The sequence below is a fragment of the Lissotriton vulgaris genome, chromosome 11 (genome assembly GCF_964263255.1).
Source record: "Lissotriton vulgaris chromosome 11, aLisVul1.2, whole genome shotgun sequence".
Taxonomy (NCBI): Eukaryota; Metazoa; Chordata; class Amphibia; order Caudata; family Salamandridae; genus Lissotriton; species Lissotriton vulgaris.
The window spans coordinates 1070483678-1070591988 of record NC_141699.1 but is presented as its reverse complement, the minus strand read 5'-3'; the positions used below and the strand labels follow the sequence as shown (position 1 = coordinate 1070591988).

Here is a 108311-nt window from a genome sequence, read left to right as displayed (position 1 = left end):
ATCAGAAGCATAAACCATCGGCATAGACTCCACCGGCCCAGCAACATTTCAATAACCATCATAGCTCATAGTACAGTTTGAGATCGATTCTGTGAATGTCCCGTAAAAACGAACAAACCCCCCCAACCCCCCCCACCCTGCCTCCCTGCCAAACGGACTCAAAACTGCCCGCCACCCCAACTTAGCAGAGTGCTTACACCATGCCAAAAACAGAGTACTTGCGTGTCGGGGGAGAGTGTCCCCCAAAGCAGGCGGTCCCTCTGCTGTCCTCGGGTTGTCCGGGCCAGCGTCCAAGAACGACTTAATGAGCAATTGTAGTGGGAGTAAAGTCCAGGTCACACATTCAGTCCCTCACGGTGGTTTCATTCGCCTCCAGCGGCCCCAACTTGGTCCCGCGACGGCGATCCATTTGCGCTGCCCCTGGTCGACGATTGTGAGCCCGGCCGGCCCTCCTCTTCTGTCCTGTTGCGTCGACGACTGGAAGTGCGGTCCACCGTGCGCCATCCATCCAGCCATTCTCTTGCGGACTCAGCCGAGTCAAAGAACCAGACCTTCTTGTCGGCCACCACTCTCAATCGGGCCGGAAACAACATGGAGTATGGCAGTTCTTGTTCGCGGAGCGTTTTTTTTACCTCGAAGAAGGTCCTCCTTCTGCGGGTGACCTCCGCCGTGTAGTCCGGGAAGAAGGATATCCGTGAATTTTGGATTTGGATGGGCGGTGCCACTCTGGCTGCCTGGAGGACTGCATCGCGGTCTCTAAAGTTAAAGAGTCTCGCCAGGATGGGGCGCGGGGCGGCCCCCGGCGTAGGTGTCCCGCCAGGGACCCGGTGGGCCCGCTCCACTGTGAAGAAATTGGAGAGTCCCTTCGGGGCCAGTTTTGTCTTTATAAGTTCCTCAACGTACAGATCCATGGCTCCCTTTGTTTCCGACTCCGGAACTCCTAAGATACGGACGTTGTTGCGTCTGGAGCGCCCTTCATGGTCGTCCAGTTTGCTTTTAAGAAGTTTATTGTCCGCCTGCAGTCTCTCCATGGCCACTTGTAGGTCGGAGACGTCCTCTATCAACGATTAAGTCACCACCTCCACCTGCTTCACTCTTTCACTCATTTTCTGAAGGTCGGCTCTAATAAGGGTAACCTCGGCCGCAGTCGAACCCACCGTGGCCTGAACCTGTTCCAGTGCGCGCAGTACATCGTCCAACGTGGCCTTTTTTGTCCCGTCGTTGTCCGCGTCCTTTCCCAGTGATTTCCGCTGCTCAGGTTGAGTGGACGTCTGGTTATCATAAGCAAATTTTCCGAGCTTCGCCTGGGCGGCGGTTTGCCGTGTCCCCTTCCCCGCCATTTTCCCTCTGCGGCGAGACACCGTTTGTGCTGGAGCGGGCCGATCGCCCGTGGCCGGCCGCTTGGGGGGTGGGCTACACAGAAGGTTCAGTCTGGGTACAGGCCAGGGGTCGCTGACGATGGCAAGGTGCTGCCGGCGGCCGCGGGGCTGTTGCGGCCCCGGCAAGGTCAGGCAAGATGGCGACCGCTGCTTCGCAGGTTCCACAGTGTATGTCGAGTGCAGCAAAGGGGGCACCACGGCGTAGCGCCACTGGATATGCCGTGTGAAGGGTGAAGTGGTCGCTGGGATGGAATGCCAGCCGGTGGTGTCGAGTGTTGTCGTCAGCGGCTACTTCCGGTTGATCGTGCCGGGGAGGGTTGACTTCCGCCCGGCCCAAGGTTCCACTCGACACCAGTGCTCGCCTCGTGCCACCAGGCCTCTCGTCCGTGAGTGGCACGAATGAAGATTCGTCCCGTTGCTGAGGTCTGAGCGCTCCCAAATTTTTCTTGTGTGCGCCATTCGGTCACCGCACCCAGGACACCCCTTCTGGAATGATCAGTGAACGGATAGGCATGCGGATTGTTGCGGGACGCCGCCTTGCTACGGGAGCCTCTCTAGGTTGCTGCCGCCATCATCGGCTGCTAGCCACGCCCCCAATGTTCTAGACTTTTGTTAATGTTCTAATTCTAGCTATTCTTGTTGCTGCTGTGTAAGGAGCAATAAAGGATTACTGCATAATATTGGCCTCCGGGCCTTGCCATAAAACTAATGATTACTCATATGTTATCGTGATTCGTTGCCCTCCCGCTTCTTCAGTTACTATTCAGGTTTTATGATTGATTCTCTTGTTTGAAAGGCACAGATACCAAATTGACTCAAACATTTTCTGGGGAACATTTGCTGAGTTGCAAGGATAAAGAAAGGGAATTGTGCTCCTGGATTCCTGGACGTCAAGATGAATGTCTGGAGTTGGTCAGCAGTTTGGAGTTGGTCCTGGATTCCGTGTTGGAGAGAGGCCATTCATACTTGGTTGGAACCGTGATTTATTTAGCTAGAAAAATATGTATGCCTCAGCGGGTTTCACCCAAGAGGGGCTGGCTTTGCATGACTTGGAGTTTGCACTGCTAGTAACCTGCTCCTACAGGTCAGTGCAAAACACATTTGTCACACTCTCTCTGCCTTCCATAGCGCTTTTTCGATGTATTTATTTAGGCATTTTTATATAGCACAAACTTTACCCAGAGGAACTTTACCCAGAGTGCTTTAAAATAGAGCAAAGTAAATTACATAAGGAATGAGAGTAGCATGGAAGTAGGTACAACTACTTATAGGTACTCGTGGTGAAAGTTACAAGAGGAGAGGATGTAGCCCGGCTAGAGCAGTCGACCTTGAAGCTGGGGAACCGGGTCCGAGTCTCGGCAAGAACACTCAGCATCCTGTGATTCTGGGCAAATCACTTAATCTCCCTGTACCTAACAAAAATGAATGTGTCCTTGTGTAACGAAACTGGTGCTCTGATACCTGATATCTTTGGGTCTAGTTTGCGTTGTATAAATCTCTACAAAAAAACAGGTTACAGATACATTTAGTATTATAAAATACGAAGAAGTGGCACCAGTAGGGTAAATTACAAATATCATAAATTGCAGATTAACACGTTACTGATACAATAAAGTTGATCAAATATGAAAAGTTGGCGCAAATATGGTAATACAAAAACAGAATCCATATGCTCCTGACTGGTAAGGAAAAAACGTGTATTTGAATTTCTGGTATCTGTTTGTTTTGAACGCCTGCTGTGAATTTTGTAGTAAAGAAAGAGTAGAATAATCCTCGCCTCCATATCCTTAATATAATTTAAACATTCTTGGTTTGTCAGTTGCTGTATGGGCTGAGCAGAGCACAGACTGCTCCTGCTGGGGCTCTCACGTCTTAAATAAATACCATCTATGAATTTACAATTTTATAATTTCCATTACAGAAGCAATTATAGAAAGAGCTTTTATATTGTTTCACAGTACCAGGTGAAGTGCGCATAGGACGTCCAACTCGTTGCCTGGTAACGCGTCCACATGTCCTTCTTTTGTTTTGATGTCTATATGCTGTAGTCTCTTTTCTCTGTCCGCAGCACTCTGCCACTGACAGCAGATCCGCGTGGCCCTGGTCTTTGACGTCATCGCGCGTGGCCCTCCGGCTTCAGCAGCTAGACATGGCGGCCACTGTTGCTAGTAGGGGAGGGAAGCGCCCGAGCAGTGGCGGCCGAGGGCCTGCTGAGCAGGACGAGGAGCCGCCCCTGCAGGCCGTGCTGGTGGCGGATAGCTTCAGCCGGCGCTTCAACCCCGTGAGCAAGGACCGGGCTCGGGTGAGTGGAGCTGGGACAGGGTGATGCCAGGCACATATGGTGGCGGGTACACAGGGCACTGGGTTGAATGGGGGATTTGGGCTAGAAATGTAGCCTAATGCGAGAGGGGTTGGGAGAGGTGAAGTCCTGCCAGGAGGAGCTGTGAGAGGCGCAGGAGATCCCACCCAGACCTCTGCCTGTGGGAGATAAGGACTATTGCAAACTTCACTCTACCCCTACTGTGTTTTAGTGAAGTATTGTAAAGTCTGCTGGCTATACTACGATTGGTGTTGTATTTACTTGTTTACACTTCGAATTCTTTGTAGACTTCTGCGCCTTTCACCATTTGCATCTTGAGTTTTGTCTCTGTGGCCTGCATTGGCAGGTGGTACCTCGCACAAAGCTGAACTGTGCAGGAGTTGTCTTGCAGCCACCAGTAGTGTGATGAATGTTTTGACTACATCTGTTTCATATTTTTTAAGAGCAAGAGCATACACATAAACTATTCTGACGTCAATACTTTGAATGTTTGACTTGGTATGTTTTGTCATTTTAACCCAGTACGCCCAAAATCACACACACTTGCCTCATCTTGAATGACTGCATGGCCCTCTTTATTTCTTTTTAAAAAAAATATTTTTATTTGGATTTTTCCCCCATTTTATATTTGTACAGGGCACACAAATACATACAGGGTAATAGAAATTAACATATAAGATAATATAACATCCAGATTATATAATCCATCAGTGTATCTCAAGCTATACATTTTAAAGAGATGTAAATAATAACATTACAGTCCTAATATAGTTTCATCAAATATAATCAAAACATATAAAATCTTAAGTCCAACAAAATTATTAAGTCGTTGAGTCACTCCTTTTATTAACTCCTATCCTGGATCTATGTCTCTCCATCTTTGAATAGGTTCCCATATTTCCTTACCTATTTTCTTTCAAGATTACATATATTCAGTAACTTCATTAACCATTGATGAAATGTGGGTGGTATGCGGTCCAGCCATGCTGTGGTAATACATAGTCTCAAAACAGCCATAGCTAAAAATATAAAATATTCATAAGATACCTGGGAGCACTCTGATTTATTCCAAGCATTACCACTGCTGGAGTAAGTGTAATTTCTATACTCAATGCATTTTTAAGAAATAGTTCGATTTCATCAAAGGTGGTTTTTAGATGGGTACACATCGGGAGCATATGGACAAGATCAGCTTCATCACTGTCACATCTTGGACATGTAATTCCAGCTGTACCTCCCCATTGCGCTATCCTGGCGGGTGTATGATATAGTAGGTAAAGAGTCTTGTAATGTTGTGATTGGAGTGGTGCTAAACATAGGAGTTTCTGACCCAATTCCAATGATCTATGAAAACAGTTCTTCTCAACCCCCAGTTTCTGTATCCACTTATTCTCAAACTTATCCAGATCATCAGCTTGATTCTCTATCAACTCAGAATAAAATCTTCTTATTGTGCCCTCTGTGCCATTCTCTAAATGTCCAAGATGGGATTTGAATTAAATCCCTCCACCCCTCCAGTTTTTGTCGTGATAAAGCTTCTTATTTGCAGATACTTAAAGAAAGGAGTTGTATCCAGCCCATATATTGCTTGTAGACCGCTAAATTGCATTACCCCCTGTGCTCCCATAATATCCCCCACCTTCGTGATCCCGCGACTTGCCCACTCGTTAAAAACCACCCTTGAAAATATCTCATCAGGGAGATTAGGATTACCTTTAAACCTAGTGTAGGCATTATATCTTCCAAGTCCGAACTTTTTAGCAAATGACTTCCAAATCCTATGTGCTGCTTTAATTGTTTTAAATTTAGTCCTCTTAAAATAACTATGGTCAGTAATTTTTAAGAAAAGATTCTCAGCATGATCTCCTAAAGCCAATGTGTAAATTGCTAGGGTTCCTAACTGATCTTGTCCTTCATTTTCTCCCCCTCCTAATAACCCTGCATGTATTGAAGGGATGCCGCCCAGTAATATAGTTTTAAATCTGGCAAGGCCCATCCACCACGCTCCCTAGGTAGAGCCATAAATCTTAATGCCCTTCTGGTCTTTCCATGCGACCAGACAAATCGGTTTATCATATGCTCCAATGTTTTGAACCATTTCGGCTCAAATAATAAAGGTATAGCCCTAAATACGTATAAAGATTTTGGTAAGAAAATCATTTTAATTATATTTGTTCGTCCTACTATTGAAAAGTGTATGTTGTGTAACCTGTCTAATTCCTTCTTTGCTTTACTTATTATAGGTGCTATATTTGCCTCCACTAATTTATCTAGATCCGCTGTAATTGTTACCCCTAAATAAACTCCGCTTTCCACCGCTGTAATTGTTACCCCTAAATAAACTCCGCTTTCCACCACCCGACTATCTAAGCAATGTGCTTTACAGTTTTTAATGATCTGTGTTTTCGTGGTGTTGAGCGTAACCTGACACTTCTCCAAACTGTTGGGCTTCCATCTCGACCATTGCCATTGCTTCAATAGGTTTAGGAGTCACAATCGCATCGTCGTCTGCGTAGGCCAGAATTTTGCATTGGATTCCATAAGTGTCTACTGGGCAGATATTATTGTTTAATTCTATGCGGCGTATATACGGGTCCATATAGAGAGCGAACAGGAGCGGGGAGCAGGGGCACCCCTGTCGCGTTCCCCTCTTTATTTTAAATGGAAGTGTATATCCAGTATTTACTCGAATGCGAGCAGTTGGGGCCTCATATAATACCTGAATCGCTCTCACCATTCCCTCTCCAAAGCCCAGCCTCCTCAATATAGACCATAGAAAGTCCCAGGAGACCCGATCGAAAGCTTTTTCAGCGTCCAATAACATAATCGCTATCGGGTCTCCTGTTATCTCTGCAACATCAAGAAGGGTAATGACTTTTCGTATATGGTGGGTGGTGCCTCTCCCCGGTATAAACCCGTGCTGGTTAATGCTCACAAGTCTATTGATTACTTTGGCTACTCTAAGAGCCAATGCCTTCGAATATATTTTTGTATCTGCATTCATCAATGTTATGGGTCTGTATGATCCAGGTTGGTCAGTTGGTTTGCCCTTTTTCAAAATTATGACAATATCTGCGCCTGCCCAGCTTTTCGGGATGGATGCCCCCCCCCCCTGCGCCTGCTGCATTGTAGTTGTAAGATCCTGTTTAATTGTGTCCCAAAAAGTCTTAAAATATTCTACTGGAATCTGATCAGGTCCAGCAGCCTTCCCGGAAGGTAGACTAGTCAAGGCAGTAAAAATCTCATCGGCGCTCAAAGGCTCTTCTAGTCCCTTTGCCTCGTTCTCCAATAGCCTTGTTACTGGGACATCTCGGAGGTAATCGCCTATCTTAGAGGTGTAAGTTTGGTTCTCTTGATTTATATAATGAGGTATAGAATTTTCTAAATACTTCTCTTATTCCCTCTGTATCTGAGACTATTCTTCCTGCTTCGTCCTGAACCCCTCGCACTTGAGCCATAGACACGTTCTGCCTGGTTCGTATAGCCAAAGTTCATCCCACAGATTCATTAAACTCGTAGCATCTCTTTCTATTTGCTAAGTATGTTTTAGCAGCTTTGTTAGCTACGTTCTCCTGCGCCTCCATCTTTGCCTTAGCTATTTTTATTAATACTTGATCTAGAGGTGCTCCCCTTATGACGTTATTAGTTAACTCGTCCTCTGCTTCTATCACCGCTTTGATAAGGTCTTCCTCTTTTTGTCTTTCCCTCCTCCGGCTCGCTACACTGTAACTTATTATCTCCCCCGGAATAGCTGCCTTAAATGCATCTCAGACGTTCCCAGCTTCCGTACTACCTCTGTTGATATTTAAAAAATCAGTAATCCACTCTTTCATATGGGTAATATATGCCTCATCCTTTAACAGTCCCCTCTCAAATGTCCAAATGATCCGGTCTTTTACTGCTAAGGCTTATTGTTAAAACGAGAGGGTTATGGTCCGAAATTATACATGGTAGCTTTTCAATTTTTACTTTTGGTTGAAGAGAGTTTGAAGCAAAAAAGTAATCAAGCCTAACACATACCCTATGTGGTGCTGAATAATAAGTGAACCCCTGTTTATCCGGATAGATTGTCCCCCACACATCCATCAGAGCATTATTCCTTGCAAGGTTACCTAATAAACACCAAACTCTCCTTTTTCTACCCTGATACCCCCTATTAGAAACCAGTCCAAGCCCACCTGCCCCATTAATATTAAGATCTCCAGCTAAAATTATAGTTGGTGACCATGTGGACAATTCCAAGTCCAAAAAATCAAAGATGTCAGGATTATCATCCGTTGAGCCATATACACAACTTTACGCAAATACACTGGTCAATGTGTAAGTGTGCAAGAATTTAGGTTAACAAGTAAAGATGCACAGCCTCGTGCTTTGATCTCTCCCCTATAGTAGGATGTTTTATGTATGTATCTGGACGTGGTTGCCATTTACATTTTATGTGATTTTAGTTCTTATCAAACCTCCTTATATTAAGTGTTCATTTTTTTTTCTCTAATATGCTACCAAAATGCCTGTAGACCTGTTTCCAGAAAAGTAGCAGCATATTGTTATCTTGCATATGTATACTTAGTTAAGTAAATGCGAAAAGGAAGCACCCACTCTGCCCTTAAATCTTTTGAGGTAAATTAATTAATTTGAGTGCATTCTCTTCATGTAATCAAATGGATGAACCCCAAGAAAGCTAGATGAATTGACTACCCCTGCTAAGTTTAATGATTTGCTGCTCATTGATTGTACAGCTCTTGCTCCCTGTCCCAGTATATAACTTAGAATACATCTGATGGTGAAATCTCCATACCCCCGCCCCCCAATCTTGTTCTTAAGGATTGCATGATTATCTTATTGACTGTTGTCAAACCTACCTGTGACATCCCTGAGATGTGTGAGATTGCCTGCTTTGCACCTGAACGCAACAAATAAAGAAATCCGTGCTTGTCAGTGTTCTTATCTCTTCATGCCTGTTATCTCATTCACAAATCAAGGCATCCAACCATTCACATGATGTGCCCATTACATGTGTATGTTGTGTTTGTAGGTCCTCCTTCCCCTGGTCAATGTGGCATTGATCGATTATACCCTTGAATTCCTTACGGCTACTGGAGTCCAAGAGACCTTCATTTTTTGTTGCTGCATGAGCCAACAGATCAAGGAACATTTGCAGTAAGTAGTGCTTCTATTACCTAAATTCTCAGTCACCTACTTGTCTTGATGATCATGTTTCCTCGCTCTTCCCCAGTGCTGGAAATGGGGCCAGAATTGGATGCAGTGAACCAGCGTTGTATGAGTTAAGATTCTTCAGAAATACCTTTGCTGTTGTAAACCACATGTTCCTTTTCTCAATTGTGTTGTACTCTACGAATTGCATTCCTTTTGTACCTTAAGTAGAATCCCTGTACACATGATTTACGAAATCTGCGCCTGATATATATACCTTCTGTTAATTTGTGTACAGTGAAGCCTGGCACAGATTTTCTATACCACACACGGGCATGATTGCGTCAGATCCCTCGTTAAGGAACTGATCATCTGCAACTTTAGGTTGGAAGCTGGCTTGATCTTTCCTTTAGTTACATTCAGATGTCGGAAACTAGTTGACAGATACAGAGTTGTTGGCCTTGAGAATTCTCAGTCCCAGGTTTCGCCCGCTGGGATGTCATTGGCATCATACTTCTAAGGGATGTCTGGAAGGGCTCCCACATGGCCTCCTTTCTAGACCTTCAACAAACGTATTCCCATATCTGGAACACAATTCCACAAATGCCTTTAATTACCACATGTGTTACGGGTGCATGTTCCCCAGAGACACTGATTCTAGATTTGAGTTCATTGGAAGCAAATACCATGTTGGAGGCACTGGGTAAAGGGGTGGTGTCCCAGATATGTCATACTTTTATCATTAACGGCCCGAACACCGTAGCAACACTTCAAGCGCGCTGGGAAGGGTGGGTTGGTCCAATAGATTATGCATACTGGAGGGACACCTTGATGGCCCCTAGGGTTCTGACAGCGTGGTCACGTCTGTGCCTGGTGCAGACCTATTATTTGCACTGTCCAAAAGTAACTGCTTGTTGCTCTTTGGACCATGGCCTCCTAAGAACTGAAGGAGACCTCCAGAAAAAGACCATAAATAACTATGCTCCCATAAGAAAGCATTGCTGCATAAAGATGCATTGAATTGAACAATGTATTTACCTCTAAAAATTCATATTTAAAATAGTGCTTACTTGTTAATGAAGTTCTTGGTATCAAAATGTATATAAAAATCGGAGTTATTTTTAAAAATTGGTCTTGGATTTATTCTTGAGTGTGTCTCTCAAATTCAAATAACTTTAGTCGATCTGTTTTAAAAACATAGATCATAAAAGTACATACATTAAAATAATTTTCAAACAATGAAATCTAGGGGGCAGTAAATATACTTGTCAGGGGACGCTTCTGCCTGTTGTAGCGCTGTTCTTGGCGCTGCCGTTGGATTTCCACTTGCCTGCTGTACCTGTGGCCACTGCTTGCCGCACCCGCTTCGCGGGTGCCGCTTCGCCCCATTTGGCTGGGGGCTGCTGCTTTGTGACTCTGGTGAGGAGCCTGGAGTTGAGTGTGGGAGCGAGGCACAGCGGGGCTGCGAGCGTGTGCAGGGACTCCATGTTCCAGGAGTCCCTGCGTGACCTGTAAGACCTTCCGGTCCGCTCTCCCCGTGGCCCGCCCACCGCCCACAGGAGGGTACTTTACCTCATTCCGCCGCATAGCTCCTTGGGACGCTTCTGCCTGTTGTAGCGCTGTTCTTGGCGCTGCCGTTGGATTTCCACTTGCCTGCTGTACCTGTGGCCACTGCTTGCCGCACCCGCTTCGCGGGTGCCGCTTTGCCCCATTTGGCTGGGGGCTGCTGCTTTGTGACTCTGGTGAGGAGCCTGGAGTTGAGTGTGGGAGCGAGGCACAGCGGGGCTGCGAGCGTGTGCAGGGACTCCATGTTCCAGGAGTCCCTGCGTGACCTGTAAGACCTTCCGGTCCGCTCTCCCCGTGGCCCGCCCACCGCCCACAGGAGGGTACTTTACCTCATTCCGCCGCATAGCTCCTTGGGACGCTTCTGCCTGTTGTAGCGCTGTTCTTGGCGCTGCCGTTGGATTTCCACTTGCCTGCTGTACCTGTGGCCACTGCTTGCCGCACCCGCTTCGCGGGTGCCGCTTCGCCCCATTTGGCTGGGGGCTGCTGCTTTGTGACTCTGGTGAGGAGCCTGGAGTTGAGTGTGGGAGCGAGGCACAGCGGGGCTGCGAGCGTGTGCAGGGACTCCATTTTCCAGGAGTCCCTGCGTGACCTGTAAGACCTTCCGGTCCGCTCTCCCCGTGGCCCGCCCACCGCCCACAAACGGTCCATATATCCAGGTCTGGGTCTCCCGCGACGCGGGACGCGCGCGGGACTAAGCCCGGGGTTCGAGGACTGAGCGGACTGGACTGGCCTACTCTCTTTTGCCCGCTACTTCCTACTACAGAGGTCCGTAAAGTTCGATCCACGCCCTCCTTTTCTCATATACATTTTGTTGTTTGGCCTTGCCCCTTACTTAAGAAATGTGCACAAGAATAACCAGGAGTAAGGCCTCCAAAGGTGGTCACCCAATTAGTGGTCCAATGGATGACTTCATTACCCGCACTAACTTCGCTATTGACCAGGAAATATCCAAGCTTCAGACTCGGGTATCTCTCGAGTTGGCAGCGGCCAGAAGACTGTCTGAAGTCATTGCTACTTCCAAAAAATCCTCCTTGGGCTCTATAGCTGTGGCGGTCACTCCAGAGCGTCCTCCCATCCCCCACTGTATAATTTCCCAGGCAGAGGTACACCAGACTCCTCCTCAACTCATCCCTTCCCCACACCACACCTCACAACTCAATCTACTGGAAGTGAGCGCCCCCGTCACCTCTTGCGCCCAGAACGCTGTTCCTACCCTTCCCCCCCCAGTGGTTTTTAATGTCCCTAGTGTCCCTAGTGCCACCCAATTAAATCGGAAGGCTCGCTCTCGTTCCGCCTATTCACGGAAGAAGGCGAAAATCGCGGTGCCACAACACCTGACACCGACGAATGGCCCAACACCCACCATCAAAGTTGCTCGGCCGTTTGGGGAGCAGCCACCACTGGAGGGAGTTGGGGTGGGGACAACCACTGAGCAATTACCTGCTTCCACCCCAGTGACTGAAGGTCCACAGATAGATGGTTTGGGTAATAATGATAGGGAATTCATAGATCTGGTATGGGAATCCCTTAAAAAGCTCCTTTCCCCCTTAGATCTCAGACTTTCACGAATCAAAATAATCTACTTGAGATGGAAAAGAGCATTATTGCTCTGGCCACTCTTGGTTTAAGAAGTCTTGAGAATCAGGGCCTCCCTGTAGCCGATGCTATTTCTCCAGCTCCCATAGTGCAAACACACCAAAATCAGCCCACTATACCCACGATTGTACGACCGGTTCCTAAACCGAGGACTGTGAAGGTGGATCAAATACCTACTGTTACAATCCCTAAGGCCCCGAAGCGGACCCCAACCCACCTACCTGTCAATTCTAAAGCTGGGCTATCTTCAAAACTCCAGCCTGGCAAGGTAGCTATACCACCTACCCGGGACTTCCAGGTTAAGAACAATTTTAGAGGGGGCTATATTGACCTTCCCCCGGAAGCAAATGATTTTGTAGTTGTGTTGATGGGGGTTCCACAGATCAGCAATGGCCAATATGAGGATCATTGGTCCTTGAAAAATAAAATAATGCATTGGCTTAATGTCAATAGACCTATCCCCAATGGCCGTAGAAGTAAAGTGCTGATGGTGCGCAGAACTTCCTGGGTGGGCCCAACTAGGAAAACAAATGCGGGGGATTGCATAGTTGTAACTTTCGATGACCCGCACACAGCACAGCACATATGCTCGTGGCCTTGTAGTGAAGGGTCCTCTGTTATTCCGAAACCCTTGTCCTTCTTCTATCCCCCACGACCGATCCACAATCAGATGGACAATTGGTCACTAGTCCATCAACAACCAAGGAGAAACCATTTTAACCATCAAGTGGATCCTTTTTCACATTGGAATGGTTTCCCAATCTCAAATAGATTCGGGGGTCTGGAGGAAGTAGATTGACTCCTTAGGCACTCTGGTTCCCACACAGCGGGCAATGTACCATCTTTCCCAGCCCATGGGCGTCCCAGGTCCCATTGTGCAGGCATCGAACCCTCAGTAACTGTACATCCTCTTGGCCTAGTTCAAACACTACACAGCTCTATTTTTGAGGGGGGTTTGTTAGCTAAGAGTAGTGCAGATCAAGCCGAGCTGACTGTATTGGGAGCCTTTAGTCCACAAGGTAGGAATGCACAGTCGGAATCTTTGCATATCCTACCAAATGCCCCATTACAGGCCACACCTTCATCTGTAGGAAGTCAGTCTGAGGGAATTATGGTCCTTACAACCTCCCACAAAATTTCCCAATATGAGCCCCTTGACAGGTTGCCCCTAGCGGCTGTGCCATCTTCTACTGCATTTGCTTACTCCCCCAGTCAACCTATCACAGCTGTACCTCCGTTAAAGATTGTAAGCTGGAATGTGGCAGGGCTAAATCGGAACTTTGACAATCCCGAATGGAATGTGTTCATAGAGCCTTTTGACATTTGCATTTTGCAAGAAACCTGGATCTTGGACCCAAAACATAGAGTAGGATTTACCACCTATTTTGTCCCAGCTCTCCAACAAAGGGGTACAAAGGGTCGTCCATCTGGAGGCCTTTTAATATGGGTTAGAATTGCTTTGGGTTTAAAAGTGAGCGATAGGTCCACTCATTCTCCTGACTTGCAGAGGATCTCAATACATTGCGAGGGGGGCAAGATGTTAGAGGTCTTCAACCTATATCTGAGGGGCGCCAGGAGCGGGACATCAAGCCTACCTCAGACAGGTCTTAGCAATGACCTAGCTGCTTGCAAGATTGACTCTTATATTCTCCTTGCGGGCGACTTCAACTGTTGTTTCGAACCGCTGGCAAAGGAGGATATTTTGAATTCTTTCGAAGAAGATGCAAGAAGGGGTATTCCGACCTTGTCGCTGGATCCGATTCCCAAATGGTCACAAAGTGCGTTAGATATCAATGCACTCTGTTTAGAGCATAATTTGAGATCAGCGAATGGCCGCTCAAAATCGGACCTTATGGGAGCTCACACCTACAATAGACCGGGTCACTCCTCCAGAATCGATTTTATTATCCTGAACTATAATCTTTGGCCATTCCACTTGGATATGGAGGTTGTAGCATCTTGCGATAGCGACCACAACCCCCTTTGCTTAACCCTCTCTCCAAATTGGCAAAGCAAGAAGTACAAGCAAGCACCCACTTGGAAGTCATCCCATGAAATTGTTCCGTCCAATTGTGGTAGACGTTTGAAGTGGGCAAAAGTTAAAGCTGATGAGGCAAGGATGGCGCAAGCCGGGTCCATCTTGTCAGTGGTGGAGCCTCGGCTTGACGCTATAAGCCCAGCCAGTACTAAAGTCTTACCACTTTTTATAGAGACTATAGTATCACTGAGTAAATTGTTTACTATTCAATGTACCAAACCTAGGGTGGGTTCCAAAAGTGATTCTAATGCTAGAGACAAATGGTACTCTCCTAAATGTCGTATTGCTAAGGGGGAGCTTATTGCTGCAGTAAAAAGCAGGGACAAGGTCGCCATTAGTTCCGCGAGGAAATCTTACAAAAAAATAGTGGTTGAGGCAAAGGAGGCTCATGATTACCATTTCTGGTGTGACCTAACTGAAGCTAGTTCCTTGAAGGATTCCAAACGGTTTTGGGATCTCCTAAGAGCAAGGAACATGCCCATTGACCAACAAATAACCTGCAACATTCCGGGTGATGCTTGGTTTGCCCACTTCTCCAAGCTTTATTCTGTTGCACTGGACTTGTCTCCTCCATGCCCGGGATCTTTGGCCATTACAATAGCTAACTCTCTCCCTATAGACTTCCCTTTCACCAGTCAGGAAGTTGAAGGGGCTATTAGGAGCATTGTCCCCAACAAGGCTCCAGGCCCTGATGGTATCCCAGGGGACTTACTTAAATCCTACCCGGTAGTATGGAGCAGATTAATTGCTTTACTCTTAAATGAGGCTCTGCTAGGGGGATCCTTTCCTGACTCTTGGAGGGGCGCAGAAGTTGTGCCTATTTTTAAGAAAGGCAGCCGGGACGACCCAGCAAACTACCGCCCCATTAGCTTGCTGGACTCAACCCAGAAGGTTGCGGGGAAAGTTGTTCTGGGTAGGATCCTCCAATGGGCCGACGAGGAAAAGATCCTGTCTGATTTTCAGGCAGGTTTTAGAACAGGGACAGGCACCATCGAGCAAACATTCCGCCTTCTGATGATATATTGGAAGGTGGTGGTGCTGGGAGGGGGTACGTTATATCTAGTCTTTATAGACTTGAGAACGGCCTTCGACCTAGTCCCACGGGAACTGCTATGGAATGTCCTCGATGGTCTAGGACTACCCAACTACCTGTTGTTCTTGCTTAAAAAATTTCATGAAGGCAATTTCGCCCAGATCAGGTGGGGTGTCCAGGGAGAAAAAACATCTTGCATCCCAGTAGACAGGGGCGTCCGCCAGGGGTGTGTGCTTGCCCCCACTCTGTTTTCTCTATATGTCAACGGAGTGGTGGAGCATCTGCTGCAACACCCTGCGGATGCGCCTACCCTGGCGGGCAGAAAGATCCCAACGCTCCTGTTTGCGGATGACACCCTCCTGATCTCGAAATCTCCAGCTGGCATCCAGAAATTGCTTTCTAGCTTTAAATCCTTCTGTGATAGCAGGGGTTTAGCTATAAATATAAGCAAGACCAAATTCCTTGTCCTTAATCCCCCTAAGAAACCCGTCGCCCCACCTGTTTTAGACTCCACCCCCCTGGAGAGAGTCAAAGAATTTGACTACTTGGGAATTCGCTTGTGTGACTCAATGAGTTGGAAGGCACACCATCAAAAGGTGTTTCTGACGCACAAAAGAGTCACGGGTGTTTTGCTCAAGGAGCAACGAACCTCCTCATTGAAACCAATCGGGGCAGTGCTAGATATCTACAGAGCAAGGGTTGTAAGCGCAGCTTTATATGGCGCCGATCTGTGGGGTACGCAGAGAGTTGATACATTGGCAAAGATGGAAAACAACTTCCATAAAGATCTGATGAGGCTACCCCACAGCACTCCTACAATCCCCCTCTTGTTGGATGCAGGCACTCGCCCAATCTGCGAGCAAGCAAAACTGCGCCCCCTGCTACTTTGGTCCCGGGTATGGAATGTCCCATAATTGTGTAGTTACGCTGACGCCCTGAAAGATCTGTTGTCTCTCCCAGGTTGTAATAAGATACCCTGGTTTAGGGAGGTAAAACGATTGCTCTATGAGCTGGGATTGGGAGATGCTTGGGCCAACAAAACATCTCCACCCAAGCTGCTTCTAAAGAATGCCTACTGGCTATGGGTAAAAAATAACAGAATGCGTAACTCCAATCTTTGCAAATCTGTTGCCCAATTTTTACTAGTTAAAGATCTCCCCTTCAGGGAACCTTATTTGGACCTAATCCACAGCTCTGGAGACAGATCACTCTACTTCAAATTTAGGGTGGGTGTTCTCCCCTTAGGATTGTTTACTTCCTCCTGGAATCCTCCCTTTCAAACAGTCCCATTTTGTCCATTTTGCGACTCAAGGGTTGAGTCTGACGCCCACCTTCTGTTTGAGTGCAGTGTTTATGCAGCCCCTAGATTGAAATGGTTAAAGCCCTTGTGCAGAAGTCTGGGAACAAGATCACATCTAGAAGCACTACGTATATTGCGCTCTGATGCCCGCCCACTCTTTGCATGCTGCATGGCTAAATTTCTTGGCTGGGCATGGCGTATAAGATCTGCAAGAAAGCTATTGATTCAATAATGTCCTCTTTTCTGTGACCTGTTTTTAGACACTAGTGCAAATATATGTAAGGATAGCTTAAATGTGTATTTTATGTATTCATGTCTATTATGATTCTCTACGGTATTTTATATTATGCACCTTTGTAATGATTTTACTTTTTGTACTGCTTTTATGATATGTACCGTATCGAAATAAAGCTATACTACTACTACTACTACTTGTCAGTAGCAATCGAAATTTGCCTAGCTTACGTAACGGTAAGTTTCAATTCTATTAAGGACACGGAGGCGAGGATTATGCTATATCTTCCTTCGCTTTATTACCATAAAGACTCCACAGCAGCTTAGGAAAAGAAATAATAAGAACAAAAAATGCTTTAAACATAAAGCATTGACGTAATGTTCAACAAATCAAACAACAACTCCCAAGAGTCTCTTTGCATAACAATAGTCCATAGTCCTTCCACTCTGTCCATCATCACTATATAACCGGACTTCTCATCATCTTCCTCCTCTTTCTTCGCGCAGATCACGCTTGAGCCTCATTGGTCCTGTTTAGCACCGTCGTTGCCTGTCGAAAAAGGAACAGCATCAGCGAGGTGGTCCAGGAATGCGACAACAAGGCGAGGAGCATTCAGTGATTAACACAGTACCGACAATGTAAAGGAAAACGCTTTACTTACTGCCATACGGGTGGGTAGAGACACCACTGTAGCCTGGGTGGGATAATCCTCGCCTCCGTGTCCTTAATAGAATTGAAACTTACCGTTACGTAAGCTAGGCAAATTTCGATTCTATGTCAGGACCGGAGGCTTCAGATTATGCTAGTTCAAAGCTTACTTACCACCAACTGGGCCAAATCCACCACCGGCTTAAAATAAAACCTCTTGAAGGTGGAATCCGAGGACCAATCCGCCGCTCGCATTAGGTCCTCCAGACGAGCACCCACCGAGAATGCCTTAGAGGCCATGGCCCCCCTGGCGGAGTGTGCTCCAAAGAGAGAAGTATTGATGCCTGCTTCCTGCATGACCCACCGCACCCACCGAGCAATAGTGGGGGAGGAGACAGCTTTGTGTGGCTTCCGCAGGGCAATCAACAACTGACGCTCGCCCGGAGGGCGCAGATCCAAGGTCAGGTCCTCATATGCTTTGAGGCATTGCACGACACACAACTTAGGAGTGTCAAGAAAAGCTGGATATGAAATAGAACGCGACGACGTTTTCGTGCGTCGGCCTACTGTAAAAGTAACCCCATCCGGGGAAAAGATGCGTGCAGAGACATCCAGCGCGCGCACATCAGAGACGCGCCTACAAGAAACCAAACATAACAACATGGCTAACTTCGCCGACAGCTCTTTAAGAGACAGATAGGAATTGGCCGGCCACGACGGGAACAAATTCAGAACCAAATTGACGTCCCAAAGGACGGAGTACCTGGGTTCCGGAGGCAGCGCGAGGCGGATAGCTCGCAGAAGCCGGCACACAAAAGGATGTTCCCCTACTGGGTGGCCATCGATGTTGTCATGGCCAGCCGAAATCGCTGATCGAATAGCATTGATCGTCCTATACGCTAGGCCCTTGTCGGCCAAATGCGCCAGGAAGTTCAGCACGGGAACGAGGCCCGCGACCAAGGGATCCAGATCCCTTCGTAAACACCAACGCATCCACTTCGTGGGTCGTACTATCGGCCCATGCTTTGGAGAGCAAGTGCTCAGCCGACCCCGAAAGGCCCGGGAGCGACCAGCGTCTCCTGAGAGCCTCCACGCCACGAGGCGGAGAGAGTTCTGCATGACGAGGGGATGCGGTTCCTGATCCGGATTTGTCAGGAGCAGAGGAAACAGGGGGAGTAGGATTGGAAAATCCCAAGAAAGTTCCAGAAGAACCGGAAACCATACTTGCGACCTCCAGAGCGGCGTAACCAACACCAGCTCCGCACCCTGGCGGCGTATTTGAGCCGCCGTTCGCATTATCATGGAGAACGGGGGGAACGCAAACGGCTGTTCCCGACTCCAATCCTGTAAGAACGCGTCCGTGGCCTCCGCTAGAGGGTCCGGCCTCCAGCTGTAGAACCGCGGCAGCTGGTGGTCGAGACGGGACGCAAAGAGGTCCACCGAGAAGGGACCCCAGAGGGAGTGTAGCCACCGGAAGACCTCCGGATCCAGTTTCCACTGGCTGGCGTCCCTGAGATGTCGGGAGTGCCAATCCGCTACCTGATTGCACTGGCCTGGCAGATACTCCGCCGTCACCGCAATGTGACGGGACAGGCAATAATCCCAGAAGTCCTTCGCCAAGTCCGCCAAGGCACGGGACCGAGGACCTCCTAGATGGTTCACATAACGGACCGCCGAAATATTGTCCATCCGTAACAGGACACAAGCTTTGACCGAATCTTTGGTCCAACAACGAACCGCGAAGGAGCCCGCAAGGAGCTCCAAACAATTGATATGCAATTGTTGTTCTTCTAAAGACCAGGCGCCGCCGGTGGAAAAATCCCCACACCGGGCGCCCCAGCCGGACCTGCTGGCGTCGGACTCTATGATCAGGTCCGGAGCCGAACCGAAGATCACCCGACCATTCCATGCCTCCATGTGAGACAGCCACCATGACATTTCCTCCTTCACTTCGTCCGTGAGGGGAACCCACTGGTCGTAACCCATCCCACGGCGTAGATGCTGCGCCTTCAGGCGCTGGAGAGCCCTGTAGTGCAGCGGGCCTGGGAAAATCGCCTGGATGGAGGACGAGAGAAGACCCACCACCTTGGCGATATGTCGCAGGGACGTGCGATCTCTCGCGATCGTCTGCCGAAGCAGGTGTCGTATCTTTGCGACCTTCCGACCCGGCAGGCTCAAGACCGCCTGTACCGAGTCCACCACAAAACCTAAAAAGGTGATCTGCTGAGTGGGAACCAAAACCGACTTGGAGCCGTTGATCACGAACCCCAGTCTCTGGAGCAGGCCGACAGCTTGACGCAGCTGGCCCGCCAGCACCTCTGGGCACTGCCCCATGAGGAGGATATCGTCCAAGTACACTAGCATACGGACCCCTTGACTTCTGAGAAACTCCACTACCGGGTGGAGGACTTTCGTGAAGCACCACGGGGCCAAAGAAAGACCGAACGGCAGAGCAGTGAATTCGAACACCCTGTCGTCCCACAGGAATTGTAGGAAACGACGATGAGGGGGGTGGATGGGGACGACCAAGTAGGCGTCCTTGAGATCTAGTCTCACCATCCAATCCCGAGGGAGGAGCACGTCTCGAAGGAGGTGGATACCCTCCATCTTGAAGTGACGGTAGACCAACCACCCATTGAACTCTTTGAGGTTGATCACAGGTCTTTTGCCCCCATCCGTCTTGTCCACTAAAAAGACGTTGCTGAGGAACCCATGTGGGTGGCGCGTTGATAGACGGATGGCTCCCTTGCGCAGCAAGTCCGAGATCTCCCCGTCTATCAACCGCGCGTCGGACTCTGAAAAAACCATCGGGCGCGGGGGCCTCGCTTGAGTGGGCTGGTCGTAAAATTCTATATGGAAACCTCGTACAGTTTGCAAAACCCAAGCGTCGGCAGTGAGCAATTCCCACTCCTCGTAAAAGCTTGCCAGCCGCCCCCCAATTGGAACTTGATCCAAACAAAGTACACTTACCGGGGGCATTTCCTTGACCGGAGTTCTTCTTGAACCCTCTGCCACCGAAGCGCTGTCCTCTGGTGGGGTAGAAGTTGGTATAGTTGGCAGAGGTCTTGTATTGACCTCTCCCGGAGCCTTGTCCTCTGCTGTTGGTCTGCTGACCACGGCCGATCGCGCGGCCCCTACCGCGACCGGCCCCTCCAGAGAAACGCTGGTGGAACACCCTCTTGATGCTAGACTGGGCCTTATCCAGCGACGTGAACGTATTCACAAACTTGCCCAGCTCCCTGATGAAGGGCTCGCCGAAGAGGCCACCTTGGGCCACAGCACCCGCCTCCGACGAGGCCAGGTCCCCCAACTTCGGGTCCAGCTTGATTAGGAGCGAACGCGGCCTCTCAGTCGACAGGGCACAGTTGGCGTTGCCCAAGAACACAATCACCCTCTGGGCCCAATTCGAGAGCACCTCCGGTGAAATGGCGGTGCCATTCACTCTAGCCTCCTCCGCCATGTCGAGGATCTTCGTGGCGGGCCCGACCGCGTCTAACAGTTTGTCCTGGCAGGCCCGCCAGGACCGGTCAATCCCCTTCCTGGGGTCCTTCATAAACTTCGCCAGGAAGGTGGCCATCTTGGGGTCCAATTCTGGGGTCATGGCCACTTTCCCTTCCAAAGTTGGCCGAGGGCACTCCCCACGTAGGCAACCCCTCGCTTCCTTTTCCAGGGGCTTGCGCAGCCTGCCCGCGACAAATTTCGCCACCGTTTTCCCCCGGTGCCCAGGCTGCGGACCGGGGGTGGACTATCTCGTCCGGGTCCAACATGCCCGACTCTCATCCCGGGGCATCTCCTTGGCAGAGGGCGCCGGAAGCCAAGATCGGGTCGACTCCCCGTCGTCATCCGTGTCCGGAGAGTCGTAGATCGGGGAGGCGGGGGCCGTAGACACGTCCCCTGAAGCACTAGGATCCACCAAGGGTGTAGGGGGCACCGCCGTCGCCTTAGCCAGGAAGGCGTCACGAAGACGCTCAAAAGCGCCCCTGTCCACCCCTTGGGCCTCCGACGACGGCCCCTCCTTACAAGGCCTCTTCGGGGCGGGTGGCAACCCGCCGGATGTCCCCGGGAGCTCGGGGGACGGAGGCACATGCGCCGCTGCCAGCTTCGCGCACTCTTCCACGATGCGGGCGGAAAGGCGGTCTTCCATGGGGCCTACCACCTCCGTCACGCAGCGGTAGATGGAATTGTCCACCGCCTGGTAGAACTCGTCGTCCTGCAGATAGGGGCAGGGTTCCTCCTCGTATTCCCCTTCCATCTCGGAACCAAGGGCAAATGTGGGGCACCCAAGTGGGCGGCAACCGAGAAAGTTCTCGAATGTGGGCAGGCCAAGCGGCTGCGATCACGTTTTGGGCCAACTGACGTGGCAGGTGGGCTGCACCAACCCCCAAGCGCGCAGACCCTCCTCGCCGGGACCGGGTCTTCGTACCCCTCAAGCGCGCTAGGCCACACTTGGATAAAGAGGTGCATAAGGGTCACCCGAAGGTGATTCACGCGGTCCGAGCCGCCATACAGACCCCAACGGGGCGTCGAGTAGGAAAATTACAGACCCGGGGCACCAGGTGTCAGAGGGGTACGCGAGGGCTGGCTCCTGCGCAAGCAGACTCCACGGCGCGGCTCCTGGCACTGCGGAGGCGCGTCGAAGGGTCGGCGAGACGACAGGCTGCCCCCTGGCGGTCTATGTACACACCGCACATAAGTGGGAAATAAAGTCGCGTAGGAACGAAGAACGTTCCCGCAACTGGGGACTCTGTAAGGGAATAAACCATGCAATGAGTCCCCCCAACGATCGTACACAATACAATCAATCACAGTGAAAAAGGGAAAAATATAGGAAAGCACTTATCTGGCTGCGGGAGCAGCGAAGAAAGAGGAGGAAGATGATGAGAAGTCCGGTTATATAGTGATGAGGGACAGAGTGGAAGGACTATGGACTATTGTTATGCAAAGAGACTCTTGGGAGTTGTTGTTTGATTTGTTGAACATTACGTCAATGCTTTATGTTTAAAGCATTTTTTGTTCCTATTATATCTTTTCCTAAGCTGCTGTGGAGTCTTTATGGTAATAAAGCGAAGGAAGATATAGCATAATCTGAAGCCTCCGGTCCTGACATAGAATTCACATTTGACCGTTCCCCATAAACCAAATTGTAAGTAATTAGTGCCACTGACCAATAAAATAAACTCAGTGCATATTCGAATACCCCGGTTATATACAAAGGTCTCATAATATAAACATCTGGGGAAATAAATTACACCTAAATTAATCTCACAGCCATTATAAAGCAATAAAAACCAGTTTAAATATATATATTACTAGAACAAAGTCATCATTAACTCCCGACAAATAACTCTATTTTCAGTTCTCGTAAACACAGGGTGCACTAAATTGTTCAACTATCCAATAAAATAGAACCAGTGCAAATTCAAGCATCCCATTTCCCTGCAGAAGGTTCAAGATACTAAGAATTAATTTTATATATAATTGAACCCTCCCAATCATAGAAACTAAATGTGCAGGAATTAATCGCGAAAAAGAACTACTGCCTAAAGGTTTTCTTTCAGCAGATTAAACCTAAGAATCTAAGAGTAACAGCAGTAGGGTAGATGGAGAAATAGTTTCTACAGGTCCCAATTATAAGAACTGTCTCCTTCACCTACAGGCCCAGAGAATTGAAGCTACAGCAAAGCAGACAAAGGGATCGTTCAGCTTTTTTTTAAAAATACAGAGCTGGGTGACACTCCAAAATAATAACACTTTAAGAGCTGTACAATATATCTAACTCTTCATAAAAATTACAGAAAAAGAAAACATGCAGGTCAGATTGCTCAGAGAAATTATCGCATAGACAAAGTGACAGATCTTTAAAAGAATACTTCTTCGTAGAGAAAGCCCAGCATCAGCGGAATTAAATTAGCACGGTGCTTCAGAAGGATAAATCGATGTTGTGAATTTCTTACACTTGTGTTTCTCTCATGTATTGCCTCTCTGAGTACAACAAATGCTTAGCACTGCTCTGATAAGCCTAAACTGCTTTCCCAATCTACCAGAAAAGCGAGCATTTAGTGTTATCGTTCTTACCTCTGTAAACCAATAAGGGTTGCCTGGACTCTTCACACAGTGTACCTTTTTTTTGGTCCACAATATTACGAGCCAGCTTCCTACAGTCAGTGGTTGAGGCACATGTAATTTCACATGTACCATCTCAAGAGCTGAAAGCCATCTTCCTGGGTCTGAAATTGTTTCTTCTGCATTTACGGGAATATTGGACAACATTTTCACCTACCTAATTGGGAGGAACAAAGACTCTCTCATACTTTGTCAACCACATGGTCACTTGTAGGACTGGGTGGTTGAAAACATGGTTTTCTCCAAGGCTAGTCATTCGTAACAGAAGTTTAACATTTAAGAGGATACCCTGACCAGGGTACATCATGCTTGTCAGAAGTGGAAATTGTTCAGCAATATCCATAGGGGTGGCATGCCAGTAGAACTACATCATTTGCATACTGCAGGGGGTTTATACACCTTCAGCGCAACCAGGAAGTATTTGCTTGAAGTAGCAAGAGAGCATTTTCTAACCTAATGAATACATTTTGAATATGGTTGTAATGACAGTATCATGACTGGCTCCTCACAGGGTGCTAAATGAATTTGCTAATGCTCTCTGGCCCTCCATTTGGTCTTGGCAGGCTTGAAGCTCACACTGTGTAAGATAATTCCACATTGCTTCTGTGCTTTGCGGTTTCTTGTCACCATCAAGATAACCAGCATATATGTATGTCTAGACATTATTGTACTTGCCTTTCCTTATCTTTCTTACAGGAAATCAAAGTGGTGCCGCCCAACTTCACCAAATGTGGTGCACGTGGTGACCTCTGAGCTGTACCGATCACTTGGCGATGTCCTGAGGGATGTGGATGCCAAAACCTTGGTGCGTTCTGACTTTCTGCTGGTTTATGGCGATGTGGTTTCCAATATCAACATCTCCAAAGCTCTGGAGGCGCACAGGTAAAGACTTGTTACTTCTCACAAGTTGTGTAAAAAAAAAAGGCTGTATTCCCAATGTGGACCGTGCCAAACCTCATAAACTCTTGGAACTGAACAATGTATTCAGTGTGTGGGCAGTACCTGCAACTCTTGTTAAAGTGAGGCTTGATGCCACTTTTCCTAGAGTGGGACAACTTGTACCCTTTCCGAGATCAGGGCTGCATGAAGCAACTTTTCTGGGGTGGGGCTGTGCACAGCCTTTCCTAGAGTCAATACTCTCTTAGAACAGTACTGTGCACAGCTTCTTTTAGAGCAGAACAGCAAAAAGTATGCCATAAAGCAGAACTCTGCTTAGTATTTCTTAGAAGAGGAGAGTGAGTAGGCCTAAAGAAGACTAGTACATGTTTATTGATTCAGAGAAAACCTAGTTGTAAAGCCATCATGATTTAGGTTTGTGGAGTTTCCAAGAGTCAGGGATATGAAAATCCAACAAATGTATTTATTGGGATCCTGGAGTCATGTCAGTTTGTGAAGTGCAGGTATGCCGAGCTTGCGAACAGGGGCAGAAACTGGTCAAATGTAACTATAGCAGAATAGCTTTAGTTGATAGTGTGCTTTGTAATGAGACTTCTCTTTCAGATATAGTTTGGACATACAAAGCAGTTGAGCACAAAGCTTCTTTTTCCTACAGTCTCAAACAGTAAGTCCCAATTTTAGGCAATAAAATGTCGTAAACACATCTTTTTTTGTAATTTCTTTTAGCTTGGATTGGTAAGCCGTATCAGTTTGCAGCATTTCCGTGTATAATGCTGCTTTTGAAAAAGTCAAATAGTTTGAACATGCAAGTCCTAGTTCTTGGTGTAGAATGTTTATGTATAGGGGCACAGATAGCTACAGTTACTTTAGCTAAGACTACATACATGCATTAACAATGTCTTGGAAAAGAATCTCTTCAAGACAACGAGAGAGCCAATTCTCCCCCCAATACAGTGACCCGCAAAACTAAACACCAGGAAAATATGATCTGTCCTGTGTGTAAGGCTTGGTATAAATTGCACAAAAGGTATGCCAATTATTTTTTAATTTTTATAACTTGGGAGTATGTAATATCTTTATTACAAAATACATCCATATAAAATAGTGTAGAATGGTATCGCACGCATTTTCTCCATAAGCATGGAAAGAGACCCAGGACCCAAACGTGTTTTACTGTATTCCTGGTAATTTTACATCTTTGGTAATGGTTTTTTGTAGCATAAGCTGTTAGTCTTCTCGCTTCATTACTGTGATTATCTTTTTCAAGCATTGAGCTCCTCAACTTATCATTGCACACCGGTGCAGGAAGGTTGCTACATCATAACTTTTGGCTTTTTTTCTAAAGGGCCACGCCATCTGGCCATTGAGTCTGTTTGATTTTTGGGTTATTTACCTTTCATACAAAAATTTGTTAATTCTTTCCTCTTATTTTTTAGGACTCGCCGTAAGGTGGACAAGAATATTTCAGTAATGACTATGATATTTAAGGAGGCTTCACCAGGTCACCGCACCAGGTGCCAGGAGGATGATGTCATCACTGCCATGGACAGCAATACCTGCCGTGTGCTGCACTACCAAAAAACTCGTGGACTCAAGCGCTACGGCTTTCCCATGGTCAGTACTAAAGACCGGAGAGTGGAGCTGTAGTGAGAAGATTCAGAGTCACAGGTGCAGAACGGGCAGTAAAGCAGGTTGGGATCTTGGCGAAGCCAATGCCTGCGTTCAGTTTTAAAACCCAGAATTCTGAGACCCAATTCTGTAGTTTTAAAATTTGTAATGACCTTTCAAAGTTATCTGAATTGTTTCTTAGTACATATAAACAGGCTTTTGATGAATTTGGCACTGCGCCATACACTTTGCTCACAGTGTAATGAGTTTTAAAATGTAAAGTAAAGCAATCATTTTAGTAGCAAGTTTTTCTTTCTATTTTTACTTTATTGCGGGTATTTATAAAGCACAGACCTAGTCCCCGAATGTAGCTGGCCCCGTACATATCACCAAGATACTCTTCCCACGTGTGGTAGACATACAAGTATTTTTTTACAATGAAAGTTCATACCAGTGTATTCATGAAATGCTGAGGAGTTAACATTCCAGAGAAAAGGAAGATGTGTGAAAGAGATGATGCCTAAGACAGTGCTCATTTTTATTTAAGTAAGTCTCTTGAATAGTTTGAGTAAAAACAGAAGTCCAAATTCATAATTCGCTGTACATTAGTGCTTCAATAACATACTCAAGAGGAGGAGGATGGGGAGTCATGGCTGACGGGACATGGTTATACTGCCCTCTGTCTAGTGCAAATCCTGCACATAATTGTCCTTGGTGCACCATCCACGCTACATGGATACCTGCAAATATAGATAAATGCAAAAACAAGTTTGCTCACCATGCCATTCCAGTTTGAACCCAGCCATATGCAAATCAGTGTTGACCCTGTGCCTCATGGGAACAGTCCAGCCCGAACTGCCAAGCCAGGTCTTCCCTGGACCGGAATCAAGCATCCTAGGATAAAAAAGCATCTCGGACTTTTGTTGAAAAGCAAATTTTCCTAATTTTTCGTTACAAGTCTAGTTCAGACACTAATGCCAAATTTTGAATAACCCGTAGGCTGCAGAACTGTTAATCTCTCAAAAAGGAGCACTAATGAGAAACTGTTTCAAAGCGGGGCATTGTCTGTTCCTTGTTGTGGTTTACAAATATGTTTCTTTGTGCATTGCTTGTAGTTGTGGTCTGAGCATTGTGAAGTAGTGTGGCTCACTGGTTAGAGGCGGCAGACCCGAGAGCAGAGGACGGCCCGGGACCAGGGTTCGATTCCCGACGCGGCAGGTTTCTGGACCAGGGTCAGCGGACTCGATAATTCTCTCGCCTCGGTGCCCACTCTGATCAGCGATCACACTCGGCAACTCTGGGCATAAGCTTGCCTCATCTTCACTAACGGCCCCACCAGACCGCCGGGGATGCCTGGTCTCACCCTGGAGATACCCATTAAGGGACCATCTCTCAGGGAAGCCAGGAAGGGTTTTCTCAGCGGTCGAAGCGTGGAGATACTCCTCCGGGAGTCGATTCTAGTGCTATATAAACCTGCAATTAATTGTAGCTTACTACCGGTAAATTACACCTTCTTCCTCGCTATGTAGTTTACCATTGAAACCCAAAAGAAGTTGAGCTGGTGTCTCAATGATTTGATGATCAAACTGGCACTGTAACATATAGTTGAGGGCCAGACAAGAGTCCACAATAGCTGAACCTCAAGCTTTTTATATTTTTATATAGGAGACCCTTCCAATATTATTTTTTTGTTTCCTAGAGTATTTTCCATAGTGGAGCCAGAGAAGTGGAGCTGCGCCATGATTTACTGGATTGTCATATAAGCATCTGCTCTCCGCAGGTGAGAAATTCATGGTTGGAGTACCAGTCTTTAGGGACTTTGACTTGTTTTTGTTATGTACTTAAAGTGATGATAGGGACTGGAGGGGTATTTCTGAAGATAGTGGCATACTTTCGATGTTCATGAGGGAAGTGGGTGGTTGGCTTCTATGGTATGCAGTAAGTTATTAGTAGCAGCATCAAAGAACCAAGCATTGGGGCTGGAGACAGAAAAGGACAACCCCATCCTTCTCTGTCTGTCCTGCTGCCTGTTCTGAAATGGTTTATTTCATCAGCCTTCAACCAAAGGAGTATGGAGTCTTTACTTACAGACCACAGTGTTGCTTTAGTGGGGATGCCAACTCTTTGAGTTGCATTAGCGACTGTCCTAAATCACTGGTTTTTCCTGTGAGTTAAAAAACATGAAATGTCACTCTTTTAGAATGACCCTTATACCCTTTGCACCTTTTCTTACACAGGTAGCTGAGCTGTTCACTGATAACTTTGATTACCAGACACGGGATGACTTTGTAAGAGGGATCTTGGTGAATGAAGAGGTAAGGGTTATTTTTATAGTGCTCCTTTGGATGATTTAGACTAGGCCAGAATGCAGTAATTGTAGGACGCTTTCTCAGAGAGGTCTGTATAGCAGTGCATCTCCAGCAAGCTGTTGATACTTTATTGCCCACAAGAAACTATTACATACATTAAATGAGCATAATCAAAGAAAACCAGACCCCTCTGTCATTTTCCAGAGACATGTAAGTTATGTGCCTAAGCACTGAGCAAAGAGTTGAAATCAGGGGCCTGTGACATATGTTTTTTCAGTGGGCTCATAATGCCCTTGTTCCAAGAGCACACTCCATGTTGACAACTTTTCAAGAGGAGGCTTTTTTCTGGACTGGGGACACCAAATACGGTCACTCAATGCACAAGGGAAAATCTGAAGACTGTGTACGTGCAAGGGAAGATTAGTGGCTCTAAGTCAACTCTCCCCTAGATCACTAGGCAGATTTGGATGTGGTGTGTGGTTCTGGATATGGGGCTCCCTACTCCACCTACCTGCCTGACGCCCCAAGCCGCAGTTGGATGCTGAGATATTCCTCAAAATCTTTGGATGCTACTGGAAGACACGCAAAGACTTCCTAGCAGTGCGTCCCGAGGTCAGGATTGAAACAGGCTCATCAGCAGACACATTGGGTGATGACTTCCCTCACACAGACGATGATTGCATCCATATTCTCAGTCAAAATCTTGGTGACCTTGTATCCTGACACAGCACAGTTCGCACCACATCTCCCATTAGTCCTCACAGGTATCTCAACTCCTGAATTCAACTTTGATGCAGGCAGTCCTCTGCAAGGCACTGTCCAGTGCTGTGTTCCACACCTGACAGGACTCTTCTCTCACAAGACTGTCCGACGGAACATGATTTAGTTCAGTGGCATCCCCGACTCTCGATGGGCTAGCAATCAGACAAGACTCTGGAACACAGACTGTCTCAGCTACACTGGATTCTTGGCTGATGGAAAATCTTAGAACCTAATACTTAACAAAATTGGCATCACCCGTGGAAAGAGTCAGTCAGCTCTCTTGCAGTGTTTTGAATTTGGAGGACTCCTTCAGTCAAAGTGGGCTTGGACACTGCATGATCAGTGCATTCAAGAGTCATGTATAACCGGAGCCTCTCCTGGATTGCTTTTTCTTTTCCTCGGTGCAGTGGGTACTGAACCCAGACAGCATCTCAGAGATGCCAGTCAGGTAAGGATATGGATGAGGGACTTTGAGCTCTCTGCATAGCCCTAGGATGTTGCGGGATGGATATGGCAGCACTCGGTTGCATTTTTGTTTGTTTTTGTAGCATTTCATTTAAGAAATGCTTTATGTGGGTGGCAATTCTCAAGTTGATTTTATTTAATTTTTCTTTCTTATTCCCCTTTTTAATTATATAGTTTGGGTAACCTTTAGTCTCTTGCTTCGTTGGGTTTTCTTGGTTGCTTTTTTAGGTACTACCAAAAGGAAATTCAAACAGTTCGTGTCACTCTTGTTTCAGAGCTTCAGTCCAAAACTGAACGTATCCTTTTTGAAAGACAACTTTAAAGTTGTGACACTCTGCCCACAGGTGCAGTGTACTCGGAGCTAAAAGGAGAGGAATGCTTAAAGATGGACTCTCAGGTCAGCAGAGACCAGGGCCATCTTGCACAAAGCCCCATCCATTTTGGGATGTCACACTCCTGCACATAGACAAAATGGACTCCACAATGCACTCAGGCACTCACATAGACTTTACACCCAACTACAACGTACATAACGCAATCCTACATTAATGAGATTGTGTGTGTGTGAGAAATCAACCTATGTGGAGGGATTCTAACCTTTCCTACTGTAGTGTTAAGGAATTTGTGGACTGTGGTCGCGGAGGTGGCAGTTGGGTGTGTCTTCAGTTTTTGGTGACTCAGACTGCATATACTTGCAAAAACATATCCTGATTCCAGAAATCTTCTTTTGCCCCTGATGTTGTTTCAAGTCTTGCTACCATGAGAAGGGAGTGTTGTACTGGTTGTAATGAACACGATTGTGCCAGGGTCAGTCCCTCTGCAGGCTGCTCTCCTGGGATAAGAAAGCTTATTGACTTAAAATCTGTGCCTAATGCTTGCCAGCACATAATATTTCCCTTCACCAAGCAAACTGGAGGAAAATGGGCCATATTGGATGGGTCCAACCCCAGAGGAGGGAATGAACCTGGCAAAATCCCTTCTAGCCAACTGGCTTAATTCTATTAATGACACCCTAGTGCACCGTCTCTGATGGAATACTGATAGACTGCACAAGACCAGGGCATAACTAGCCAGAAGACCATGTGACTGCCCACTGGACCACAGCATTATTGATTCACTATTGTTGTTGGAGTTTGGAAAGTAAGATGAGTCCTCTCCTGTCCTGTAAGTGGCCTTCACCTCATGGTAGGCAAGCACAGACATTAAATGGCAAGTCGCTGTGATCGGCGCCTGTAGAGACACCTGAAGTTGTTCATCCATTTCGAATTAATCAGTCTGCGTTTAGATGTTCTTAATTTTCTAGTTTCCTTTAGCTCTAGAAGTCCATTTAGAGTGTTAACTGAACATTGGCAGCTTAGATGGTGTTGCAGTAATCTAGTGGGTGCGGTGCTGGGCTTTCGGTCTATATCAATGGCCTAGATCCTCCTCAGCATCATGAGATGAATCTTGGAGAACATCAGCTCACTGAACCAAGGATCTCTGTTCTTCACACACAGGAAAGGGTCCACATTCTGGAGGCGCACTACTTTCATGTGCTTGCTGTTCATTGAATTTCAAATTTATCTGCATTATGATCTCCCCAAATTGAGTCTTACCAACTAGTGACATTCATCTGCTTGTTCTGAAAATAGTTGCAAACTGTGTTCCAGAAAGGTGAAATTGTACTTGGGATCTGCTTTCCCAAAGGGATTTATGGCTTTCATATTAACAAAAGATGTTCTAGTAGTGTCCCTCTCCCCCAATTGTCCCTGGCTCGTGCCTTCCAAAAGTAGACATTGGTCACAACTAAGACATCAGAAGTATTTCAAAATGAGATCCTGAATCACCCAGGTTAATTCACGTCTTTAGCGGGTTCTTGGCTAGGAGACCTGTAGATAATCTTTGCATCCCCAGAGCTAAGACCGCTTTGGTCACGGGTTTGAGACACTTTTCCTCCATGATATTTGCAGAGCTAACGCCTGCTACAGTTCTTGATTTGTGTTCGCACTGCGTTATACGTTCCAGCATTGGTTAGAACATAGTTTGGTCAGGTAATATAACAGAGTCTGTTCCCATGACCTGTTCTGGATGTAACTGCTGTCGGCCTCCTGTTTAACTACTTTGAACTGTCTTTGGGTGGAAGGTAGTGCTTGTAAGAGTGAGGACACTGTACACTTGGGGTAACTTTTGCTCTCTTATTGTTGGTTTTCCACTAATCTTAAAAACCCAATTTTCGATCTTGTTGATCTGAGGTACCACACTCTAATACCTTGGTTTAAAAAAAATGCATTGTATTGGGTATGTTCTGCGACACAAAGCGGATATAATATCAAGTAATCCCTTGTTAATCTTTCCTTACTTGCTTTAGCACTTTTACTTCCATTGTCCACTAGGTGGCACTGTTCCCACACTAGGTTGAAGAAAATAGGACAAAGCACAAAAGTCATGACGCCATAAGTGTGTAATCGCATCATTTGCATTAGATTGATGAATATACTGTAGACCAAGCTTGTGGTAGTGTGAGATCAGAGCAATAAGTATCATAGGCTGCATAAAATACTACTAATTACCAGAGAAATGTTGTGAACACTTTGATGCATTAAGAAAAGTAATGGTAACTGTGCATGAATTGTTTGTGAGAAACTAGTTTACTGTACAATAAGCAAAATGTTTGTAGTTGTGCTAGTACATGGGTATTAGGTTGTGGAAGAATGAGCACAACATGTGTAAAATGATAAATGTTTCTTACGTTGTGGGCCCACTAAGAATATGTTCCAAGGTTGCGCCTATGGAATCGGATGTTTTGGACAGCTTAATGGTGTCTGGGAGAGAATAGACCTTACCACGCAGCTTGTTGTAATGTGTCAGATAATAGGATTGTCTTTTATTTCTATAGTGCTTGATTCCACTGATGTGGTATTCTTTGAAATGTTAGTTGGGCTGTTTGAGGTTCAGAAACATGATCCAAGCACAGTGCAGCATACATCACTGCACCTTCATGGCCTCTTGCTGAGCGTGAGGATGGTACTGCAGGCATTGCATGAGGCTTGATACATAACCTGTAGCCGAAAAAAGACCAAAGCTGTAGGCTTCGGAGTTAATAGCATGGGGTAGCAAGGTGGTTGTTTTACAGATCCATGCACATTCTGCAGTCTATGCATGCAGTATTTTGTGAAAGTCCTACACAGTTGTCCTCAAGTTGATTTATCTTTGCATGTAGCAAAAGCACAGCATACAGTATTGAGATGTGACACAGTTAAGTCTACATCATTACAAAAGAGATTTTTCTGGTGTGCAGGAGTGATGTGAAATAAAGGTTATGTCTTTTCCCACTAACTTGTTTTGTTCTGTGTAGATTTTAGGTAACCAGATCCATATGTATGTAACAACGGAGGAGTATGGTGCCCGGGTCTCAAATCTCCTAATGTATGAATCGGTGTGCTCTGACATTATCCGGCGCTGGGTGTACCCCATAACCCCAGAGATGAATTTAACAGATGAGGAGACCCAGCGGTACACTCACTCCAGACACAACATCTATCGTGGAGCAGGAGTGAGCCTGGGGCATGGCAGCGTACTGGATGAGAATGTGCTTATCGGACACGGGACAGTCATCGGATCAGACTGCAACATAACAAATAGCGCGATCGGCCAGAACTGCATCATCGGTAAGCAAGCAGCCTTAGAGCCACTATGTTATTTCTGAGTCGCAACAACAACCTAGTTCTCAAAAACATCGAAACTCTGTTGTTAGGTCGGATTTGCTCCGTTGAAAGCTGTGGCTGATTTACCTTTCCAGAAAGATTAGCACTATTTTGAAGCCTTTATTTTTTTTAGCCTGCACAACGGCCAACTTTTTTGCAAGACTTATTGAGGCTTACCAAGAGTGTATACAGGCTTGGAGCCCGCCTGTTGCTTACAGTTTGTTGGCTTTCCTCTCACTCTCATTTGCCTGCTTCTTACAAGTGTCCCAGTTTGTCACTATTGATTGGCTTTCACCATGTGCATTTCCTATTTACCATTTCTTTTGGTTTGTTGGTATCTTTGCTTTCGCTGTTTGCTTTTCAAGTACTACTTTTTAGGTCGAGCCTAGGCAGCGCTTGAACTCTCTATTCGAAACATGTTGTATATACTTTGTGGGCTTACAACCTACCCATTACTTTTCATTTGTTTCTTTGAATTTCCTTTTAAGAACCTTGTTCCCAAGTGGATAAACTTTGCTATTTGTCCCTCCTTTCCATGGATTGGTCCCTCCCGTGGAGCACTGCCTCATTACTTGTAGCCTTACACTTGTCCCATTTAGAAAAAAATGTTGGGGCTACTTTTTTCCGTTGATTAACAGTGCTTTTCACGAGTGCTTATGTTTTCACTTGCTCCCTTGCCTGCACAAGCACTATTGTACGCAAAGCCACAATTTTCTTAACGCTGGCTAAAACCCTTACCCGTGGCTCTTTCAGCCCCTTTAGCACCATGCAGTCGCAAAGATCTTTCCTCCGACAAGCTCATGCTCCTCCTGTTTACTTGCCGCTCCGTTCTCACACTGCTCCACCTCCCCCCCCCTTATACATGAATGCGCAGGCTGCTGCCGGGAACGTGAGACACTACAGCTAAACGTGTCACTGCTGCTTACTGTTTATACAACATTCTAAAGGTGGTCACCTCAATGTCCCTGGCTCCTAGCACCGTGCAACTGAGTACGTGTCCCTTAACCCACTGATCCATAAAATTGCAATTCGTTTTGATAATCTAATACTCTGTAACACTCTACTAATCTGTAAAGTTCTAAAACTGTGTAATATTCTAATTCTCCGTAATACTCTGTAAAGGAAGTTGGACCCCAACTCTGCATGACTAATCCCGCAAATTAGCCACATAATTAAATCACAGCAGAAAAGGATTCTTTTACACCAGTGATACTTCACCCGCTCTCTCGGTCTGTGTCCGGTGTGTAGCTCTGCAGCAGTCTAACTGCTCCAAGCCCTCATAACTGACCGGGAGCTCTGCTTGTACCCCTGACTCTGCGAAGGGTGTGTGGGTCTCAGGACGGAGCCCCAGGGGCTCAGTGAGATCCACACCTGTGATATCAGGCTTGCTGCTGGCAGCCCTACAGCGCCTCCTGGTATCCGACCATGCCTTTAGCTTAATCTCTATTCAGAAAAGGGGGTGGTGATGGACAGAGTATCTGAATTAAGCAGAACACTCCTACCCAGTCAACAGATCAGGGCTTGATCCATCACCGTTTTTTAGCTCACTGCACCATCCCAGCGCAGAACCTGGCTACATGCAAATTAGTCTGTCCCTGGTCCAGTGCATCATGGGAACAGGGCAGACCAAACTACCAAGCCAATTCTTTTACTGGAAAGGAAACAAGCTTCCGGGGACCGGTTTCTGGCATTACAGCCGTCTTCGGCCCGGCTTGCTTGAATCCTGATGGTGCAGATAGCAAGGGACTCATGTCTGAGCATACCCTTCCAAGCTTATGGTGGACAAAACGATTCAGAAAAGGGGGTGGTGATGGACAGAGTATCTGAATTAAGCAGAACACTCCTACCCAGTCAACAGATCAGGGCTTGATCCATCACCGTTTTTTAGCTCACTGCACCATCCCAGCTCAGAACCTGGCTACATGCAAATTAATCTGTCCCTGGCCCAGTGCATCATGGTAACAGGGCAGACCAAACTACCAAGCCAATTCTTTTACTGGAAAGGAAACAAGCTTCCGGGGACCGGTTTCTGGCATTACAGCCATCTTCGGCCCGGCTTGCTTGAATCTTGATGGTGCAGTGAGCAAGGAACTCATGTCTGAGCATACCCTTCCACGCTTATGGTGGACAAAAGGATTCAGAAAAGGGGGTGGTGATGGACAGAGTATCTGAATTAAGCAGAACACTCCTACCCAGTCAACAGATCAGCTTAATCTCTGACATTATTCATTGAAGCGCCTCATGATCACCGTGGCACCAAAAAGCATCCAATTAGCAGAGCATCCAATTAGCAGAGCGCTGCTCCCAACGTCAAATTTACATTCCTGCAGAGTAGGTCATTTATGCCTGCAATATGCTGTACGACGGCTTCAGGGCAGCTGCATCCATAAGGCAAAGTGGCTCTTAATAACACCAGTAGGTGGCACCAAATTTCAAGACTAGACACTGGTCTGTTTTTTTTAATAACATTAGTGTTTTTGATTAATTTACAGATTATCTGCCACGGTTAGCTATTCTATTCTTTATTCACCGTTCCAACATTGGGGCACCTTTACTTTAAAGCTTTCGAGCCTTGTTGGATAAACGTCCATTTTTTTGGTATGTCACCAGCATCAAGTAAACTGACCACATTTAAACCGTGGGCCATCCGAAGCACTCGGGGGTTAATGATTGGACAAAGACAAGAACTTCCATATGGATACGCACTGTGAATCAATATAGTTAGATCATTTCAATCAAACCTGCACTTTATCATCGATCAGCATGACATCATAACCGGTGAGATGAGGGAACGCCACTTTGCACTCAATTGGTTCACCTGTTTATTTTTTTTTCCCAAAACACACACCATTTGTTTTCAGTTGAGGTCCCTGCACTTGCATACTGCTACCAGGCTGCCTGTTTAATTATGTTAGCGCTCTAACACACATAGATTGTTTTCAATTTATCATTCTAAAATGCTCATATGCCATATTGGAATGGTAAATTAAACGTGGCAAAATGACTGCCTGTGTGTTATGAGGGAGGCATGCATGCATACGGCAGGCATCTTGGAATGGTAAAGTGTTCCAAAATGGCTACAACAGGCATGCATGCATGCACCTACATAGTGACATACTGGCAGCAGTTCTTTTTATATATGTATTTATTTATTTATTTTTAGTTTTTATTTCCCTGTTTTGGCATGGCCAAAGGCCGATTTAGAACATATATATAAAAATATATATGTCCAATTAGCGCCAATGCTAAAACACTGTGGGATAGTCAGCGCTTCCCTTTTGGAGGCGAGACCGATTTGCTTTGCCAATGCTTATTTCTTTTGTGTTACGCACTCAGTAAGAGTGCATGTATTTTTGAGCTGACTCCCTTGTGTACTTCTCTCCCCCTGTACTCCATGTAGCTCTCTATAGTCTGTATGCTTCTCCTTGTCCCGTTGCACTCGCCCATTCTCCCCACTTATTCCTCTCGTCCTCCGTGTTGCTTCCCGCCACCCATGCATGCCTTCTTTCTCCAATTGTTGCTTCCCCCACCAGCACCCTCCGTGTTACTTTCACCCAAACCCTGTTGCTTCTGCCCCTTTGCTGCGTCTGTATCCCTCTTGCCCTAGCTCATGTTGCTTCTGCATCCCTTTTTGCTTCCTTGTACCCCGCCCTCCTCTGTGTTGCTTACGCATCTTGTGTTGCTTCTGCCCTGTTGCTTCAGCTTACCTGCCCACTTAAGAAGAAAATGCTTTTGCACATTTTCTTTTCTGTTATTCACCAACTCGGATCTGTAACAAAATAAAAACAGCGCCGTGTCATTTGGTGTGTGCATTAGTTGTGCGCACATTTTCCTTTTCGAAATTGTGTCCACGTTAAAGGCTCCATTTTTTAAATTTTTTTTAAAAAGTTAGTTTTACTCTAGCCAAGCTGCAGGGATGCTGTGCAGCGTAACTAGAACCATTAGCAAAGCCAGAGGTTCCTGAGGTGTGACTTATTGGCTTTGCCAATGCTTGTTATTACAGTCACTATTCCAGTCCCCAAGCAGGTGTACAGGTGCAACATTAAAACGAAAATTGAATGGTTGTGGTGCATTTGTAACTAATGGTGACTGAGAACATAGAGGGAATGAGCGCAGTTCATTAAATGTGAGCTTCTGATGTGTGTGAGAAGTGGAGGATAACATTGTATGGGGAGCGAGAATAGAACTTCCACATAAGGTGAGCGATGTATGTGTTTGGCAGAGCAAGAGCACGAAAGAGGAATTGCTCCCAAGAAAGGTAAAACTTGAATGGAGTAATACCAAGCAAGGAAGACCAAGTTAAATGCAAAGGAGTAGCGTCAGTGGGAAATCTGAGCTGATATGACGATGGAGAAACTTTTCAGGTGAAAGCAAGAATCTTATGGAGAGATGCTTCCTACAGGATGGCTAAGAAAGGAAGGAGGAAGCAGTGTGGCTTTGCAAAAGCTTTTAATATCAATGATCCAACTCTTTCGTTTGGCAGGTAATAAAGTGATCTTGGACCGCGCCCATCTCTGGGATGGTGTTCACTTGGAAGATGGCGTCGTCATCACGCAGTCGCTGGTCTGTGATGGTGCTGTTGTGAAGAAGGGAGTTAAATTAATGCCTCACTGTGTCTTGACTTCCAAGGTGAGCTCTCTTCATAGTTCTCTTTTATGTCTGTGTCTTTTTGGCAAAAGGATGCAAATGAACTGGTTTCTTCAATTCTATCCATTTTGCGATAGCAGCCTTCAATAAATACAAAATGTTTTTATTTAGTAAATTATATTTATCACCAGACTTGTTGAAGGGTATTTACTATCTTTCAGATGTCCTTTTGCTATTTGATTCCTTATCTGATTTTGAATACTGTACTTTGATCACTTTCAAGAAATCCCTCTATCTCTATTAACATGTGTTCAATATCTTGATCTATTTCAGTCTTTTGAATAGTGCTTGCTTCACAACCAGTTTGTGGTGTCCTTGAGTTGTACATGTTTTCTGTACCAATTCTTTCACTTCAAGGATCTCCTGGCAAGGTTTCTCCCACGCTTGGCTCAATCAATCAATCAATCAAAGACATTTATAGAGCGCACTAAGGCGCTTTGGGGGGGGGGGGGGGGGGGGTGCTGCTACAGCTCGAACAGCCAGGTCTTGAGCTTCTTCCTGAAGGAGAGGTGGTCTTGGGTCAGGCGCAGGTCGGGAGGGAGGGAGTTCCAGGTCTTGGCGGCCAGGTAGGAGAAGGACCTTCCTCCTGTTGTCGTTCTTCGGATGCGGGGGACGGCGGCGAGGGCGTGGCTGGCTGATCGGAGATGGCGCTTGGGAGCGTAGAAGTTGATGCGGTTGTTGAGGTAGCTCGGGCCTTGATCGTGTAGGGCTTTGTGTGCGTGGGTGAGGAGACGGAAGGTGATTCTTTTGTTGACTGGGAGCCAATGAAGGTCTCTCAGATGTCCGGAGATGTGGCTGTGTCGTGGGATGTCGAGGATGAGTCTGGCTGAGGTGTTCTGGATCCGCTGGAGTCTCTTCTGGAGCTTGGCGGTGGTTCCGGCGTAGAGGGCGTTGCCGTAGTCCAGTCGGCTGGTGACGAGGGCCTGGGTGACCGTCTTCCTGGTCTCGGTGGGGATCCACCGGAAGATCTTCCGTAGCATGCGCAGGATGTTGAAGCACGACGAGGAGACGGCGTTGACTTGTCTGGTCATGGAGAGGGAGGAGTCCAGGATGAAGCCCAGGTTGCGTGCGTGGTCTGTCGGTTTGGGTGCGGTGCCCAGGGCGGGGGGCCACCAGGAGTCAACCCAGGCGGAGGGCGAGGCGCCCAGGATGAGGACTTCCGTCTTGTCTGAGTTCAGTTTCAGGCGGCTGGTCGTCATCCACTCGGCTACGTCTTTCATCCCTTCGTGAAGGTTGGCTCTGGCGGCGGCGGGGTCGTTGGTCAGGGAGAGGATCAGCTGGGTGTCGTCAGCGTAGGAGATTATGTTGAGGTTGTGTTGGCCGCGAGGGGGCTCATGTAGACGTTGAAGAGGGTGGGGCTCAGCGAGGATCCTTAAGGGACGCCGCAGATGACTTCGGTGGCCTCTGACTTGTACGGTGGTAGACGGACTCTCTGTGTTCTTCCGTCGAGGAAGGAGATGATCCATTCCAGTGCCTTCTCCTGGATTCCGACGTTGCTGAGGCGCTGCACTAGGGTGCGGTGGCAGACAGTGTCGAATGCCGCTGAGAGGTCTAGGAGAATGAGGGCCGCTGTTTCTCCGTTGTCCATCAGGGCTCGGATGTCATCGGTGGCAGCGATGAGGGCGGTCTCGGTGCTGTGGTTGGCTCGGAAGCCAGACTGTGAGGGGTCGAGGGATCCGTTCGTCTCGAGGAAGGCGGCCAGCTGTTTGTTGACGGTCTTCTCGATGACTTTGGCTGGAAACGGGAGGAGCGAGATGGGGCGGTAATTCTTGAGTTCGGTGGGGTCCGCTGTAGGTTTCTTTAGTAGGGCGCTGAGTTCGGCGTGCTTCCAGCTCTCCGGGAAGGTGGCGGTGTCGAAGGAGGTGTTGATGATGTCCCGCAGGTGGGGTGCGATGACAGTGTCGGCCTTGTTGAAGACGTGGTGAGGGCAGGGGTCGGTCGGAGATCCGGAGTGGATGAAGTTCATCATGCGGACGGTGTCTTCGGTGCTGATCTGAGTCCAGGCGCGGAGGGTGGTGGTGGGGGGCGGTGGTTCGGTCGTGGCGTGCGTCGGTTGAGTGCTGAAGCTGTTGTTTATGTCCGCGATCTTGTTGTGGAAGTAGGAGGCGAGGGAGTTGCAGAGGTCTTGCGATGGGGTGATATCGTTGTTTCCGGCGTTGGGGTTGGAGAGCTCTTTCACGATGTTGAAGAGTTCCTTGCAGTTGTGTGCGTTGTTGTCCAGCCGGTCCTTGAATGCAGTTTTCTTGGTGGCGCGGATCAGTTGGTGGTGCTTCTGGGTGGCAAGCTTGAGGATGGTCATGTTGTCCGGTGTTGGTTCCCTTCTCCACGCTTTCTCGAGGGCTCGTCAGTTCTTCTTGGAGCTCTTGAGTTCGTCGGTGAACCATGGGGCCTTCTTGCTGCTGGGTCTGTTGGGCGGGGTCCTCAGTGGGGCGAGTTCGTCCGCGCAGTTGCTGATCCACTTCGTGAGGTTGTCGGCGGCCTGGCTGGGGTTCGCTGAGCTGGCGGGAGGGTGCTGGCTCAGGGAAGCGGCGAGCTGGTTGGCTGTGATCTTGTTCCAGCTTCTTCGAGCAACCTGTTGCTGGTGGTGGTGGATCGTCGTTCAGTGGCGTGGCTGAAGGCGATGTCTTTGCTGGATGAGGAGACGGCGTCGAGTGTGTGTCCGGCGAGGTGGGTGGGGGTGGACACCAGCTGCTTGAGTCCGAGGTTGGCGAGCAGGGTGATGGTGTTGCGGTCGTTGTTGTTCTCCAGGTGGAAATTGATGTCCCCCAGGAGGATGTAGTCAGCGGAGGGGAGGGCATGCGGGCTGACGAAGTCGGCGATGTCCTCGCTGAATTGTGTGCGTGGTCCCGGGGGTCGGTAGATCAGGGTGCCTCTGAGGGTGGTCTTCGGGTCGGTGCGGATCTGGAAGTGTAGGTGTTCGGCGGTAGTCAGGGTGTCGTCGGTGTTGGTCGTGATGTGGATGGTGTCCCTGTGGATGATGGCGATGCCTCCTCCAGTCTGGATGTCGCGATCTCTCCGGGTGATCTTGTATCCCTCTGGGATGGCGATGGCGATGTCGGGCGCTGAGGAGTCGTTCATCCAGGTTTCCGTGAGGAAGGCACCGTCAGGAGCTGTGGTGTCGAGGAGGTTCCAGAGTTCGATGGCGTGTCTGTGGACGGAGCGGGTGTTGAGCAGGATGCACTTGAAGTGGTTGCTGCTGGTGTTCGGCTTGGCGGGTGCTGGTGCGAGGCAGGTCCGGATGCAGGTGAACTTGCAGGCGTGGCAGCTGAAGGGTCCGTGGGTGCGTCTCGGGGTGGCTCGGTAGCATCCCGGGACTCGGCCGGTGTTGAGCGCGTTGAGGGTGGCGGCGGTGTACGTCCGGTGGGTGGGCTGGGGTCCTCGGGGGCCAGGGGTTCGAGCGCTGGGCGCGGACGGGCGCAGACGGGCTTACCTTTGGCGCACCTTCGGCGCGCTTGGGGCGCGCCCGCTGCGCGTGCACGCTGCGCGTTGGCCACTCTGCCATATGAGGAGAGTGGGGGGGCGGAGCGAGGGAGGGAGCGCTGGGAGGGGGAGCGGGGTGGCGAATGGGGATGGCGAGCGAGGGAAGGGGGCGGGGCCGCAGGGGGCAGCGGCGAGGAGGTGGCGGGAAACGCGGCCGGGGTTGGGCGAGGAGGGGGGAGCACTGGGGGCTAGGGAAAAAACGGCGGGGAAGGAAATCCCCACGAAGAAATCCTGTGTCTTTCCGTTTCTCTTTACCAAGCCTTGGCTAAGAGCTGTTGGCATTTCATCATGTATTTGTTTTGCAGCCTTAGCATTTAAAACATGCTGCACAAAAGAACATTCTCATTTCATAGGGCAGTCGCTTGTGACGATAACACGGACCAGTAATGCAGAAGATAGAGGTGTGGGCAGTGGCTCAGATCTCATGGAACGATGAGCGTTTAAGATGAGCAACATGCAAATTATGATATTTATTATGTGCGTTTCTTGGGAGGTCCATGGTCAGTGGGTCCTAGAAAGATAACATTTATACTGTGGTGGTCATACTCTAGGTTCTGAGCGTTTTTCTTTTTTTAAAATCTGGCTTAAGAGTGGGTAGTGAAGTTCAAGGGAGGAGCGTTACCTTGGAGGTGACCAAGCAGGTAGAGTTCCTAAAAGTGGGCCTGTGCACGGGATTGTGCATAGTGAGCAGCTGACGGGTGGCAGGCAGATTTTGGCAGGTAAAGAAGGCCGTGCAATGATGGGTTGCTTTGAGCCAGCTAGGGAGGCTCTCTTGCTTTTAAAGATCCTTTGGGTAATACATTCCAAACGGCAAAACAGACTTACCAAAAAACGTTAATGCATGAATTAGGATTTCGCAAATTGTCCTATACATTCCTGGAAATCTTCTGGCTGTTCATGTGTTTTCAAAAATGAGTAATGAACCTGGTAATTGCTAGATCCGAGAGTGCCATTTCGATCCACTCCATTCTAAAGTCAGGCATTTGATTTGCTTAACGTTGCTATATTACTTGTATTCAAAAGCTCCAAGTTTTTGGTAGGGAATGCCCTCCTCCTTTTGCAAACTTGTCTTATTCATGGAAAGGAGTGTCTTGATCCCCAAACAATTCTTACTTCTATTGAAAGGCTCACAATTGAAAGTTTTTTTGTGATGTTATTGAAAGTCTGTTCATGCTATAGCCTGTACAAATGTTATCCGAAGATGTTCATAAGTGGGCCAACATTCAAGTGCGAGTCAATATCCAAATTTGTTTCCCAGGTTTAGGTCCAGAGCTGAGATTTAATAGATTTCATTTGCAGCACTATTGACTACTAGGCAGTGAGTCCTAGGAATCTACCCTAGTGCTCTCTGTGACCAGTAAAATGTAAAATGTAAATGTAAGGTGTTTTGTAGCGCGCTCAATTACTACCGGAGTATCCTGGCGCGAATGACCGCTGGGGAACCCGTCCTGGCTTTCCCTGTGAGATGGTCCCATGTTGGGTATCTCCAAGGTGAAGCCAGGCATCCCCGGCGTCTGTGGGGGGCCGTTGTAGCGATGAGGCAAGCTTAATGCCCAGAGTTACCGAGTGTGATCACTGCCCAAAGTGGGCACCGAGGCGAGAATTATCAGTCCGCTGACCCTGGTCCTCGACCCTGCCGCGTCGGGAATCGAACCCTGGTCCCGGGCCGTTCTCAGCCTCCGGGTCTGCCGCCTCTAACCAGTGAGCCACACCTCGCTACTGCTCTGGGACACGCATTGTTCAACTGTTTGATTCTGACTGAGACCCCCAGCTTGTTTTTCACCTCCGAAGAGACCTTTGTTTTAGAAGTGTTGTGCTAAAATTGGAAGGTAGTAATTTTGGGTGTTCTTCGTATCAAGTACAGCAAAGTGTTTTAAGATGAAGATGTAGCTACAGAGGAAGGATACTGAGCCTTCTCACATGGCAGACTCGGTCCCTATGTGATGTTTAGGGTTATTCAAGCTCAATGCAGATTGTGATGAATGAGCTTGGCACCAATATAGGAAAATAAGTAAGAAAGGCCTTGTTTTGGGTGCTCCAATCCACAGCTTGGTCTAGTTTTCTTGTTTTGTTGTGGTTACAGAAATGAAACTCTGAATGTTATTGATGGTCCCTACTCCAGTATATGTAATGGTCCCGAGGTGAATTGTAAGGTTCCAGAAGCAGGTCCCTCTCTCTCATTCACCCTCCAATCACCAAAGAAGACTAAAAAATTGTCTAAAGGGATGAAAAATTCAAATTACATGGAGTGTTTCCGATTAACCTCCCTAACACAAGAGCCAAGCTTTCTAGTTATAATATGCGAAATTAAGTCAAATATAGAAAATATGTGGGGAAAATATAACAATTGGGCAGAGTGGAAAGCTCTTGTGGAATAGGTGTTACTAAGTTCCAGTGAGGACGGTGAGGGGTGCCAGACGTTACTTAGCCTGGCAGAAGGTAAAACTGCTTCAAAAGTCAATCTAAGCCTTCATGCTTCGGTGAGGGATTCCAGCTCTGAGCAAAAGTATAACAAAAGTATGGAAAACTATCAGTCTACCTCTAAATGAGAAAAATACTTTATGAATGGGGTTTGAGGCATCTATACTAGACTGATCTACTCTAGCCTTGGAGAGTTAGCATTAAGTGCATAGTCTCACCATTCACACATGTAGCAACACACAGAAACCCATTGCCAAACAGTGTATACTATATTTCATTTCCGCTGGCATGTCTCTTAACCCCTCCCCTGCTGATGACGGAACCGCTCCGTCATCAGCTACGGTTGGGCTGTGCTGATGACGGAGCGGTTCCGTCATGGCCCGCCTGCCGCGCCTGCGCGGCGCTGATTTCGCGCCTGCGCGGCCGTTCTAATGAGCGGGGCGGGTCATGACGGAACCGCTCCGTCACCAGCATAGCTCAACCGCAGCTGGTGACGGAGCGGTTCTGTCACCAGCATGCGGCCGCCCCACCCCGTAAGCGCTGTGGCGGAATAGCCGTCGCAGCGAAAGGGTTAAAGATACTAAAAGCTCATGACCAGACCAGCTGGACTTGTTTTGAGAGCTAACATGTAGCTAGGAGATCACCTTATAACCAAGGTAGGTCTAACTCCAGTAGCATCTAGTTAGCACGGATTGTTTTAAGTTGGCGTTCAACATTGAAATGACTAACATTAGAATGATAGTCACATTAGTATTAAAAAAGCTGTACGTGCTGTTAAGTTAGTTAAAAAAAACACCATCATATACAACTTCTAAAGTTGCTCATTCTGAAACATGTTGACAGCATTTTCGGAGCATTACGTAAAACCTCTTAAAAAGGTGTGCGGGAGAAGGGTCTTGCTGTGGGTGGATGGCATGCCATTTTGGCATTTCTTATGAATTGCAATCATCAGCTCATTCTAGATATCTGTTCAATACATTTATGGTAGTCCTCGGTTTCTAGGCTTGGAACTGAACAGGGGGGTTTTCTGAATTCAATACGTTTTGTGCTGCTTATGTATATTGTTTGATTGTATCGCTTGAAACAACAATTTAAACATTATTAAGTACTTTTTATGCAAAAATAAAATCTAGCATAAAATGTAACTTGTTAGTCATGATAACCTACAAATCCATTATTTAATAAAGCTATACACCCAACATTAAAATATCCTTACTAATAAAATAACATTCTACATAGTATAGTGTTTGCATCAGGCACAAGCCTGCTTTCCTCCTGACCTCCTTCCCTCCTGCTCCAGGATACTAAATGGTGTCGTGATTAAGAAAGTTAATATAGTCAATACAATCATTCCTATTATCCAGATTGGCCAAGTCGTTTTTGACACACTACCAGTGATCAGTAGTTTCATACAAACAAGAACAATGTGTAATAAAGTTTTTTGTTCCCCATGAAGCACATTTTGCGTAAGCAGTCTACCTTCTCAATATTATGCCATGCTTGGGAATGGAGTGTGCCCAGCCTGTATTTTAAATATGGGAATGTCTAACTTCAGTGTCGTGCTCCACTGTAGTTACGGCTATAGTTACTTATGACTGTAATCCTTGGCCTACCGCACATAAAGGTGCTTCATGTCCAATGATCTAAATTTAGATATTTAGTAGTTAATTTAGAGCATGCTCCTTGTAGAATTTCTCCCTTGTGTTAAGATGACCCAGTAACCCCTAAAAATTATGGTGCATTTCATCTCAAATGTTTCAGTGCCCTTCTCTTTTTCTCCCTCACTTAATAAATGCCAGTAGTCACCTGTGGGTGGCCCAGATGGTCTAACATACCACCCCGTTTTGAGAGAGGGCTCATGGTGAATGTCTTTGAAACAGATAGACATGCTCAAATCCAAAATACAGGGCCTTCTACTTTATCAGAGTTCACATCTGTCCAATTAGCCAGACGGCTGTTAGACTATAACAGGTTCGACGCACAGGCCCTCTTTAGATTAAATTACCCTCCCGTCTGAAAAATGTAGTCAGGCCAGATGCCATTGCTGCAGTACTGTGCCTCTTGGCAGCCACCATAGGTTTCCAAGTTAGTTATGGTCTGCTAGGCTACCAAGTAGGTGTAACTAGAGACCATCCCTACTTAGGCTGCTTGAAAGTGCCATCCTGGTCCTGTCCAAAACACATGAATTGGGGTTTTTACACTTTCACAGAGAACTTGTTCAATGTGTATCTCTCTAAATGGTCCAGTCCCTTCTGTAAGATCCCCAGAGTTGTTTCTGTTGCCACCCTGTCATCCGCAGCAAATCATGAAGAAAACAAAAAGTTATTGTTGGAATGCTTTGATATTACACTGGATGCATCCCTGTTCATTGTTTTTTGGCAACTGTGCCGCCTCCGACAGAAACCAGCCATATGTAAACTAACCTTAGTCTTGCTCCAATAGGAACCCTCTATTCCGACCTGCTATGACTTCTCTAAACGTGAACATAAACCATCTCACACAGGTTTCGTCTTATGTGGACCTCATCTGTAGGGTGCAGCTTAAGTTCTGTATGTGCCATAGGTTAGGGTGACTAGGTCTTGAAAACCAAACACCAGGCTACCCCACAAACGAAAGTAGGAATAGGATTTTGCATCAACCAGGAAGCACAGGTGACTTGATTAACAGCACTCACCAAAATAGAAAAATAAAGTCAGTGAGGCACAAAATAAATTACATTTGGTACAGTATTTTTAGTGTTAATTTACGTTGCATTCTACTAAGGACTACTACCGAATTCTGTACTAGAACACCAGAAATGTGGTTCCCCCATTTTCATTTGACACCCTCTCCAAAAACCTGGACATGTACTAACTGTTCTGAAACTTGCTGGGCAGGATGGTGAAATATTGAGTGACCCGCTAAATCTGGGACGCCTGGTCACCCAACACAGGACTCGAGCTTTGCCCTATCGATAAAGCCCAAACAGGTCATAACCACACTGGGATTGCTTGTGTTCCCTGTCAGAGGGGACCTGGCGTGGCAGTTTGTTCTGGACCGTTCTATAGGAGCAGGCCCAAAACTGATAGCTAGTGTCTGTATTCTGTATGACGTTGCATGGTGGGCAAACAAACCATGAACTGGAATGCGGCCCAAGTAGTTTTTAGGTTTCGCTGGGGGACGGAGCTGTAAGCTCGGCATCCAGAGAAATCTCTTGATTGCAGTAGTGACTCTGGAATACGCCCCCCTGTCCCATTGGCTAGCTCCATAAATGGAGGCTAGCCATTGGAACAGAGAGGCGTCCGTCATGGCCGGACCAGATTCGGGGGCGTTCCCGAGAATCTTTGGCTTTTGGCTACGTCATGATACGTCAGCCAAAAGCCGGGAACGCCCCCGAATCTGGTCCGGCCGGGCCGTGCTTGCTGCTGTCCTGCCTTACTCTGTGTCCCTCCTCCCGCCGCCCCCCTCCCTCCTCCTCGCTGTCCCCCCTCCCCCCTCCTCGCTGTCCTGTGCACGTTTCCCGTTTTTCGACCACGGCCGCCGGAGGAAGCCCTCGTGAGTGCGTGTTAAATCTTGCCTTCCCGCCCCCTCCTCCCCCTCCCCGTGTGTCCGTTCCGCCCCCTCCCCGTGTGAAAGGGATTTGTTTCTGGAGCTCGGCTCGGGTCCATTCCCGCCCCCCTCCCGCTTCCCGCCCCCCCCTCCCAAGTGCGTGTGCAGTTGCTCATCTTGCCTTCCCGCCCCCTCCTCCCCCTCCCCGTGTGTCCGTTCCGCCCCCCTCCCCGTGTGAAAGGGATTTGTTTAGTACGATCGTCACACAGATCAGTTGTGTGCACTGCAGCGAAGGGATGTCTCCCCCTGGATCGATCGAAATTTTGTCTTTAGCTATAACAGCATTCATTCATCCGCTGCCACAATCTAGCACCTTCTCTTAACTTTATGCTGTGCGCCACGATGGGAGCTACCACTGAACAACGGGGGGGAGGGGGTGAAAACAAACGCATCCGGTTACTCACAGTTCAAGTTTGTGTGCATGATATTAAAATATGGAGGTCCATACCCCTGCACTGTGGGTGCCACCCCTCCCCCTTATCGCAGGACCAGCCGCGGCATAAATGGGGGCGTGAGTGTCGCGACACAAGATAGGATTATTTTGCGTGTGAATTCCCGCCCCGTTTGTGTATTACAGATGGTCCCATTAAAACCTCTTCACACCATGTGAAGCGTTTTTTCTTGTTCCGTGAATCCATTCAGCCCTTTATGCAAATGAGACAAAGGTAAAAAACATCTGCTGCTCAGGATTACACGGAGTACTGAAGTGGGACTCTGAGAACTTGCATTGAGATGGCTGCACGCGGCCACTACATCACCGCAGCTGACTCAGTGCCGTGCCATCTTGAAATGCCACCATAGTGGTGAAATCACACTGGACACGCAGGGTTTGGGAATATGGGTTCTATTTTATTGTCTCGTTTACCACCTTCTCCTTAAAGGCAGACACTCTGGGACTGCTCACTTTTCAGGACTCATTTTGAGTTTGTATTATCTGCGCTCGTGTGATTTCTCGTGATCATTAAAGACCTGCAGAATTTTGCTGAAAGTTAGTGTATTGTATTGCAGCAATTATATAGCGCTTACTACATGTTTGTGGGGCACAGAAGCACTTGACTACTTTGTCAGCAAGCTACACTGTGTAAGGTGAAAGTGAGCTTGGCGACTGATCTTGCAAGTTTACTTTTCACGGTCTGCGTACTCCTTCGCCGGTCTGGACTGAAGCAGCACGACTGACATGAATCTCGAGGCTGCAACTTCTTAACTTTTATTCTTTTTGGTTTGTTTATTTGTACGAGCTAAGATTCACGGGCTTTGGTTTGTGTTGCTTCCCCCAATCCCCCGTCTCTCTCGGCTTTTCTTCATTCTCCGTGTTGCTTCTCCTGCCCCTACTCCAGCTCGTCCTTTGCTTCCTATGTCACATCCCTCTTTTTTTAAACATATCCAGCCCTCACCCAGCTCTTTCATTGTTCCTATTATTTAATTTTAAAACACCCCCCTCGGCCCCCACCTCCGCGCGATTCCAGGGGTAGAACTAATCTGACTTGGCAGAGACTGGTGCAACTTCGTGATGGCGGAGGGCAGGGGATAGCAGTCTCACTCTCGACGTTTCACAACATCCTGTGAATCTGCGCAAATCACTTAATGCTGGAGCCTAGCGATCAGGTATGGTTTCCTCATAGTAAGAATGTGTTTTTACCTATTTGTGCATTTTTTATGTAGCGGGAACTCCACTAGAAGGCATCGGAGCGCTTTTCACGAGCACCGGTTACATTTCGGAAGTGTTATTGTTCACAAGCACGGGGAGATTGAGTGATCTGCCCAAGATCACAGGTGTAGAGCGGGCGCCGGGACTTGAAATTACGCAGTCGGCAGTTCTGACGTAACAGAAGCCACATGAAAGCTCGGCTCCTGGTGGGTTCCAACAGCACCTCGAGCCGAGCCAAAGCCAGGCTTCGGGCTGCCCCAGCGCTCACAGGCAGCGCCTAGATTCCCGCCTCTGGGGCAGTGGTTCTGTGCCAGTCCCTGGTCTGTGCTCTCTGCCCCTGTGGTGAGCACACACCCTCTCCCTGGGGTCTTTGGTTCGACCAGGGCCTGTCAGCGGTCTGTCGGTCCGTCCGTGGGCGCTTTGAGGTTTTAACCACAGTGGTAATATTTTACAAGTTGGCGGAAGCGATGTCCTTGGATGTTAAATTGCCCTGGAGTTGTGCCTAGGACCATCATCCTGGGTGAGTGTAACGACCCTCCGTGTTCGTTGATTCCCCCCTCCTCCCTGTGTTGGTGGATTCCTGGGTGTGGGTGGGGTCCTTGTGGTCCTGGGATCTTAAGACATGGCTGCAGCACTTCTTTCATGATTTCGGTATTTCATCTTTCAACGCCCCTGTGTCTTGTTGAACCCACGGGGTCCCCCCCCCCCCCCCCCCCCCCCCCTATGCTGCCCCCTCGGTGGTGGCGGCTGCTCTCCCATTTACACTGAATTTGTCTCTACAGAGGGGGAGGGGGGGGGGTGTTTTCTGCTCCCCATTGACCTCTTGGAAGGCCAGCACGATAGCTCAGTGAGCTAAGCTCCGCCGGCATCAATCTGTGCCTAGCGCCCTGAAGCCCCCATACTGCTGGCAGTCTGGGTGCTGGGCAGTGGGGTAGTGAAACTTGAATCCCCCCTCGCACCCCTGCAAAGTACATGGAGCCCTCCCCCCACCTTCCGGCCCACCTCCTACCAGTATTGCTGAGGGACCCCCCTGGAGCTAATCCCCTGGGGCGCATTGTTACACCTCTGGTGCTCAGATGTTGATAAAATGGGGTGTTTTCAAGCGAGCCCCCCCTCCTCCAGATTAGACCCCGTCCGCATTCAGTGCCCTCCCTGCTGAAAAAGGTACAAATCGTTTATTTTACCAGAAGAACCTTAACCCTCCTCCCTGGCTGTCCCTTCTTTGTCTTCCTCCCTGGCTGTCCCTTCTTTGTCTTCTTACGCGGCTGTCCCTTCTGTTTCTTCCTACCCGGCTGTCCCTTCTGTGTCTTCCTACCCGGCTGTCCCTTCTTTGTCTTCCTACCCGGCTGTCCCTTCTGTGTCTTCCTACCCGGCTGTCCCTTCTTTGTGTTCCTACCCGGCTGTCCCTTCTGTGTCTTCCTACCCGGCTGTCCCTTCTGTGTCTTCCTACCCGGCTGTCCCTTCTTTGTGTTCCTACCCGGCTGTCCCTTCTTTGTCTTCCTCCCTGGCTGTCCCTTCTTTGTCTTCTTACGCGGCTGTCCCTTCTGTGTCTTCCTACCCGGCTGTCCCTTCTGTGTCTTGCTACCCGGCTGTCCCTTCTTTGTCTTCCTACCCGGCTGTCCCTTCTGTGTCTTCCTACCCGGCTGTCCCTTCTTTGTCTTCCTCCCTGGCTGTCCCTTCTTTGTCTTCTTACGCGGCTGTCCCTTCTGTGTCTTCCTACCCGGCTGTCCCTTCTGTGTCTTGCTACCCGGCTGTCCCTTCTTTGTCTTCCTACCCGGCTGTCCCTTCTGTGTCTTCCTACCCGGCTGTCCCTTCTTTGTGTTCCTACCCGGCTGTCCCTTCTGTGTCTTCCTACTTGGCTGACCCTTCTTTGTGTTCCTACCCGGCTGTCCCTTCTGTGTCTTCCTACCTGGCTGACCCTTCTTTGTCTTCCTACCTGGCTGACCCTTCTTTGTCTTCCTACCCGGCTGTCCCTTCTGTGTCTTCCTACCCGGCTGTCCCTTCTGTGTCTTCCTACCCGGCTGTCCCTTCTGTGTCTTCCTACCCGGCTGTCCCTTCTGTGTCTTCCTACCCGGCTGTCCCTTCTTTGTCTTCCTACCCGGCTGTCCCTTCTGTGTCTTCCTACCCGGCTGACCCTTCTGTGTCTTCCTACCCGGCTGTCCCTTCTGTGTCTTCCTACCCGGCTGTCCCTTCTGTGTCTTCCTACCCGGCTGTCCCTTCTGTGTCTTCCTACCCGGCTGTCCCTTCTGTGTCTTCCTACCCGGCTGTCCCTTCTGTGTCTTCCTACCCGGCTGTCCCTTCTGTGTCTTCCTACCCGGCTGTCCCTTCTGTGTCTTCCTACCCGGCTGTCCCTTCTGTGTCTTCCTACCCGGCTGTCCCTTCTGTGTCTTCCTACCCGGCTGTCCCTTCTTTGTCTTCCTACCCGGCTGTCCCTTCTGTGTCTTCCTACCTGACTGTCTCTTCTTTGTCTTCCTTCCTGGCTGTCCCTTCTTTGTCTTCCTACTCGGCTGTCCGAGTATATATGCAACCATTATAAGTGCACAGAAAGTGCCTGCTGCTTTTCAGGCTGGGGTCGCATCACGCTTCAACAAGGAACTTATCCGCATGCAGTGCCTACTGCCTTCCGTGTTCTGGGTGGAAACACTGACTCTCATTCACATCTAAAGCCTGATGCCAGTAGTAACGTTTATTGAGACCCCCCCTCTCCCTGTACTTGGCACAGGCCTGCCTGTTTTTATGCGTTATCTTCTTTTTTTTTTTCTCAAGTTGTTGTATCTGTTTTTTTCCAAAACACTCCTACTCTGTTACAACCCGCTGCTCCCTCTGTCCCATGTCCCTGTGTTTCTATGCCCCTTGTTTTCCTGCCCAACCGGTGTTATTCTCTCTAAGGTTACCTTTCCTCAAGGCTACTTGCCCCCTGGGTCTAGGTGCCTGGAGATCCTCTTTCCTCCATCCTGTCCTTCCCAGGCTCCGCGGATAGATATTGATAAATGTGTAGACAGGTCGCTGAATCAGAGGCATAGGTAGGTAGATGGACAGACAGGTATGTCAGTAATGAAGGATAAACCCTAGGATAAAGGCAAAGCTCGACTATCTGTGACCAGTGGAAGAGGACAGTGAAAGAACAAACATCTACAGAGGATAAGATACTCTGATGGGCCAGACATGTGTTTATATACATATGGCATTGGAAGGCCTGGGCCAAGAGCCGTAATCTGTCTGAGTTTTTCTCAATTTTGGTCTCAATGTAACATTGTGTGGGATATTGGTCATAGGACAAAAAGTGCATGCGATATCTTTCCCTAATGAAAATATAGAGAGTAAGACTTTTTGTTACGAGGGACAAATAAGTAAAATATTATTGTTGTATTTTATTACAAAATGACTACTTGTTGGCCGCACTATTATTTCTATTTCTATTTCTATTTCTGGATTTGGTGAAGCGCAACAGCTACCCCGGCAAAGGGGTGTCCCGGCGCTAAGAACAGGCACGCAAACTGAGGATAGAGGGGGGTGGGGGGAGAGGGGGAAACTAGGGAGCGGGGAAGAGGTGAGTCTTAATTGCTTTGCGGAAGGCAGGGAGGGAGTCAATGGAGCGAATGCTGAGGGGGAGATCGTTCCACAGTTTGGGGCCAAGGACGCTAAAGGAGCGGCCTCCAGTTCGGCAGAGTCGAATCCTAGGGATTGACAGGAGGAGTTGGTTGGCAGAGCGCAGAGCACGGCCAGGAACGTACGGTTGGGCAAGGCTACGAAGCAGGGGGGGATTTCCTTGTTTCACGATCTTAAAGATCATGACTAAGGCCTTGAATTTGATTCGGTGATCCACGGGCAGCCAGTGGAGCTTACGGATGGTGGCTCTGGCTGAACATCTGCGTGGGAGGCCAACCAGCGTTCTGGCTGCCGCATTTTGTATGCGTTGAAACCTAGCTGTTTCCGCTTTATTTGCTCCCAAAAGGAGGACGTTGGCGTAGTCCAGGCGCGATAGAATGGTGGCCTGGATGATAAGCTGGCGGGCCTTAGAATCGAAGAGCCCAAGTATGGGCCTGAGGTTCCTTAAAAGGCCTATGCAGGTGGCTGCCACCTTTTTTGTGTGGGACTGGAAGCTAAGGTTGGCATCAACCCAGACTCCCAGATTTTTGACACAATTTTTGGGGAGTGGAGTGGCGCCTAGGGATGACGGCCACCAGTGTTCGTTCCAGAGGCTGGTGTTACGGCCTAGGAGGAGCACCTCGGTTTTTCCGGCGTTGAGTTGGAGGTAGTTGTCCGTCATCCAACGGGCCACAGCAGTCATACCCTCTTTAAAGTTGGATGCCACGAGGGACGGGCTTTCCGAGAGGGTGACAACCAGCTGGGTGTCGTCCGCATACGAGACAAGCGTGAGCCCCCACTCTCTGGCCACGTCCGTGAGTGGCTGGACGTACAGATTAAAGAGGGAGGGGCTCAGCGCTGAACCCTGGGGGACCCCTTGAGCGATGGGGTGAGGTTTAGAAAGATAAGGAGGAGCCGACACCTTGAAGGATCTATCCTTAAGAAAGGATCGGAACCATGCAAGTGCGAGGCCAGTCACACCGGTCATCTCCAGACGTTTCAGAAGGATGTCATGGGATACCGTGTCAAAGGCTGCGCTGAGATCAAGGAGAATCAGCGCAGCACTATGACCGGAATCTAAAATCATCCGGAGATGCTCCGTAGTGGCCAGTAGGGCAGACTCCGTACTATGGCCTGCACGGAAGCCATTTTGAGAGGGGTCCAGGATTCCGTGACTATCCACATGTTTCGAAAGAATGTCATTAACATGGGTTTCGGCAATTTTGGACATCCAGGGGAGAAGGGATATAGGCCGAAAATTTTCTGGCTTGGTGGGGTCGAGGGTAGGTTTTTTAATTATCGGTGATACCCATGCTTGTTTCCAAGCTATGGGTACGGATCCTGTAGAAAAGGAAAGGTTGAGGATGTTCAGCATGGGGGATAGGAAAAAGTCCATCGAGGCCAGGAAATGAGAAGGACTCATGGGGTCGGCTGGGGAACCAGACTTCACTTTCTTGCCTAGTCTGATCAGGTCTGCAGCGGTGATGGCAGAAATTTGGGACAGAGGTAAGATGTTAGGGGCTGTGGTCATAGAAACTCCATTGAAAGGAGCGATCTGTGGAAAGGTAGCATACATTTTCTGGACTTTTTCAATGAAATATGTTGCGAGCTGCTCACATTGCTCGTGGGAGGAGATTTTTGGAGGGGGCGCCCTAGGGTTTTGGAGCTCTTTCACTAGTTTGAAGATGATTTTAGATGGGTTCGCATTGGAGTTGATTTTGTTGGAATAAAAAGAAGCACGGGAAAATCTAATAGCTTTATGGTAGGTCTTAAGCCTGGATAAATATTCAGCCTTATCCTGGTTATCATATAAAGCATTCCCCAAGCGGGCCAATCCGAGCTGCAACGTAGGACCGAATGCCATGGGCTGAGGTGCAAGTAACGAAAATGCAAGAGGCTCACACACAACCACACACACTACCACACACACAATCACACACAACCACACAAACACAATCACACACACACACAAACTAACAATTCCAATCCAACCCACATAATACCACTACACACCACATGCATACACTCCAAAACACATGGCTAAAAGACATTGCCATTTACAATGCCATTAGCTCTAACTCAAATAAATCCGAGACCTATTGCATTTCCAATGCTTGTTTCTCTCTGTCTCTCGATAAACCTGTTTGCCAGGGTCCTCCCCTGGGCATCGCACTCAGGGCGTATGAGGCTTCCTTACTATGTTAAGTTTCATTTCCGGTTGTACTGCACAACGCTTTGTTGCCCATGTGATTAAGTTGGCAAAGAAGTTGCTCAACTCTTGCAAGCTTTTTACAAGCCTTGGGGTGCTTTCTTTTATCAAATCCTCGTCTCGGGACGATGTTTACAAAGCTGGAGGCCATCCATCTCTACAAAGAAAGTGATAATCTGTCTGGGGAGTCGGTTTCTAAGCACTAGAATGCCAGAGTGTGTAGGCATACACTTCCAAGAAGGGGCCTTGGGTTATGAAATAAAATAGTAGTGGAGAAAATATTGAGAGGAAGAATGGATAAAGATCTGTTATCAGATATTGCTCACTCTCTATTATAAGTAGGTGTTACTGCCTGCTTCTTAGGGCATTAACAGCTGTTAAAATCCTCTGAGGAATAGGGTAATTAACTGTTGGTAACACCTTGCCACCATTTGGTAATAAGGCTATTACAACTCATGCCCCTATTCACACCTGCCTAACGCAGCCAGAAAAAACATACCTACCCCCGCTGTCTACCTAATGTTTCTGAAACTATAAGATGCTAGGAAACAACAGTGATAGTGCATTAAGCGTTCTGATTGGCTGACCCAATCTCAGTATCCAATACAGTTTCATCTGTCGAATCTCTTCACTCAGTAGTTTGCACCTCTGGTTTTTAGATGGATGTCACAGGAGTAATACAATTCACAAGACTTGTCACGATAAGATTCTGGTCAAACATGTTAGAATTGTGTATATTACTGTATGCAACTGTTAATTTGAGCTTGCCTCCACCGCACGATTATACCACCCCCACTGCTCCCGTCCTTCCCCAAAACTCTGGCGACCAAGAGGGTCATGCAAGTCTGCGCTGGATTCAGCAAATAAAACTAAATAACTCTTTAAACTAAAAAAGTGAAAAAATGCTTATTTTTGACGTTCATTTTTGCGGACTGGTGAGGTGGAATGTGTCTGTATTCAGTCAGCAGGGAGAGCACACCGTTGCATATGGGGTGGCTGGTTTTGTGTGTGTGGGTGCAAATGCATTTGTTTTAGTTTTTATCAGCTGAAAACACAGCCAATCTGTTTTCACTTCCCAGCTTTGGGGCAAAAAACGCCCCTACTCCTCAACTAAATGAGTGATCAAAATGTTGGTAGAGTGGAGGGCCAAAACACAACCTTGCCTTACTCCTGTAGTACTAGATACTGGCCATAACAACGTCCTAATATCTTTGACCAGGTCCCTTGGTACATTGCCTCTGATATGCAGTCCATCGAATGAGGTGTCCCCAGTGTTAACATGTTGGTTAATTAATGGGGCAAGTCAAGAAATATACGGAGTCAAAAATATACATTTCCACAGGACGGGGTCGCCTGTCTTGTACATTGTCTATCCCATGCCTAAATCCTTTCTGGGTTTTTGGCAAGATCCATTCCTAATTAACCCAGTCCATCACATGGGCTTGCAGAATATCTGCGAGTATTTTAGTGAAGTAAGATACCATTAACATGGATTTGCAGACTGTCTGCCACTTTTTTATAAATGGGTGCTTGCATGGCCCCTTTCAAAAGACCAGAGAAAGGAGCCGGATTTGTATCTATTTATAAAGAGCCCCTGGCTGCTTATTTTTATAATTCCATTTTCTAGAAACACAAACATACATAGACTCGCGGTAGGAAAGCATCACTGGTAAATGTGGTTCTGCTGTTTTAAGATGAATCTTTGTTTTTGAATTTTTGTGGTTCTTTCCAACTTGGTCTCTTTGTCATGTGGTTGCCAGAATAAGCAAACAAAAACCTCCCAAATAGCTCAGCTCAAGGAGTGGGAGCGCTTGTTGCAGGCTCCATGTTAAAACTGCAGCCCGCGCAGTGTAATCCAGGCAGTCAATTCTGTCTTTCTAGGTCTGTTAATCGCTTTAGATTGAGTTGGGTAGGAACTGTTATTGGTAATTGACACTTTTATTTACAGTGATGTGAAATGTTAGCAACCACTTATAAAAGTAAATTGTGTCAGGCACAGTTAAAGAATATTGTACAATTTAAGGCTTTTTAAAGGGGCGTATCACTGCAGCGCACTGGTTGATTCAGTGGGGCAACAAAACCTACTACATTTGAAACTTCCTGGTGAGGATGGCTAATGTGGCTGCATATGTGGCCAAACACATGGTATTTGAATCTGTGCACTACCTTTGTTTCTTCATCAGAGCATCTAAAATAAATGGCAACAAAACAGCATTTTAAATACAGAAAAAGTGAATCCTTTCTAAGCCAAAAAGATTGACTTTCATGTCTTTCTTTTCAACATTAAGCCCAATTAAACTTAAAAATGATCATTAAGACAACATTGCAGCAGAAATCTTTGCCAAGCTTCCTAAATGCAAGGAAAAAGCCTGTATGAGGCAGCAGAATAATGCATCCAGGTAGGGAAAAGCAATGGAATGCTTGCAACTAGGACCCTGCTCTTTTTTAAAGAGCCAGCATCTTCCATGTCTGGTTATGTTTTGTACTCTTTCGATGGAAACAATATAGGGAACCCTGCTGTTTATTCTTTCACTATCCAAACCATGAAGGCGTGGATTCTGAAGATAGATTCCTGTGATGCAGAGCAATGAATAAAAGCCAGACACCGTCCTTTCCAACTGCATCATAGAATCGTCTCTGATCGTCATAAGCATTAGAATAGATTAGCAAGAATTATCCAAAATCCCATAGCTTGCAGGCCGAAGGATGGCAACATCTCTTAATGGAACAGCAGGAAAGTCTAAGCCAAATTAATTTTAGAGCAGCTTTACCCAATGTGGTCTTTGTGATGTGATTCCAAACAAAACTGCTTTGTGAAAGTTTGAGAAGATCTCTAGGTAGATACTCTGCAGATACCTTCAGTCACATTCTTGATCCAATCTCCAGTAGCTTGTTTCACTCTCCTTGGATTACCTGACAAAATCTTATGTGGTAATTTCTAGCACATGACCATCTTTCCGAGGATATACTACTTGGAAGAGTGAAAATCAGTGCTATAAGTATGACATTTTGAGACTACTTTACAAAGTAAGGAAGGATGATTGGTCATTTCCACCCTTTTTGAATAAAATCAATTTTGTAGGGTTTCTGAAGGTAAAAGGGCCTGAATCCTGTTAACCTTGCAGCAGAAGTATTTGAAATAAAAAATGCAGTTTTTCAAGACAAATGCTTCGCTGAAGCCTAATTCATAGATTCAGACTGAGCCGTTGTCAAATTGAAAAGGACCACATGATCACAGAAACGGGTCCAGTTTCACACATTTGCCATTGTTCTAAATCGATGATACACGTCCTTCGTTCGGCTACCAAGACAAAATATTTAGACCCATGACTTTAATGGAGATGGTTACAGAGGGCTGAGTAAGACTTGTTTAAGGGCATAGTAACTTGTGTACCTGGTTTGTGCTATGGGAAAAGTAAAGAAGTAAAAGCTTTGAGACTCGGAGGTAAATACTGTAATTTACTCTTGTTAACAATGGAGAGACGTATATACAGATGATACTTGCCTCATACCTCGCCAATATCCCCTTTTATCCCCTTAAAGACTTTAGGCTCCTCACAATCAGTTTGCTCTTCTGCATCTCTCTTCTTTGCTTCCCTGACATGACACCAGCATACCACAGAGGAGATAGAACAGGCTCAATACGTCTTCAGCCAAAAAAGCAGGAAGATGAAACTATTGCCATGGATGCTAGGGGCAGTGAACATGATTGGTGGTCTTTGGCATTGCCTGGGTCAGAGCTCTTAATGGCAGTAGGTACTGGCTTTTGTGGTAGCTAAGGTATTTTAGCATTGTCCTTTTTGGTCGTGCCACTTCTGATCATATTGACTTGGGTGGCCTTGTAGACGGTGTGGGTCTAGCACACACCGTGCAGGTCATTCTGTCTCTGAGAACTCGCAAGATCACGGTTACCTGCTGTAAGGTGCTCAGATGTTGCTTATAGTAAGGGTTATGTCTGCATGATTTGAGCCCCGGAGTCTTTTGATATCTGTTCCTTGCTGTTGATGGCTGTGTTGTTCTTGTTTGAATGGTGAAGCTTCCATTATGTAGGTGTATTTTGACCCCTGAAATTTCTGTGCAACGTCTTTCCACCGTGTCCCCATCCTGACCAGACCACTGTAAACACACCTATTCCAGAACTTGGATAGAATAACCTAATTTCCCAGCCTGCTGTTTTTTCCAGAGCTGGTTGCCCAGCTGGACAGTTTGGCAATTGCTGTCACTTTAAAGTATACCCTCTAACTCCTGTGTCAGTAGCCAAAGGGTCATATAATACAGCTCACCAGTGGACTACCGGGAAAGGATGAATACATCTTAATTACACAGTTGTCATTGCTTTATTAATGCTAAGTGTTTAGAAGTAGCTGAACTTGACCTCCCTACTCGGAGTCTACGGGCCAATGGTAGACTGCCTCATTTTAAAAAACAAGCCCTCCACGATCTTCACTAGCTGAAAGAGGAATTAAATCTCTTGTGCACCAACTTAAGTGCTCCATACGCAGCCAAACCTGAGATCAAGCAATGCAAACTTGACTTTGCAAGCAATCTTTAACTGTAGGAAACATGGAGGGCAATCGAGTCTGGTTTTTGGAATTTAACTTTGGAACTGGATGCGCCCTGAATATAGGAACATCCCTACTCTGGCAGTGTTCAAGAAGAAGTGAAAGTGAGTCTGCTCAAAGCTGCTTTTCCTTTTTGTCTGACTAGCTTTTGGGGCTACCATCGCCCTTCCCAAGTAAGGGCAGGACCCCCTAGAAGAGTGTAATAGGGACCTTAGCCACAAGCATGAGCCCCCACGGCTGTTGAAGAGGACAGGGCCAGTTAAGATCTGTGTTGAACAAATGTGTGTGTGTAACTTACAAATCATAGTTGCAAGTTTACCCCCTTATAACATTAGGATTTTAATGTCCTCTGGTTGCTGTCACATTGAGCACTCCCTTCCCTTTGGAGATCACCACTGCTCTCTCAGTGATGGTAGAAATGGAGGAGACTGAATAAATTGATATGACTTTGGAACCTAGCTAAGCTTTCTTCTTAGTCTGACTAGATCCTGCTAAGACTTTGTGATTGACATGTGCGCCTGTATGTGTATAAAAAAACATAAAACTTAAAAATAAACATTGACAAAGTCAATAGTTCTTAGTTCAGTGTCCTAACCATGCTCGTTTAGTATATTAGAGTTATACCTGCAGAAGGCATCTAGTGGGAGTGAATACAGAGCGCTGGAGTTGTAAAGTAGTCCCTGAAGCAGTTCAATGTAAATTCAAAGCTGAGGTGAAGGGATATACTCATCACCTGGTTGAGCCAAGACATGATTGAAAAAGTCTCAAACCATTGGCTAAAAGAGTCTGGTTGAAGAAAGCCAGTGGCCTAAGGAGGCAGGCCCAGAGTCTGCTCTGTGTATATTGTTAGCAGTGGGTCTGTTTGACAGTTGCACAGTGAAAACCAACACTTCCAGAGATAGGTTGTGTTTTAAAGCACAGGCTTTGAAACAGACTGCTTCTGTACCTGAATTAGAAGAAGGAAACATTATCTAGCTTCCTAGCTACTCCTTTTCTACTTCGAATCCTTTCCACATGGTCTTCTGCTTGTTACAGAATTCGGTTACTGATATCATTTCTTCTCCCCTATAAGAGCCGGCTACAAAGAAAAGGCATTCACGGTGTTAGTTTACCTGATGCAGACAGTGTATTTTGCATTCAGGACTAACTGTTGTTTGAAACTCTGTCAGGTAGTAGTGGGACCAAACATTACACTTCCTGAAGAAACTGTGATTTCACTACACCACCCAGAAGAAGAAGAGGAGGATGACGACGAGTTCAGTGATGACAGTGCAGATACCAAGGAGGAGAAGACAAAGTTCAAAGGTAAGGCCCGCTAGGTATCACCTAAGGCAGCAAATAAGTGGGCATACGCAGATCAACGCAGAAAGGCAATAGAAAGTTTTTGTTAGTGGGCGGAAATCTCTAGATGTAGTAATGGATTTTATGTGGTGCAGAACTTATGCATCTGATGAAGGGAAATACTAAAGGGTTTGAGATGAATTTCATGTGGTTCATGAATGCATCCAATTTTGCATCCCAATGTGGGAATTGCTGAAGGGGAGCTTGAGGTAGACTTTATAGGATGAAAGTTTAAGATCCCTCCTTGGAAGGATATACTGGCATTTATTCAAATTGAAAATTGCGTTAGTCATAAAGGATCATTTGCCCTATTCATATTTTGAATAGGATGCACTGCACTATAGATAATATAAAGTCATGCTTTTGGGTAATTTGAACATAGCAGTTGTTCATTGCTGTGCACACAGCAATGGTCCATGTGCTGTAGTGGAGAATAAACAGCTTGTGCTTTAGTTTGATATCAGATAAGGAGCTCCATGTTGCGGTCTCCTTTTCACACCTACTTTCTTCCAGAGTTATTCCTGAGTATTTGTGCTATGGAGTGACTCTGTCTTGAGTGAGATGGATGTCACATTTTCTCATTCTTATACCGTGAATATCACTTTTTATTTCCACAGCTTTCTAGTTACTAGCTAGCAGCAGTACTCTCCCCAGTGACATCCACTTAGCTATAATATGAGCGTATTTGTGTGCCCACCACCCCCATTTTCCCTCTAGATTGTTGTTACTGGAGTTGGACCAGCTATACTGAATGCAGGAGTGTTCAAGTGATATGGGAGTGTTTACTCCTAAAGCGTAAATTCTCTTTCAGCTTACAATACAGATGAGGTTGGATTAGAAGGCAAAGGTTACACCTGGAAAGCTGCAGATCTCATTGAAGACGAGGCAGAGGACGAGGACGATGAAGCATTGCGGCGGAGTCTCTGGGGTGAGTTTACTTTTTCTGTGCAGACTTTCACAAATTTGATTAAAGTGTGCTTTTGCATTGTGTCATTGTGCGCCTATGTGTTTTGAAGTGTCAGTATGTTTTTTCATGTCATTTAAGCATGTCTTTAGGCAGAACTTAATTGAAGAAATCCGTTCTTACCACATATTCAGCTTCTGGATAATACAAATTGGTTACATCATTGCAGTAAAGTAAAACTCACTGCACACAAGTTCTGCTGCTTTTTGTTAAAATCTTCAAACAAGCAACCTTTCCTGCCCTTCCTGCCGTCTTTGATTCCCTGCTTGACGTTTAGAGGTGTAATTTGCTCTCTACTGGTTATCTCCTATCCAAAGCATTTACTAACTGGCAATCTTAATTTGAATTTAAGTGACCAGTGAAGAATGCTGGACTAGCCTTGCTTTTTCAAATGGGGCAAGCAATCAAACAAACTGAGAGAACTGCATGTTTTGTGTGGTTTAGCTGTGGCAATCCTTTAAAAATGTGTCTGCTTTAAACATTAAAAACTCAAAGTATACTAAAAATATATCTGGTAATAGACATACAGTTCAGTAATAGCCAGATGTACATCCGAGACGATTTTCCAAAGAATAGTATTGTGTTCACATAAGCATTCCCAATGAAGTGTGACAGGACCTTCTCAAAGCTGCCAAGCTGTGTATCTGCTGTCTAAAAGGCCGGGTGTGGGTTGATGTTTAGGAAGCAATGTCACGGAAGCAATTCCTCCATGCCCCTCAAATTTTTCATTCCTACAGCAAGAGTGTAACCTGTGATCTGCGCTGTTGTGCAGTGTCCATTTTGGCTGTGAGAAAGCCTATTGCTGTCCGCGTGCAGGAGCCTTCCAGTTTGGCAACTAGAGGGTTAAACTCTGGGAGCGCCTCTAAAGCATGTTGCAGCTGACATTTGTGTAGAGAGAATTCTGGTTTCAAGTCATTTAATGATTTCATGTGGATCACATCCCAGATGCCTTCTAGTTTGGGATCCTGATTTAATCCCTGGCCATGAAGCCCTATGAGCTAGCCAGGCCCACTGCCAGAGGGGGTTTCCTGTGTAGTCCTACAGTCTCAGCATATCCATTTCATGGTCTTTTTACATGCATTCAGTGCGACTTTTGTGACAGCGGAAACTGAGTGGTGATTCCAAACAGATCTAATTCTAGCATGTGTGCTGGGTGATTGTGTAGGAAGCTGGCGCTTTAAAAAGTATATCAGAAAGAGATCTACTGTGCAAAGACTCCGGGTATTCTCTTATAAGTAGACAGGGCCTTTCTCTAGCAATCCCAAGGTGCTCTTCTTGGGCTAGTGTGGTCGAGCAGCCTTAGGCTTACCAGAGAGGAGTGTTAGACATCTGCAAAATACACACGGTCAATAAATTATGCACACAACTCAATAAGGAGATCCACACCAATTTATAAAAATAAAACTTATATTTATATATGTTTAGAAACCAGAATCGATACCATCAGGTACATAATTTTTGCAAGAGAATTACTTTTGTGTTTAATAAAGTCGACAGTGCATTTTTCAGAAGCTGCAATGTTATTCTATGGGAGGAAAAATAAGTTGGGGATTCAGGTACAGCAACTTATGAGATCAAGCTCTTGGACTCAAGGGTATGGGGAAGGTCTAAGGCAGCACCAGCAGGCCACCTCCAGCGGCACTAGGACAGCCAGGTGCAGTGGTGCCATACATCATTGGTTGCCCAATGTTAGACTATGGGGATCTGTCTGCGTGAAAAGATACTGCAGGTTTGGACCTGGGGGCCAGGTGGACCCAACCAGAGGTTTCAAGTTGTATGATGGGGACGTGGGGACACCAGTGCTCCTCTTCTCTTCTGGCTGGGTGCAGAGGGTCTTTGAGGTGTCTGATTGCTTCATCCAGGATCACTCGCGGTTAAGGGGGCCTGCACAATGGGGCTACTACAGTTGATGTTTGGGAGTTCACAAGGGGCAAAACCAAAGTGGACTCTGTCTCCTGCAGGCTTGGGAACCACACTCACGCCATTGACCCACTTTGACTCGGGTTGGGGGGGCTCGGGTGCAGTGGTGCTTGGTGGCAGTGGTTTTTGGCAGGTCCGGAGTCCTCGCGGTTAATTTTGGGGTGCCTGCAGGATGCAGGAGAGCAGCTCCACTGCTCCTCTGGGTCTTTATTGAAAGAAGTCTTTGGTGCCAGGATTTAGGGGCGTGTAGGGTAGTAGCCAATGGGCTACCTACCTTTGGGGTCACTATGCCCTCGATATGACCACTTCCTGTGGGAATAACCCTGTCACAGAATTCCTAGGTTTGCCATCACCAAGATGGCTAACTTTGAAAAGTGCGTCCTCTTCTAGTAGCCCACCTTAGGAATGGCACTAGCCTGAGGGTGGACACACCTATCTGACTAGCTAATTTCCCCACCTATCTTGGTGCCAAAGGGCGTGCAGCATCCTCTACTGTGAGGGAAGACGGAGTCGCATACCAAAGGCTGTAGGCTCTTTGAAGCTCCCCTGCCTTGGAATACTAATCTGCAGGCCATCCGGCAGGAAGAAGTTTGAACCCCCTCTCCTGTAGCAGGCTTTGTTTCTCGCTTCCTGAGAGCGGGTGGGGCCCTCACCCTTGTGGGTCATAAACTAGTCTCTGGTGGTAGGCTAGCAAAAACGTCAGTCAGCACACTAGTAGTGGGTAGGTTTTCAGGGGGCACCTCTAAGGTGCCCTCTGTGTGCATGTATTACTAAATCCAACACTGGCATCAGTGTGGGTTTATTAATACGAGCTGTTTATTACCAAACGTCCCTATTTTCATTGAAGCCATAATGTGGCTGGGAAACTCGTTTTCACTAGTGTCCAACACATGCGTTTTAAAATAGCTTCTCTGACCACTTGTACTGGCAGTAATGGAACTGACCAATACAGGGGTATATCTGCTTATGCAGGTACGCCCTCACATTTAGGATAGTGACTTGCCTGTACTGCACGCAGTGCCTGTAGGCATGGCACACAGGGATGTGTGAAATGTCGTGTTTTCACTTTTGTTTGCACCAAGACACGTAGCCTGCAATGGCTACCTTGCATGTGCTTGGTGAGGGGTCCCTTAGGGTGGCACAATTTGTGCTACAGCCTTTAGGGACCCTCTTTAGTACCTCACGCCCTTGGTACCAGGCTACCATTTACTAGGGACTTACAGAGGGTGCTGCTAACATTTCTGCAAATAGGTACATACAAATCATTTTTTAGAGCAGCTCTTATCTCTGTAATTGTGCCTTGTGTTCAGGTTCATGGGTGGGAGTATTCAGGGACGAGCCTGAACAATGATCATCTCTAACAGACGTTGTAGCTTCTTTAAAAGTCTCCCATGTGTCACTCATGTTCCACATCCACCCCTCCTATGAAGCAGGAAATTATGATGAAAAAATGTAACAATTACAAAATTACTCTGATACACAGGGTCTCAGATGAGATCACTTGCTCCTTGTGGTGCAAGTCCCTATTAATGTTTCTTTGATTTTGCCCAGGCTTGACACTGAATCGAGATGAGCAGAGTGAGACTGAAAGTGAGCAGAGTGCAGGATCGGAGCAGATGGACAGTCGCACGGTGTCACCTCAGTTGGATGATATCAAAGGTGAGCACTGACGCACCCGACTCCGGTATATACAATTTAAATAGTTACACAGAGTATACTTCTCTCGACATAGATTATGTCGGGCTGGATTTATTTCCTCTCCCCTGTGTCTTCGTTGCCGCACAGAGAAAGGCACCTTCCCACATATAGTCTGGACGTGCCCTACCCTTGACAGGTTGTGGCGGGGGGTTTTACAATGCCTATCTGTAGTATTAAAATGGGATATTCCTCGATCCCCCCTAAACTCGCACTCCTACACTCCACAGATGAAATAGGGGGGGGCAATCTTTATAAAAGACATTTACTATTCCTGGGCTTGACACTCGCCAAAAGGGACATCGCACAACACTGGAAGGCGGGAACAGAGATTGCTGTATACTGTGTGCATTTGTAAGCCTGAAATTCAGGTTTGTATAGTAATAGTATGCATTTGCAGCACATAGGTTTTCCGCATTGCCCAGTCCAGGCCCCAAAGTGGTGCATTCTGTAACTAAACCTACTGCTACCCGCTCTGTTTGGTTTTGTGCACTATATGCAGATTTATAATGATCACTATATGCAGATTTATAATGATCAAGAAACGAAAATTACAGAATGTATTCTTTCTTGTTATGGTGAAGAAGAAACATAATTTTAATAAAAAAATTGAGGCTTGATTTATTTGCCCATGTCCAAAATTGACTCATTTTAGTATAGCACAAGATAACCTCACTGCAAATGCCTGAGTGGCTATCTGCATCAGCATTGTTTGATCAGTGCTCTAAAAATCGCTCTCTGTCTAAAAGTACTGTTGTGTAATTGTAATATGCTCTTCACTGTAGGATGATAGTTCAGGCTGCAAGGTGATGTTCGATTAATCCAAATCGGTTAAATCAAATCAAACGGCATTTGTAGAGCATAACACTGCCACCCCTAAGGGTATCTGGGCGCTGTGTCTCCGACGAAGAACCAGGTCTTGAGTCTCTTTCTGAAGTCTGCCAGCGAGGGGGCTGTACGGAGCTGGAGGGGAAGGTCATTCCAGGTCTTGGCAGCGATGTAGGAGAAGGAGTGGCCACCGCTGTGACGGATGTGATGCGTAAATGCGAGGGCGAGTGAAGAGAAGCAAAGGTGTCTAGAAGGTTGATGTAAGTTCAGTCAGTGGTTGATATAAGCAAGTCCCTAGGTCATGGAGGGCTTTGTAGGCGTGCATGAGGGTCTCAAACTAGCATCTCTTCTGGATGGGGAGCCTGTGGAGGTCTCAGGTGGGAGGCAATGTGAGTATGTTTAGGGATGTCAAAGATGAGTCTGACTGCAGCGTTGTGTCTGAAGTCTTCTAAGGAGCTGGGTGGAGATGGCGATGCCGGCATAGAGGGTGTAGTCGAGGCGACTGGTGAAGAGGGCCTGAGTAACGTACTTTCTCTTGTGGTTTGGGGTCTGAAGACTCTGCAGAGCATGCAAAGAGTGTGGAAGCACGAGGAGGCGATTCTGTTGACTTGTTGTTTCATGGTCAGTTGGCTGTCGAGGAGGATGCACAGGTCGGTGTTGCTGTATGTCCAAATTGTCCGGGCCACCAGCTGTGGCCTCATGCGGAGGTATTCTTCCCGCAGATCAGTACTTACTTTTTTTCTGGGTTGAGTTGGAGGCAGTAGTCTCCTAGCCATTTGGCTGTGTTAGTCATGGCGTTGCAGAAGTTAGTTTTTACATTGAAGGGGTCCTCGATGAGTGAGAGGATCTGTTGAGTGTCGTCTGCATAGGAGATTATATTGAATCCATGGGATCTGACCACGTCTGCGAGGGGCTCATGTAGATGTTGAAAAGGGTGTAGCTGAGGGATGATCATTGTGGTACGCCGCATATGATGTCGTTGGGTGCGGAGGTGAAGGTAGGCAGTCGGTTCATTAATAGAAACAGTCTCTTTTGTGTGACAAAGTATAATTTCTGTGCACAAATCTGTGTGATATTTTACTGATTATTGCAGTTTGTAAAGTTTTTTTTAGTGGGCTTTTTTTCAGAAAAAGTCAAGTCAAGTCAATAGATTTATATAGCGCGCTACATACCCAGAGGGTCTCAAGGCGCTTGAAGAAGGGTGGGGAATTACTTGTCGAATATCCACGTTTTAAGTTGCTTTCTGAATGCTAGGTGGTTCTGAGTAAGGCGAAGGTGAGTGGGAAGTGAGTTCCAGGTTTTAGCTGCCAGATAGGAGAAGGATCTACCTCCCATGGTGGTTTTGTTGATGCGAGGTACAGTGGCAAGGGCTTGGTTGGAGGATCGTAGCTGGCGGGAGGGGGTGTAGAAGGACAGTCGTGTGTTGAGGCATTCAGGTCCAATTTCGTAGAGTGCTTTGTGTGCGTGGGTTAGGAGGCGGAAAGTAATCCTCTTATTGACGGGGAGCCAGTGGAGGTTTTTCAGATGACCAGAGATGTGTTCTTTACGCGGGATGTCTAATATGAGCCTGGCTGAAGCGTTCTGGATGCGTTGGAGTTTTTTCTGGAGTTTTGCGGTGGTACCAGCGTAGAGGGTGTTTCCGAAGTCCAGGCGGCTCGTGACCAGTGCGTGGGTGACCGTTTTTCTAGTTTCGGTGGGGATCCAGCGAAATGTTTTTTTGAGCATACGAAGAATATTGAAGCAAGATGAAGAAACGGCGTTGACTTGTCTGTTCATCGAGAGTGAGGAATCCAGGATGACGCCCAGGTTCCGTGCGTGGTCCGTCGGGGTGGGTGCTTTTCCAAGGGCCTCTGGCCACCAAGAGTCATCCCAGGCGGAGGGGGAGGTGCCTAGGATGAGGACTTCTGTTTTGTCTGAGTTCAGTTTCAGACGGCTGTGCTTCATCCATTCGGCTACTTCTTTCATTCCTTCATGCAGGTTGGTTTTGGCAGTGCTAGGGTCTCTGGTGAGTGATAGGATCAGTTGAGTGTCATCGGCGTAGGAGAGGATGTTGAGGTTGTGTTGGCGTGCGATGGCCGCGAGGGGGCTCATGTATACGTTGAAGAGGATGGGGCTGAGTGAAGATCCTTGTGGTACGCCGCAGATGACTTCAGTGGCCTCTGACTTGAATGGTGGAAGGCGGACTCTCTGGGTTCTTCCGGTGAGGAACAAGGTGATCCATTCCAGTGCTTTTCCTTGGATTCCGACGTTTTTGAGGCGCTGTAAGAGGGTGCTATGACAGACTGTGTCGAAGGCTGCGGAGAGGTCGAGGAGGATGAGGGCGACTGTGTCTCCATTGTCCAGTAGAGTTCGAATGTCGTCTGTTGCTGCGATGAGGGCGGTTTCAGTGCTGTGTTTGGCTCGGAAGCCGGACTGTGAGGAGTCGAGGGATTTGTTGGTTTCGAGGAAGGCGGCGAGCTTGTTGTTGACCGCTTTCTCGATGACTTTGGTCGGGAATGGAAGGAGTGAGATAGGGCGGTAGTTTTTGAGTTCGGTGGGATCAGCTGTGGGTTTCTTCAGGAGGGCGCTGAGTTCGGCATGTTTCCAGCTTTCAGGGAAGGTTGCGGAGTTGAAGGAGCAGTTGATGACGTCTCGGAGGTGCGGTGCTATGATGGAGTCTGCTTTGTTAAAGATGTGGTGAGGGCATGGGTCTGTGGGGGATCCTGAATGGATAGAGTTCATCAGACGGATGGTGTCCTCAGTGGAGATTGGGTTCCAGTCATTGAGGATGTTCAAGGGGGGTGGGGGTCCTGCAGAGGGTTGGGTGGGTTGGTCTTCGGGTCGGTTGTTGAAGCTGTTGTGGATGTCTGCAATTTTGTTGTGGAAGAACGAAGCTAGGGAGTCGCAGAGGGCTTGAGATGGAGTGATGTCGTTGGAGTTGGCTGAGGGGTTGGTAAAATCCTTGACGATGTTGAATAATTCCTTGCTGTTGTGGGCGTTGCTATCTAGTCAATCCTTGAAAGCGGCTTTCTTGGCATTCCGGATCAGTTGGTGGTGTATGCGGGTGGCGTTTTTGAAGGGGTCCTTGGTGCTGGTATTTGGGTCTTTTTTTCCAGGCCTTCTCAAGGGAGCGACAGAGTTTCTTGGATTTCTTAAGATCATCGTTGAACCAGGAGGCCTTCTTGCTGCCTAGTTTGATTTGTCGTTTTTTCAGTTGTGCTAGGATGTCGGCGCTGTTGGATAGCCATTGGGTGAGGTTAGTGGCTGCTTGGTCGGGGTTTGAGGAGTGGGCGGGGGGGTTTTGAAGAAGCGATGAGGAGATCTGGTCGATGGTGATTTTGTTCCAGTTTCTTCGCAGAGTGGGTTGGGGGTGGTTGTTGGATGTGGGCTTGTTGTAGGTAAAGTGAACGCAGCTGTGGTCCGTCCAAAGAGCTGTGGTGTGGCTGAAGGAGACATGTTTGCTGGAGGTGAAGATAGGGTCGAGTGTGTGACCTGCGATGTGGGTGGGGGTAGAGACAAGTTGTTTAAGTCCGAGGTTTGCGAGGTTGTCCAAAAGGGTGGTGGTGTTGTGGTCGTTGTTCTTTTCAAGGTGAAAGTTGAGGTCTCCCAAAAGGATGTAATCCTCGGAGGGGAGCGCGTGTGGAGTGATGAAGTCCGTGATGTCTTCACTAAATTGTGCGCGGGGTCCTGGTGGCCTGTAGAGGAGGGTGCCTCTGAGTGTGGTCTTGTGGTCGATGTGGATCTGGAAGTGAAGGTGTTCAGTGTTGGCGAGATTGACGTCTGAGCTGGTTGAGATGCGGATGGATTTCTTATGGACGATAGCGATGCCTCCTCCTGTTTGGCCGGTGCGGTCCTTGCGAATGATCTTATAGCTTTCCGGGATGGCAATGGTGATGTCTGGGGCTGATGTGGCGTTCATCCATGTTTCTGTTAGGAAGGCGACGTCCGGAGAGATGGTGTCTAGTAGATTCCAGAGGCTGATGGCGTGCCTGTGGACCGAGCGGGTGTTGAGCAGGATGCATTGTAGGTGGTTGGGGACGGATATCTGTTGTGTGTTCGTAGATGAGGAGTTGTTCTTGGTGCCGAGAAACAAGGGAATGTATATTGCAAGAGGTGAGAATTTTATCTTTAACGCAAAATGCCATTTCTAATTAGATTATTTTAATAATTGATCCCCTTTGGACTAGATGATGAGAGTAGATTCTCGTGCCTAAAATAAGTGAAGAAGTGTGGTTTTGTGGATCAAAAGTGTGATCTGAAGATTTCTATGACACAATATGGACTCTTTGGTGTATTTCTTCAAGATTTGCCACATCTTCTGAACTCTGAGCCGTGATCATGATATCCAGTAACTTTAAAATGGCTACAAAGAGAAACCTACAGTTCTTGGTTCCAAAATCACCACCTTTTTAGGGGATCTACATTACAGCAAAAAAGGCCAGGAGAACAAAATTATTGCAGAGAATTCCGGGGTTGTTTCAATGAAGCTGCTACAACTAAAACATCCTCTACAACAAAATGAGTCTTTATCAATCCTCAGTTTCTGTTGCAAATGCTCGCTAAGCCCCTAATTTTACATCGTTCATTGCCTTAAACGTACCCCTCACTGTGCATTTAACTTTAACCATTGCCCTTAATCAAACTCTAACCCTATCACTCGTCCCTCCCTGTAGCCTTCAACCCAGCTCTCTTGCTTACGCCAGCCCTAAATGAAAACCATAATCAAACTATTTTCCTTACTTTAACTGCAGGTCAAATCGCCTCAGTCGTTGTAATAACATACTGTAATTTTCTTAGTAATAAACTTCTGCTGTGGTGGTTTCTCTGTTTGAGATATATATATATATATATATATATATATATATATATATATATATATATATATATATATATATATATATATATATTCCCCCACAGGGCCCAGCAGAAGGTCCTCATGAAGAAACCACTCTTTGACCTGAAGAGGTCTGATGACTGAGGATATTGATCAATATATTCTCTGGAGTGAACACCCTTTGCAGGGTTGATTCTTGTAGCCCAAATGAAACAGTCCTTAAGTTACTTCCAAATTGGCTGCACATGAATATGTAGCATTTACAGGAATCCACACGTCTGGTAAAAACCCTGCAATACTGATGGCTTTGACCTTCCTTGAACATAATCCTATGCTTAGTTACTGCCTCATGAAAATGTGGAAATATGTTTCAGGTGCTACTAAAGCACACATCCCCCAAAAAAATCTGTGTAATAGTATCTAGAACTACAGAACACCAAAGGATGACGTCTTCTATGTTGCAGGCAAATAACCATTGTTGACTGCTGTGAATACAGCACCTCTGGGCAAGCGGGAAATAATTTTCTCTCCTAACATCTGTTTTGGGTGAGGAAGCTAAAATGTGGGAACCACGTTGCAGAAAACCGCAATAAAATGCATCTTTTTCTCATAGCTAATTAATGTAGCCCTTTCATTGCAATACTCTATTTTCCAAAACTTACATAATCTTGCCACACTTGCAGAATTTCTTTTCCTTAGGGGAAATGAAGAATTCTACTTCTTGTTGTGTGTGCAGAGTTGCAGAGCGGCACATGTTTTAATTGCACAGTGACATTGCTATAAAATTATAGACCTACCCTTTAACTGTGTTCCCTCTTTCTACTGCTAAGTTCTTGGAGAAATGAAAGAGTAGATTTATTGCTGCATCATTTCTACTGATCCGCCTAAATGTTGCTCAGTGGCTAATGAATAATAGAGCTGTAATGTTTTTCTTGAACAAATGAGGATGATGTTGGGGTTGTGTGGAATTCAAGGGGGCGGGGAATAGATGTGTAGAGGACTGAGGCACCGACTGATTCGCAGTCTAATCTACCAAATGGTTTGAACCTTCCTAATCAATATTCTTCCGGTTCCATTCCACATGGAGGGATCAAATATGGCAGCAGATTTAAGCAGGCTTAATCCTGCTTCAAACAAATGTTGCTTTTTTTCCTTTGTTTTAAAGAACTGTTGCGTTCCTTAAACAGACTTTGTTTTCACATGTTTGGCTTTCATCTGGATTTTGGACAAAAGTTTTGGGAGATGCTCTACTAGACTGGCCAGCGAAGTTTCTTTATGCTTTCCCAACAACTCCTGTCCTATATCATGCTTCAGAAATTCTAGTGATCCATTGGCCTGCAAGGAAATTGATTATCCCATTTTGTCATGCATAATATTGATTCTGTCTGTTAGTGGGCCAAATACAGAGCAATTTGCTGGTGTTTATTTAGGGGCTGAATCTTCTTTGCCACGATGAGTTTATACTTTTCCCTTGTTTTTGTTGCTGAGAGCCATGTTCATGAAACATAGCTTCTCTGCACCTGGACATTTCGAAAGAGGGCTCTGCCTTAAAGTCTGTGGCCCCAAAATGTCAACCAGGAGGCAGATTAGAGCAATTGTTTTAGATTCTGTTGCTAGGCTTTTGAAAGTAACCTGATTTCGTGAAGAGCCTCTATAAATGGCATGTTGTCCCTCATCAATGTACATGACATGTAGAAGATTTTTGCAAACATCTGCAAGCCATTTACAATTTGTGTCATCCACGCCTTGTTAGATCTTCAGCCTAATAGAAATATCTCCCTCCTCTTTGGGATTTACATTTTGATCTAGGTTTTCTCATGCACATAACATTGGAGTCTGGGAATTCTTGTTACAGGTTTGTTAAACTTGAACTTTCCTTTTCCGAGGACCATTTACCACCTACAGTGGGCTTACCGCAGACTTCGAAGAGGCAAAACCTATTAATCACAGTTGGATAGCCTCGTGCATTTATCATCATCTGGAGCATGGGGAGGTCAGGCTCATCTGAGACTTCAGGCTCATTCCACCCAATCAAATGCTGCTGTGGTGACCTTCCAGAGTCACTTACAATTCTGACATTTTCATGACCGCATTGCGCCTTCATAGATATTCTGTTTCTCTTTAATTCCTCCTTCCTGACTTGCACCCATTAGAGAATAGTGACTGCTGTACATTTGCCTTTCTGAAACACATAGATAAATAGTTTCGGGCAGTATGAAGATGCATTTCTAGGGAGTCGAGCAATTCTGAACGAGTTCAGAGGGAAAAGGGTTAAGCGCCCCAAATCAGTATGTATATCATTTTTCTTATGTATGTTATTGAAGCATTTCCTGCACTATGCTGATGTAGAGGTTATCCGTTTCCTAACATCTCCCCATTGCTTTTGTAGTTTTCCAAAATGAAGTGCTGGGGACATTACAAAGAGGCGTTGAGGAAAATATCTCCTGCGACAACCTGGTGCTGGAAATCAACTCCCTAAAGTATGCTTTACTTATGACTTCTCCGGCTGTTGCCTTTTTCCATCTGTTTGAGTAATCTCTATGTTGAGTGCCTGACATATACATTGAAGAGACTTTTGTCCAATGTATTACTGCCAAAGAAGACATGTAATACTCCTCTCAATGTCAGTCTGGGCTTACTTTTGGCACCTGCCAGCTGAGGAAAGAACCCACTGTGTAAGGGATTTGAAGGTTAGATTTCCCACCGAGGTCAAAGGTTATCTGAACTCCAATCTTTGCTCTGATTTGACAGTTTGATTTTTGGTTACTCATTAGTAGTCGAACATTCTTGGTTTATTAATATTGCAATGGTTTGAGCTGGTTCATTTTCAGGTGCCAAAACCAGCCTCATTGTTCTCCTGATCAGGTGCACATTTTGGGGTATTGGTGTACTCTTGATTACCAGGGCTGATTTATTTGCCCCCTCTGAGGGATGGGCCCCCTCTTTTAAGGTTTTATCTTGAGGGCTGAGTGATGAACGCCTATTGTATATGATTCCAGTATTGTCTTTTGGCCTTTCTTAAACTGTCTTACATATACACCAAACCAACTAGGAGCATTACTGTACCTTCCCTTCTGCCATTTGAATCTGTTTCCTCATCCTTTGGGTGTTTGAAGCAGAATGAAATTATGGATTTGCTGTAGTTTCAGCACAAGTAGTTGTTAGACCATGTGCAGTTAAAAATTGAAAGTACAAACATAATTAGCAGATCTTTTTTAGGTTTGATTATTCTCTTAAGCCCACATGTTCCCACATAGTTTCAAAAGGTTACGTGATAAAAGTGTACAGTTTCAGCCAATGGGTATTTTGCTTAGCTTTACATATCGCTAACCATGCTATATTATATGAGCCATTCAGTGAGCAAAGTGTTGGCAAGCCGGATAATGTGTTTGTTTCATACTGAATAACGTTTCTTCTTCTTCTCGTAGGTATGCCTATAACATCACCCTGAAAGAAGTGATGCAGGAACTCAGCAAGGTGGTGCTGGAGTACCCCCTGAATCAGCTGGACGAGACTCTTGATGCAAGCCAATACACTGCAGCACTGATCCCAGTGAGTGACTGTAGGAGATTTGTTTGTCTGAATCCCAATACTTTTTGCTTTTCTATTTTTATCCGCATAAAGTATGGCTTTGTGACTTTTGTCAAATCCTGGAGCTTTTTATGTAAATGCACAATCTGATACAGTCAGTCAATTAAGGGCCAACTCATTATTAGACCAGATTTTCACCCAACAGGTCAGGGGTTTTACTGCCACCATGTCCGTTATATAATTGACCCCTAGTTCCTCATGAACGGGATACAATGGAGTGCCCTGTGGGACCTTCAATATACGTTTCAGAAACTTATTTTCTGTGATCTGAAGTTTGTTCGTTGCTATATAGCCCCACACCTCACTACCGTGCAAGGCCTTGAATATACAAAATGACTGGCAGAGCTTTATAACCACACAAGGGGTCCACGTACCAAGTCTGTGGGCAAAGCTAGCAATGAATCCCATTGATTTGTTCATATTGCCTACGTTTGCCTCTAGCAACTGTTTCCAGTTCAATTTCTTGTCGAATAAAATTCTACGGTAATGAAAAGCCTTGACTTTAGCTAAAGTATGCATGAATATGAATGAGGGTGGTCTGCACACCATGTTAGACCCATTATAATCCATTTTATTTCGCTTCAAAAAAGGTTGCGTGCAAGACTGGAATTGTGCATCGCCCTCAATGCAACATAATATCAACATGCTATGGGGAGCGCTACAGTCACGCTCCACTCCCAGCTGCACTGCTGCGTGGGGTACTAGTCCCATGTCCATATACCACTTTAAGGTATGTTAATGTCAAACCGCTTATTTCAATTTTAAACAACATTTTTTCTTTTTTTCTTTCATTTTCTTTCCTGTTCGTCTCATTCCAAGACCACATATTGCGCAAATTGCGTTTTTATCAAGCTTCTCATTCTCACGTGTGCCCATCCGAGCCTCTTTTCCGGAAAACGATAATAAAAAAGCAAATAGTAGTTCCGAGGAGCAGTTCTTTATTCAGACCCAATGCATTTCGGGCAAGACACTTGCCCTTCGTCAGGGGAAACTGCGAAACAATAGTTACAAAATATCGATTAGCTTTACGCATAACTCAAATTTATGCATGCTTAATACATTTGTCAAAAACAGTGAATTAATCATGTGCAAAAAATGCAAAAGTCAGACTCTCGAAGTAAACCCTCTGTGCTACAATTCTCTTTTCTAAATGCATCCAAAATGCTTCGTACCCCAAAAGAAACCCCTTTCATTCCTCCTCTCTCAACTGACTCCTTTGCTCGATGAAACAATAGTTAAACATTTTCTCAACGTTCGCCTGAGGTCGGGTTTGTTCAGTGTTCTTATATCCGGTTATTTCCCCAATGCCGCTTTCAGAAAGATTTCCGTTTTCTACATTTGCTCCCCTCCCATTACTTATTCACATTCTTATTACTTCTTTACTCTAACCGAGTCAGCTTGCTGATACATTACTAAACCCCTTTGTTGCCCGTACCTGCTCTCCGCTGATCCTGCCATAACTCTCACTGCGCTGTGCGCACCAGAAACAGTTGTTAAACTCCCGTCAGTCGCTTACGAGATTTAAATGAATGTGCTCCACCCCCTACTGCGTGCATAAATTAATCAACCAGCTGCCTACAACTCCCTTTAACTACAGCTCCCATAGTGCTCTTGTGACTTACATACCATACGTAAAAACACAACAATCGAAAGTCAAGCAAGCTGACTCGGTTAGAGTAAAGAAGTAATAAGAATGTGAATAAGTAATGGGAGGGGAGCAAATGTAGAAAACGGAAATCTTTCTGAAAGCGGCATTGGGGAAATAACCGGATATAAGAACACTGAACAAACCCGACCTCAGGCGAACGTTGAGAAAATGTTTAACTATTGTTTCATCGAGCAAAGGAGTCAGTTGAGAGAGGAGGAATGAAAGGGGTTTCTTTTGGGGTACGAAGCATTTTGGATGCATTTAGAAAAGAGAATTGTAGCACAGAGGGTTTACTTCGAGAGTCTGACTTTTGCATTTTTTGCACATGATTAATTCACTGTTTTTGACAAATGTATTAAGCATGCATAAATTTGAGTTATGCGTAAAGCTAATCGATATTTTGTAACTATTGTTTCGCAGTTTCCCCTGACGAAGGGCAAGTGTCTTGCCCGAAATGCATTGGGTCTGAATAAAGAACTGCTCCTCGGAACTACTATTTGCTTTTTTATTATCGTTTTCCGGAAAAGAGGCTCGGATGGGCACACGTGAGAATGAGAAGCTTGATAAAAACGCAATTTGCGCAATATGTGGTCTTGGAATGAGACGAACAGGAAAGAAAATGAAAGAAAAAAAGAAAAAATGTTGTTTAAAATTGAAATAAGCGGTTTGACATTAACATACCTTAAAGTGGTATATGGACATGGGACTAGTACCCCACGCAGCAGTGCAGCTGGGAGTGGAGCGTGACTGTAGCGCTCCCCATAGCATGTTTAGCTAAAGTATGGGCACCTGCTTTGAATGTTTTAGAGCAGGTTCCCCAGGGCCAACTTCCAAGACGTTCGACTTTGTGAAGTTGTCCGATAGGTCTAACCCGCTCATAAAAGCTACAAATCCATCAATCGGGCCTGCACTCATCAGCATATAAAAGAACTGGAATTGCTTTCGTACCCACTCTGGACAGCCTGTCAGCAAAGATGTTCAAACCTCCTCTAGGCCGTTAATATATAGGGTAAATAAAAATGGAGCTAAAATACACCCCTGGTGTACCCCCCTGGTGCAAGTAAAATAAACAGTGGAACCCCGTCCTGACCCAGGGCCTTGCTCTGGGCCAGTCCTTCAATACCCACCCTTACTTCATCCAGGGTGAAGATTATAGGAGTATCCGACTGAGGTGACCTTATCTCGGTGCCAAATCCCACACCTTTCCCATAATTACAAACTCCTTCATAATGAGCAATCCAGTCTTCTGGGGTGATGTGTTGATATAGAGCGGGTTTCAATGGATCAGAAAAACAGGGTCTATTTATTACTTGCAAAAATAAAGTGCTATCCCGCTGCTCACTAGCTTAAGTTACTTCTTCCCAATCCTGCCCCTGTAATCCTTGCCTCCGGTCCTTGAGGGCCGCTTTATAAATGGTGCGACAATCAATTACTCTCTCTCTATCCCTAGGGGTCTCTTTCAGGGCCTTCTTCATGAGGCGAAGGGCCCGTGAGCACTTATCGTCAAGCCATTTTGGATGGTCTGGGATGAATTGGGCTCCAGAAACTAATAATAAACTGGCAGTTGACTGCGTTATGTCAATGAATAAATAATAATCTCCTCTTCCAATGCTAATGGCTCTGGGCAGGTTTGGATTTCCTTTTGTCTAGCTTTAAAAAGAGAATGATTAAAAGCCTTTGTATCTACCTACGCCCAACGAAGGTGTCTCCCCTGGTCAGTTACAGATAGTGAGACCACAGATGTACTGAGGTGCTTCAGCTGATTAACCGCCCTTTCAAGCAGTAATATCAAGGGATTGTGGTTGCTATAAGGGCTATGAAGGATCTTAAAACAGCGTTGTTGCTGAGACTCCAACCCAGTTCCCCAGATTCGAGGATGACCGACCTAACCGTTAGGCCAACTCCTCTCCCTTCATTATCGTTTTGATTGTATAGCACACTGAAAACCTGCTTAGGTTAGGTTGTGTTTTATAAAGTTCTGAAATAAATATGGGATTAGAAACCTCCACAGTAGCACACTTAACCCTGGCTGTCGTGCCCTGAAATGGGAGTGTTTTACTTCAGTCGATGGCTCGAGTCAAAGCATTTATGTAAGCGAAGAGCTCCTGTGTCCTCAAGTGATAGGACCCAGTCCAATATTTTTGGCTCAGCCAGTAACATCAGATGTTTCTTTTGGACATGATTAATGTTTTATTTATTTATTTATCTGATACCTCCGGGCTAGACCCGGAGGTATCAGAGCACTTTACATGAGAATCAAAAATGTAACAGAAAAAGTTCAACAATTACACAATAAATCCCAAAAAATAGGCAATACAATCAGGAGAGGAGAAAAAGGAGAGAGAAAAGTAGTGGTGGGGCATCGGAGGTGAGAAAGGGAGGATAAGTCCTTTCTATACACCGGGATGGAGACCGGGTGGCCGCCAACTTCCGGGAAGCAATGTTGTCCATCAGCTCATGGATGGCGGCCAACTGTCTCAAACTGAATTCCAGCAAGACCGAGATTATGTTGTTTGGCAAGTTAGAACCCTTCTGGTCCCCTCAGTGGTGGCCAAGTGAACTAGGCCCCCTGCCTATACCTGTCAAAAAAGTAAGAAACCTTGGAGTCATCTTTGATGATCGGCTTCTTTTTAACCATCATGTAAATAATGTTGTTTCCTCATCCTTTTTCACTTTGAGGAAAATTAAAAAAAATTCTACCCTACATACCCATTTCGGCGGCAAAAACCCTTATCACCTCCCTGGTATTTTCACGAACTGATTATTGTAATGTCCTTCTCCTTAATGCTCAGGCTAAAGTGCTTAATAAGCTGCAGTTGGTGCAGAACGCTGCGGCCAGGGTACTGCTCAATATTCCAAAACGTCACTCCATCTCCCCATTTATTCACAATCTGCACTGGCTTCCAGTGAGAAGTCGCACAAAGTTTAAGGCCCTATGTATAGCTTATAAAGCTATTAACAATACGGGACCTCAGTTCCTCAAATCAGTATTTAAACCTCCAGAGGCACCAAGAACTCTCCGTTCATCTTCAGCCCATCTTTTGAACGTCCCACCCACAAGAAAGGTCAACTGGAGTGACAGACGTTTCATAGTGGCTACTGCCAGACTGTCGCACTCACTCCCTCTGTGTATTAAGATCTGCCCCACGCTACTTAGTTTTAGGAAACAACTTAAAACCTGGTTGTTTACACAATAGATGCTTTAGTTTGTGCAGTTTCTGATCGCTACAGCGCCGAGACACCTCCGGGTATTTGCGCGCTAAACAAATTGCAAAAATAAATAAATAAGGGAAGAGACAATACGGAGAGACGAAAAGAAGTCTGTCTATAGACCGACTGGGTAGGTGATGACCAAGGAGGGAATCCACGGCCCATCTCCCCATATAGCTAAACCAGGTAGCTCCATCAGACAAAATAGTTCAGTCTCAATACATTGAGAAGGAGAGACCTAATTAGAGGGAGGATGCGGGAGGATACGACCGGAGGGACGAAAGGAAGTGCAACAATGTGGTTCAACAATATAACAGAAAAGATCAACAATTACACATTACATCAAACAATCGGGAGTACATTAGGAGAGGAGAGAAAGGAGACAGAAAAGAAGTGGGGGGTAGGGGAGGTAAGAAAGTGAGGATAAGGGAAGAGACAACCGTAGAGACTAAAGGAAGTCTGTCTAAAGACCGACTGGGTAGGTGACGACCAAGGAGGGAATCCACGGCCCATCTCCCCTAGAGCTAAACCAGGTAGCTCCATCGGGCATCAGACAAAATAGTTCGGTCTCAAGTGTCGAGGGAAGAGGTTCACAGAAAAACAGGGTGGGGACAAAGGGCAGGGGCAGGTGAGGGCAGAGCGCAGAAGCTGGAAAGAGTAGGAGAGGGGAGAGGGCTGGGGGAAGGGAGAGGGGGAAGATAAGGTCAGGAGAGACGCTGGAGCGTTTGCCTGAAGTCCGGCTGGGTAGGTGATGGTCAAAGGAGGGAGTCCAAAGTCAATCTTAGGGTGAGGTCCGAATGGAGGCCAATGATTTAAGACCTGGGGAGGAAAGAGTATCTCGGAAGGTCTCAATGAGGTGGCCAATTTGAAATCCGGCAGAGGGGACAAGTCCTTGAGTTAGAAGTTCAGTCTGCCCCCATGATTGTCTATAGCCCAGAGGAAAGTGGGAGGGCGGCCATCATGAGGTCAGGTCTAAACATTCACCACTAAATTTGCCACAAGTTCAACAGTCTGGGAGTTGGTAGGAATTCAGTTTAAAGACAAAATGCTTCTAACAATATTATTTTACTAGATTGACCCCACCAATAAGACTTGATCTCAGAACTTTACTTTCCTCTGACACTGGTTGGTTCGGCTCCAACCCTCCTGTTCTAAAAAGTTAAAACTGCTGTTTCTAGAAAAAAATCCAGATTTCATTCTGTTTATTGGTAGACCCCATTTTCCCTCCAAAATAACCGCTTCTGCTGGTAAACGTGGATCACACTAGATAACACAGTCCGTGGTTATCCAGGCTGAAGTGATCCAGAGAAAGTTTGCTTCACCATGTATAATACAAATGAATGTTAATTTAGCTGGATGTTGTTTAGAAAAGGCTACCAAACATTCATGTTCCCTCCATTCCTGTACCTAGCATCTGTGAAACATGGAAAACCACAAGCTTACGTACTGTTGTCAGGTACATACAGTGCAAAGAAGTTTCTTACCTTCTGTTAGAGATAACATAACAGTCTAAGCAGCTGTTCATTTTTACACTCTTATATTGTAACTAATTGGTCGCCTATATACCCCTCTGGGATTATTTACTTTGCACGCCAGCTCGTAGGATTAAGTCTTTCTAACCAGAATGGTTTGTCTTTGATTATTTTGGGTATTTTAAATAGTGACCCTTTTTTCATTTATTTTATTTTTGGGTTGATGCATAATATGATCCTATTCCTAATTGGATAATAACTAAATACATAAATATCAAAATACGTGTGGTGAGTTTGCAAAATTTAATGACATTTTTCTAAGACTTATTGCAAAAATGTCTAGTCCTGGACTACTTCATAATTTTTTCCATCAAGGTTTGTTTAATATCCAGTTTTTATAAACTTAATAAGTATAACCATGTCAGAGAGCTGGATGTTACATGTGAGTATCTTTATTTTCTGAGTAAAGTTACCAATACAGAGACTGATACACTTCAAATTCTTACGTAGACTATATGTACCCCTGTGGCCCTCCACAAAGTGGGCTTAACTTCAGACGTGACATGCATGCGGTGCTCTGCACCAGATGCCACGTTTATAAACTTGGCCTGGACATGCTCAAAAGTGGCCAATTGTTGGCAAGCAGTATGTGTGATCATCAGCGCCATCACTTCCGACCACATCACACCAGACCCGCTAACATGCCTACTTGGGTATGTTAAAGATCCCCGATGCAAGTTGCCGATTAGTGGACACGCTGCTGGTTCTGTCCAGATGCAGGGTGACGATCCACTGGGGTCGTAAACCGGCAACATCGACAAAGACTTGGCTCGCTGATGCTGCACACTGCTAAACATGTCTGACTGAATATTGGAACCTCATGCCCCTTGCGCGCCAGCCACATGATATTTGGGGCCCTCTGGTCACATACTTAAACCGCCTAGACAACACTGATGCCAGCTCAAACTCCCCAGGGAAGGCGCCCAACGCACACTACCTTAAACCGTCATACAACATCACAATGGGAAATCACACTCAAGTCCCCTATTTGTGGTGCCATATAACGTATACTCTGGACCGGCTCACTCATACCTGTATAACTTACAAAATGGCCCATCACTATATACCCCTGCTAGGCTGCTGTTATAAATGTAAACTGCCAATGTGCCTATGCCAAGATGTACTAATTGAATGCTTGTACTGTAAGATGATAAAGTTCAATATAAAGTTAAATAAAATAAAAAGTTATCTATAGAGATGTATAATTAGTTTGTCTAAAAGCAGAAAGAGTTTGGGGTTGATCAAGGGCTCAACTCTTACCCCCATCGTACTGGCTTTTCTTAATTCTTGAGAATCTTCTCGTACGGAGGACTGAAAAGAATAGAATAGTAAGTGGGAGTGTAGTCAAAGTTATCCACCATAGTAACTCTTGTATTTGTATTCCTTCAGCACTTTCAGACATGTGACCCATCTGCTCTATAAGAGAAATAAGCCCTTCACCCACAGGTGATAAAAGAAGACTGAAGGGAAATGGGGGGCTTGAGAGTAGTGGGTGATTCTTGGGAGCCAGCCTCGGAATTAGCCTTCTAAGGTGTCGGAGGGCTATGTAGCTGCCCGGAATTATCCAGTGGATGGACTTTCCATGTGTATTACCAAACAGGCTGTTAATCTAAGTGTATGAGCAGAGTGTCAGCCTATTGAATTGGGGGTGGCGGGGAGTTTCGGGGGGATTATGTAACTTTCACACATGGTGACATCAAAGACATTGAGCAAAGCCAATTTTGAACTGTGATGATGCACTAAATAAGCCCTGCTCTAGATCTAACCAGTTAGCAGGAGCAAAATCAGTGCTTTCTCTGAATGTTGTGAACTGCCATGAATCCTCGCTAGTTGCTTGCTCGTCTGGTGTTGAATACCGTTTTCATCCGGCTTAATCTCTATCCAGCACTGAAGGTGATGAACATCTACCCAAATGAAATTGTGTGATCGAAAGGAGTACGAGGAGGCCCAGAACATCACCCATTGACCATGACTTAATGCAGAGCCCGAATAGGGATAAGCAGTAACTGACTCAGGAGGCTTTATTCCATTGACTATCGCAAAGATCAGATGTCCACACAGTCAACACATCTTCCACTTGTTCCCCCAAATGGACGCATTTGTTCAAGAGATGTTCCTGCAGTTGGACTAAGGGTTCGCTTTAAGGAAAAGTAGATTATCCTTTGAATCCCCTGTTTTACTAAACTTCATAAGCTCAAGGCTGATGTCTGTCTGCTGAGGTGGGCTGGTGACATCCTTCCTTAGATGCGTTTCATACATGTGCTTTATCTTTCAACAGCTGCTGAAAAGGTGGGCACCCGTGTTTAAGAATTACATAAAAAGGGCTTCTGATCACCTGGATACGCTCTGTGCGATTGAAGAGTTCTTTCTGGAACACGAGAGCCTGTGGGCCTCAATGGTCAAGGTAAATACTGTTTGGGTTGTTTTCCTTAGTTGATGCATGCGCGTTTACGGCTAGAGGGATAAATAAAAATGATATGCCATGAGGCACACCTTACCCTGATACACTCAAGCTTTTTGCATGGACCCAACTTACAGGAACTGGTCATCTTGGTCCCCCCCTTATGCCTCCAGTTTGATAACTGTGAGTGACATTGCCATGTGTCCATTTCTCAGCTATCTGGCATTGCCTTTGATTCATTTTCAGTTTTATTTTGTGTACTTTTTTGTCTAGGGTAATCTGAGCAGTCAGAGCGTGAATGCAATAATTTGAATAATTTGACCTTATAAAGCCATAATTGGAGCATTCATTCTCTGTAATAGAATCTTCAGTAATATTTGTAATGCAGTTGTCACTGCAAGTATCCGATTAGTCTTTGCCCAAATTACATTTTAAGGTATGGTGAAAGGAAGGAAATGCGATTCAGTGGGAACCAAGGTTTCCGGCACTGCTTTATTCAGCTTGGGATGACATTCTCTTCAGTGAATCTATCAAGATTCCTAAAAAGAACTTTGAGAAAAGATCAATCCACTTATCCCCCATTTGCCTGAGGCTAGGCAAGGTCATACCAGCGCGTTCTTTTATTTTAGATTGCAAGTGACATGGTATCTATACATTTTATCCCCAAGTGGTAGATATGTAATTTCACTGATTCCTCAATGGAGCAATCCTAGAAAGCTAGGGTGGCCGAGATTGACAGTGTTCTGGCTGAGAGGTGCAAAGCTGGATTACAAACATGTCCTCAGTGGAAGACGTTTTCGAAAAGCATTTCTGTAACCATTCAAACCTATTAATCATGCATCCAGTGATTACTAGCAATGGATTGGTCATGTTTTCCAGCTCTGAAACTTCAGAAAAGTCATAATTAGCTCCAAAAATCTTTTTTGTAGGTTCTAATGGCCTTTTACCAGCAGGAAATCGTGGCAGAGGAGATGATTGTGCGCTGGTTTTCGCAGACCAATACCTCTGAGGAGGGCAAACAGCTTCGCAAACGACAAGCAGTGAGTAGCAATAGTTATCCTATGAATGAAAAAGGGCACTTCTATGCAAATCAACTGATTATTGTTGTGCATCTCTCTCTGCTCATATTTATTGCAGGGCGTTTTAAGTGTAGGGCTTTCAGAAGAAAAATATTGTACACCCCCATCGAAGAGTCCATTTAAGAGTGTACTGATGAGGCAGTCAAATTGCCCCTTTATGCAGAATTTAGTGCACAATCCTTTGAATGAAATAATGAACATAGACTAATTTCTTAGAAATGTACAAGGTTATGCCGTAGCAACAGTATATTGTTTTTCATAGCTTGTCTGTACTGGCCTATGTCCTGAAGATGGAATCAGAATTCTGAAAAGTGAATTCTCTAGCAAACTTTCATGAGCCTTTGGTCTGTACACCTAGAGTTGAGATTTAGAGAACCACATTGCTGTGGCTGCTTGTGTCTTTGATTGGCTAACTCTGATACGTGTGTGCAGAACTGCGAGAACTCTTAAGTATAGATACATTTTAAAAGAAGTTGAAAATGTAGGTGTGGAACCAAGAGGGAGTGAATTAATTCGTCCTTTTTTTATCAACAGCTTCAGAAGTTTATCCAGTGGCTTCAGGAGGCGGAAGAGGAATCTTCAGAAGAGGATTGAACAGAAGAAGCAATTTTTCTGAAGCTTTGGCGATAAATTTGGCCTTGTAGGACGACTTTCAAACTAGATAGGCAGACGCTTATAAGGGAACAAGTGTCCAGAGCATGGATCCAAAAATCCAATGCAAACCTTGCCCCTGCCCGGTCAATAAGATGCAGGATGAGGACTCAATCTGAAATGGAAGTGGCTTGGGGAAACTTTCTTGCAAAGCTCCCAAAATCAGAGAAGAAAAGAAGCATTTTAAGAACTTTAGTGTTTTACATCCATATCGGCCACTGCCTTCTGGGCCTTTAAACGAAATGCTTGATCTGATTTCATCAGTCAAGGCATTTAATATGGTCCAATTTCATTAGTTCTTGTGAAAAATGATGATGCAGGAGATGTTGCTAACTAAAAGCATCTTGAAGTCAATTTCATCACATTGCTGAAATCACCTAGAAGGACCTTTCCAACTATCTTGGGTGGATTTCAAGAAATTACGACACATGGTAATTGTTGAAATATAATTCTTTTTCTGCTGGTGGTTAAATACAGGCTGTATATTTCTGCCCCACAAATACATTATCAAAACTGGATTTGGCATAATGAAAATATTTAGGGTTACATTTTGCATTTCCTACTTGTTTGAGCAAAGGCATGGCTACCCCAGTTTCAAACAGGTCTGCATCAAATGAGTAAAAATGATGATGACAATGTGACCTGGATTCCCAGCGCTAATTAGTAAGATTGTGTGCCAGTGGCTGATCTTAGATATGGCAATAGGCCCTGTAGATCACGAGAGTAAAAATATAGCATCCCCACCTCCTTAGTGCATGGGCTGGAGAGGCCCTTGAGGAACTCCTAGCCCATCAGACCATTTACTCACTGATACTTAGTATGTGTGTGTGTTGGTTACCCAGAATCGTAGCCTCTTGAACAGTATTACCCATTTATCTTGTGTGCATTCTTAAAGGTTCTTCTAGAAACTCTCTGACAATAACTATTGTAGCATTTACCAAACCCAGGTTCCCACAAGATCATTCATCCGTCGCAGAAGTGTGATTGCTCATGTCCCGTCTTCAGATCAAGAGGTTATAGCTAATTTAGTAATTCTTTTAAATGGAGGTATGATGGTCATTGCACTGTATACAAAAGGAAAATAGGGTCATATTACCTGAGCTTTTAAGAAACCCTGTACATTTCTATTTTGAAAGTTATTTACAAACTTGCTTACACTTATAGCATTTTTGTTTACTTTTGTGAATCTGGTTTTCCATTCAAATGTGTTTTGGTGGCTTGAAAGTTGTATTCAATTTTCCTCCCTTGCCCTCATTTTAATTTCATATATAATTTCGAAAATCTGGCTCCATGGGACCAGGCCTTTTTCTAGACCTTATCTACCCAAGCCGTAGATACAAATAGTCTAAGCGTGACAGGCCACCTGGAGGCAGTGAGCGATGGAGACTAGGCAATTGTGCAGACCTTAGGATTCCAACACACTATGGATGTTCTCTATGTTAATGAAGACCCACTGGTAAGTATCTGGACATTACTAGCCCCCTCTTCTTTATCACCGTCCTAATGGTACGGTGATGGACCAAGCACAAAAAGTACATTTTCATCAGTGATACTGTAGTGTCCAAACTTCAAACACATAATCTGAGAACAACAGATCCAAACTCTGATGTGGGACATGGTTCCAGCAGAAGCTTTTAGTGAAATATGGAAATGAATCGAGTACCACAATTTTGGTACTAAATCAACAAAGAAATTCTACACTGGACGCCAGGATCCCTCTTGTTGCCCTACCGTGAATGAGCTGTGACGGGCGAATTTCCTTGTGCATAAACTATAATTGTGGCTTGGTGTTGCATAATCAGTCGCCAGACGTTTCTTTTATTATGCGACCCGGCCAAGAGAAGCAATAAGTGAAGGAAGCAGCCGTCTCCAAGTAACTCCTGACTGCCCTTCCAAATCTTTCAGCTATAAAACTCTACTTTTTGGAGAGACAAGAACCTTGCTTTGGTAAAACCACATCCTTGTGCAAATGAAACTTGTGTAATAAATTGGGCACAAAAGACTGGAATCGGCCTAGCACTAACTCTTACAAAAGGGAAAGTTAGGTAAGCTTTATTACCGAAAAGAGAGACAAGGTCAACCATTCATCTCACTTAAGTGAGTTTCACCAGAAATACAAGTTTCAGTGGCTACAACTTCAAAAGGCCTCTCCTGTAGTTGAGCCTCAAGTGAATCCTCAAGTTAATCCCAACGCAGAAAATTAGATCCAACTGGAGCAGAATAGAACAACAAAATCGTGCAGTTCTTCCCCACCTTTTAGTGCTAATCTGCAAAGGCTGCAATGGCATGGATACTTCCACCGAATCCTCATGTTGGCATGGCATGTGCCAACAAAAAAGCCTAAAATGGAAGATTGCCGAGTTTGACTGCAGTTCTTTAGTGGAGTTAACAGAAGGTGCAGCACGCTAGGCTTCATCGTTGATGTATGTCAAGAATATAGGTGAGGCTCTCTTTTGCAAGTATAGGTTTTATGTATCCATGCCGAGAAATATAGAACACATACTAACTCGCTGGGTACCAGAGATGTTGTGACGGGGTAAAATCCACTTGTATAGGGGAACCCATGCTATTCTAGGCCACAAACCGCTTCACCTCTTTTTGTGATCCTGTGAGTACTTGGCAAGGTAGAGAAATTGAAGCAATGCAGGGATTGGTCTATTTGCCTATTTGCTAGACCTAAACCAGGGGATCCCTGGACTGCTAACAGAATGATGAAAGAGCACATCATTGAGAGAAAACAGGTAGGGCAAGAAATATCTTACCTCCTAAACACTCTCCAACACCAGGAATGTATGAAGTCCTTGGACATTAAATTAGCTGCTCTTCAAACTGTATATTAGATCATTGGAGCGAGCCTTCTGTGGCCTTTGACACGACTTGCAGCTACTAGTTTCTGTATGTCTGAACCAATACTACCTCTCAGACAGAAACAGGAGAAGTTGCATGATTATTGCAAAGAACCTTGCTTGCTTGTCCCCACACCCTGTGAATTGATTCTACTACTGATGAATGTAGGGGACCCTGATTTCCGACCACCGAGGAATCTCTTGAACTAAGGTTGTAGCTAGCAGCTTCGCATCGTAGGCAGCATGCGTTTCAACCCTTAACCACAAACAAACAATGTCAGCCTTCAATGTAATCTGGAAATCTGCTTCAGAATCTTCAGTCAGGTTCTTGGATTTGAGGGCTCCAAGATTGGCCAGACTCCTTCTATCAATGAAAGACTAACTCCTGGATCGCTTCATACATGTCCGACAATCACAGTGATTTCGTACTGAAATGTGATCCTGCGTAAAGTGTAGACGTTGATCTTCGATCCCAAATTAAGGTTCATACTTGCCGTCACGTCCTTGCACACATACTTTGAACAAGCCCTTTAGACCTCCTATTCCAAGACATTGCCCTCATGATCAGACTTCAGAGAATTGGTTTACAAAACTTCTTTCAGCCTATCAGAGTCCGACTGGCATACTATATGGTCCTGATCAAAATGATCTGAGGGAACAAACCGCAATACTAAAAGAAAATGACATGGCCCCTTTCTAAAAACATTTGGAGCACATTTTATGTCTGGTGATCATCTGATCAATAAATCTTCAATGCCTTTTTAGCGGAACAGAATCTCAAACAAATATACCTTCACAAAACTGCATCTTCCCTTTTGTTTCGTGGGGGAAAGCCATGACAGGAGAAAACACATACTGCTCACGCACCGACTTCTGGTTTCTGAGTATATGACTGGAAGACTGCTTCAGCTGGCTCCCTCAACAAATAAGAGGGTTTGAGGGGCCAAGTGGTGTTTGGGAATAGAATCTTTTACGCCTGAGCTCAAGCGTTGTGTTGAATTATGTTTCCCATGCTGTTCCTCAGCTGCTACAGCAAGCCCGTGTGTTTTAGTAAAGCTTATAAGCTGCCTTAAGAAAGTAGCACAAGTTGCGAAGCCAGGGTCCCAGCTGAACAGTGACCCAGTTACTTAAAATGAAAATTGATAACTGATCAACGCATTCAGGTAACGCAGGTCTAAGAAGAACTAAAGATCGAATTATTACAGAAAGGGAGGCTCTACTTCTACTCTTCTTTATGAAAAGTGTAAAATTTGGACCTTACTTTTTGTTTTGGTTTTTGAAAGGGATATTGGTGCCCCGTGCTCACGCTTGGGTTCAGCTTCATGCCATTAAGACGTTGGTATGGAAAAGGGATGAAGTTGTAACATTGTCAATCCAGTGAGTAGTATCTGGGATTGAAGAGGGCACACATTGAAACTCTTTCGCCAAATTTCAAAAGCTGTAAAAATAAATTCTCTCCAAAAAGTACATTTGAACTGTATATGTGTGCATACAAATATTTATTACTGGGACAAATAAAAATATTTGAGTATTTGTTCGTGTGCAAGAGTATATTTCTAATCATAGAAAGTAGAGTTAAAAGAAATTTGGAACTGAAATTGTACTGGATAAAGTCCAGGATATGAGACCTAACGAATGAAATACAAAAACTGCATGTATCAAGAACTTTTCAGATATTTATTACATGATGTTATCCATTGAGTTGAGAGTAAGAATATATATATATTTTTTTTTGACACACGGTATCCTAATGCGAGCCACACTCGAGACAAGGTGAAGGTTACCAGCCTTTATTTCAGGTGCAAATGGGTCAAAAACTTGTAGGCGGTTGCTCAAGCTGCCGAACCTGCACCACCCCATGATACCTAGGGGGCCACGGAGTCAGATTCACCGTTTTCGAATTTGGAGCAATGTGGCAGGATTAGAAATGGATGCAACCGCCGGGACCCATGCTGGGTCTTATGTGCGGCAGGTATCAGCGCATTGAAATTGATTAAGGAAATGCTGGCACTACAACTCCCATAACTACATTGACGTGAATAAGGGGCGTGACATTTCATAAAGGAAGTTGTTGCCTACCTGCAGCGCGAACTTTTCATGTATGCCTCTGAAGAAGGGATGATCCTGAAACGCTCAGGCTTTGGAAAGACTGCTTATTTGCACTGGCCGGCGCACCCATTTGCACCTGAAATAAAGGCTGGTAACCTTCACCTTGTCTAGAGTGTGGCTCTCATTGGGATACCGTGTGTTCCCCCCCCAGCCCCCCCCCCCCAAAAAAATATATATATATATATTTATTTATTTATTTACAGAGTTTTATATTGCGCAAACTTGACTCGAATCGGGCATCAGAGCGCTTTACATAGCACCAGTTGCATTACATGAGGACATATTCATTTTTGTTAGGCACGGAGATATTAAGCGATATGCCCAGAATCAGAGGATGTTCAGCGTTCATTGCTGAGTCTCAAACCCAGTTCCCCAGATGCAAGGTCGACTGCCCTAGCCGTTGGGCCAACTCCTTTCCCCTATACAATATTGTTTGCCACACATAAGCCAGATACTTTCCAGTCACCATAATATTGGGATTTTATTTTTTTCCAGGGTATTTTTTGCAGTGGTGTTCTACTTGGTAATTTCCAGGTCCTCGGCAGCAAGTTTTGCTCTAGGCACTAGGTCCGTGCTGCATTTTTTACGTTCATTAATAATGGGAGCTTTGAACTGTATTTTCAGTTTGGATTAATCATTTGATAATCCAATGTACTAAATAGTTTTGGTTGCATTCAAAGGTTATGTGATAGCTGCCTGTTTCTGATTGCTCCCGAGTTTGCCAGAAATCAACAGATTAGAGTCAAAATTGGCACTATCCTTTGTATCTGGCCTGTTAACCTTGCGTGTCTCAAGGTGCCAGTATATCAGTCTCTCCAGGTAGGTCATGGATAGTGGGAGACCACAAGTCATTACCAGTGCAGGAGAGGACTGGAGAATGGCCTGGCACAAGCGGAGGACTCCCATCACCTGTTTCCGGTCAGTGGAGCCATTGCTTGCAGGGGTAGGCCACCAATCACAGCAAAGGGATATTCATAATGGAGGTGCACCTCTCGTGGCAAGCACTCCTCCCACTGAAACTTAGAAAAAAGTGATGGACGAACTGCTTGGATTAATCTCAGCCTCTGGTAATTACTCGATCCGCATCCCAGTCGATCATTATTGCGCGCACGATGCCACCTCAGTCTAGACCCAGCTATAAGCGGATTGTCCCTGACCCTGCTCCAGTGGGAACAGTCCAGACTGAACTGCCAGACCATGTCCTCCATGAACAGGACACAAGCGACCCAGGACCACTTTCGCCTTGATTAGGGTTCATTAGCCAGGTGCAGCTTCGTTCCAGTGGCACCGTGTGCACCGAAACCACATACGGATATACCCGTCGCACTTAGGGGCAACACAATGAAGCTCCCAAAAAAAGTGATGGATTGTACATGGGGAAATGTCCTCTGCTTACAGTGTTTTGACACGTTGGTACTAAAATGGAAAATAAAGAAATAAAAAAATAATTTAAAAAAGACAATAAAAAATTTTTAAAAATTAAAATGATGGCTGGAATCTTTTCCCTTAGAGGTATGAAAGGTAATAGACTGCAGTGAGCCACATATTTGCAACACAGAATCTGCAGCAGCATTTACTCTCAAGACTCTTCCTTTGTTCTTCACACTTTGCCCCAGCTATTCTTTGATTTAAAACCAGGATGTTTATTTTGTTGTCCCCAATGCAGTGGGCGTCATTCCACACACAAATCCTACGTCTCCAGCATTGTATCTTTCATAGATTTGCTTACTTAACATCCCAGTGTGATGGCAAGGCATATTCTCCAGTATTACATCTTTCATAGATTCACATGCTTGTATCTTCCCCGTCGTCATGGTGGGAGTCTCACGGTAACAGAATGACCAAGCAGTATCATAGAGAAGAAAAACTGCATAGAAAATCCCCATAGGGGCTGTATTATTTGGTAACCAGACCATTTCTTTGTTTTGGTCCAAAAGCTAGCCAATCAGAATTGCTGCCCTGCCCTCACACTCCCCAGCAGCAGCTTCCTGCCTCAGATTTCCAACCGCCTTCGTGTGAGAAAGGAGTCTCCCTGAGCTCTGCTCAGTTTTCTTCTGTTTCCTGTGTGAACTTTTGACCCTTTGGGAATCTGTTTACCGCCTTCTACCTTGAGGTATTGTGTGTATTCTTTTTGCTTAAAATGGCTGAAAGCTCTAAGAAGAGGCTGTTCAGGCCATGCAGATCCTGTGGGAAGGCCAGACTCTTCTCTGAGGACCCACATGAGGACTGCCTTTATTGCCTCTACCCTGAACACCTGGTGAAGTCCTGTAAGCTTTGTAGAAAATTTTCTGACAAAACTAAGCGTGACAGGGAGGCAAGATTACTGTTGTGGCTTCAGAAGAAGAAGGCCACTCCAGGCACAGATTCTGAGGAAGAATCTTCTCACCCCACTCCCAAGAAAAGGAAGGCCTCTGTTTCTGTGGAGAAAGTGGAGCCTAAAAGGGGTAAATCTGAAGAAAAATCGACATCATCTCTTCCTATTACTCCTCTGGGGAAGCAGTCTAGTCTTAAAGGTCCTGGATCTGCACCTTCTACCAGTTCGATGGTTTCTGCTCATAAGTCTGTGGTGAAACCTTCGATTCAGTCATCTTCAGCTTCATCTAAGGCTGCGTCGACGACCACGACGTCTACGGCAACGACATCGATGAGTAAGATGTCTCTGTCAGGCCCGTCGACGACGACGACGACGACTTCGTCGACGACAGGTTCGATGTCTCGAATGTCGACGGGGGTCCCGTCGACGAAGGCTCCGTCGACGAAGGTCCCGTCGACGAAGGTCCCGTCGACGAAGGTTCCGTCGACGAAGGTCCCGTCGACGAAGGTCCCGTCGACGAAGGTCCCGTCGACGATGGTCCCGTCGACGATGGTCCCGTCGACGATGGTCCCGTCGACGGTGGTCCCGTCGACGGTGGTTCCGGCGACGAAAATCTTACTTTCAACAGCTAAAGCCTACAGTTCTCCTCAATCAAAGACCATGATCTCCATACGCTCTTTTCAGTCGACAAGAGGTTCGGCTACCATCAGTAAGTCCGCGGAATTCACCTCTTGGACAAAGATTTCTCCATTGCCGCCAACATCGCTGTTGGAGCAGGATTCGGAGGGAGAGGAGTCCTCAGGTGCTGCCTACAGCCCCTCTCAGCTTCAAATAAAAAGCCAGGATACGGATGAGGAGGAAACCTTTTCCTTCAAGGACAGGCCACAATCTGACAGATATGAATCATTCCAGGAATCTGGTGCCTATGAAGATGAAGAGGAGCAGCACGAGGACTCACGGGAGGAAGAACGTCAGGAGACAGTTTCCATACCCCTCACCCTTGTGTCTGACCTTAGACTGATGCTGAACGACTACTATCGTCGCTTCCCGGAGGCGAACTCATCGCAGCCAGTTACGCTCACGCCTCCCACGCAGACACCCAAACAGGCACCTGCCCCTCAAGATCGGGGAGTTCAATCTCCGCAGGTGGTTACTATTAGGGATGACCTAACGGACTCTGATGACGATGAAGAGCCCGAAGATGGAGAGCTAGTCCATGATGCCTCGGGCAAGGAATGGGACGAGTACGTTTTGCCTTCAGCTGCATCGCCTGAACCACTCAAATCTACCTCCCCTCCTCAGGACATCGGAGGCTTCCATGATATCATGGAAAGGGCGGCCAAGAGATTCAGTCTGGATGTGGACGTACAGGAAACGGATTGTTTCTTGTACGATTTCAAGGATGATAACAAGAAGTCACTCCGCTCAATACCTATTATCCCGCATTTATGGGAGGAGGGCCTCAAGATTCTAAAAACACCAGCCTCCATAGCGGTTTCAGTTCCGCGAATCGAAAAGAAATACAGAGCTCCAGAATCTACGGCAGCCTGCCTCATTGGTCATCCCAGGCCGGAATCGGTGGTGACACAGGCGGCGCAAAGAAACTCAAAAAACCCGGTGGCTACATCACTAGTGCCACCAGACAAGGAAGGGAGGAGAATGGATGGAGCGGGTAAGAGGTTTGCGGTCATGGCAGCCTCTACCATCAAAGCGGCAAATGCGATGGCTCTGCTCGGCCGCTACAACAGGCAAATATGGTCAGATCTGGCCCCCATCTTGTCGGCGCTTCCGGAGGATCGAAAGGAAGAAGCGGCAGCCCTTCTCAAGGAAGGAGCAAAATCAGCAGCTGAGTCTATCGACATCGCCATGGATGTTTCGTCCCTAGGCTTCAGGCAAATGGCAGGGGCGGTCTCGCTTCGCAGACAGGGCTGGCTAAAGGCGACTTCTTTTCGACCAGAAGTGCAGGCGAAGATTGTCGATATGCCCTTCGACGGTGAGAACCTGTTTGGGAAGCATATCGATGAGGCATTGCAAGGCATAAAGTCAGACACTGATACGGCTAGAGCGCTGGGATCTCTCCAGCAGGGAAGGTTTCAGTCCTTTCGGAAGAGGGGTGCAAGAGGACAATTTAACCAACGATCCTCTTTTCAATCTAACAGATATCAGCCGTACAGTCAGCAGGGATATCGTCAGTTTAACTCCAACAATCAGTACAGATCCTCCAACTCCTCTTACCAACAACAGTCCAGAGGTAAATCCAACGCCAGGGGGAAAAATCAGCAGTCTAATAGACGTCAATGATTTCAGGCAGGCGCTCCCCACACTACAGATCCCGGACGACGACCACTATCTGTCTCAATACTACGCCAACTGGATGTCCATAACATCGGACAAATGGGTCCTGGACGTCATCAGCAGGGGCCACACACTGGAATTTGTGGAAATACCACCGGACCACCCTCCAGTGCTCAGGCCCAACCATCATCGCAAAGAAATGCAGATGGAAGTTCTCTCGCTCCTACAAAAGGGAGCCATAGAGGAAGTACCACAGCATCTCAGAGGGAGAGGCTTCTATTCACATTTCTTCCTCATCAAAAAGAAACAGGCCCAGAAATGGAGACAGGTATTGGACCTGAGGGATCTCAATCATTACATAAAAAAGATACCCTTCAGAATGTTGTCGTTGCAGGAGATCTTACTCATGTTAAAGGGCAAGGACTACTTAGCGTCCTTGGATCTCATGGATGCGTACTTCCATATTCCCATCCATCGGAAGCACAGGAAGTATTTAAGGTTTGCTGTGGAGAGTCGCCACTTCCAGTTCAGAGTCCTGCCGTTCGGACTCAAATCGGCCCCGAGGGTATTCACCAAATGCATGGCCCCGGTGGCGGCCCACTTAAGGCTACAGGGCCATTACATTTACCCATACCTGGACGACTGGCTGGTGACAGGTCCATCTTTCAGGGACGCAGCGGAAGCTCTACAAAACTGCGTCCGGTTGTTTCAGCGATTAGGCCTGAGAACAAACTTGGAGAAGTCCTCGCTGACTCCGGCCCAGGGCATACAATTCTTAGGGGCATGGATATGCACCAAAGAGGGCAAAGCCTACCCTTCCAAAGATCGGATCAGAAAGATCAGAGGACTGACGACTTCTCTACAAGCAAAAAAGTCCACTTCCGTGAGAATTTACAAGTCCATGTTGGGGATGATGTCATCCTGCATCCCGTTGGTACCAAACTGTCGTCTAAGGATGAGACCTTTGCAGGAACAACTCGACGAGCAGTGGGTACAGGCCAGCGGAACCTTCGAGGATCGCATTACCATCACGACCAGTATGAAGGTGGCCATGTCATGGTGGAAGATCCTAAAAAACCTAAACCAGGGACTGAGCTTCATTCCTCGGGATCACGACTTCGTGATGACGACGGACGCTTCACTGAAAGGATGGGGCGCGCATCTTCAAGAACTGGAGATTCAAGGCCTTTGGTCAGATTGGGAAGCTCAGCTTCACATAAACATGTTGGAGCTCAAGGCAGTATTCCTAGGGCTTCAAGCTTTCCTTCCCAGAATACGTCAGTCGTCAGTACTTATTCAAACAGACAGCACCACGTCCATGTTTTACCTGCTGAAACAGGGCGGGACGAGATCCAAACAGCTGTCAGCGCTGGCGCAAAGGATCTGGAAGTGGCTCATATCCAACGAAATCTCGATCCAAGTCCAGCATATACAGGGAGTCCTCAACACTCGGGCGGACGCCCTGAGCCGCACTCCCAATGCGACACACGAGTGGGAACTTCACGACACTCAGATTTGCATTCTGTTCCAAAGGTGGGGCACTCCCACATTAGATTTGTTCGCGACTCAAACCAATTCAAAGTGCACTCACTTTGCGTCAAGGTACCGTCAACAGGGATCCATGGGAGATGCATTCCTCATGGACTGGACAGGAAGGTTTGCATACGCGTTCCCTCCGTTCCCGTTGATTCCGCGCATACTGCGCAAGATGAGACTGGAACCGTGCCGGATCATACTGATTGCTCCAGCCTGGCCAAGACAGGCGTGGTTTTCAGACCTCCTTCAATTGTCGAGGGGCGACAAGATTCAGCTTCCGACATTTCAAGACCTCATCTCCATGGAGAAAGGCCAGATTCTGCATCCGGATCTACGCTCTCTGAAGTTGTCCGCATGGAACCTCACGAGCGTGAATTTCAGGATCTAAACATTTCGCAAGAGTGCAGGCATATCCTCTCACAAGCGAGAGCTGTATCCACGAACAAAACATATACAGCAAAATGGACCCGGTTCTGCCACTGGTGCAACAGACAAAGCTTGCATCCCTTTGAGGTTCAGCCTGAAGGTATCCTGCCTTACCTGCTCTTACTATCAAAGTCAGGCCTTTCGCATGCTTCAGTCAAGGTGCACTTAGCAGCAATATCGCGATTCAGGCGAAAGCCAAACGAACCATCTCTCTGGTCGTCCAGAGTAATAAAGGAATTTATCAAAGGACTCTTTAGAGTCTTTCCACCCATCCAACGACCACCTGTTCCGTGGCATCTGAATACAGTGCTATCGCAGCTTATGAGGCCACCCTTTGAGCCCATACATAAGACAGACTTGCAGTTCCTGTCCTGGAAAACAGCCCTCCTTCTCGCCTTCACATCTGCAAGGAGGGTTAGCGAAATCCAGGCCTTTTCGGCGGAGGAACCCTTCTTACAATTCCGTCAGGACAGGGTTATATTGAGAACTAATCCTACCTTTATTCCCAAGGTGGCGACGTCTTTTCACCTGAACGAACCCATTATTCTACCTACTTTCTTCAGCAAGCCCTCATCGGATGCAGAAAGAGCCTTACACTCTCTAGACATTTCAAGATGCCTAAAGTTCTACATTGAGAGGACAAAGCCGTTCCGTAAGTCCAAGCAATTGTTCATCGCATTTGAAGGGCAGAGAAAAGGTCTTCCATTGTCGAGACTGAGTATTGCTAGATGGATATCCTCAGCTATCCTGAAATGTCATGACAAAGCGGGGAAGCCGCTACATTCTAAAGTGCAAGCGCATTCAACGAGGAAGATGGCAACCTCGATGGCCTTGTTCGCAGGAGTGGCACTGCCAGATATCTGCAGGGCAGCAACGTGGAAGAGTGTCCACTCATTTACAAAGCACTACTGTCTGGACACTGCGTGGAAGGAGGACACGGCAGTGGGTCAGGCTGTTCTGAAGCGTCTATTCCAGTAAGGTATGGCCTAATGGCATATTGTTTTTTGCTATACAGTACTTTGATGTGTTATTACATGCATTTATCGTATTGCTGATGTTTTTCATAGCTATTATTATGTCATTGCTTGGCGGCAGAGCTTCCTTCTAGGTTCTGTCCTGGAAACGCTACGGATATGGTGAGCACTGCTTACTACTCTGATACAAGCATGTGAATCTATGAAAGATGTAATACTGGAGAAGGAATTAGTTACTTACCTGTACACTATAGTTCTCCAGTATTATCTTTCATAGATTCACATGCGCCCGCCCGCCTCCCCGTTTCTCAGGCAGATCTTGTTCTCGGAATTTATCCTTGTCTCTCACTCGGGGACGGAAATCTGAGGCAGGAAGCTGCTGCTGGGGAGTGTGAGGGCAGGGCAGCAATTCTGATTGGCTAGCTTTTGGACCAAAACAAAGAAATGGTCTGGTTACCAAATAATACAGCCCCTATGGGGATTTTCTATGCAGTTTTTCTTCTCTATGATACTGCTTGGTCATTCTGTTACCGTGAGACTCCCACCATGACGACGGGGAAGATACAAGCATGTGAATCTATGAAAGATAATACTGGAGAACTATAGTGTACAGGTAAGTAACTAATTCCATCTCGCTACAAAGTGTTATAACAGCGGTGCATAGATATATGCCATAAAAGGAGCACCGTGATGAAGATTATATGATAATGGTAGGATTGTAGTATCTGTGAATACTGTTGATGCAATGATCTGTTACCAAACATTGCATCCATTTTGCTATTCGAAATCTTGAATTTATACCTTTATTCATAGGTGCTAGAGTCCTACAATTATCATATACAGACTGACAAAACTGAGATGTAGGCTCCTCCAGGTGGACTACGCTGGTATCCCTTCCACCGGATATAAGGGCAAAATTGAGGCACGATCCCCACGCCCAAGCTCTGACCCAATAATACACATTATACAGTCTGTTTACCTCATTATGTCATCCACACTTTGGGCAGTCTGGTGGAGAAACACTGAGTCCCAATACCCTCTGGGACAGTCCCATTTTCTACTGCACCTCTGTGAAGGAGTCCTTAGGGGCTTTGATCCAGGTTTGAGCGTAGTATTCCTTACTGCTCTATATTTCATTGCTTTAGTCATTTTAGGTCCAGCTAAAGACAGCTTTAGTTTTGACTGTCTAATTTCATACATTTTTCAAAAAATTACCATCAAGTGCACAGAGAATAGGTTTTGGGTCAGCCCCTCTCATGCATTGTGCATGGTTTGCATTAGTGTTCCCATTTGGCTTCAGGGATGAGCATCAAGTTGTTCTTTTGTTAGACTAGAACCAGTATTGTCTGAGGTGAATTTACTCTCCGACATGACATTTTATGTTCTCATTGATGGCATTTATGCATAGGAAGCTCCGCTGTTGGGATTCCTTAGCCGTTCCTAAAGACACTGTGCTATTCACTAATCACTCTCGTATATGTTTCTTTGTCTTACTTTGCTGTCGCAATGGCTTGTTGTCGTCTCCTGTTCGGGGCAAGCCGTGATGGCTATCTGCTACTCTGTCTATCTTCATCCACCATGATAATTCGGGTGGAGGAGGACACGGCAGACATCTGACTGAAATCCTCCCTCCTGATGTCATCGGGAGGCTCCAGTACTCCTTGCCTAATATGTGGTGGCGGTTACAGCTAGTGAGCACCAGCACTCACTTTAGAGGACCAGGAATTATTTTTCAAAAACAGACTTGGACCCTGAGCAAGAGAGAGGTAGAACGGACAGAAACAAGCATTGGCAATGTCAATAGGTGTGGCTTTAACCCCTTGCCTGCGGTCGGAATTCCGCTCCTGTGCGGCACATTCCGATTGCGGGCGTGGTTGTGACGGCTTCTGGCCGTCGTCAGCACACGAGCACTGTGTGCCATGACGGACGGGAGCCGTCACCAGCATGCAAGGGGTTAAAGGAATGTTGCATGGTAATGTGAAGCATTAAAAGTAGATAGCATGGAAATGGATATGTATTTTTGTTGAAGCAAAGAACTGTAGAAGAATATTGGTGTTGGTTAAAAGGTAAGGTGATCTCTGCACTGCCATGCAAGACCTAAATATCTGTGTAGTTTAATGACTGTCCTCCTCTCATCTCTGCGGCAGAGAAAAATACCATCAATTATTTAGTTATCTAAGACTCTTTAATAACTTTACAATGTCGTGTGTACCCCCTGAAAGTTCGAGCTCAAACAGCTGGATAAATAAACTGATCACAGCTGTATGGAGGGCAAACACTTTTTCTGTGGAAGAACACAACTTTTCCCCCAATCAAAACATGTACTCCTGGCTCCCCACATGTGGGCGGAGCCAAAGCTACTTGCTGTGATTCTCACGTAATTGTCTTGCGAGAGCTACGTTGTCAAGCCAGACCATAGAAAGGATGAAGGGAATGGTAAAAAAAAAACAGCACAAAGGGAAAAAGCACTGCTTAAAAAGAACCTGCACCACAGAGGTAACTATTAAAGAAGTGTAGGGTGGAGGATTGAAAGTAGGCAGTCTGGTATTTGGCAGTACCAGCTGCAGGCTCCTAGGATAAACTCCAGACTCCTGCACTCAATTATTTATTTTTAACAAATTTGGCCCTTGCTAAATCAGTTTATCAACATCTATACCTCCTGTTAATCATTATTTTGTTTTAAGAAAGGATCTTGCTTGATTGCATTCCTTAATGCTGGGGGTGCTTAAATTACTGTGAATGGAGGTGCATAGACTGCTGTGAGCTAGTGCTTATAGAATCAAATCCTCCGCCCGCACCTTAACAAAACATGGCTTACCTGTTCTCCCATTTAGTTCAGTGCCAGTAGATATTCCTGTTGAGGAGACTGTGTATTGAAAAATAAACCCCTGTGATCCTAATATAAGTATCTGAATATTTACCAAATATACTTCTCATTGCAAGTTTGTTCTTTTCTTCACATCCCCGTCATCCTTTTAATCTCCTGCCCATTCTCCTCTCTTTCAAGGTTCCCTGGAAGGCAACTAAATTAACTGAATAATCAGCCTGGCCCTTGTCTTTTCTTGAATCCTCTTTTACTCTATTCGTGGCCTAATACATGTTATGTTAACTGTGTCTTTTATAGTGCTCGGCTACTCCGAGGAGTGTCCCGGCGCTTTTATTGATAACCTGTAACAGAAAACACAACGGGGCAAATGAAAAAGAGACCAGAAATCAAAAGAAAGAGCAAATCTAGAGAACAAAAAGCCAAGTTTTAAGGCCCTTCCTAAATGCTAGCAGGTTGGAAGTGCTGCGCAGTGACACGGGCAGAGTTTTCCACAACTGTGGAGCCAACAGCCTAAAAGACCGGCCCCCAATGCGTGCCTTTTTTACCCGAGGAACCACGGCCAGGGACAAAGACTCGGATCTCAGGGATCAGGCAGGATGGTAGAAAGCTAGCTTCTTTTGAAGATATTTCGCTCCGGAGGAATAGAGCGCCTTATGAGCCAACGTCAAGGCCTTAAAAACTATCCGCTTCCGGATAGGTAGCCAGTGGAGTGACTGCAGGAGGTCAGATGTTCTGACTCGCCCGCGTAGGCCACAAATGGCCCGTGCCGCCGAGTTCTGGACCACCTGCAGCCGTTGCAAAAGATACTCCGGCAAGCTGAGATAAAGGACATTGGAATAGTCCAATCTCGAGCCAATTAAGGGCTGAACCGTGATCTTCCTATGCTCTGCCCGGAGCAAAGGGAGAAATTTGCGGAGCATCCTGAGGAGGCCAAAGCATGTTCCCGTTAGGCCCAGAATCTGGGATCTTAACGTCAAGCCGTTATCGATCTTCACCCCCAGATTCTTGGCTAGCTGGGAAGAACCTGCTGGAGGGAACATGTTAACAGGCCACCATTTCTGCCAATCTGGATCAGACGGACAACCGAAGAAGAGTACCTCAGATTTATCTGAGTTGCACTTAAGGCTGTTTAGCTGGAACCAATTAAAAACAGCCCCAAGGCACCCACGATACTCTCTCCGTCAAAATCTGCTCCCTTCCCACACGTAAAGAGGAGCTGGGTATCATCGGCATAGGATACGATCTGGCCCCAAAAGACTCCGCCAGTGCCGCCAAAGGGGTCATAAAGATGTTAAAGAGAGTCGGGCTCAACACTGAGCCCTGCGGGACTCCGACCGCCAGTGGCGGTACCACGGCAGAGCAAGGGGGGGGCCCAGACCGTTTGTCGGCGGCCGGCCAAAAAAGATCTAAACCAGCTGAGCACCGTCCCCCTCAGACCGATCTCATAAAGTCTGACGAGGAGACCCTCATGGGGGACGGTGTCAAAAGCCGCCGACAAATCAAGCATCACAAGCATAGCCTTGCCTCCTGAATCCAGCACCTCCTTTATTGCCTCCGAGACTTCCAATAGCGCCGTTTCGGTGCTTAAGTTGGTACGGAAGCCGGATTGGGTGGAATGAAGCAAATTGTGGGATTCCAGGAAATTGGAGAGCACAGTGTGCACATGCTTTTCCAAGATCTTAACAAAAGCAGGCAGGAGAGAGATGGGCCTGTAGTTGGCAAGAACCTCAGGATCTAAACCAGGCTTCTTGAGTAGAGGAATGATCATTGCGTGCTTCCAAGCATGCGGGACCACCCCCTCACCCAAGGAAAGATTCAAAAGAGGATTCACCAAAGGATTAATGACCTCCGCCACTTTCGCCAGAAATTTGGCAGGGCACGGGTCAAGAGGCGACCCGGATTTTAATTTGGCCAGAAGTTCCAAGGACGTGGGAACTGAGAGTGGCGGAAATTCTACCAAAACCGGATCCGATCTAGCTATTAAATCTAACCCACCCTCAGTGCTGGGAGATACTCCCGCCGCACTCAGGGGAAAAGAGTCCTGGATCAATTTTATCTTGGTGGTAAAGAAAATTAGCTAGTGCACTTACCCACGGCTCCGAAGGAGCTGCCTGGGTCGAATTCATGCGTGGGGCCGTAAATTCTCTCACGATAGTAAAAATCTCTTTACACGAGTTGGCGGCAGTCTCAATCCTCCTTGCGAAATAACCTTTCTTTTCAAGGAGGATATCACGATGGTAAGCTTTGACAGATGTCCTGTAAGCAAGCTTGGCCACGGAATCATACTGTGAGCGCCAGGCCCTCTCTGCCACCTTGCACTGCCGTCACGATGTCGCCAGTGCTTCAGTGAACCAAGGGGCAGAGACCCGTTTAGCTGCTTTTCCGGGGGCCACCACAGGGGCAAGGTCGTCTGCCATGCTTGCAGAGACTCTAAATCCCTTTCCAGGTCACCTGACATAGGACAGGGATGATCCAGACATGCCTGTGCCAGCATTTCGGGGGTCACCCGATGATACGCCCTCAGTGTTTGACACGGCCGCAGGAGAGCAGCACTAGATGGTTTTTTTGCACCCAACACATGAAATTTGACCAGCCAGTGATCCGACCAGAGCACCGGCAAAGGTGCCGACATCTCAACGAGGGTAGTGGAAAAGACCTGATCCAGGGTGTGGCCTTTTTCATGAGTCGGCCCAAAGGGATAAGGAGAGAGGCCTAAGGGAGCCGTAACATCAATCATTTTGATCGTGTCCGCATCCAACCCATCATCCATATGGAAATTAAAGTCCCCTGCCAATACACAATGCTCGGATCTCAACACCAATGCTGAGACTACCGACTGGAGCTCTTCAAAGAAAGAGCCCACCGATCCAGGGGGCCTGTAAACTAGGAGCCCTTTAAAAGATTGGTGAGGCGATAACGCTATGGAGAAGGCCAAAGATTCACATCCAGTAATTGCATCCATAGGAATAATAGAGCACGCGACCAGTTTATTCACCACAAGTGCCACACCCCGCCCCTCCCCTGCAATCTATCCTGCCTAAAGATGTTATAGTCAGGGGGAATTGCCATGGCAATATCCGGGTTAGAAGACTCCCCTAACCACGTCTCTGTCAGCATCAGACATAAAGGCTTTTCCGTGACCACAAGATCGTAAATATCCAGAGCATGTCTGCTCAATGATCTTGGATTTAGGAGCAGACATAAATGCTTCACCCTGTCTACCCCACTGTCAGAGATAGTGGCCGGGGCATTGCCTGGCAACCACCCACAGCCAGGACACCGCCTCTTACCCTTATACCGACCTGGAAAGACCCTGTGACAAGAGCACGCTCCCTTTTGAAGGGACAGAAGCTCCGCGGCCGTATACCGAATCATGATATCGGCCGGGTATGGTATCAAAATAGCCCAGCCCCACCCGTCGCTCCGTCCGCCTCCGGGACGCTGACGGGCGCTTCTTCGGCGCGACCGCCCAGCGCGTCCGCTGCGCGGAGAAAGGACCTCTAGTATTATGGACACGCAGGGGGAGTGACTGAGGAGCCGCACCACTGGTCAGCCAACCAGCGTGTCAAGCCTCCTCCCAATATGGCCGCCACAAGGATCCCTAGCTACCCAGCGGCACCTCTAGAGCCGTCCTGGGCAAAGAAAGAGAAGGAGTCCCCCCGCGGTGCTGTTGCCACCCAACACACACGATAAATCAACACATCACTTTCTGATAAATGTTTTTAGAGAGGCTAATGGTGAAGTACCAGTATTGCTATTGAGTATCAGATGATAACTTGCTTCTGTACCAGAAGTATCCTTCACTCACGCCCCTTTTAATATAACATAACATGTGTGTTTGTAAAGTGCACGGTCACCACTACGCGTATCTTGGCGCTGAATAACAGATGTTTGGTGTTACCCAACTCAATGGTACTCATTTTATCGACCTCAGATGGATGAAAGGCTGCGTGGACCCGCCGGGATTTGAACCTGCGACGATGAGGTCGAACACAGACCCTTGCAGTAGACTCATTAGTCCACTGAGCCACCAGACCCGGCCTTTCACTTTCCTCTGTCTTTATTTCATATACTGGACCCTCTTATCTCCTTGTATCGACAACTGCACACATTTTATTGAATTTGAAAGGGAAAGCCTTTGGTTAATGGCTAAGAAAGCTATTTTGTCCCTGTGCTTTCCTTCATCCTGTAACTGCATCCATATTCACATTAATAGATGCTTGCTGCAATCCTGATAATGCTAAATAAAAGTATTGTTCTTTTTGCTTTCAGTGGTACCTTCAGGGCAGCAGGCTCAGAAATATTATTGAAAATAGGGCAGAGGTTAGAGCAGCAAATTAGCCTTTAAGACTATTTTGATGGAAATTGTACTTTCAGGTACCATATTCTGACTGCAGATCCCTCACCTTTTGAAAACTTTCCCAGGATTCAGACTGGATTTGTAAATGTTTCTGTTGTACCTTTATGCTGTTAGTTGGTGCCATGCTGATTCGCACCAACTCTGTTTCACACCAGAAATGACGTCGTATAGGTACCTCTCTGGCGTGCTGTCAGTTTGTTTCTCTCTGCGCCACCAGACACGGATACAGAGGTACCTCATCTCTTTTGAGGCCCTTTGTGCCTCAATTTTACAGTGTGCACGGGAAAAGTGCCCTCTATAGATGACCAGTTTGAAACCTTGTAAGGACTGTCCCAATTAATTGTCTGTAACCGATCCAGATCATGTTTGCCTGTGGTCCGGCCACGACTCGTAAGGTCTGCTACGATTGCGCATTGATGAATCCAAAAGCCGTTCAGGACCGTGAGGGTAAGTTATATGATGCTAAGCATCGGAAGACCCCATGCCGACACTGGTCAAAGTCCAAACATCGGTGTCAATCCCGTTGGTGGTCCAGAAGTCAAACCTGAGGTCAATTGTTGTCACGCCCTAAATCCTCAGATAAATCCATGAAAAAAATGAAGTGGGGTTTGTCCCTTTCCCGACGTCCGAGCCAATACAGCAACTTGCCCTGGCACAACCCTAGTTTCCAGGCCAGTCTGTGATGCCGAGACCGATCGAAGAGTTCCACAAGATCATGTTGCGACCGTTCAGATTTCTTCTAACCCATCCCCCTTCACACCTCACATCCACCCATCCCCGCATGCCTGCAGGACACACGGAGCTTAGAGGTCCTCCATCTGAAATACCGCCAGTGGGTTCGCCCTCAGCACCAGTTGGATACCATCCCTTGACCTCTACTGGTGCCTTTGCTGATTCCAACTCCAGCTTCACACCAGTTCCTGGAACTACAATGCCCTTACTCACTCCATCAACGCCAGAGGAGGAGGGGTGTTTACTGTGCTCTGACTCCGCACCACTCTAAATTTGACCGAGGCCACACTCGTCCATCGAACTGCAGCCTTTGCCCGCTCCATCTGAGCCACTTAGTATCCCGGTTGCGAAGGACAGATCTCATACGCTACATTCCTTATTTGGGACAGACTCTGACAAGAAGTATGTTGCGGGAGATTAGTTTGGGCAACGCTACGATGACGAAAACTGGTATGAGGACCTCTAGGATTCCTGTGGCCTTGACACTTATCCGGGCACTGGCCTAGTTTCACCCCTTGCCCTGAAACGAAGTACTTGGTTTACGATGGTTATACGAAGTGCGGCCTAAGTTGTCGACCTCCAGCTCCCCACCTTGGAGGTCAAGACCAATGTTCTAAACCAAGTCCTCCAGACAAGGCAAACCAATACTGAGCCCCTGTTGCCAATTAATGAGGCCCTCACCAACTAACTTTTAGGGGCCTGAGCCAAACCTTGCTCTGGTGCCCCTGTGAATACCCAGAATCTGTAGCACCATCGTCTGATTCCCTCCCCCCTTCCCATCTGGGGGCCTCTCCTTTGTGACTCAGCATCGCTTCCCTGAAAGCTTAGTGGTGCAAGCTTCCAACTGTCTGACGATTTTGAATGTCTTCCCTACTTATCCTCCGTATAGGGATTTGAACATAGTGGAGACCTTCCGGAAGAGAGTTTTTTCTAACACAAGTTTGGCTCTCCGGCTGGTCAATGCCAGTTGCCGTTTGGACCGATATTCCCACACAATCCGGGATTCTGGCACTAAAGTCCTCACCAGTGGCCCGGAAGGCCTTTGTCTTTTATAACCCAGGCCATACAGGATGGCCATGACACTGCTAAATTGACCATCCTTTGTGGCTTGGATATCATTGATTCCATTGGGCATGCCGTTGGTACTCGTGTTGCCATGCGCCGCTTTGCCTTGTTGAGAAGGGGTTTCTTGGGCGATGTTAACTCATCCCTTATTGATATGCCTTATGATAGACCTCACCTTCTTAGGGATTAAGCAGACTCCGATGTGGAACGCTTCAAAGACCGAAGGGCCGCCGAGCGCTCCTTGGGTTCATCTCAGAATGGCCTGAAGCGCAGAGCTCATTTATGGTGAAAAAAATGTAAATCCCAGGCCTCATGTCCCGCGTACCCATAAAGTTAAGGAAAATAAGTTCATAAAAGTTCATTTTTTACAGCATCGTTGATTGGGTGTGAAAAGAGCAGCAGTTCTCAGCCAGATCAGTTTTGCCTTTAATTGGATAAACAGCTCCAAATTACTCCGGTTGACAACTGGTGTACTGAATAAATAGTCAATTACAAAGGGAATTATTTGGACACAATTCCTACCTCCGGGCTAAAAGCTCTTTTTAATTAAACTCTAACACTGCCAACTCCAAAATCACTGTATGAAGCCCGATTAAAGTAAACAAAACCTTCAGAGTAAACACGATGGATTCCTTAAGCTGCTGCCCTCTTTATTCAATGCCTTTTTCAAGATTTTATGTTTTTGGCAACTTCGGTCCCATCTGAGCAATACTTTCGAATATCATCATCACTTTAAATAAAGGGAATCAATACAGGCAAATAAGGTAAACAATATCCATTGCATGCACTATCCATATTTTACAAAAATAGTTCTAGTTCATTCAATTGCCTTTGGTTTGGAATTAGCTGTAAAAGAAAATCGTGTCCGGCTACAAAGGTACACACAATATTCTAGTCTGATTAGCCAATTTAGTATGTACTGATGTATGTAGTGGCTTATTCTAGTCCCATTAGTATGTACTGATGCACCCATGTATGTGATGGAACATTCTAGTGCCATTAACCAATTTAGTATGGACACATGTAATGCTGCTCTTTCACAACATCTTTTTACTGTATGTGTTATTGGAAACACTATACATGGAATGCAGAGGGCAAATGTATTTCAGACAGCTAGCTGTGGGAGTCTCTACTACCTTGCTCCGCCTGCCACCTTTGTGTGGCAGAGTAGGATCAAGGCCCAAACACTTTTATTTACTGCAAGGACTAGTGAGGCACAATTTCCTTTCACTCAGGCAGGGCTTCAATTGCATCAGCAGCAAGGCTTGCGAAGTATAGTTGTTTTATGGGCTCTATAGCTGCCTTGCGGGTCTTTCGATGTTTGTGGTTCCCGCTACCTTGATTCCTCACTGTATCTTTACATTAAGCACCTCTTGACTCTGCCCCGCCCTGCTGTCTCCTGGGTCATCCTCTAGTAGTGCTGTTGTGCGCTACCCGTTTGGGATAACGCCTCTTAGGAAGAATGGACTAGACAGGAGGCAGTATCCCTGTATTTCAGAGGCCATCTATCTGCTAAGCTTCACGCCTAAAGACTAATCCACTCCAAAAGACCTCAGGAGTGTATTCTCCAAAGTGGCAAAAATGTCCACCTGTGGACTGCCTCACAAATCGAAGATGTCCTGAACTATCTGTAGATGTAGATGCTACTTGCGGGTAGGAAGATTGAGCCAACCCTGGATGGCTGTTTTCATATTCGGGGAGCCTGCCACATGGTTGGCAATAACCAGATTCATTGCACTTGGGCCCAAGCTCAGAATTTCCCAATGGAGACAATGAGACCTAACGCCTCCCAACTTGTTCACATTCAACATTGAAGTTGTGTTGTATGATCTGGACTAATCAACTGCAAAGGGCAGAAGGGAATCCCTTTACGGCCAGGAAAATAACTCCTGGCT

At 46.4% G+C, this 108311-nt stretch overlaps 1 protein-coding gene across 1 annotated transcript; it reads left to right on the top strand.

The window, feature by feature from the left end:
• Positions 1–3494: 3494 nt before the first annotated feature.
• Positions 3495–89309, top strand: EIF2B5 (eukaryotic translation initiation factor 2B subunit epsilon). Its single transcript, XM_086944466.1, has 16 exons — positions 3495–3681; positions 8735–8859; positions 24089–24274; positions 25726–25903; positions 27597–27677; positions 28135–28212; positions 32768–33080; positions 37600–37745; positions 60429–60564; positions 61412–61528; positions 65036–65143; positions 73210–73300; positions 74249–74372; positions 83080–83205; positions 84132–84242; positions 84816–89309. Exons 1-16 carry the CDS (start codon positions 3529–3531, stop codon positions 84873–84875), a joined length of 2133 nt encoding a protein of 710 aa, XP_086800592.1. The 5' UTR covers positions 3495–3528; the 3' UTR covers positions 84876–89309.
• The last annotated feature ends 19002 nt before the right edge of the window (positions 89310–108311 follow it).

What these genes read in the sequence shown, in the direction of transcription:
- EIF2B5 (XM_086944466.1), top strand. Translation starts at nt 3,529, where the DNA reads ATGGCGGCCACTGTTGCTAGTAGGGGAGGGAAGCGCCCGAGCAGTGGC. An exon ending in CAGATCAAGGAACATTTGCA is followed by an intron (nt 8,860 to 24,088) that starts GTAAGTAGTGCT and finishes TCTTTCTTACAG; the next exon opens with GAAATCAAAGTGGTGCCGCC. An exon ending in GGAGAAGACAAAGTTCAAAG is followed by an intron (nt 60,565 to 61,411) that starts GTAAGGCCCGCT and finishes ATTCTCTTTCAG; the next exon opens with CTTACAATACAGATGAGGTT.